Source organism: Taudactylus pleione, unplaced genomic scaffold (assembly GCF_031769625.1).
Source record: "Taudactylus pleione unplaced genomic scaffold, aTauple2 ptg000437l, whole genome shotgun sequence".
NCBI lineage: Eukaryota > Metazoa > Chordata > Amphibia > Anura > Myobatrachidae > Taudactylus > Taudactylus pleione.
In genome coordinates, this window is record NW_028284839.1 from 473102 (window position 1) to 617280 (window position 144179).

Here is a 144179-nt window from a genome sequence, read left to right on the forward strand (position 1 = left end):
ATAATTTATTAATGAATATCATACAGTAATCATAACTAAGTATATATTTATTTTATGCAATTCTGCAACTTCTGTGGGCTTGGAAATAGATTTTCCTCGACATATGAAGCTAAACCTTACTTCAAAAGGAATACAGCTTGTCTTGTCATTTATCTTTAAATAAGTTGCCTCCTTTATAGTAAGCCTGTCTCCCAACATCCCAAAAGTTCCTATTGCCAAAAGTTGCCACTTGTACCTGCCCTTCAATGTGTGCCAACGGTGTTGCAAATTACAGAAGCTGTTGGTGCTTCCATATTACATTATTTAGAGATTGCGGAAGAAACTACATTGAGATGAATTTACGATAATCTTTGCAAAAAATATTTCAAGGAACATTATCTTACATCTGATCAGGAACAATGGGCCTGAATGATGTACGCTAATGGCACATCAGAATACATACGATTTACCATCGCATGGCCGGCGGTTCTAATTCCGACAGCGGCATCCCGGCGGAGGAGGAAATCCTAACCGTCAAAGGTATTTACTAACCTAATTCTACACCCTAACCCTCCCTTAGGGGTGTCTAACCCTAAGCTCCCTCCAAGTGCCTAACCGTAATCCCCCCTCTAAGTGCCTAAACCTAACCCCCCCTTCCCTGCTGCCTAACACTAAGTCCCCCGGGGGGGGTGTCTAACCATAACCTCCCCCTGGGAGTGCCTAACCCTAACTCCCCCTTCCCCTAACCTAAACCTAACCTCCGGGGGGTCCCTAACCCGATGCCTGTCATTTAACCCCTTGCTGGGATTAGAAAGTCGGGAAGCCGACGGTCGGGATTCCGTCCATTGGCTTCCCAACTGCTTCCAGTAACATCAGCTGCAAAACTGAATGAAGCAACTGTACGAAAAGAGGCAAATGCCATAGCAGTCTGAATTTGTATTGAGATACCCATCGTTGGTTGCAGTATCAGTCACAGATCACTCAATAATCTGCCTTCTGAGTAACCCTTTGGCCGTGGGAACTGAGATGCCGGAGCCATGTTTACTGCATATAGATCGCATTGGCAAGCTGAGACCCACCCCCAAAACAGTCGCGACTTTTGGTCTGAGGTTATTTTCATTTTGAAACAAATCCTAGGCTTCCCCGTCCCTACTGATCTAGCATTTTGGCTGCTTATTTATTCAAACACCTCTTTGGGACCCTACAAAAAATCCTTATTACGCCATCTTAGCAGTGTGGCCAGGGCAGTCATCCCATTGCTTTTGAATTCCCGCACCCCTTCCACCTGTAAAGATTGGTTTCAGAGGATCGACTATTATATGTCCATGGAAGACCTCTTAAACTCCTCTACCAATAGGCCCCCTACTTTCACCGGTATTTGGTTACCAAACCTGGAGTAACTGTAAAAGTCACCACGGAATTTAAAAACTATTAGGGGTATTCAATATGGGTGCGATAACATCCTTTTTTGCGTTAATATCGCACTTTTAACGTTTTTGCGTTAATATCACTGGCTTTAGTTTTACACCATATTCAATTTCAAAGACTTATCGCAGTTTTGAAAAGTCTTTGATAAAAAACGGTGATAACTTTTCACCATTGAATAGGTGTTGAAAAAAAGTGCAGAATTGGAGTTTAGGGGTGCAGGCTTTAAAAAAATAGCCTGCACCCCTGAGATTGACATTTAAAAAAGAACTGTGTCAAAAAAAGTAAAAAAAAAAAATAGGGACACCCCAAAAAATGTATTTAAAAATTGAGGTGCAAAAAAAAAAATTGGGAAAAAATTGTTAAACAATAGGCAAATAGGTTCAGGGCTATTCTGCAAGTATGTGGCAGGTGTTTTCTAGAATAGAATTATAGCGGCAGGTGCACAAATGCAGAATTTTTAAAAACTTACTTTAGGGACATCAAAATATGCTAGTACCCATTTTCATGTACCCCAAATTTGATGGGACCACTTAAAAAAATGAAAAAAAATAACCTAAGTGCTCTTCTGCATCACTTCTTCAATGTCGGGAAAAAAACACCTGCTGCGGCTATTTAAAGCCCCGACTTTCAATTAAAGGCTAAAACGGAGGTATCCATAGTGTTCCCCCATGTTTTTACAACTTTAGGGGGGTCTTACAATTATTTTAAGGAAAAATTCGTAACTTTACGCAAATCCAACTTCGGAGTTTCCCGTTTTCGTTAATTTGATATTGAATACGGGGATAAGCGGGAGCGCGCACCATACCTTTACGCAGAAAAAAACTCCGATATGAAATGTTAACTTCGCCAGGGATGTTAACCTTTCATATTGAATACCCCTCTATGTATTCAACCCACGATCCCAGGTAGTGTGACTTGATTTCCTTTTACCCTCCACCGTCAGTTTACCCCATATACGGTGACCTTACCTTCCTCCCCCCTCTGCCCCAAAACCCCCTAGTTCCCTTCTTTTTCTCTGTCCTGTTTTCCTTAGATTTGTCTGTATATATTTAGTGCTTTACTGTATGAATTTTAATGTACTGGATCCCAGTTTGTGCACACTTCGACAATGTCATTTGTTTTGGTACAGATATGTTTCTATTATATTGCTTCTGTATACCTGTTTTTTTCTTGGAACCTTTAATAAAAACAGAATGCACAAAAAGACAAGTGTGTATTTCAGTCACCACCTCCCCTGTTGTTGAGTAACCACCTCCCCTGTTGTTACCCACAATTGGTCCCTGCCTATCAATCACTTTGTGATTAAAACATCAGTAACATCAGTAATGAAACTCAACGCATGCACAGTGTACCCCAAGTGCATGCACAGATTACCGATAATCGCTCAGCTGCATGAAAATCTATATTGCGTCCATCTCTGAATCACGCCCATGTTCATCTATCATGTGGGGTTCAGATGTCTCATAGTCATTTGCAGAAACCCAGTAAAAATACCCCACACCATTAGGCTGCTCCCACAAGCCTGTATTATTGCCAACTGGCAGTGGTGTCACTAGGGGGGTGCAGGTCACACCAGGTGTCACCACCTTGCTGCACACTCATACCCCCCAAGCGCGCCACTGCCACTCTCATGCCCAAACCCTTCCCCCTCCCACCCGCTGCCTCCAATCTGCTTGCTACCTCCCTCTGCGGTGACAAGGGGTGCCGAGAGGGGGGGGATGAGGATGGAATGGCAGCAGCTGTATTTTTGTCTAGTCCGTTTGAAGGTTTAATACATATCTCATTGTGACAGTGAGTAGAGGGAGGTATGCACCAGAGGAAATGCCCCATAAAATTAGGAGTATGAGGTAAGGGGTTGGGTATGGGATGGAGAAGCTCGGGATCCCATCGGTCAGAATCCTGTTGCCAGCTTCCCGACAGGGTTAGGATACCGGCACCTGTTGGTAAGTATCGTAACCCTATCCCTAACCCTCCCTGCACCCTACACCTAACCTCCCCTCCTAATGCCTAACCCTCCCTCCCTTGTGCCTAACCAGCACCATAGTGTCTAACCCTAATTCCTACTCCTGAACCTCCTCCCAACTCCACTACTTACCATTGTAAGTAGGAATCTGAGCGCTGGCATTCTGACAGCCAGGATTTCCACTACCTCCTGATATATGCTAGGAACCACAGACTGAAAGCTAAATAATAGCAAATACCCCAAACAACACATGATGTGAGACTCCGTCCAACTTTTTCTTTGATTTACATATGATGCCCAATTATTTCAATGCAGTAAGATGTACAAAATATATTTATCATTGTTGGCAGTGTGGCACCCAGAAGTATAATTTCTTGTTGCCATTAATCACAGCAATAAGAAGTTAATGTTTGTTTGTATTTCACAAAATAACTTTTGTTGGAACATTGGCTCTAATGCTAGGTACACACTTGTCAATTTTTTATTACTTTGATTGACAAACGATATATCTCGAGTGCATCAGCGGAGATGTATACCCAATATGTCTGTGAATGATGTAAATCACAGACATATCAGGTCAGACCTGCAGCACAGCTAATGCCGATATATCTGAAAGATATATTGTTGCCTCTGGCTGTGTGTGGGTGACCCACCAACTGCCTGGGCAGGCAAATTTAAATGTCAACCCAGTTGTGATGTCAGGCCAGACATATCGAATGGCCGATTGTTAAGTATGTATACTGCAGCTTACAAATCAGCGGAACGGTACTTCTCCAGATGCTCTCCACCTAGTGACAAAATGGCTAAAGCTATCTTCAGTTGGCATAAGCTATCGGGGCCAAGTTTAAAAAAAGTAAGCCTTCTGGGATTTGTTAATTTGGCCAAACCCCAGTACTCATTGTCAATAATGGGCACTACGTTAAACAGTACAGTGTTAGTTTGCACAACATAGACAATTTCTCTTAAACTGCCCTGATACCTAAACCACGTGGAAGTAGAAATGTCCCCGTTTTTCAACTTCATAAAAAGTCCCTTTAATATGAACCAATAACTTTGCAAAAATGATATGATGAGATAAATTTACTTAAAATCGTGTTTGGGCGAGATTGCAATTTCACGCGAGTTTTGCCTGTTTTTCCAGCTCGCAAATTTACTAAGGGTAAACACATGTGAACTTGCAGGAAACAAACTTCAAAACTCGCATGATTTTACAAAACACGACCAAATACACCATCGGACAAACTCGCAGGTACTTTTCATAGGAAACCATACAACTCGCAAATTTACCAAGAATCGAGTTTTAAAAGGAGAAATTACCAAAATCTCAACAAAATGGAATTTTAAAATAGACAACCTCCTGAGGTGAGTGTTTGCGTGAGTTTGGATGTGTTTGCACGTGTTCACAGTAGAGATGTGCGCCGAACCCCGTGTTTTGGTTTTGGTTTTGGATCTGTATCTCCTTGTGTTTTGGATCTGGATTTGGTTTTGCCAAAACCGCCCTTGCGTGTTCTGGTTTTGGTTTTGGATCTATATTTTTTTGGTAAATTTATAAAAACTGCTAAAATCACATAAGTTGTTTTTTTTTTGTTTACAGTATTATTAACCTTTATAACATTCATTTCCACTAGTTTCCAGTCAATTATGATCACCTCAAGAAAACAATATTGTTTTCATCAGGTTTAGGCCCAAAATTTGCACCAAGCTAGCTGGCTGACTAAGCTATGTGGCAGCAGTGGGGGGCACAAACACATGGCAGTTCAACTTCCAACATGGCACATCAGGAAACAAATGTTTTTATTATACAAGAGGCCTGAGGGAGTTGGAGTATGTATGTAGTTGAAGGCAGGAACAGGAAGGGTTGATTGGTAGTAAATTTTATTTAATTTGTTTATTCCGAAGCAAATTTATAAGTGAGGAGGGGAGGGGAAGCATTTGCAAAAAACAATTTATTCATTCACATCAGTCCTTACCTTAGAAGAATCCTTGAGTGCTATTCCTCCTGCTGCTGGTAGTGGACTTTCATCCCAGAAGGGGACCAGGAAGACTACTAGTAGTGCTTTCAAAAATGTTGTGTCTTTCTTCCCAACAGACATGCAAGGAACTGTTGGTAAGCAAATTGTCAGCTCAAGTGGCACATGATGCTTTAGCTTCTCCTTCAGTTTCTCCAGCAAGTGCATCTGCCAAAAAAAAATGAAACTTTCCTCCAAAAAAAAAAACACTGGTGATGGAGGTAAGTCAACACAACCAAGTTTTTTTGTCTTGTGCCTAGGCATGACAATGGGCTTTTACTTATCATGGGTAACAACTGTTTTATCCACTGGTGCCTAAATTACATAAACAACATCCTCATCAACAACATCCTGATCATCAACATCCTCATCATCAACATCCTCATTAACTTCCTCATCAACATCCTCATCAATAACATCCTCATCAACAACATCCTCATTAGCGTCAGCTACACAAATATCCTGCTCATCCTGGTGCACTTCCACAGAAGCATCCTCGATTTCGATGTCATCAAGTTCACTTGTGCGTACATCATCATAAGAGGCAGAACCACCAGTCATAAATAAAGACCAAAGCCTTAGCCTTTCCTTGCCACTTCATGTGGTGAAACTGGCATATTGCATATTTTATGTCTTTCTGCAGCTAACTTTCCCTTTGATGTTTTCTTCTTTACCACTGTAAAATATTGGTTCTTGATTTTAGATGCCCTGACTTAAGCCCTGTATGCCCTTGGGCGTCAGCTTTAGTAGATGATGTAGATGGACTAGTATCATCATGACTGGTGGCACTGGCAGCAGCTCCAGCACTAATATGTGGTTCCTGCTCTCCTCTCAAGTCTCAACTGATTGTTCTTCATATCAACAAACACAAATGAGTTGGGGTACAGCACACACATAAATTTGTGCCAATTTTAAATATTACACTGCTGCATCAATGACCTCCTACAGTGTCACAAGATTTTTTCTGAATAAGACAAGAATAACACACTGCGTTGCCACTTACAGTGTCACAAGATTATTTATAAATAAGAATAACACACTGCGCTAACACTTATTGTCACAAGATTAATTATTTATGCATAAGAATAACACACTGCGCTACCACTTAGTGTCACAAGATGAATTATTTATGAAAAGCCGGAATCGGCGATAAATTATCGCCGATGATGTCATTTTTGCATGTTTCAATTATCCCCATATTCAATTACAAAGACTTTTCGCCAATGCAAAATGTCTTTGTAAAAAAACAAGGATAAGTTTTCACCATGTTTTACATGGCGAAAAAAAATTCAGAATTGGGGTTTAGGGGTGCAAAAAATAGCCTGCACCCCTGGAATGGCCCCTAAAAATGATCTGTGTCAAAAAAAGTAAACATAAAAAATAGGGACACCCCAAATAAATTAGTAAAATTTTGGGGTAAAAAAAAAAATGGGGAACAAAGTTTTAACCTAACAAAATTAATTCAGGGGGGGGGTTCCCAAGTTTGCGGCTGGTGTTTTAAAGAATGCGGGTAGTAGCAGCTGGTGCATGTTTGAAGAATTATAAAAATGCACTTTAGGGACTAAAAAATAAGCTTGCACCCATTTTCATGTACCCCAAATTTGATTAACCTTTTTTTTTGTAAAAACACCTGCTGCGGCTTTTTAAAAACCATACTTACCTTCCGCAGGCCAAAACACGGGTACCCATAATGATCCCCCATGTCAGGACATCATTAGTGGGGTCTCTGGATGATTTTCCAAAAATTTCCAATTTGCCCCCAATACTTACCTTTCCGCCGGGTCCCGTTTTCGCTCCTTTCTAATTGTGCAGGGATAAAGTGGGTGCGCGCTTAATACTTTATCCCTGGAAAACCCCTGATGTGGAGCAAAAAGTCCAGCACAGACTTTTTGCTCCATTATTGAATTCGGACCATAGTGTCACAAAATCAATTATTTATGAATAAGAATAACATACTGTGCTAAAACTTACAGTGTCACAAGATTCATTATTTATGAATAAGAATAACACACTACGCTGACACTTAGGGTCTCATTCAGACCCTCTTGCAAGCGCCTATGCGCTCGCAAGTGGGTCGATGTTGAGGCCCTGTGCACGTGCAGTGGCCGCACTGCACGTGTGCAAGCCCCGGAGCGAGAGAGAAATTCTCTTGCTCTGGGGATCACTACAAAAGGGGCGGCTGTCGATAGTGATCGACAGCTCACACCGTTTTGTAGGCAGGGCGGGGGGGTGGCTGGCCAAATGGAGGCATTCCCAACGGAACGCCTGCCATTTGGGGGCAGCCCCACTGACATCACTCGTGATGTCAGTGGTGAGTTTCCGGCTCTAATAGAGCCGAAAGCTCACTGGGGCTTGCGGTAGACAAGACCCTACCACAAGTGTCTCCTCGCAAACCATCAACCTGGCCGCTCACTAAAGCTGTGGGTGGTCACCTACAGCCTAGTGAGCGGCCAGGAGGCCGGGTCAGAAAATAGATGTGGCCGCCCTCATTCAGAGCAAGCGCTCGCATTTTGCGAGTGCCTCTGAATGAGGTCCTTAGTGTCACAAGATTAATTATTTATGAATAAGAATAACACACTGTGCTACCACTTAGTGTTATAAGATTAATTATTTATGAATAAGAGAAACACACTGGACTACCACTTACAGTGATGTTATTATGTTTTATATATAACACGTTATTTAGCACTCTGTTGTGACCTTGTAGTCTGCATGTAGAGTAATCATTTATTCACAATCGAGGAAAAAAGTGAAAAGTTGAATATTAGACTGCGCTACCACTTACAATGTCAAAAGATTAATTATTTATGTATAATAATAACACATTGTGCTATCACTAATAGTGTCACAAAAAGGTGGACAATAAACTGCGATCTGGCCAGCAGTGTCACCAAACAATATAGCGCAGCTAAGTTGCTAAACGAGGCAGCAGCCCCTTGATGAACAACACAGACAGCACCCCTTTATGGACAACAAAGCACCCCTGCCGAGTGCGAACAGACCACCTGCAGTGCAGAGTCACAAATACGTGGACGATAAACTGTGGTCTGGCTGGCAGTGTCACCAAACAATAATAGCGCAGCTAAGTTGCTAATGCACGAAAAAAAGCACTTTTATTTTTTTTTACACTGGGGGAGAGCACCCCTGATTGACAGAATGCCCCCCCTTGGACAACACAGCACCCCTTTATGGATGGCAGCCCTAGCCCCTTGATGGTCAGGACAACAAGAGCAGCCTTTATGTATAATAACACAGCAGCAGCCCCTTGATTGACAGGACAAGTGAAACAGCAGCTGCAACACCCACTATATTGCAGCCCCAGCTCCTTTATGGACTACAAAGCAGCAGCCTTCAGCCCCAGGCCCCGACAGGACAATTCAGCCACTAATGGATACCTGCATCTGTTTCCCTAGCCTTTAGTCACAGTGGCATGCAGTCAGGGTAGATTTCTTTTTTAGCATTGCGGGCATGCCTAATGTCCTAGGTGATATGGCATTCTTATGGCAGGTCAATCTGCTGGCAGCCTTTCATCCAAACAGCACGTGGTGGGATTTCATGACCTCCTGCACAAGGACCATGTTCTACTCCACAGAAAAATTCACATTGCACCCTCATCTTGGTATTGCCCCTCTATATGGGCGCCTCATCACTGCTGCCTGTACTGATCTATAGGACCTCTTGAGATGCAACCTCCTCCACCTCACTCTCTCCCTGTCTCTCCTCTGCCCTGGACATATTCCTTTCCCCCTTCTTATACAAATGCAAAACACACAGAAAAAAATACAAACTAACATAAACGGATAAATGACAAGACAATAAATAAGCACAAAACAATTTCCACACACCAAGAAGTAATCTATTTCAGTAGCCAAAAACTCTCCTACACCACTAAACACACTCCTCACTGTCCCTCTGCAACCTCCAATCCACAAAACCCTCAAAGGTTGGGCTGTTTTTTATATGCTTGGGCAGTGTGTTCATGATGTGATTGCATCAATCAGAACAAGTTTCTAGGATGATGCATGCATCCTCCGGTGTGTTTTATAAACACAACCATTCTCCTGTGTGTTTTCTAAACACATCCATTCTCACACATGTTTTCTAAACACATCCATTCTCACACGTGTTATATAAACACATCCATTCTCACATGTGTTATATAAACACATCCATTCTCACACATGTTATTTAAACACATCCATTCTCACACGTGTTATATAAACACATCCATTCTCACACACGTTTTATAAACACATCCATTATCACACGTGTTTTATAAACACATCCATTCTCACATGTATTATATAAACACATCCATTATCACACGTGTTTTATAAACACATTCATTCTCACACACGTTTTATAAACACATCCATTATCACACGTGTTTTATAAACACATCCATTCTCACACGTGTTTTATAAACACATCCATTATCACACGTGTTTTATAAACACATCCATTCTCACATGTATTATATAAACACATCCATTATCACACATGTTTTATAAACACATCCATTATCACACGTGTTTTATAAACACATCCATTCTCACATGTATTATATAAACACATCCATTATCACACGTGTTTTATAAACACATTCATTCTCACACATGTTTTATAAACACATCCATTATCACACGTGTTTTATAAACACATCCATTCTCACATGTATTATATAAACACATCCATTATCACACGTGTTTTATAAACACATTCATTCTCACACACGTTTTATAAACACATCCATTATCACACGTGTTTTATAAACACATCCATTATCACACATGTTTTATAAACACATCCATTATCACACGTGTTTTATAAACACATCCATTCTCACATGTATTATATAAACACATCCATTATCACACGTGTTTTATAAACACATTCATTCTCACACACGTTTTATAAACACATCCATTATCACACGTGTTTTATAAACACATCCATTCTCACATGTATTATATAAACACATCCATTATCACACGTGTTTTATAAACACATTCATTCTCACACATGTTTTATAAACACATCCATTATCACACGTGTTTTATAAACACATCCATTATCACACGTGTTTTATAAACACATCCATTATCACACGTGTTTTATAAACACATCCATTCTCACATGTATTATATAAACACATCCATTCTCACACATGTTTTATAAACAAATTCATTCTCACACACGTTTTAGAAACACATCCATTATCACACGTGTTAGGCCGAAAACTCGCATGACAAAACACGTTTGCATTCACCATCAAAAAACACAATTTTGCAAAACTCTCTTCTTGGTAAATTTGCGAGTTTGGTCTGGTAAAACACAAGCGTATTTGTGGGAAACTGTTTGAGTTTAATCTCGCCCAAACACGATTCTTAGTAAATTTACCCCAAAGTGTTAATTTTCCATCACAGTGCTTTCAGAAGTGGATTGATGTTAAACATCATTCCAGATAATGTAACCTTTGTAAAAAAAAAGTAGTATTTATGCTGAACAAATCTTTTAAATCAGTTGTCGGTTCTATTTATAACCACACATTGAAAATCTTTTCAAAACCATTAAATTTAAAGACCTTTACAAAGAAGCTAGGAATGAATGATGACATCAGAGAATCTTTATTACAGAAGGTGTCATCACATTTAGAGAATAATAAATAATATACATTCTAACAGTGAATAGAAATACCAAAGCCAACAGCTGCATATTAACAGCAGAAAACCTGATCAAAAGGAAATCTATAGGAAACAGAAATTATTGTCTGGCACAAAGAATTCACCCACATAATAGAAAACATTTCGAAAGTGTTACTAGTTTGCTATTTAATGTCCACATTCAAGGTTGTTCTAAAAAAACAAATTTTAATGGATATTCAGAGAGGAACGCAATTGTAATATTTTCGCAGAGCGATCCAATGTTTGCTGGTGTGCCAGCATGAACGCCGCACTGCAAATGCACAGCACTGGCTTGGCGATTACTCTTGTGCACAGGTACCACTTGCAAAGTGTGTGACAGGTAGTCAGCTATGGGGGGTGGTTAGAAAAACACTGGCGTGTCTGACCATTTGAACGCCGTTTCATGGGCTTGCGTCTTTGGAGTGTGATTGTTCTTTGCAAGTCAGGACAGCTGCAGTGTTTGTGGCTGGTCAGACATAGCTTACATGCAGCGGGACTGCCCGATGTGCATTGATAGTACCGATGTTTATGCCGTTGCAAGGATGGATATGAGAAGGCAGCAGCGGGCGTCCATATGCTGTACTTTTGGAAGGCTTTAGCATACTTCAGCCACTGCGATCTGTGAGAGTATGCAGTTGCGATTGCATTAGCATAAATCTCTGAATCAGGCCAATAATTCATCTCTTGAAATTTAGTTTTGTCAAGAGTGTTACAAGATGTAACTGGCAAATTTGTGTTCCAATAATTTGAGTTATAGCTCTTTGATTTGCCAAATGTAACTTGTTCTACTATTATTTGACCTGATGGAAATCTAATGTGCAATTCCGTAGCCTTCGTTTATTAAAAGAAGAAGAAGAAGAAGAAGAAGAAGAAGAAGAAGAAGAAGAATAAAAAAAGAGATTGATCCTTTGTTGAAGAACAATTTCAATCTGGATTAGTATATAATGGATAAGGGTAGATTTATTAAACTCAATATAATGGTAATTGTAATTAAGGTGTATAGATTAGCTTGGTGTTTCCATAGAAGTAAAAGAGTTCGGTTGTATGTATGAACTCTTAAACAGAGCTGTGATTGACACTGCAATCTTCTGCATCAGTTTTACTGGAGTCTCAATCACTGCTCGGTTGGAAGTCCATACTCCATCCATTACAGCACTCAGTCTGTGGCTTCCTGGTTAACCTCCATTCTTCTCCTAATTCAGAGGCGGACACTAATGTCACAGCAGTTGCGATTTTTTGAGGAGTTGTAGCGACGGTACTAAGGACCTCATTCAGAGTTGGTCGTTGCGGCCACACGGTTGTACGCCACCGATGTTCACTAAACTGCGAATGCGTAAAGTTCGCAATGCGCGTGCGCAAACTAGCTTTTACGAACAGAAATGTCTCTCTCCTTGAACACAGCCAGGTCGTTAGTTTGAGTGACAGAATGAACCGTTTGTGGGTGGTAACAGGGGAAGGTGCTTGAAAACGGGGGAGTGGAGATCCGAACGCAGGAGTGCCTAATTATGCGAACGGCGTTTAATGGGAGTGCATAATTAACAAAGTTATGTCATGGCACATGTGACATGGGAGGTTTTTACACTGACTTGATCGTAGTGCTTAAGAGAGGGTATGGTCAACCTTAAGCTCTACGACCAGCTCCGATGGTTACCGATGCTCGCGATTAATCCTTTTATCCCAGGAGATGACGTGTGTTGTGATCGAGAAGGGGGCGTTATTTAGTCTTATGGCCGCTTCTTACCCTCGGTCGTTCAACTAATGATCTCATCTTAGGACCACAACTTGTGATCGCTTAATTTGTATATCCGGCCACTTTCCAATACGACCGTGCGGCCGCAACGACCGACTCTGAATGAGGTCCTAAATGTTAGTTTCTGCTGTCCACTTGTTCAAAAGTGTGTGCAATACCGGTGGACAGTGCAAATCTCCCTGTGGTTCCAAACACTCCAGCATTGGAGCACGCTTTTCGAGTGTCTCCTCATCTCTGGCTAAACACGGCATCTGTATCTTCGACTCTGCATTTGTTACAAAATCCTTTAATAGCCTGTGGAATTCACAAAGGACTGTAGGACTTTATCTACTTCCAGGAGTGTTTCTAACGCTCTCTGAGGGCTATTCTGACTTGCACTTCCAGCTGTGTCTTCATACACCTAGGGCTAAATTTACTGAGAATCGCATTTGACTTCTCAACGAATTTGCTGGACATTGTTGGCAGTTTAGAAGGGTCAAAATCACAAATTTACTAAGCCATGTTTTGAGTGTCTATTGTGTTCCGATGGTGATACTCATCGGTTTCTTCTTCGTTCGATTTCAGTCAGATTACCCCATTTATGATAGACTCAATATTCTAATTGAAGTCTGAACCGGCAGACTGTAAGCAGTGGATTCAAAGCACTGCACAGATTTGTATGATCTGTGAAGGCTTTGGTGTGTTAAAGAGTAATAAAAAAAGGTAATTTTTTTTTTCAATTTTGTGTGGTGTCCACCCTAAAAGCATAACCAGCCCCAGACCTCGGAGCCTGGTCTGATGCTGGAAAATCTGGGGAAAACCCAGTGTGGGTTCATCCTGTTTTTCCAGTAACCAGCACCAGGCTGAACCAGCCAGGGGGCTTACACAATTGCAGGGATAAACACATCACGGGGTCCCCCTGCCATCATAAAATCAAGCCCCAAACTGATCATCCCAGGCCTGGAATTACTCAGAAAGTGTCCCCCTCTAAAAGAGTGGTCACACCTCCTGAGAAACCTATAGGCCTGGGCTGAAAGCCCAGATATATTCCCCTCACCTCTGATGTCGGTTGGTGTGGGGTCAACGGTGTAAAATTAGTCTAATACTGTTATCTACAGTGAATCTACAGGTCACAGAAAGTCTGCCCCAACATGCTGGCATTTGAAGAACCAAAAGTGCCAGTATGCCCAGATATTAAAGGCCTGCTGTTGCCTATAGTCCACCTGTAAAGAAATTATTAAAATAATGTACGTTGCATGAAACCAGGTCATCCCTGGTCACAGGCATTAGAATGAATGGAGAAAGCGCTGAATGGCTGAGTGTTGACAGCCCAGTCTCTGGGGGCAGCCCAGCATCTCAAGTAATCGTGATCCCCAGTGAGGCCATGCCCCCTATCTTGGCGCAGCATGCCTCCAGAATGCAAGGATAGTCAGGGTGCCCACCGGGTGTCACCAAACCCGGTGATGCCTCTGTGAATGAGGGCTTTTGCCAGTTACAGACAAAGTTGAGGTGGAGCAGCAAGTGAGGCAGCAGTGGAGGTGGGACAGTGAGAGGAATATAAGTTTGGCAGAGGAGTTGCATATACAAAGAAGAAGGGAGAGGCAGGAGACTGGTAGGCCAGTGAGTAGAAGATTACAGTAATCAATGGGTGTGGATGATGATTTTAGTGGCTTACAAAGTGAGTTATGACCTTATCCTGGAAATATTGTAGAGATGGACTGGATGTAAGAGGAGAAAGAGAGAGCAGTGTCAAGGATGACACCAAGACAATGGATTTGGGGACAAAGGGACATGGAGGAACAGATGTGTCCTCATACGCTATTGCCCCAGTTACATCAAAAAAGCCTTATTTGGTCACCAGGTCCAATGAAACTCGACTTGCACCGAGCATCTCTTTTGCTGAATGTGCATATTAGGCACAAAACAATGCGACAAAAAGTGCTTCATCACGACTGCACAGATTCATTTGATATGCGACACTTGTATACCTGTGTAGACTGAGTCCGAATATATACTATTGTCAACATGAGAAGGTGAGAAGGAAAGTAGATGGAACAGTGGTGGAGGAAAGACCATAACTTCAGTTTCATGAAAGGTTGAGTTTTAGGAAGTTGTGGGACTTCCAAGAGAAGATGGCCAAAAGACAGCAAGTGACTCAGCAGAGGACATTAAGTTATGTACAGCTTATGTTATTATCCTCTTTATATTAAATAGGAATCTTATTTCCTTTAGCAGTAGAATTGGAAATAACAATTAAGTAATGTACTGCAATATTAATGTTTTTAAGCGATATCTGCACGAGAGATACATTATGTAGAAGTGACTGGATAGTTTTCCTGATAGTCATCATTATTATTGCATCTTGCACCCACATTATGTTATTTACTTTTCCCCCCAGACTATTTGGGGTATATTTACTAAAGGTCGATTTTAATCGATTTTTACAAAAATCTATGAAAATTGATCAACATCGATGTTGCGTTTCTGTGTTTAATTACACATTTACTAACAGACAATTTATTTATTTTTGTTTTTTAAGTACTGTATTAGTAAATGTATGATTTAGCCCCAGAAACATAATATCGATGTTGATTCATTTTCATTGATTTTCATTGATTTTAAATATATCAGGATGACTAAAATCAACCTTTTGTAAATATACCACATTGAGGGGATCATTCAGACCCGGTCGTTAGCGCTGATGCGCTCGGACCGGGTCGATGGCCCCCAACAGAGCATGCACACGACGGCGCCGGCACCGTCGTGCGCATGCGTGAGACCCGCTACGACCGACAGCGCCGGTCGTAGCGGGTCTCGATCCAAAGGGGGCGAGCTGTCGATGTTGATTGACAGCTCGCCCCGTTTGGAAGGCGAGCCGGGGGGGTGGCAGCCCAAATGGAGGCGTTCCCATGGGAACGCCTACCGTTTGGGGGAGGCCCCACTGACATCACTAGTGATGTCAGTTGAGAGCTTCCGGCTCTGACAGAGCCAGAAGCTCTCCGGGGCTTACGACAAGTGAGACCCTTCCCTAGGGTCTCGTCGTAAGCCCCGATGGTCGCGATGGTCTCTGACCATCGCGACCATCACCCAAGCGGTCATTAGGCTGTGGGTGTAAACCCACAGCCTAATGACCGCAACAGAGGCGGGCGGTCAGGATGCAAGTGGCCGCCCTGTTTCTGAGCGACCGCTTGCATCCTCCGTCCGTCTCTGAATGAGGTCCTGAGTGTGAATTATGTAAACATACCTTTACTTATGGATTGCATAAATTACATGATCTTAGCTGTTTTTAAAACTTTTTATCCATTGTTTAAAAAAAAATCCAGATCCAAAACCAAAACACTTGAGGGTGGTTTTGCAAAACCAAATCCAGATCCAAAACCTTGTAGGAGATACAGATCCAAAACCAAAACCAAAACACGGGGGTCAGCGCACAACCCTACTCCTGACACTGTGATGAAGCCGGCACTGCCCGCACCTCCTTCACCCCCCCCCCAGTAAAAAGCATGCGACTACAGGGTTCGGGCCATGCCCCCTGTCTGTGAGACCATGCCCCTTTTTGGTGGCCCGAGGTTACAACACAATCACAGCATCCCTCCCTGCACCAGGTGTCACTGTGCAGAGGGATGCTACTGGATATATAAGTACTTATATTTCATGCATATGCACAGTACACAAAAGACTATTTTACGTATTTAAAAATGCAAGAAAAAACAGCCATGTACCCAATTCTACATGAACCCCATAGTGTTAAAAGCTCCAAATATAAATTTATAAGAGGCAAGGGCAAAATCAGGTTAAGCAATCTATGTTCCCAAGTGGGTGATGAGCAACAGCCTAATAAATATTGCACTCCCAGGCAACATAAAGCATATGTTGATAACTGTGCCTAAAGTCAATGCATATAGAATTTATATCTATATTTTGAAGTGTATTTGCTTTATAAATACCTGAGCAACACTTGTTTAACAACTTTTAAGATTTAAAAACAGAATTCTATCACGTCCACAGAGTAAATTGTTCATCGCTTCCAAAAACTGAAAAGTAAACTGTATAAAATATTAAGAGTCTCGCATTTTCCGAGCATTTCATCTACCGAGATTGTAGTTCTGGTGTCTGCCACAAAACAACCAGGGAATCTTCTCAAAGAAGAAAGACACTTAAACTTGTGGAAAGTTTGTCAAACCACTTTTAAATAATGCAAAGCCAGAGTTTAAAAATTGATGTTAAACATATTTATTAAATGTCCTGAGACACTGGATTGACAGCAAATTGGAGGACATTTTCCCTAAGTTTTTTTGTTATATGTACTTGACAAGAGTTGGATGATGCAAACTCTTTTATTCATATTATAAAAGGACAAGCTTGGCTTTCTGAAAATAACACTGAATAGAAATAACTCATTTATAATTACAAAGTGAAAATATCTCATTCCCCACTGCTGGGAATACAGCCGAAAGACATAAAAAGTATAAAATCTAGACAAAATAGACACTAGTATTTGCAAAATAATAATTAAATGCATCCAATGGTTTATAGAAAGTTGGTTCCAGTTATTAACACTAGAGATGTGTGGGTCCGGTTCCCAGAGAACAAACAACAACCGAATTTAGGGGTTCCAAGTAGAATCGAGTCCGAGTTCCAGGGGCGTATCTACCCATTGGCCTGGATGGCACTCGCCAGGGGCGTTGGCCAAAGGGGGGAGCCGTCTGGCAGTGCCACCAGCAGCCAAGGGGTGGACTACCCCAGGGGCCGAACTAGCGGTGGTGCACTGACCGCCAGGGCTGCCATCAGGGGGGGGGGTCTGCCAGGACTAGAGTCTTGGGCACAGACCCTGGCTGAACGGGGGGGCCCGGCCGCTGCTACTGCCCACCACCAGTCACTGCTAGCTACCACCCACTGCTGCTGACCTGGTCCCTATCCCATTAAGTAAATAGAGGAGGAGGAGGCAGCCCGGGCCCGCTCGAGTCGCTCCACCTAAAGGACACTTGCTGGCCCCTGCTATACTTAATAAAGTTTGTTTAGCTTCAGTGTGCATGACGTCAGGCGAAGTCGTAGAAGCTGCGGATTGAGAGGAGCAGCATCTCTGCCAGGGAGGAAGCGGAGAAGAAGCCGAAGCTGGAGCGGGGAACTCGAAGTCTTCTTCAAGGAAACAAGGTAAGTTTGTAAAAGCTGTGCACAGCGGAGAGATGGCAGATGGATTTAATAATAATAAACAGGACGGGGGGAGTGGTTTGAAAAAAAGAGCTGGGCAGGGCACAGACTGGATTTTACAAACAGGGGGAGACTGGACTTAATAAACGGGGGAGGGGGGGAAGGAAGTGGGGAATGAGCTGGGCAGATCATGGCACATATTGGATTTAAGAAACAGGGTGAAGTGGGGAAAAAGCTTAATAATTTTTGCCCAAAACATTTGACAATTTTTTATTTTATTTTTATTGATAAGGTGGGATGGGGGGTGGTACTGACAAAATAGGCAGTCCTGGGCCTCAGAATTTCTGATGGCAGCCCTGCCCACCGCTAGTCCCCCGGGCCCCACAAGTGTAGGGCAGACTGCAGTGAGATCGGTCTGCCCTACACAGTTTACAAACACACAGCTGCCAGCGGCACCCATTATAGATACGTACCTGCTCCAAGGCTTAGTACATTCACTCCTTGGTTCTACTGTTTCTAGAATGCTGTTCTGTTTCATTAGATGTTCTGTAATGTATACCTCAGTGACACTGTCCTTAAACAAAATCCAAGTAACCATTAGTCATAATTTATATTGCTTTAACCTAGTAAGATCCATTGTCCTATTATTAATATACATTTGTGCACAACAAATTCTATTCATACATATTTACCTACATATAGACCCAATGTCCTGTACATAGGACACGTAGGGCCGTATTCAATTAGGCTGCGAAAACCCATTATCTGCGATACTTTATCGCCTATGATGTCATTTTCGCAGGTTTGACTTCCTCGAATTAAATTTTCCCGTCTTTCGCCAGAGCGAAAAGTCTATGCTTTGGGACCTGCGAAAAAGTATCACCATTGAATAGGTGGCGAGAACAAGTGCAGAATTAAGGTTTTGTGGTTTAGACTTCCAAATACCACCCTGCACCCCTTGGACAGTCCCCCAAAGTTATTCTGTGTCAAAAATGTTTAAAAAAGGATCACAGGACACCCCAAATAAGGTACTCTTTTGGGGGCAAAAAAAAAATTGGAGGACAAACTTCAAAACTAGCAGGGGGTCCCCAAGTATGCGGCATGTGTTTTTTTTTATTGCAGGTGGTTGCGGCAGGTGAATTTTTCACGATTTTTAAATCTTCACATTAGGCACTTTAAAATATGTTAGTACCCATTTTCATGTACCCAAAATTTGATGGGACACCTTATTTTTCCCCAAAAAAGTTGCTAAATGCTATTCTTCACCACTTTACCAAAGACGCTATACAGCATCTATTGAGACCGTTTAAAGACCCCACATTCCTTTAGCAGGGCTATTCGGGGGTACCCATAGTGATCCCCCATGTCAGAACATCTTTTGGGGAGGTGTCAGGCTGATTAACCCTAAAATTGCACCTTTCGCCGATCTCCTTTTCGCCGTGTCCCGTTTTTGCCGAAATTAAATTGAATACAGGGATTCGTGAGGAGGAACACGATAAGTTTTCAATTCCAAAACCTCCGATAACGGCAAAAAGTCCGGCAACTGACTTTTCGCCTCAAATTGAATATGGCCCTTAATCATTTTGTAACTGGGGCCTGATTTATAAAAATATTGTCAATTTCATGTTTAGAATATTTGTCTGAGTAAGTTTATCAATATATATTTTGAAAATATAAATTTTTGTATTATGTGCTTTAATAGGTTAACGTGAGCTTATTAAACATATTGCATTATTTGACTTTATATTTATAGTTTGAAATAACATTGCTGTTTTTCTTCTTTCATCTATAATTTATTTCGAGTTTTTTTGCAGAAGCCTTATTAATGCATCCAAATACTTGAATAAGTTTGAGGGTAGATAAGCACCCTGTTTGTTATGTAATTTTGTTAGGTAAGTTAAGGGTTAAATGCTGGAGGGGGGTTGCGGTTAGTTATTGGTCACTTGAGGAGTATAAGCCTATTGTAGGATTTAGGGGAGGGCTTATAGGTCCCATATAAATAGTCTGGTGAGTGGAACCGTCTTCCTCTTTCCAGTTTATTCAACCAGGCTGGCTAAGTGTTACACAGAGCTTACTTTATTCCTCTATCTGCTGTTGTTTTCTAAGGGAGCCCTTAGAGTTCTAGCGCAGTGTCGGCAACTAAGATACCAGATGCAGTGGGAGATATGGTTCACTGCACGAATATGGCTATCCTTAAGGGTTTAAGACCTAAAGTGGATCAGGAGGGGAAAATAAATGGTGGATATGTTTGCAATTTAGGCTGACGCGAATAGGGTTTTGGATCAGGCTAAATCAGCTGGGGTAGTTGCGGAGGAGGCCCGTCATTCGTACCAGAATTAGTCAGCGGGTATGTGCATTGTTGCGGTGTGCTACCTTGAGTCCATGCCTGGGGAGTATATGAATGTGCTATAATATAATACTCGTCAGCTAAAGGTAACGCTTGGCATCAATGCGGCGAGACATTTAGGACACAGCACGAGGGGTAGGCACTGTTTTAATTAGGTTTCAAGGACGTTGAGGTTTGGCTTGCAGTCAATCAACTGACTAGCACGCCTGCAGATTCCTCGGCTGGTCGGAGGTAGCCCTTTCTGACCCACCCTGGGTCTGCGGGCATCAGTTGCGGGTAGTGCTAAGCGTATAGTAGCGTGCAGTGTCATAAGGGGCAGGCTGTGGATGCAGGAATATCTGCATGCTTTGCGGGAGCGGTCACCCAGCCAATGAGTGCGGGCGTGTCTGCGGCGCAGGGTCAGGTCGAGGAGAATAGTGAAACAAGCAGCTCTGATGTGTTCAGTATAGCACCATTGCTGATTAATTTGGGGGTTTTGAGGAGCTGGTTGGGTCGTTATCCAGGGTTTCTTAGAGGAATCTGAAGTTGGCAATTGACCATCCAGAGGTCGTTAGGTGTAAAGTGGAGATGGAAATCAGGTTGGGGCGCTTGTGCGGCCCCTTTTGTTCCCCCCCCCCCTTTTTTTTTGAAGGGTTTCTGTGCTCCGCCTTTAAAGGGGTGATGTGGAAGGAACTGGGTAACTTTGGTTTGTTGCAACATCTGGCTTCCATTCGCCTACAGAATCCTCTTCAAACTCCTCACCTTCACATTCTGTACAAGGCACTCTCTAACTCTACCGCTCTCTACATCTCCAACCTCATCTCCTTATATACTCCCTCCCGCTCACTCCGGTCTGCCAATGACTGTTACCTCTCCTCCACCCTGGTTACTTCATCTCATGCACGTATTGAAGATTTTGCTTCACTGGCATGAGCTCCCTCGCTCGCCCCGACCTTGCAGAGCTTCAAACGTGCACTGAAAACCCACCTGTTCATCAAAGCATACCCTTGCACCACATAACCAACAGCAAGTCTCTGTCCCTCCTTCCTCAGCCATCTCTACCATGCCTAATTCCTGCACTCAGGTCCCCCTCTACACACTCATACCTCATGTCATCTGTTCGTCTCCCCTCTCCCCTAGATTGTAAGCTCCTAGGAGCAGGGTCCTCCACCCCACTGTCTCACAGCCTTCTTCTCTAGCACTTCTATGACAGCCTTCACCTTCCCAGCTGTATTGTTTATGGAGAATTGTGTTGCTAATTGTTACTTGTGCTCTGTTTATAAGTTGGTTACTGCATTGTAATGTAATGTTCTGTGTACCCTTTACTGTATGTACGGCACTGCAGACCTCTTGTGGCGCCCTATAAATAAAATTTATTAATAATAATAATAATAATAATAACATCTCTCTTACCCAGATGGAGGGGTCGGTCAACCACTCAGTAGATCTGTCAGATTGCTTTGTTGTTTACCAATCTTTCACACTCGCCTTGGAAATAGTACAAGGTTTCAGGGGGAAAGCTCTACTAGCTAAGGCGGATATCAAATCCGCTTTCTGGCTGCTGCCCATTTGCCCCAAGTCCTTTAAATATATGGGGTTTGAAGTTGCGGGGCTCAATTACGAAGACAGATGTCTGCCGATGGGCTGTCCCCATTTCGTGTACTCCCACTGCCAAGATGATTTTATGTTAGGGGGCCAGTAGATACGAGGGCTTTGCGATGATTTACCTTTTTCCTTGCAGGCCTTGTTCGTCATTATGGGAGCCCCAGTGGCTCATGGCAAGATGGAGGGTCCAGTTACACGCATTTCTTATTTGGGTATGGAAATCGATACCTTGATAGGGTTATGTCGCTTGTTTATGGAGAAGGCGTGGTGTTTGGGGGAGTTGCTTGAAACAATCGTTTAGGTGGAGAAGGTCCCGCCAATACAGTTACAGCCGTGGTTGGGACTCCCCAGTTGCATTTAGAGTCATATCCTGGGGTCATTTTTTCGGTAGCCAGCTATAGAAAGCCACAGCAGGGGTTAGGTAGCCTCATCACCTCATCTGCATCTCTCCGGAGTGAAGATCTGTGCTTTTGGTTGGTTTTTATGTGCAAATTCAACGGCATACAGATACGGCCCCAGCACACATAGCCAATTCCGAACTCTGACTGTTTACACATGCGTCCGGTTACTTAAATTTTGGTGCATTTTTTGAAGGTGAGTGGTGCATGGAGCCTTAGTAGGATTCGGGTGGGGTGCAAGGCCTAAACAAGAACATCCTTCTTCTTGGGATTTTTACCAATTGTAGTGGTTTTTTGAGCTGTGGGCTAGCATGTTTCACAATAGGCAAATCCTGTTGGTGGTAACTTAGGCGTGGTATGTACCGGCACTAATCAGGGGAGACTTAGATCTGACCTTACGGTTGTTATGGCATTTGACAATGTTATGTGAGTACAGAATAATGAGTTTAGGGCACGGCATGTTTAGGACGTTGCAAATGAGTTAGCAGACGCCTTACCTCGTTTTCAGTGGGACAGGTTTCATCGCTCGCAACTACCGTTAGTTTCCATGGTTTAACATTTCCCTTCCATGCCTGGCAGATCATTGGTTTGGCATCAAGGGCCTCAATCTGAAGTAATTGGCACTTGGTACCTAAAAGACCTAAACAGTGGTTTTGTACAATGGACAGGGTCTAAGCTTCCAAGAGCGGGTGAGTGAGGACGGTTGATGATTGTATAGCAGAGTTTGTCTGTAGTTGCCATGAAGGGGTCATTGCAAGGTGGTTTTCAGCATTATCAGGTATCTCTGATTTTTCCAAGTAGCGTGTTTGGCAGATCTGGCAAAATAATTCATACTAACCTAGGCATTAACAAGTTGGGCAAGGGAACGTCTTCACACAGGCATTATGCGGAGGCCCATCAACCTGGCCCTATTACAGGATTTGATTATGACAATAAAGGGGGTTGCTTTGGGCAAGTACTAAGTGCCCACCTTTTTAGTTTAGCCTTTTCCTTAGCTTGCTTTAGGGCTTATGGAATGGGCGAGCTAGTTGCTGCTAATAAGATTTATGCGCTATCAGGGTTAATGTTGAATAAGGTGGTTATTAAGCCGGTATTGATCTTATGCTAAATACATAGGTTTAAGACAGATTAACTGGCCAGAGAGCGATGGCTTTCTGTTCAAGCGCATGCAGATCCCATGATTTGTCCAGTTGCTCTCGCAGGGTGCTTTAATAATGTTCGCCCTCCAGGTGGCGGGCGGTGGTTTATCCATGCTAATCTAACCCCTTTGTCCAGGTAGCAGTTTACGAGTGTGTTTCACATGTGACTTATTGCTTTAGGTTTACCTACGGAGCTTTGCGGAACTCGTTAATTTAGGATAGGGGTAGCAGCTTGCGCAGCGGTTGCAGGTGTTTCGGTCAAATTGTTGAAAACAGGGCGGTGAAGTTGTATTATTTTAAAGGGGGATCAGTTGCATTATTTATTTTAAAGGGGGATCAGTTGCATTAACTAGCTGCGCTCCTTGCGAGTTTGTTGGGAAACCCAGGGGCCTTATGCCTACTGCCGCTTTGGAGGTTGAAGGGCTTTTCAGTTTTACCCTCAAAGAGGTTTTGTTTTTCATCTTCATCTGGGTCACCCAACTATTGTTTCCCTGCCCTTGGGGCTGGCTTGTTGTTATATAAATGCCAATTTCTGTCTGTATACATGCCTATTTCTGTCTAGGTGAACTTTTGGACAAGGTTGTACGGGGTGCTAACTTTAGGGTGTGGTTTATGGGGCATTCCTATATTTACTAGGCTAGCCAGCACCCCTTGGCGTAACAGGCCCGATTTTTGTGGTGTGCAAGTAATTTACATTGGTTGGGTTTCCGTGAAAATGTGCTAGAAGCGCCTCTGATAGATGCCCTATGGACGGCAGAGGAGTCGTTGGGGCCCCTGGCTGGGTGGTCATTCACTTGAGAGGCAATGATTTGGGCATGTACATGGGTATTGAGCTGATATTGGGCATTGCATGTTTGTCAGTAGTGTTGCCGGACGCATCATACAACACCGAGGTTTTCGTTATGGGGCAGAGAGTTTTTGTAGGCCCAATGGGGTACACCTCATGGGCACAGGGCTAGATCTGTTCATCAGCGATATCTGCAGTATCCTTTATTTTCAAAAGGGTCACAGTTTGGTGGCAGGCCTGGTTCTGCGAACCGGGCTTTGGCGGGAAGCAATGCCCCTGGGCGGCCTATTATTAGCGCAGGAGTGCCTGTGGTAGCATCTTTCCTTTGAGAGCGGCAAGTTGGTCACCGCCTAAAGGGAGGACTGGTTCTCCATTCCAAGGGAGGGGCTTAGGCTGTGCCAATTAAGGGAGGATGGTCCTGCCGCAGGTCAGTCTGCGCTGGGCGGGGATCCACCCCTATTATTTAGTATTGGTATCCATTGGGCTGTGGCCTCGGAGCACTGCTTTCTTCTTGCAATTTGATCAATAAATTCTGGCTGTGATCTCTTTTAATTCCATATACATGTGTCAGTGTGTTTATTTCTAGGTTTAGGATTAAGTTAAGTTAGCAAAAGGAATAGTAAAACAAATGGGTGACTTAATGCATCCGAATACTTGAATAAGTTTGAGGATAGATAATCACCCTGTTTGTTATGTAATTTTGTTAGGTAAGTTAAGGGTTAAATGCTGGAGGGGGGGTGCGGTTACTTATTGGTCACTTGAGGAGTATAAGCCAATTGTAGGATTTAGAGGAGGGCTTATAGGTCCCATATAAATAGCCTGGTGAGTGGAGCCATCTTCCTCTTTCCAGTTTATTCAACCCCACCCAACCACCCGTTTAAGCTAGGTTGTATAATTTTCTGTTGTTGGATTGTGCATTTGTCTGTGGTTTCTCCCAACAGGTAGAAAGTGCAGCCTGGCAGGAAGCAGAGCTCCTGGGCCGCCTATTACTAGCCCAGGAGTGCCTGTGGTAGCATCTTTCCTTCGAGAGCGGCAAGTTGGTCATCGCCTAAAGGGGGACTGGGTATCCATTCCAAGGGAGGGGCTTAGACTGTGCCAATTAAGAGAGGATGGTCCTGCCTCAGGTCAGTCTGCGCTGGGCGGGGATCCGCCCCTATTATTTAGCATTGGTATCCATCGGGCTGTGGCCTCAGAGCACTGCTTTCTTCTTGCCACCTATTCTAATTTCAATTTGATCAATAAATTCTGGCTGTAACCTCTTTTAATTCCATATACATGTGTCATTGTGTTTATTTCTAGGTTTAGGATTAAGTTAAGTTAACAAAAGGAACAGTAAAACAAATGGGTTAATTTTTTTTTTTTGTGTCTCTATTTCACTGGATACCAGAGCAGCATTTATTTACAAATGTTCACTTAGAGTCATTCAGGAGCAGGAAGGGAAACTGTGTCCAAATATTGCAGTTATTATCACATTGTAAAGTGTATCGTGGATCTTGCACATGTTGTTATGCACAAGAATACGAGCAGTAGAATACAGAGCACGTATATATATATTGCCCAGAGTAATGAGCTGACATTGTATTTGGACCAATTATCAATGTGTATGGCCTCGATTTTATTCTCCTTTTATTATAGTCAATAAATGACTATGTCTGCTTATTAACCACTTGAGGTTTAAGAAACGTCCTCAGCATGTTCATAAAAAAAACCTGAGGACTAGTCCCACTAGTGCTTAGCGGTGCAGCACTGTTAGTGATTAATGTAATCGAGGAGTCATATTAGTCAGATTAAAAAATCCAAGGTTGGGGAAGTCTACGCTACAATCCTGGCTTTAATAAACTCAGGGAAACCCTCATTTGAAAATGGTGAGACCCTTCTTGAAATGATTTGGCTGCTTATTGGCACTTGTCTTGACCATCTGTAATCACCAGCAGATAACTCCCTGCACTGCAGAATTTTTTTTTCATAGATAGTGCACTTTAATGCTAGCACCCTATCTCCCTCCATTATGACACCTAGGGATACCTTCATTTGAAATCCCTCTTTCAAAATATAAACTACACTTTACACCCTACAATAAACAAAACATGACAATTTCCAAAGATGTGGGGTACTAATGATCAGATGTATCCTACCTTGGTTCAAATAACCCTTTGATGCAGTACTGTAGGTTTTCTAGTTTTAAAATGGTATGCACAATATTATTCCAATACATAATTCAAGACAATCAAACTTCTAAAAAAGAACCCCAAAATATACACATTTGCCTTTAGTTCACTTGCTTGCAATTTATTTAAAAATAAATACAATTTACCAGTTTGGGTAAGGAGACTAATGTTTTTTTATGAAAAATAGTATTATTTGTGTGGCTACTGCATAAAAAAATAATGAAATTGATGTTAGAATGTGAAAAATTCAAAAGTGCAAAAATAGACTAAGGGACATATTCAATTAACCATGAGCTTTTTAGAGGGAAATAATAAAGAGGCCATTGCATCAATTTTTTTCATTAATGTAGGTACATGTGCTTCCAATTTAAGCACTATCCAACTGGAAATAAATGGATGTAGTAAATATTCTGGCATTAAAAATTGGAAAAAAAATGTGCAAATCAGCCTGTACCCTCCAAAATTAAAAATAATATTGGGTAACAGTATAGATGGTACTTACTTTCCCACAGAAAAAAAACAGCTTTAAAAATGTTTAAAATGGCTGATTTGTGCACTTTCTTAAAAAAAAAAAACTGATAAAAATTTTGTTTTATTAAATACGAATAAAATGAAAAAGTTGAAAAAATAGATGAAAAGGTTGATTTTGGGGTAATTTGAGGCCACTTTGTATGATAAAAAAAGCATTTTTTTTATACTCTAGTTAAATTTGTGGTACATACAAAAAAAATGATTTGGGGGTAATTTTTGTCCACTTTTTACACCCCAAAAATGACATGTAATTATTGAATCAGTTAGGCTAATGCAAATGTCCAGTTGCCTAATTAGTCATTAGTGGGGTGTCCAAGGAGTTCTGAACCCAGTCCCAACGTCTTTACATTGAAATAGGGATTTTCCCAACTTTGCACCCGCTCCCGACATGCGAGAACAAATCTGTGGTCATTTAAATGAGAAATAGAAAAAGGTGAAATTCTTGCCCCCAAATAAATAGCAAAAACCACGTGCCTGCAGGAAAAACCCAGCAGTGCAAGATTTCTTAAAAATTAATTTTCCCAATTAAATATGTCCCTAAGTAGTGAAAAAACAATCAGCAGAGCACTCATGTGCTCCAAAGAGGGGGTTTGTTTACCAAAATGTCAGTTTCTGATTATACTGTACAGTAAATTATTATATTTTCTCAGTCTTTCTTCCCAACAATTATACTAGGTTAGCACATTTACTAAGCTTCAAATGTCTACTTACACTGCTAAACACAACAGCTCTCTGGGTAACTATGCCTGGTCTAGCGTGTCTAAATGGAAAAGTTGACTTGATTCAAATGTACCATTTCTCACAACAAAATGTCACTAAATAAATCTAATTATTAAGCAGCAAAAACTTACAGCATTAATCATACATTCTTACAGCAAGTGTCATGTAAATATTAATTAGACTTTGCATTCATGTGAAAAATCTATTTCACACAAGTCTCACAGTATACAGGGCTGTTTTAGACAAAATTGCATTCTTTTCAGAAGTGAGAGTCCCCTATACAGTTAATGCTGGACCAGCAGCTTAGTGATGTTCATGTCTCATTAATAGCCAATTAACACAAGTGAAGTGCCAGTAACATTGCATATAAAGGGGCTGATTCCATAATTGCTTGCTTTTGCAGTCTCTCCTCTGGGAGAATCCCAGAGGAGAGATGTCGATGACTGGAGATGGGGGCAAGGCTCATCGCTACACATTACTAGCCCCCCATGGGTAATACAGTGAATCGTGGGTTGATCGAGAGGTGGTGGGCCAATATAACTTTATTTTCATAGAAACACATTGTACTGGCCCACCCCCTCTCCATTTACCCATGATTCATGCCAATATCCTTCCCATAGTAACCACTTTGCTAGAAAATGGGCAGAATGTGGGAAGGCCACCTACTATTCCTGGGGGGTCAAAGGGACTGCCCGCAAAGTTGGAAGACTCCCGCAACTTTTGGGAAGAGTAGGCAAATAGGGCTGATTCTGATGCAGACATATCTCTATGCATGGATGCAAATAGCCAGTTTTTGCATACAGCAAATGTACAGAAGTGACTTTACGCATTTTTGTGGATCTCGATTTAATCCTGAGTCTGATGGATTTTCAGTGGATCTAGCCTTTTAGGGCGGAATCTGGGTGGAGACAAACCGAATACATAGTGCCTAACACAGGGGCTTTTCTAGAGAGGAGAGGGCCCATGTGCAGTCTCCGACATGGGCCCTCTCCTCTCTGTCCGGCGGCCGGCAGCGCACTGAGCTGTGCGCGGCCAGCGCCGGAGTTATAGACTCTGGGCACTAGAGTGCGGCCAGAGTCTATAGAGTATGCGCAGGTCACTGGGAAAATGGCCATTTTCCCTGTACTGCGCATGCGCAAATGAGGGGAAAATGGCCGCAGCTGCCATTTTCCAGTCGTTTTTACAGCGTAATACAATGGGTGCTGGCTGTATGGTGCGGGGCCTCCCTGGACCCAGGGGCCCATGTGCCCCACACACCCTGCACCCATTATAGATATGCCCCTGCCCTAACCAGGACCTGATCATCAGGATACTGAGTGCCAGGATCCCAGTCTTGTGGGAGTGTGGTGGCAGTGTCATGGGTGTGCAGCTTGAGTCCCGTGCTATTCTGATTTGTGCATACAGAGAGTGGAGACCTGTTTCAGATGGGACTCTTGCGCCTTGAATGGGGCTGATGCATGTACTGAATCTAAGGATGACTCTTGTGGCTATGGATAGAAAATCAGTGGACGAAGTGGCACCCTGCTTGAAGCAGCACTTATCTCCACATTAGCCCTATAGAAATTTGTATTAGCATAAAGTAAATCTGGTTTCCGCGACATCACACAAACACGGCTACAATGCTTTGTGCCTGATGCAAAATCAGCACCAGAATATCAACAGCAATATTATACAAACCCAAATGCACCAATTGCCTGTTGCGGATAGCCCCCACTATTTTTTATTTTCTTTTAAAGTTTAGATTACTACCCATACCCCCTTTTCCTCTGCACGGTGGTAGACTGCATTTTTCCCCTATAAATAACATGGTATGCTAATTATATGCCATATAATAATTTTATTATATGGAAACTTTTACATATTTTTTTATTGCTTTTAGTTGCTTTTATATAAGACAACCTGTATTTTTATTTGCGTAGTCCATTAAATTGCGGAGCTGTCACAGCTTACAAGCGAAGAATCTATTCTCTCGTACGCTGACAATCTTTTGTCTTTTTCAATGATTTTAAACTCTATTCAAATCAATGTCTGAGAATAAAGCAGGTGCCAAATGTCTTATTTAGTACATTTTTCCAGAAACATCAGCTCATTTTGTAACATGACAAATAGAAAATGAGTTTATCCGCACTTAGTTTTCGGGCTCTTTGAAATATGTGACAGATACAGGAAGCTCACTGGAGAATACCGGTAATTCACAACTACTTTATCAAGTTGCAACAAAATAAGGGGTCTACGGGCCTGATTCAGCAAGGATCACAACCAGGGCCGGATTAAGGCTTGTGGGGGCCCTGGGACATCTAAATTGTGGGGCCCCCTCCTCCTCCACAGGGAGCCTAATCCCTACCCCCAACCCACCCCTCCATTTACTTACCTCCTGGCTCTGTGTTGTGAATGCAGCAGGGCAGTCAGGGCTGCTGCATAGAGCACAGAGCGGCTCCTGAACCCCGACATCAGTGATCAGCGTCACAGACATGATTTGTCACGTGATGCTGATGAGGGGACTTGGGAGCCGCTCGGCTCTGAATGCGGCAGCGCTGACTCTGCTGCTGCATTCAGAACACATAAATGCAGCAGCTCAGCCCCCATCTGGGAACAGGTGCTACTGGACAACTATACATCGGAGCCTTGTGCTGCATCCTTACGGCACCTAGTACACCTTCACCTGCAAGGAGTAAGAACTTTTTATGCAGCTCAAAGGATGAACATAGAGTGACATCAGTCACATTGATTCCAGTCCTGTTAGGACTGCCAAAAAGCTTACTATCAATCTGCAAGCAAAGTCAGGACTCCAACCCAGTGCGTGGCTTTCCTGTCGTGGAGTGAGTAAAACGCCATTTGGCGTATCGCTCTACATACCACGAACATTGTGGCCTCATTGGATTGCATGTTATGTTATATGTTGCATTTATGTCTTATACCGGTATTAGTTTTCCCCATCTATACATGCGCATCGGTACAGTTGTACTGATTTTAAATCATTGTTTTCATCTAACAATTAATTAACAACTATATACTGCTGTGCCTGTATAATGCCCACATGAACCCTCAGGTTTATTTATATATATATATATATATATATATATATATATATATATTAGGGGTGTGCACCGGCCACTTTTCGTGTTTTGTGTTTTGGTTTTGGATCTGGATCTTTCTTCGTGTTTTGGATCTGGATTGGTTTTGCCAAAACCACCCTTCCGTGTTTTGGGTTCTGGGTTTTGTGTTTTGGATCTGTATTTTTTTTAAAAAAAGCATAAAAACAGCTAAAATCACAGAATTTGTTGGTTTCTCTGCTCCTATGCTATTATTAACCTCAATAACCTTAATTTCCACTCATTTCCAGTCTATTCTGAACACCTCACACCTCACAATAGTGTTTTCATGTCCAAAAGGTTGCACCGAGGTAGCTGGATGACTATGCTAAGCGACACGAGTGGGCGGCACAAACACGTGACCCATCTAGGAGTGACACTGCAGTGGCAGACAGGATGGCAGTTAGAAAAACTAGGCCCCAAACTGTACATAATGCAAAGAAAAAAAAGAAGTGCAAGATGGAATTGTCCTTGGGCCCTCCCACCCACCCTTATGTTGTATAAACAGGACATGCACACTTTAACAAATCAATCATTTCAGCGCCAGGGTCTGCCACACAACTGTGGCTGAAATGATTGGTTCGTTTGGGCCCCCACAAAACAAGCTGGCAATTAATGTGTCCCTGCACAAACTGGCTCTACGGAGGCAAGATGTCATCCTCATCCTCCTCATCCACCGATTCCTCACCCTCTTCAGTGTGTACATCCTCATCCTCACAAAGTATTAACTCGTCCCCACTTGAATCCACCACCACAGGTCCCTCTGTACCTTCTGGAGGCTGGTCTCCCTGGAAGAGCTGATAATTCATTTTGATGAACATCATCTTCTCCACATTCTGTGGAAGCAACCTCCTACGCCTTTCGCTGACAAGGTTCCCGGCTGCACTAAACACTCTTTCGGAGTACACACTGGAGGGGGGGCAACTCAGGTAAAATAGAGCCAGCTTGTACAGGGGCCTCCAAATTGCCTCTTTTTCCTGCCAGTACAGGTATGGACTGTCTGACATGCCTACTTGGATGCTGTCACCGATGTAATCCTCCACCATTCTGTCAATGGTGACAGTATCATATGCAGTGACAGTAGACATGTCAGAAATTGTTGCCAGGTCCTTCAGTCCGGACCAGATGTCCAAACTTGGTCCTGCCTGCCCTGCATCACCGCCAGCGGGTTGCTTAGGATACCTAAGTTTTTTCCTGGCAGCCCCAGTTGCGGGAGAAAATGAAGAAGGAGCCGTTGACGTGTCACGTTCCGCTTCAGCTGACAGTGTGTTCACCAGCAGGTCTTTGCACCTCTGCAGGCTTGTGTCGGCCGGAAAGAGAGACACCACATAGGCTTTAAACCTAGGATCAAGCACGGTGGCCAAAATGTAGTGGTCTGATTTCAACAGATTGACCACCCTGGAATCCTGGCAAAGCGAATGAAGGGCTTCATCCACAAGTCCCACATGCCGAGCGGAATCGCTCCGTCTTAGCTCCTCCTTCACTTTCTCCAGCTGCTTCTGCAAAAGCCTGATGAGGGGAATGACCTGACTCAAGCTGGCTGTGTCTGAACTGACTTCACGTGTGGCAAGTTCGAAGGGCTGGAGAACCTTGCACAACACGGAAATCATTCTCCACTGCGCTTGAGTCAGGTGCATACCCCCTCCTTTGCCTATGTCATAGGTGGATGTATAGGCTTGTATGGCCTTTTGCTGCTCCTCCATCCTCTGAAGCATATAGAGGGTTGAGTTCCACCGCGTCACAACCTCTTGCTTCAGGTGATGGCGGGGTAGGTTCAAGAGTGTTTGCTGGCGCTCCAGTCTTCGGCACGCAGTCGCTGAATGGCGAAAGTGGCCAGAAATTTTTCGGGCCACCCAAAGCGTCTCCTGCACGCCCCTGTCGCTTTTCAGAAAATTCTGCACCACCAAGTTTATTGTGTGAGCAAAACATGGGACGTGCTGGAATTTGCCCAGATGTAATGCCCGCACAATATTGGTGGCGTTGTCAGATATCACAAATCCCCAGGAGAGTCTAAGTGGGGTAAGCCACTGGGCGATGATTTCCCTCAGTTTCTCTAAGAGGTTGTCGGCGGTGTGCCTCTTACTGAAACCGGTGATACACAGCGTAGCCTGCCTTGTAACGAGCTGGCGTTTCTGAGATGCTGCTACTGGTGACGCTGCTGCTGTTGCTGCGTAAGGTGATACATCTACCCAGTGGGCTGTCACAGTCATATAGTCCTTAGTCTGCCCTGTTCCACTTGTCCACATGTCCGTGGTTAAGTGGACATTGTGTACAACAGCATTTTTCAGGACACTGAGGACACTTTTTCTGACGTTTCTGTACAGTCTCGGTATCGCCTGCCTAGTGAAGTGGAATCTAGACGGGATTTGGAACCGGGGACACACTACCTCCATCAATTGTCTAAATCCCACTGCACTAATGGCGGATACCGGACGCACGTCTAACACCAACATAGCAGTCAAGGCCTCAGTTATACGTTTTGCTTCAGGATGACTGCTGTCGTACTTCATCCTCCTCGCTAAGGACTGTTGGAGGGTCAATTGTTTAGTAAAAGTAGTGGTGTTCCTACTTCCTCTCTGGGATGATGAACGACTCCCAGCAGCAGCAACAGCAGCAGCGGCAGCAGTAGGCGTAGCAATGCAGGATCCTCCAGAGGAATCCCGGATAGGAGAGTCAGTCATGCCAGTGACATGGCCTGCAGGACTACTTCCGATCCTGACTAAGGAGGAAATTGACGAGGAGGGAGTTGACGGTGTGGTTTGCAGGCGCTTGGATACAACAGGACAACGGGATTTAGGTGTCCCTGGACTGCTTACGGTCTTAGCCAAAGTTTCTGAACTTGACAGTAACTTTTTATGAACGCGCTGCAGGTGCCGTATAAGGGAGGATGTTCCTAGGTGGTTGACGTCCCTACCCCTACTTATTTCACCTTTACATATGGTACATATGGCAAGACAGTTGTTGTCCGGATTTGGATAGAAATATTGCCAGACCAAAGAGGTGGAATGTTTGGTCTTCTGCCCAGGCATGACCGTGATGGGCTTTTTCATCCCACGGACAACAACTGTCTCCCCCGGAGCCTGATTTAAACAAACCACATCACCATCAGAATCCTCCTCGCCAACTTCCTCCTCAGCGCCAGCTACACCAGTATCCTCATCCTGTTGTACTTCAACAGTGACATCTTCAATTTGCATATCAGCAAGTGGACTGTGGGTGCTCCTTTCAGCACTTGCAGGGGGCGTGCAAATGGTGGGAAGAGCCACCTCTTCCCGTCCAGTGCTGGGAAGGTCAGGCATCGCAACCACCACCACACTTGGACTCTCCTTGGGGATTTGTGATATCTTCTTAGAAAGCACAGTTCTTCGCTGTGCTTTTGCCAGCTTAACTCTTTTGATTTTTTTAGTGGGAGGAGGGCTTCCATCGTCATGTGAAGCTGAACCACTAGTCATGAACATACTAGGGATCGACCTTAACCGTTCCTTGCCACTCCGTGTCGTAAATGGCATATTGGCAAGTTTACGTTTCTCTTCAGCTGATTTAAATGTCTTTTTCAAGGTCATTTTCCTGAACTTTGCCATTTGGGATTGTATGTGCCCTCTACTATGACATTGGGCATCGGCCTTGGCAGACGACGTTGATGGCATGTTATCGTCTATGTCATGACTAGTGGCAGCAGCTTCAGCACTAGGAGGAAGTGGTTCTTGATCTTTCTCTATTTTATTTTTATCGGAGAAAGTTTGGTCCTCCATTTATGTTATATCGATTTGATATATACGTGCGGCTAAACACAGAAAATAATTTTTTTTTTGGTTTGGACTGGAGTGTACTTTCAGGGGTTACAGCACCCTTTAACGGTCAAGCCAGCCGGCCCTTTACTTATGACACAGGCGCACGCTTGGCACTACTTTGTTGATGCACGTGCGGCTACTGCGCACACAATTCACAAACACAGAAAATAATTTTTTTTTTGGTTTGGACTGGAGTGTACTTTGGGGGTTACAGCACCCTTTAATGGTCAAGCCAGCCGGCCCTTTACTTTTGACACAGGCGCACTCTTGGCACTACTTTGTTGATGCACGTGCGGCTACTGCGCACACAATTCACAAACACAGAAAATAATTTTTTTTTTGGTTTGGACTGGAGTGTACTTTCGGGGGTTACAGCACCCTTTAACGGTCAAGCCAGCCGGCCCTTTACTTATGACACAGGCGCACGCTTGGCACTACTTTGTTGATGCACGTGCGGCTACTGCGCACACAATTCACAAACACAGAAAATATTTTTTTTTTTGGTTTGGACTGGAGTGTACTTTGGGGGTTACAGCACCCTTTAACGGTCAAGCCAGCCGGCCCTTTACTTATGACACAGGCGCACGCTTGGCACTACTTTGTTGATGCACGTGCGGCTACTGCGCACACAATTCACAAACACAGAAAATAATTTTTTTTTTGGTTTGGACTGGAGTGTACTTTCGGGGGTTACAGCACCCTTAACGGTCAAGCCAGCCGGCCCTTTACTTATGACACAGGCGCACGCTTGGCACTACTTTGTTGATGCACGTGCGGCTACTGCGCACACAATTCACAAACACAGAAAATAATTTTTTTTTTGGTTTGGACTGGAGTGTACTTTCGGGGGTTACAGCACCCTTAACGGTCAAGCCAGCCGGCCCTTTACTTATGACACAGGCGCACGCTTGGCACTACTTTGTTGATGCACGTGCGGCTACTGCGCACACAATTCACAAACACAGAAAATAATTTTTTTTTTGGTTTGGACTGGAGTGTACTTTCGGGGGTTACAGCACCCTTAACGGTCAAGCCAGCCGGCCCTTTACTTATGACACAGGCGCACGCTTGGCACTACTTTGTTGATGCACGTGCGGCTACTGCGCACACAATTCACAAACACAGAAAATAATTTTTTTTTGGTTTGGACTGGAGTGTACTTTCGGGGGTTACAGCACCCTTTAACGGTCAAGCCAGCCGGCCCTTTACTTATGACACAGGCGCACGCTTGGCACTACTTTGTTGATGCACGTGCGGCTACTGCGCACACAATTCACAAACACAGAAAATAATTTTTTTTTTGGTTTGGACTGGAGTGTACTTTGGGGGTTACAGCACCCTTTAACGGTCAAGCCAGCCAGCCCTTTACTTATGACACAGGCGCACGCTTGGCACTACTTTGTTGATGCACGTGCGGCTACTGCGCACACAATTCACAAACACAGAAAATAATTTTTTTTTTGGTTTGGACTGGAGTGTACTTTCGGGGGTTACAGCACCCTTAACGGTCAAGCCGGCCGGCCCTTTACTTATGACACAGGCGCACGCTTGGCACTACTTTGTTGATACACGTGCGGCTACTGCGCACACAATTCACAAACACAGAAAATAATTTTTTTTTTGGTTTGGACTGGAGTGTACTTTCGGGGGTTACAGCACCCTTAACGGTCAAGCCAGCCGGCCCTTTACTTATGACACAGGCGCACGCTTGGCACTACTTTGTTGATGCACGTGCGGCTACTGCGCACACAATTCACAAACACAGAAAATAATTTTTTTTTTGGTTTGGACTGGAGTGTACTTTCGGGGGTTACAGCACCCTTAACGGTCAAGCCAGCCGGCCCTTTACTTATGACACAGGCGCACGCTTGGCACTACTTTGTTGATGCACGTGCGGCTACTGCGCACACAATTCACAAACACAGAAAATAATTTTTTTTTTGGTTTGGACTGGAGTGTACTTTCGGGGGTTACAGCACCCTTAACGGTCAAGCCAGCCGGCCCTTTACTTATGACACAGGCGCACGCTTGGCACTACTTTGTTGATGCACGTGCGGCTACTGCGCACACAATTCACAAACACAGAAAATAATTTTTTTTTTGGTTTGGACTGGAGTGTACTTTCGGGGGTTACAGCACCCTTAACGGTCAAACCAGCCGGCCCTTTACTTATGACACAGGCGCACGCTTGGCACTACTTTGTTGATGCACGTGCGGCTACTGCGCACACAATTCACAAACACAGAAAATAATTTTTTTTTTGGTTTGGACTGGAGTGTACTTTCGGGGGTTACAGCACCCTTAACGGTCAAGCCAGCCGGCCCTTTACTTATGACACAGGCGCACGCTTGGCACTACTTTGTTGATGCACGTGCGGCTACTGCGCACACAATTCACAAACACAGAAAATAATTTTTTTTTTGGTTTGGACTGGAGTGTACTTTCGGGGGTTACAGCACCCTTAACGGTCAAGCCAGCCGGCCCTTTACTTATGACACAGGCGCACGCTTGGCACTACTTTGTTGATGCACGTGCGGCTACTGCGCACACAATTCCCAAACACAGAAAATAATTTTTTTTTTGGTTTGGACTGGAGTGTACTTTCGGGGGTTACAGCACCCTTAACGTTCAAGCCAGCCGGCCCTTTACTTATGACACAGGCGCACGCTTGGCACTACTTTGTTGATGCACGTGCGGCTACTGAGCACACAATTCACAAACACAGAAAATAATTTTTTTTTGGTTTGGACTGGAGTGTACTTTCGGGGGTTACAGCACCCTTTAACGGTCAAGCCAGCCGGCCCTTTACTTATGACACAGGCGCACGCTTGGCACTACTTTGTTGATGCACGTGCGGCTACTGCGCACACAATTCACAAACACAGAAAATATATTATTTTTTTAGCACTTGGGGGGAGCACCCCTGATGGACAGAGCACCCCCTGGACAACACTACAGCACTCCTTTAGGACTGGGACACTGCACAGGACTTTGGAGTGGACACAGCCCCTATGGAGAACTGACTGCACAACACAGTCCAGCCAGCCCCTATGGACTTTGAAGTAGTGGACACAGCCCCTATTAACAACAGCAGCACAGCACAACACAGCCAGCCCCTATGGACTTTGAAGTAGTGGACAACAGCAGCACTACACTACACTACACTACACAGCCCTAACTCCCACCCTCCCTCTTCACTGTCCACAGCCGAGTGAGAAAATGGCGCCGACGCGGGTACCTTATATAGGATCCAAAACCCGCGAGACTCGGAAGGCGGGATGATGACGTTTTGCCTCGATTTCAGATCCGAGTCAGGCGGGAAAAGTCGAGCCTGACTCGGATCAGACTCGGATCGGGGGGGTTCGGGGGGGTTCGGATTTCAGAAATCCGAACCCGCTCACCCCTAATATATATATATATATATACGTCACTGAATGTTACAGATAGTTTTGCAGCCTTGCTAAGTATTAACGGATGTGTGTAAGGTAAGGTGGGCATCCTTATGTTGTGCTGCGATGGCATAGCGATCGCAGAGGATTAGCATATCATTGCAGTGAGACTGCGTGCATAATCACAGCCACAATCTCAGTTGCGAACCACACTGGATCAAACCCTATGTACTAAGCCTTAGGGGTAAATTTACTAAGATGTGAGTTCTATTTAAGAAGTGGTGTTGCCCATAGCAACCAATCAGATTCCAGGTATTATCTTCTAGAAGGTGCTAGATAAATGAGAAGCAGAATCTGATTGGTTGCTATGGGCAACATCACTTCTTAAATAGAACTCCCATCTTAGTAAATTTACCCCTTAGAGAGAGATAAAATGGATGGAGATAAAGTTTCAACCAATCAAGTCTTGTCATTTTTCAAACACAACCTGTAAAGTGACAGTTAGGAGCTGATTGGTTGGTACTTTTGGCCTGATTCAGAGATTGAGGCAATGGCAATTTCTACGCAGGTCAAGCAATTGTTTGCCATTGTGCATGCATATACGCCACACTGCACACGTGCCACCATTGTCTTGCGGTTTCCGAATGCACAGAGAACCCAATTGTAAAATGAGTTACAAAATTTATTATAACAACAAATTACATCTCTTTGTACATAAATATTCTTGAAATATAGAACTATTGTTTTTCACAATGAGTAAATGAAATTTCTCATATATAGATAATCTAAGAAATATTCACTCAAGTAGAAGATATGAGTGACATTCTTGCACTCATTGATTAAAAATTTTTTATGTACATTTCATGTGGATGAACCACACTCTACCTGCTGTTTTGATATCCTATTTTCTTTCTTTTAGATGGCGCTATATTGACCCTATAAACCTCCCGATTACTATCCAATACCATTTGGCAAGACGATAATAGGTGGAGATTTTGGGTCCAGATAGCCAACCATTATCTATATATATGTATTCAATTTCCATGGGATTACTGTACATGGGAAATCTTTCAATTGCTCTCCTCTGTAGATATACATGAGAGGGAGCAGCAGAGCCTATGTTTCAGAATCTTTATACCAGACTTATTTCTTTAGATACCTCTGGTTCCTATATACTATTCTTTTTCCCAGGAACTCACATACCGAACCTATAATCCTCTCATTGGTTATCCAATGCAAATTGTATAATAACCAACAGCAGAGATTGGGTCTGATGCAGTGGTTCACTGTTGACTTTTTTCAAGGGATGCTTGCACTGGTAGATCTCTCATTCTCTCTCCTCTACACTGTATGAGATAAGATAGTAGAGCCCAGTTGCATTCTAGGATACATCCAACTTACCTTCGTTTTCACTTTCTGATTTTAATTATCCCTTCTATTAGAGTAACGGTGGTCTTTATATGTCCCACTAAGAGGACCAATTATTTCACTTTGATGAACCTTGTGTTGTTTACACGATATATACAGATTTATTTTTTATGATGTTATATGTTGTATTATTCAAAGAAATTTGCATATTTCGCCTATTATGCAATAATAACAACTGAAGTGATATTCACTTCAATTTTTCAATTTATATGTGTTTATATATTAATTGTTCTGTGTGTCTGTGAGTCCTTTTATTATGTCATACATGATACCTAATAAAGGTTAAGTTTTATAGAGGTGAGGTATAGCTATTTTGTGTGCTCTCGTTATAGAGTCTATGGACCTCATTCAGAGCCGGTCGCATAGAGCGTGTGGTCGGTCTGAATGAGGGGAGGACGTCTTGAATTTTCAAGACATCCTCCTTTGCGGTGGTAAGGCTGTGGGTTAACACCCACAGCCTTATGACCGCCTAAGGTGATGTTCGCGATGGTCAAGACCATCACAACCATCAGGGTTTACGACGAGACCCTAGGGTAGGGTCTCCCTTGTCGTAAGCCCCGGAGAGCTTTCGGCTCTGTCTGAGCTGACTAGTGATGTCAGTGGGGCCGCCCCCAAATGGTAGGCGTTCCCATGGGAACGCCCCTGTTTGGGCTGCCACCCCCCCAGCCCGCCTTCCAAACGGGGCGAGCTGTCAATCAATATCGACAGCTCGCCCCCTTTGGATCGAGACCCGCTACGACCGGCGCTGTCGGTCGTAGCGGGTCTCACGCATGCGCACGACGGTGCCGGCGCCATCGTGCGCATGCTCTGTGGGGGGCCATCGACCCGGTCGGAGCGCATTGGCGCTAACGACCGGGTCTGAATGACCCCCTATTTGTGGATGGCCAGACCCTCCACAATTTTTCTTTTCATTCTACAAAATTTATTTTATTTTACACAAGATAAAATACAGGTCTGAATACATCGAAGCCAAGAATATTGTGGGAGATCACCTTGTTCTCTATCATGGAACAGAAACTGATGACAGAGAGAAATTGACATTACCAGTTATTGAAGTCATTAAGTAAATGTGCATATTTGAAGGCTCTCAGGACCTGATTCAGAGCCGCTCGTAAGCGGGCGCTCGTTCGCTCTGAGCGATGTTCGCACATCTGCGCATGCGTATGGGTCGCAATGCGCATGCACCAACCAGTCAGTGCGGTAGGAAAACGTGTGTTCGCAAAATTGCGAGTGCCTGCTAATTTGAGTGACAGAATGAGGCGTTTGTGGGTGGTAACAGGGGAAGATCTTATTAGATCTATGAAAACCCAAATGTTCCAGAATGAACTGAACGCCGTCATGTTCTATATGAATATTTACATCTAGTCAGATGAATGGTTATTGTAATACTATTTATCAATCTGAGGTTATCAGTAATCCACATGTATACCGTACAATGGATATGGTAGAGTCAATCCTGGCACAATGCTTAGTGTAGTGCAGGTATTCACCAGGAACCAATGCAAGTAGTTACAGTAGTACCAAGTGTGACTGGCAGGAATGGGTTCACAGTGAAGGGGCACTCTAAATGAAAGACTGAAATGTCTACTGCACAGGTTCTCAAACTCGATCCTCAGGACCCCAAACAGTGCATGTTTTGCAGGTGTCCTCACAGAAACACAAGTTAAATAATTAGCTTCACTTGTAGATCTTTTAAAATGTGTCAGTGAGTAATGACTATACCTGTGCACCTGTTGGGCGACCTGGAAAACGTGACCTGTGTGGGTTCCTGGGGAACGAGTTTGAGAACCACTGGTCTAGTGTGTTCCGACATCATGCGCGATGTATCCCAGAGGGGTGACGGCATCGGAAGAGATATCATCTAGTATGTACCCGGCATTAAAGAGCAGAAAACCATTGCCTGGTCTCATGAATTTTGATTTCTGCTGCAACATTCAGATTGTAGGGTAAGAATTTGACAAAAACAACATGAAGCAATGGGTTTATCCTGCCTTGTATCAATGGATCAGGCTAGTGGTAGAACAGTGTGGGGAATCCCCTTAATACCATTGGATCATCATTTAAATTTCACAGCCTTCTTGAGTACTGTTGCTGACCATGGGAATCTCTTTTTGGTCACAGTCTGACATCTTCTCATGTCTATTACCACAGGATAAAGCACCATGTCACAGAGGACACGTCATCTTAAGCTAGTTGCAAGAAAACAATGAGCATAGTATACACCTATGGCCTCCACAGTAACCAGATATCAATTCCATAGAGAGCCTACACCATGAGATGTTGTGGAACAGGAGATTTGCATCATAATTGATAATGTTTTTAATAAATCATAACGCTAAAAAATGTCTTGAAAAAACTTGTATAATTAGACAAGTATTTGCGGCAAGTGAGGCTAGCACATCAATTTAGAAGATGTTTGTCACCCATCAGCATTAGTGAGTTATACCTCTGGATATATCCCATGGGTCTGTGGTATGACAGTTGACATTCAGAATGTCGATAGTCAGTATGTCAACATCAAAATGTTGACAGTCTGAAAGGTAGAAAACAAAAATGTCTACAAATAATTTTTGCACATTTAAGCCTATCCCTAAACCTCACCCTAACCTTAACCTAACCCCATCCCTAACCTCAACCCTAAAAATAATACTAACAGGCACTGTCAGAATTTTAGTGTTGACATGTTAAATGTCGACATTATGAACATGTCAACATTTTGATGGAGATGTATGCATACCATACCAGATCTGAAGGGACGCAGCTGCTGGTGCTCTCTAATCTGACAGCACCAATGGCTCTTGTCCACCGCCATTATAGTATTTACAGGTACTGTGCGCCATTGGCTGTTGGGAGTGCCAGTCTCCCAGAAAGCCGGTGATGAGCATGATGGTGCTACACCACATGTAATGTCGACATGCATGGCATCCCAGGAGAAGCTGCGGGGGAGAGAGGGTGGAGGAGCTGCAGCAGCAGCCCTCAAACACTGGTGTGCTGCCACCAGAGCTAGTGAGCCTGCCTGCTTGTCTAATGGAATGATTGACTCTGAGCCCTGCTGCTGGAGAGACACAGGGAGAGGTGAGTTGCAGGGGGAGGCAAAATGTTTAAGGGGCATTATTGTGGCATAATGTGTTATAAGGGGCAGTACTGTGGCATAATGTGTTATAAGGGACATTACTGTGTGGTATAATGTGTAAGGGGGGCATTACTGTGGCATAATGTTTTATAAGTGGCATTACTGGTGGCATTTCTGTGTGGCATAATGTGTAAGGGGCATTACTGTGGCATAATGTGTTTAAGGGGCATCACTGTGTGGTATAATGTGTAAAGGGCATTACTGTGGCATAAAGTGTTATAAGTGGCATTACTGGTGGCATTTCTGTGTGGCATAATGTGTAAGGGGCATTACTGTGTCATAATGTTTAAGGGGAATTACTGTGGCATAACGTATTATGAGGGGCATTACTATGTAGCATAATGTGTAAAGGGCATTACTGTGCAGCATAATGTTTGAAGGGACATTACTGTGTGGCATAATGTGTAAGGAACATTAATGTGTGGCATAATATGTATAATAAGGGGCATTACTTAATGTGGCATAATATTTAAGGGACATTACTGTGTCACAAAACCACACATCCTTCTCGGGAGTGCCCCAGTTTTGGATTTCTTTCAAAATTGATTAAAAAAAGCTAAAATCATGTAACTTGGACCTGTTTTTGTTCCTATAGATTTGATAACATCAATAACATTAATTTCCAGTCATTTCCAGTCAATGTTGATCACCTCATAGCACTGAAATCACAAGGGAGGGACTTAAATGCAATCCAAAGCATGCAACAGCCTTTTCTTAAATCCAAGTTCCGAATTGAACGAAAACCCGTCAGAACTCTTTTATAATGGGAAATCCAAAGTGATTCCAAACTGCAACTCAGTTTGACTCGAAACCACTAAGTTCAGATGTGTTTGGTTTTCTCAGAAACTGAACTGCATGTTTCTACACTCTGACCATGTCAACGTTTGTAAATGTAGACATTTTCCATGTTGACCTAACATCTAGGTTGACATTCTGGTTATCAACACACAGAACATGTCTACATTCTGCTGTCAACATTTTGAATGTCGACATTCTCACCGTATAACATCCCAGGATGCAGGCTATCCAGTCGCTAGGGTGTTGCGGGAATTGCAGTCCACAACGGGTGTCACCCTTCAAGGGGGTGACACCAAAAAGAGCAACACACACACCCGTGGGCCGCATCCCATCCACAGACACGTCTGCTGCCCGCACACCCCCTTCCCCGGCACCACCACTGATCCCAATCGGGCTGGCACTGCCCACAGCCACTGGGGGTCAGTTCATTCTCTCACCGCAGCCGGCGTCCAGAGCCACACACAGGCACAGAGCATCTCTCTGTGCCTGTGTGTGGCTCTGGATGGCGGCCACGGTGATGTCATCACGCATGTGGCACGCCAGCTCCGCTTGTGGTTCTGGGAGGGAGAAGAAGAAGGAGGTGTGCGCCCGGACACCCCAAGTGCAAGCCAGCCTGGACATCAAGAAGAGAGGTAAGTAGTACTACACAGGGGAGGGGGCACAGCGTATGGGGCCTTACTGGGGGTGTTCTGGGGCCACTGCATATGGGCACTACTGGGGATACTGTATAGAGGGCACAGTATAAGGGCACTACTGTCTGGGGCACTGCATAAGGGGAACTCCTGGGTGTATTATATAAGGGGCACTACTGGGGGCACTGCATAAGAGCACTACTGGGGGTACTGTATAAGGGCACTACTGGGGGTACTGCATAAGGGGTGCTACTGGGGTACTCTATAAGGGGCACTAATGTGGGCACCGCATATGGGGCGCTACTGCTGGCACTGTATAAGTGGTACTACTAGGGCCACTGCGTAAGGGGCACTACTGGGGGCACAACATAAAGGGCTCTAATACAGGAGGCATTGTATAATGAGCTTTAATACAGGAGGCATTGCATAAAGGGCTATAATACAGGGGGCATTGCATATTGGGCACAACTACAGGAGGCATTGCATAAAGGGGCACTACTAAAGAGGGAACTGCATAATGGGCACAGCTACAGGGGGCACTGTATAAGGGGCACTACTACTGGGGGCATTGCATAAGGGGCACTACTACTGGGGGCATTGAATAAGGAGCACTACTACTGGGGGCATTGAATAAGGGGCACTACTACTGTAGGCATTGCGAAAGGGGCACTACTACTGTGGGCATTGAATAAGGGTCACTAATGTGGACATTGTGTAAAAGGGGCACTACTGTGGGCACTGTGTAAAAAAGGCACTACTGTGTGTCGTAACATAAATAAGGAACATTACTTTATGGTGTAATGTGATTCAGGGGCACTATGTGCGGTGTAATGCGAATAAGATTGTGCTACTGTGTGGCGTAATTTGAAATGGGGATAGTATTGTATAACCATGCCCCTTTCTTTTGTGATCATGCCCCTTTTTTGCACCACGTGCCTTAGGAGCATGCTGTCCTTTTATTGATAAATCGCTGAGGAAGGGGGAAGGGGGGTTGTTCCACCACCTCTCTAGGACCACTTTAAGCACTGCTACCCAGAATACCGGGCGTGTCATCATCACGGCTGCCAGGTGCACCCAGCATTCTGGGAGGAGCACAGTGTGACTGCTGGGCTGGTAAGGGGGAAGTGTTAGCGGCGCTGTGCACCTTGGTCACCCAGTGCATTGCAGCACTGGATGACACCAACCCTAGTGATGCTGTGGCACTCATGCGTAAACATTGGTACCAGGGTTGGACTAGCCCACAGGGGGTACAGGGGAAAATCCCCAGTGGGCCCCAATACCTGAGTTCCCCACCACTTGATCTAATTTCAGGTTTCAGACTGTGCACTTGAATTAAACATTGTTATTCTATTACAGGGTCAGTTACATGGCCTCTAATGTCTGTGCAAGCCTCTGTGGGGGCTGGTCTCATCCTGTATAGGAAATGATGACACCCCAGAGATTGGGCCTCTACCATTGCATTCCCACGGTGGGCCCTTCATGCCCCAGTCCGATGCTGATCTGTAACATCGACGCACATGGAGTACTCATGTAGCATGTATAGCTAGTCTGATCAGCCACAAACACTGCAGCTCTCCTCGCACACAGAGAGCTCTCATGCTGCTAATGCAATCACAATGGCAAATTTATACACGCCATTGAAATGGTGTTTAAACAGTTAGACACAACTGTTTTTACCTAACCACGTCCCCCGTCACTTCCCTCAAATACTGACCAGATGACACTCACTTTGCAAATGGATTCTCTGTGCTTAGGTAATCGCAAAGTAATCGTGACGCATGCAGAGTGTGAATTACATGCATGAACAATGGAAAATAATCGCTTGATCTGCGCAAATATCTGCATTGTGTTCGATGCTGAATCAGGCCCTCTGATCATTGCTATTTCAGAAAGCCATTTTACAGTATTTTGTGATAAAAAAAATAAAAAATAATAAACAGTAGTGATAGAGTACAAACAAATCAAGACACCAAGCATATACTAAGATATACTAAATAATGTTCATATCACGCTTTGGTGGCCAACTGCATTAGGGTTTAGTAACCTTCCTATCCAGTTCCAGACGATAAACTCAAAATCTTCCAACTACTATATAAAGAATGATGCTGTGTAAACTGGGAAGGTAAAAAAAACTGGTGACGCGTTTCGTCTTTATTTAAAAGACTTTATCAAGGCTCAAGTATTAATAATTAAGTATGGCTGTTTTATGAATGAGCAGTGCTCTCGGTGTGCAATATTGGAGAAACACCTGTTGTTATGAAATATTGACTGTAACTAATGCTGGAATTGGCAGTCTCTTCAATACGAGAGATGTCTATGATTACTGATGAGAAAATGGGTCTTTGATGAAAGTTACTTTCAGCATGTTAATATTGGAGAAAATCTAGTTTTACATATAGTAGTATTCATTGGTATTATTGGCTTCAATTTACTGATCAGCTGTAATTGTTAACCTTTTCAATACCTGACAAAATGCAGCCGATTTCCACCGACCCAAAGCCTGAATATCTGACGGTGAAAACACGGACGCCGCAGCATAAGTGGCAGCCCCAATTCGAAATGAATTAGTACCATATTCATGGAGTGGGAGGCCTAAAGATGCAATACAGTACAACGTTTTAAAACCTGACCGAACTGATGCTTAGTGACAGGGGACCCGTCCACATCACAAGCCATGCTTTCCTGTGCGAAGGACGTAACTCCAAATGTGCATGCACTAAAGACACCCGGCAGATCGGGGTGTCCTGGCATTTCTGTAAAGATAACCATTGACCCTGCCCAATCTGATCAGTTCAGGTATGACATATTTTATTTTATATTTTATACAGAGTCAGTATGATTTACCACTGGTCGCATGTCCGGTGGTTGGAATCCCGACACCAGCATCCCGGCAGCAGTGGAAATCCTGATCGTCCTCAGATAAGTATATACTAACCTAATTCTACCCCCTAACCCTCCCTTAGGGGTGCCTAGCCCTAACCTCCCCCCAGTACCTAACCCTTATCCCCCCTCTAAGTGCCTAAACCTAACCCCCCCTTCCCCGCTGCCTAAACCTAAGTCCCCCGGTGGGGTGCCTAACCCTAACATCCCCCCGGGGGTGCCTAACTCTAACCCCCCCTTCCCCTAGCCTAAACCTAACCTCTCGGGGGGGTGCCTACCCCTACGTTCCCCCCGGGAACCCTAAACCTAACCCTCCCCCCCGCAGCTATCCGCGCCCGGCGTCCCTTTGATCGGGATGCCAGGCATCGGGCTCCCAGCGTATGTCTAATGACAGTCATCGGCATATCGACGCCTGTCTTTAGACCCTTGCTGGGATATGACAGTCGGGAAGCCGCCTGTCGGGATTAGGTCCGCCGGCTTCCCAACTGCATACCTTTTGTACAACAGAGCATCACTGTTGTACAATACATCCTGATAAAGATGTCCGCCACTAGTGTAAAGTCCCAGGAGCAACAAATCGCCTTGCTAATTCCTCCAGTCCGGCCTGATGGCCTGCCAGATATAAGTAGGACAATCATCACCGACCAGGGCCGCTTGCGGTGCCAACTCTCTAAATTTGACCCAATTAAACCTAGAAAGGGTATCTGCAATGGTATTTTCGACTCCAGGGACATGCTTAGCCTGAAAGCTGTCATTGCAGACTAAACAGCGCAACAGTAACTTAGCAAGCACCCGTAGAACCGACATGCAGGAAGCACTCTGATGGTTAACACCCTGTCGCACCAAAATAATATGCTAGAGTTAAGTAGATGCTTTCCCCAGAGCTCCAGGGCCACTATGATCGTGAAATGCTCAAGGAGAAGTACATTTCTGGTAAACCCTCCCCGACCCATGCTGATGGCCAAGGAGCAACACACCACAACCCGTCCAAATAAGCCCCGAAACCCGACGACCCAGCTGCGTCTATAAAAAGCTACAATTCATTATTATTGCATGCTGGCTGCAGCCAAATACTAACCCCATTAAACTTGGACAGAAAAACAGACCAAACGCACACAGATCATGTTTGGTTTCTGCGGACAGGCGCAGAAAATTTTGCGATTTACGCAAACCGGACGTGGTCCTTTCAAATTTGCGACAGAAAACTCTACCCATAGGAATTACCCTACAAGTAAAGTTAAAGAGCCACAATAGAGATTGCACTTGATGCAAAGTCACCTTCCCAGCCTGCAGCTCCGATGCCATAGTCAACCTCAACTTATCAACTATTTCCGCTGAAAGCCGACAGCAACCCTTGACGGTGTCTATTTCAATTCCCAAAAGGGAAATCCACGTGACCGGACTCTCAGTTTTGTCATGCAAAATAGGAACACCAACAGGGCATATTTATAAAGTGCAGGGTATGCAGGGCACACGAGCCCCTGGGTCCAGGGGGGGCCCACACCGCACACCCTGTACCTATATTATACTTACGTCTCCAGAGTCCCATGTAGGCGCCGGTGTCTGCTCTTTAAAAAATGGCAGGAAATTGGCCGCTGTGACCATTTTCCCGGTGACCTGTGCTATATACTCTGGGCTCTATAAGTGCAGCTGCCGGCCCCTGGACAGAGACGAAGGGGCCAGTGATGAAGACTGCACACGGGCCCCAGCCTCTCTAGAAAAACCCCTGAACACTGAGATCTGCAGACAACACCTGCAGTGAAAAATGCAACCGCCCACATAGAGTCCGACGGGCCGATACAGAGGAAATAGACCAGGTAGTGAACCAGGCGCACCTCCCCCATACTGATCGAAGCACACCAATGGAGAAATGTGCTGAAAAATGCTAAAAAAAAGAGCAGTGGATGGAACACCCCATAGGAAAACATGTATCAATGAAGTACTCCCCTTGCAACTGAAACCCCATAAAACGGAAAGAATCCAAATGTAGGGGTAAAAGACAGAATGCTGAGTCAACATCAATCTTTGCAAGCAAACTGTGCTACTGAAAGAATGAACTAGGGCCCTAATTCAGCGGTGCACATCAGTGCACTGCTGAACGTAGATTCTCGATGATCGGGAATCTGCGCAGGCACCAGACCTGTTCTGCGCATGTGCCCGCACGAAAACTGGCAGCAAACTGTCAGTGATTGACAGTCTGCTGCTGTTTAGAGGTGAGGAGGGGGGCGGTGATGGCCAACCATTTCCTGAAACGGAAGCATGTCACCGCTGTTGAGGGGGAGGGTAGAGGATCTCCGTCGGCTGAGCTGCGATGGCCGGCTGCGTGACCACATGGGTCACCTTAGCCAGCCAATGGTCCGCAGAGTATCCGATGCTGCATTGGACAGCGCAGCTCAGATACGTAACGCAGCAGGAGGTGTGATGCCTCCTGCTGCATTACCATATCAGCACAGAAGGAATAGCTAAGCTGCTTGCAGGGCCTAGATCCATAGCACTTTCAAAAGACTAATATTTCACACTAGCCAATTCCACCAGAATGGCGTCATTGACAGAGCTGCCGTAAGGGAAAGAAAGATGTTGAATCAGCCTGAATTTACCCTGCACCTTCTATGGAACCACACCAACCGCAGAAAGCACAAGTTCCGCCAAAGGAGGAAAAGTAAATGGGCCGGCCATTCACCCTAACTCAACCTCTTTTTTCTCGAACAACCTGAGGCAACTCAAAAGCAGACTGCAAATTACAGTATGAGGGGTACCAGACAATATCTGACCTCTAATAGGAAGACGAAATCCTTCCAAGAAGCCCATGCACAAAAATTCTGCCTCGCTTCAATCTGGGTACATGGCCCGCCATTTCAACAATGGTGCAATACGTATAGGGGATTTGGATTTACTTTGCGCCACCCCCTCCAGTTGGCCTTCCAGGGTCCTGGCGCAATCTTTTGCTCGATGCTGTCATCTGCAACTAAGGCAAACATGCCAAAAGCGACACTGCGTGCCAAGCTTGCAGGAAAACCCATTGATAGCATAATAGCAACCCTGCCCCGCCGATTGGGAAGTGAGTGATCATTGAAGTCTTACAAGCTGCTGCCAAGGTAGCAGACCCCGATGATGGTGGAGCACCTTCCAGCCAAACCTCGACATACTTACACCCAAAATCTATGATGGCCAATCCTGATTGCTTCTTTCGGAATTCTTCATCATATATATATATCACACGTGGGCCCTTTATTGAGGCAGGACATTCCATGAATCATGTGCAAGTATTTTAGTACATTGGGGTGTTCCACCAGCGGTTTCCAAATAGCAAGCAAAAAACGTATACATACCCGCGAGCAAATTATTATAGGACCTTCCGTTTAGCCGCTGCAAGTTCCTTTTTGGATTTTGACGTAAGCGCCAATATGGCCGCGGTGTCACAATGCACAACACTACCCTTATGCTGAGGTCAGCCTCTGAACTGCTAGTTGAGTCTGACTGGACTTACGTGACCTGCGGGACCTGCACAGGGATTTGCGTCTCGCTCACCTAGCCCATCCAGGTGCAGCATCAGATGAAGAGGATGCATCATCAGAAGACGTGGAGGAGGAAGAACTAACTGCTTTAGCTGGAGCCGCCCCTACTGTCACTTACTTGAAGTCCCAGGTAGATCATCTCCCACTTGAGCCACTGCGCCAGCAACCCAGTCTCCAGATGTCATGCCGACAGCCACACCTGTAGAGGATGTAAGAGAGATAACAGGCACAAAATCCGCCTCTACATTTACAGACGTAGGGGTGGAAGCTATCGGCGTAATAAAGGGACCTGCAAACCTAAAGCGTGCAAAAGCTGTCCTGTCAAAGGGGCTAAAGCCTCCTACAACTGTGCAGAGAACTGCGGAACCAATGAGGGCCCAGGTGCAATAGATGACTGTGCCGTCAATAATGGTATTATTAAAGCACCTGCCAAAATCCATTAATGCATTAGCTGCTGCCAACGGACCCAGGTGTACTCATAAGTTGTGGATCTATTAGCATAGAAAAATGAACACTAGAAATAGAATTAAAGATATGCAGAATAAGGTAGCAAGAGGAGAAAGAAGAGAATGAATCAGAGGCAAAAAGGAGAAACTTGTGAAGTAAGAAAGCACAGAATATACACTGTTGGTATAATCAAAAGCACAGACCATTTCCCTAACTCATAGGGGTATATTTACAAAGAATCGGCATTGTCCCAACTTGCAAAGTGATTCGCCTGAACTCGGGTGATTTAATCTCTTTTTGTCTCTCAAATTTACCAACAGGCGATTTGAGGCTAAACGAGTTTGCTGATGGTGATGTGGTTCGAGAATCTTGGGTGATTTGTAAGCAATCTCGAGTGAGTTATGTCACCCGAGATTACAATGATTTCTCTCTGCACAACTCTCCATAGCAAGCATCCTGAACATATCAGTGAGATATGGGTAAGCTGCTTGTGTTGTACCTGAAAAAAACAGGTTAATGTTTAAAAAAAAAATGATGTGAGGTCCTCCCCCAAAAGACTAACCAGCCCCGGACTTGCCAGCCAGTCCTGGTTCTTAAAATAACAGGGAAAAACTGTGTAGGGTTCCACTGTAATTTAAGAACTAGCACCAGGCAGCAGGGACAGAGCTGGTTTTAAATATAGGGAGAAAAAAATTGGCGTGAGGGTCCCTGTATATTTAAAACCAGCTCTGGACCCTTTCTAGCGGGGGACTGATGCCACAGCCCATGGTGCCCTTTCACCGGGCCCCCAGCCGCAGCATCAGTCCTGACCGCTAGTCAGCCCAGGCCAAGGATCCCTGGGTAGTTGGGGACCCCTCCAATAAAGGGGTCTCCCTCTCCAGGGCACCCCTGGCCTAGGCTGATAGCTCGGGGCTATCCCCGCCACCCCTGGGCGATGGGTGGTGGGTTGATAGTGTATGTAGTATTAAAAATGGAATTATCAACATTGTCTTTATAGTGGAACAACAGGTCCCAGCAAGCCTCCCCAGCATGCTTGTACTTGGAGAACCACAAGTACCAGCATGCAGGACATTAAGGGGCCGCCGGCAGTGGCGTCTCTCCCCGCGGTGACACCCGGTGCGGGGAGAGGCGCTATGCGCGCGGCACCTGACAAAAGGGGGCGTGGCCTTTGGGAGGGGAGTGACAATAGGCGAGGGGCGTGACATCACGGCCCTGGTCTTCAAGGAAGGGGCGTGACACCGAGCGAGGGGCGTGGTCCCGCGGCACGGCCCGTGGCCGTGGTAACCAAAATCTATGAATGGCGTGGTGCCGGAGGGGGATGCAGGAGGCGTGGGCATGTGCGGTGCTGGCTCCCTCACTGACAGGAACCGAGTGCTGCACTTAATACTAAAGTGCAGCACCCGGCTCCTGTCACTGAGGGGGAGCCTGCACCTTGGTGTCACCCCTCGGCGGGTGACACCCGGGTGCGGGCCGCACCCCCCGCACCCCCCCTTGTGACGCCACTGGCTGCCGGTATGTGTAGTTCACCTGTAAAGAAGTGTGTAAAAAAAGACACACACACCGTGGAAATAAAGATTTATTACATACACACACACACACACACACACACACACACATACCTGCTGCCAGATGTTCACGTCCCCTTCTCAACGTAATGTATCCAATGGAAATACCTGTAAAAAAATACCTTTTGTCCCACAATGTTCTCCGCAGTAATCCGAATAGGGCCCCGGACACACTGTATCAACACGCTACTGCATGTTGATACAGTACGCTAATGATAGCTCATTTGTGCTGTCATTAGTCCCACGCCACGAGCCAATCAGCGGTGGCTTAACATTAGAAGTCGCTCCTTTGCTGGGACCCACGTGGATCCAGCCAATGAGCGGCCACTAATGTTAAGCCCACGTGGGTCCCAGCCAAGGAGCGGCCGCTAATGTTAAGCCGCCGCTGATTGGCTCGCGGCCCGATACTAATGACAGCTCATTCCCTGAGCTGTCATTAGCGTACTGTAACAACATGCTGTAGCGTGTTGTTACACTGTGTACGGGGCCCTATTTGGATTACTGTGGAGAACATCGTGGGACAAAAGGTGAGTATTAGATCTTTTTTTACAGGTACTTCCATTGGATACTTTACGTTGAGAAGGGGACGTGAACATCTGGCAGCAGGTGAGTATGTGTGAGTGTGTATGGATGTAATAAATCTTTATTTTCATGGTGTGTGTGTCTTTTTTTACACATTTCTTTACAGGTGAACTACACGTACCAGCGGGCCCTTAATGCCCCGCATGCTGATACTTGTGGTTCTCCAAGTACCATCATGCGGGGGAGGCTTGCTGGGACCTGTAGTTCTACTGTAAAGACAATGTTGATAATTTAACACTACATACACTATCAACCCACCACCCACCTCCCAGGTGTGGCAGGGATAGCCCCGGGCTATCAGCCTAGGCCACGGGTGAACTGGAGAGGGGGACCCCTGTATTGGGGGTTCCCCAACTCCCCAGGGATCCTTGACCTGGCTGACTAGCAGTCAGGACTGATGCTGTGGCTGGGGCGCCCGGTGAAAGAGCAACCCTGGCTGTGGCCTCAGTCCCCCGCTAAAAAGGGTCCGAAGCTGGTTTTAAATATACGAGTAACCTCACACCAATTTTTTTCTCCCTATATTTAAAACAAGGTCTGGCCCTTCTGCCTGGTGCTGGTTCTTAAATTACAGTGGAACCCTACGCATTTTTCCCCAGTAATTTTAAGAACCAGGACTGGCTGGCAAGTCCAGGGCTGGTTAGTATTTTTTGGGGGGGAACCTCTCGTCATTTTATTTAGAAAATTAACCATATTCATCTCGACCTATCTCAAATCTTAGTAAATTTACCCCCTAGACTGGAAATTTACAGAAGCAAAGAGACTGATTCCTTTTGACCAGCCCTAATAGTAGCACAATGACACGCCCCCCAAGAACCCTATAGGCTAACTTTAAGTGCCTGTCACTACCTGCCACAATAATTCTTAAAGGTACCCTGCTACTACAACTCTGGGGTTTATGCTGGCTCAGGCAGATATATAGGGTTCTATTTACTATGCCTTGGATGGAGAAAAAGCCATCGAAGATAAGGTACCAGCAGCACCGTATCTGGACGGCAGTGGGTCCTGTGCAGCACTGCCACCCCTCTCGCTCCCTCTTCACCCCCCTCCTCCCCCTGAGCGCTTACCTTTCCTTCCAGGGGGTGGAGGGCGGGCGGAATTCTGCGCCGCCGTTCTTCGTGTGCCGTGCACCACTGCCGGAGGTCTCTTCCTGCAGACCTCCGGCACCGGGAAGTGTGTGGCCGGTGCCACTGGAGGATTCCACCCTGTGCGGAGGCACCGGCCGCACCACCCTCCCTACGGCCCTGGGTACCAGCCAATCAACTCCTAACTGCCATGTCACAGACTGTGTTTGAAAAATGACAGTTAGTAGCTGATTGTTTGGTACCTTATCTCCGCCAACTTTATCACCATCCAAGGCTTAGTAAATAGACCCCTAACTGCCTTACGATGCCCATCCCATGCTCAAGTTGACCTACATCGTACATGGTACCAGCAGTGTGGCAATATTAATGTGTGTATATATATATATATATATATATATAAAATGTTCTCCACGGCAGATTGGACGATGCAATGATTTATGCCATGCGGTTACATGCAGCATGTAACCATATATTGTGCTATCATACACCGGATTGTGCAGTGTGTACAACTGGCGCAATGTATCGTTACATCGCATCACACTGTCGCTGGGTCACACAATTGTATAGTCTTATAGTTTTTAATAGTAAACAAATTCTTACTGATTAATATAAACTATTTGATAGCATTACAAATTAGATATCCTAGAATAATAAAATGAGTATAACACCCAGCAACAGCAGTTTTAAAATAGTTGTAAAACAATCTTATACAACGTATAAGCAGATAAATAATGACTACAGTAGAAAGGATATTAGTAGGATACTTCCGATTAAGGACACTCTGTACTGCTCATCTTGTCCTGTGTAATTTCCAGTAATAGATAGCAATAGAAAAATGTTTTCAATAATTATATTGTGCGCATTGCAAATGTGGTGAATGGCAAATGTAGTGAAGAACTTTTGTCCTAATAGCCATTTTGGTTTACATGGAAACATTATTCAATAAGCGATTATAGACACAAAAATACAATAATTGTCTATGAAAGCACTGTAGAGAATGAGCTAGTAACACATTTATTTGCTTATATGAGGGTGGTTCAATAAGTAAAGTAACAAGACCTCTCACGTGGGTAATGTTCTCTGTTTCATTCTAATTTCCCACCAGGCCAGAGCAGGTAGCCACTGCTTCCCTTCACGGCCATTAGACTGCGCTTCATATCAGCCATACTGTCCCAGCATCAGATATAAGATGGCGGGGCTGGCGGAAACATGGTCAAACATTGATGTGCATAGTGCAATGAGATTTCTAGGTCTAAAGTGCACATTAGCTGCTGAAATTCATCACCAACTTGTCTAGGTGTACGGTGATAACGTCATGTCACAGAAACAGGTTTGGGTTTGGTGCACTGCCTTTGATAATTGCAGGACAGACGTTCAAGATGAGCAGCGATCCGGCTGGCCGAGCGCATCCACCACAGATGACAATTTGTGTCAAATTGATCATCTGATTTAGGAGGACAGACGCACTGGAGTTAGTGACATTGTTATCAAACTGAACATATCAGTGGGTGCTGTGCACAACATCGTTCATGAGCAACTGGGGTACAGGAAAAAGTGACTACCGAAGAAACACACATAAGTTGACAAAATCAATAGTCTAGGATTGTTTTTTGTGCACTTGACGTGGTACCATGAGGTAGGGAGCGCAGTTCCTGCAGCGTATTCTTACAGGCGATGAAACGTGGGTGCATCATGTGACACCAGAGATGAAGCAAGCATCCATGACATGGAAACATGCATTGCCCCCACCCCAACCTTCACAGAAATTCAAAACAATTCCATCAGCAAAGAAGTTAATGTGTTTCTTTTTGATTTCCTCACCAGTGGCCAGGGCGATTGTCTTCACCATCGTGACTATCGGTGACGAGACCCTTGTGGTAGGGTCTCTTGGCCGCAAGCCCCAGAGAGCTTCTGGCTCTATTAGAGCCAGATGCTCTCCCACTGACATCACTGGTGATGTCAGTGGGACCGCCCACAAACGGCAGGCATTCTCTTGGGAACGCCTCCGTTTGTGAAGCCACCCCCTGCCATGCCTACAAAACGAGGCGAGCTGTCGATCAACATCAACAGCCATTCCTTTTGTAGTGAGCCACGGAGTGAGATAATTTCTCTCTCGCTCCGGGGCTTGCGCATGCGCAGAGCCCACCATCGACCCGCTTGTGAACGCTCAAGCACTTGCGAGCGGATCTGAATCAGGCCCACTGTCCACTATTGTGACACATTGAGGAGGGCAATTTGTGGAGGGCAATTTGTCAAAAGCCACCAAGGATTCATTGTATTGCTGCATGACAACTCCAGGCCACACTCAGCCAACCGCAAGAGTGAGCTGTTACAGTGTTACCATTGGGAGATACTGGACCATCTTCCCTACAGCCCTGACCTGGATTTGAGTGATTTATATCTCTTTGGACCATTGAAGAAACTGAACCACCCTCATATATATATTTACATGCACACATATATACAGTATATATACTTGAATTTATACACATTTTTTTTATAAGAATGCAAAGAACTCAAATTGTTTTACATAAAAACACATTTTATGAAACAAATCAATAACAGTAATAAAACACTTCCATGAGGCGTCACATTGCAATAAAAGATGACACCAGATATCTGCATATTTTTCCGTTCTGCAATATCCTTTTGATACAACATAAAATATAAGAGGAATGTCTAATAATGAAAATGTCACAATATGTTTGTATGGTAAATTTGTTCATAAAATCAAATTATTCTTTGTTTTGCATAAAAGCCATTAGCCGTGTTTATTTGAGTGTACCATGAAAGGGAAAACATATGATGCTAAATGGAAGCATAGAGAGATAATCACTATACATGAAACTATTAGCTAAGAGATGGATGAAGAAACCAGTACTTGCTTGAATGTGTGTGAGACCTATGCAGGGATAGTATTTGGGGAGTGCCGGAAGGGCAATTGCACAGAGATCGGCCCTCTTGGGGCTCCCAGCCCCGATTTATTTTCTTTGAAGTTTATCTTTTATAATGTTTTGTTTTTTAACCCAGCAAAACGGCCCTCAAGGTACAGTAGTTAGCTATGTGGTGTATTCTGATTCTGAGACACCTTCAATGCTTCCCCAAGAAGAAAGATCCAACTTTGTGGTCTATATGTTGTTAGGCAACCTGCTGTTCTATTTGTTATGGAATTAGTATCTCAACAATTCTTGTGCATTCTTGGTTGGCATTATAAGTGATAGCATGTCCTGTTGGCTAGTCAATTTATGTAGGGTAACTGCCACTCTAGTCACTGGGCCATCACACAGTAGAGGCCAACACTCACTAATTGCCCCCTCCTCTGCCGCAAATGTAAACAGTAATTAGCTGTGAAATGGGGGTGAATGCTTGCTCCTTCCTATTTGTCAGAAGAGGGTTCACATTAGAGATGTGTGGTTCAGTTCTGCTGAAAACTGAACACACCCTAAACTATGGGTTTCGAGTAGAATTGGGTCCCAGCTTGGGTCTGCTCTAAGGAGCTGATTCTGAGCCGCTCACTAGCTGTGATCACTCGCACGATGTGTATGAAAATTGCGTAGGCAGTGCAATCGAACAGCAATGCATTAGCACGCCCAGTATTTGTTAGAGAGCGATCACATAGTGTATGCTGACACCCACCAGACCACCATAGTGTCTTAAGACACCTACTTGTGCACGTCATGTCCAGGAAGTGTATGCAACCATAGGTACATCGGGTAACATCGGATGTGATTGCAGCACTTGAGGTTGACCATACCCTGCCGCAATCACTGCGAGCACTTCAATGTAAAAAAACAGCCAGGTGGCATGTACTACGATGCTGTTTTTTTATTATGCACACCTCTAAAACGCCAATGAGATGCTCAGGCACGCCTGCGTTTGCACCTCCACCAGCCCCTGTTACAACCTACACACAGCTTCCCCTGTCACTCACTCTGCTGAGCGGGTCAGAATGAGCTCCTAAATTCAGAACTCGGATTTAATAACTGAATCTCAGTTTTAGATTGCATGTAAACAGGTGTAAATGACATGATGACATGGGGATGTGACATTATAGATCAAGCAGCCGCCCGCGGGCAGCATCCAGTCCTCACAGTGCAGCCTCAGCCAGCCTCTGCATCTCTGAGGTTGTAGTGGTGATCTGGCTGCTGCTACTCACATTTGAGGAAGAGGGAGGGACTGGGAGCTCTCCTCTGCAGTGCTGCCAACAGGTCAAGTAAGTCTTTTTATTTTACTGTGGGGCCCATTGTCGTGTTTTTTTTTGCTGTGGGGGACATTGTATTTTATCTAACTAGTACAGACTGAGAAAACACCTCCCTCCTTTACTTACAGTCCATGGTACAACTAGCAGAAAATGCCACTGGGGATTGTGGTAGATGGTACTGGCTGCGGGTGTAGCAGGTATTATGGCCGGCCGCATGGCCGGCGGTTCAAATCCCAATAGCGGCAGCCCGGCAAGGGTGAAGATCCCGATCATCCCTAAGGTAAGTATCGCTAACCTAATTCTACCCCCTAACCCTCCCTTAGGGGTGCCTAACCCTAACCTCCCCCCAAGTGCCTAACCCTAATCCCCCCTCTAAGTGCCTAAACCTAACCCCCCATTCCCCGCTGCCTAAACCTAAGTCCCCCTGGGGGTGCCTAACACTAACCCCCCCTTCCCCTAGCCTAAACCTAACCCTCCTGGGGAGGGTGCCTAACGTGGCTGTCTGCACCCGGCACCCAGCTTACCTTCGTTCGGTATGCTGGGCATCGGTCTTCTGGTGTATGGTTAATGACAGGCGTCAAGTTGCCAGACTACATCCCCTGGCTGTAGCTCCTAGGAAAAATCTGCCACTGGCCCTGACATTCCTGAATACCACTTGCTAATTCGCAGTCCATTTGTGTACCACACCTGACTCTGTTGACCTGTCCTTTTAATTCAGCCTGGGACCAGTTCATTACACTTGGGGACAGAGAAGATCAAAATTAAAACCTAAACTTCACCATAGAGGCTCCTGGTAAAAACCATTTTCTCGTTAGACTTCTCTTCCTGACGGCGCTAAGCTAGCTTGGCGATAGAGCATCCACTATAATCAACTCATTCATGATAGGACCAAAGCGATACATTGTCAGTTGAGAGAACGGTTATGATAAAGTATACCTTTTAGTGTTCAAAATTTTGATTGGCTAAGCTACAGTTTTCCACTTTTGACTCACCTGAGGGAAGCATTACTTCTCATCTCCAAATTTTTTATTTCAAAACACTCCAAAGTAAATTACATTTTGTGATTACTCCGTAATCGTTATTTATTTACTTATAAGTGTTTTTCATCCGACTACAGGGAATGATTGTGTGTCCTTTGAAATCATATCTGGTTGAATCCCCAATTCTTACTCAGATTAATTTTTAATTATTTAAATTAAATCACTTAAAAAAAAACCTTCCTTATAAGTTTACACTGTATTTTTTATTAGACCAACACACAGCTGTAAGTTTAAGGTTTTCATATTAGAAATTTGAAAATGGGGAAAACATTCAGAGCCAGGGGGGGCAGAAAATGATTATTGGTGAGCCACAAGCGAGAAACACGCCACCTTCTCCACTTCACAATCAGATGTCAGTCACCCTCTTTAGCACTGAATATGACCTTTTCAAAAAGATTGGTCTCAAGAAGAGTGATTGACATTTAACCTAAGAGAGTATACCAGCACTTTAACTATCTTGTTCTTGATTTGAGTGAACAATACAAATACTGTACCATGGACTAAAAATACAGATACAATTATATTTATTATATTTTATTTATGAATGTGGAGTACAATAAAATTAGAGTAAAATATTGTACAATAATAAAAAAGTGTACAAGTAATACAAATATTTGTTTGAAACAAAAACGCTTATATAAAAGATTACTGTATGGTGTTTCCTCTATACAGTATGTTGCTAAATTCTCTTCTAATATAAAAATAGTCTAAAAATATAATTTCTCAATGAGATCTGTTAGTTGGACATTTTTCAAAAAGTCTAATTTCCAAAGCGGTATTTAACCATTTTAAAAATAAATTTTTTTAAACAGAACTTTTTTTAATAGTTATTTTGAGGTTAAGTTGTAAAAAGTTATTTTGAGGCTGTACAATACTCTACAACAGGGGTCTATAACCTTTTACACAGTGTGGGCCACATTAAAAAATTAAACATAGCTCGAGGGCCACTAAGCTATATGCCACACAGTAGCACAATCTTGATTCACCCAATCCACATTACACCACATAGTTGTGTCCCTTATTCATGTATGACAGCAGTGCCCCTTTTAAACAATGCCCACATTTGTGCCCCTTGTACACAATGCCCACAGCAGTAGCGCCCCCTTATACAATGCCCACAGCAGTAGTGCCCCTAATGCATTGTCCACTGTAGTGGTGCCCCTTATGTAATGCCCCCAGTAGTGGTAGTGCCCCTTATGTAGTGCCCCCAGCAGTGGTGCCCCTTATGCCATGCCCTCAGTAGTGGTAGTGCCCAATGTGAAGTGCCCCCAGCAGTGGTAGTGCCCCATATGCCATGCCCCCAGTAGTGGTAGTGCAGTGCTCCTTATCAATAATAATGCATCTTATGTAGTGCCCCCAGTAGTGGTAGTACCCATTATTAACTACTCCCAGTAGTGCTGCCCATTATGCAGTGCCCACAGTGGTAATGCCTCTCATGTAGTGCCACCAGTAGTGGTAGTACCCCTTATTCAGTGCCCTCAGTAGTGCTGCCCCTTATGTAGAGCCCACAGTGGTAATGCCCCTTATGCAGTGCCCCCAGTAGTGGTAGTGCCCCTTATGTAGTGCCTCCAGGAGTGGTACCCCTTATGCAGTGCCCCCTATGCAATGTTCCCATAAGTGGTGCCCCAGTATTAGTGCCCCAGTAGTAATGCCTCCAGTACTAGTGCCCCTATTAGAAATGCCCCCTAGTAGTAATGTCCCTAATAGTAATGCCCCGTAGTAGCAGTGCCCCTAACAGCGAGCTGACACAAACGGGGAGATGTATCAAAGCTTGGCGAGAGGTAAAGTGGAGAGATATAAAGTAACACCAATCAACTCCTGTCATTTTTCAAATACAGCCTGTATACAGTGACAGTTGCTAGTCTGTTAGTACTTTGGGGTCTAGTTACTAAGCAGTGTTAGGAGACAGAGTGAAAAGTGATAAGGTGCCAGCCAATCAGCTCCTAACTGCCATCTCACAGGCTGTGTTTGGAAAATGACAGTTGGGAGCTGATTGTCTGGCACCTTAACACTTTTCACTGTGTCTCCTAATACTGCTTAGTAAATAGACCCCTATATCTCTTTCCATTTTATCTCTCTCCAAGCTTTGATGAATCTGCCCTACAAGCATTAAGGGGTTGGTCTTGTGGAACTACCCATAGCAGCATTGAGTTACATTCGCACGTTAGTACATCAATATATTAATATCACACAAACTTGGCAAGTTTGTGTGATATTAATGTACTAACATGCGAATGTAACTCAATGCTGCTATTCTTTTACAAGTTGGTATATACCTGATTTTATGGGACATGTATTATTGAACAAATAATTTTTTATGATTATACCAGTCATATCATTGCAGAATTATATTTGTATGGTTTCATTTTTATTCATTTAAAAAGGTAGGAAAACTAAGAAATTGACAGGGAAAAAAAACTCAGAAATTCAAGACAAAAGTAGACCTTTTTGAACTCTTTTAAATCATATCCAATATATATTCCATCTACAATTTATATTTGGCCTGACATTAACAGGGCTTGTATGTATCTTTTTCACACTTTTCAAAAACAAATTGTAGCCGCTTTCAGCCAGAATTCTAAAGCATTTTGAATATTTGAAAGATGATTACATTTTAAGTTAGCTAAACAGATTTATGTTAGACTAAGGACACACACTGGATAATGAAATATAGAGTAACAGATGGAAAGTATTTACCTAAGAAATTATTTTTTTAGTTAAGAGGACTGACTGATATAGAAGGATACACTGTAGAGACAAAGCTTAAATAGCTCATCAAGTCAACTACATAGAGATGTTAAAAGTTCTCAGTTTAAGACCAACCAATGTGTTATGACATAATAGAGGTTCATTATTTCTTGTGATATTTATATAGCATGAAATACATTATATCCAGATGGCTTATTATAATATTTCTATCATAAGCACAATTAGGTTCCTTGAGTGGTCGTTTATGCAGCTATGAATTGAAAATCAATTAGAACAATCTGCCCATGCAGCACTGAAACAGTGATGGATAACAGGGGGTACTGTATGTTTGGTAGGTGAGATTGGAAGATGACTACACACATGGGGGGCAAATTGCAGTTACATATCAATGGTTTTAAAAACATGCACAATACTGATTTAATACATTTAAATTGGATCATTTCTGGGCGTCATGTTGCTTTGAGATCACACAAATTACAATATTGAGTTATATTATTGATATCACAAAGTCGACACATGTTTAGCCAAGATACCTGAGACCCCACTTGCATTTTTGCACTTTATAGTCGATCTGTCAAAGGAGGAAGCAGTCTTTTTTAGACTACTGTAAGCTAATATTCATTAGAATGTTATCTACCCATTAACTAAGAGCCACTCCTTGAATGTTAGTCACGTCTTATAAATATTAGTCAGGTCTTATGAATATTAGTCAGGCCTTATAAATATTAGTCAGACCTTCTGAATATTAGTCAGGCCTTCTGAATATGAATCAGGCCTTCTGAATAGTAGTCAGGTCTTATAAATATGAGTCAGGCCTGATAAATATTAGTCAGGCCTTCTGAATACTAGTCAGGCCTTATAAATATTAGTCAGGACTGATAAATATTAGTCAGGTCTTATAAATATTAGTCAGACCTTATGAATACTAGTCAGGCTTTATAAATATTAGTCAGGTCTTATAAATATTAGTCAGGCCTTATGAATACTAGTCAGGCTTTATAAATATTAGTCAGGTCTTATGAATACTAGTCAGGCTTTATAAATATTAGTCAGGCCTTATAAATATTAGTCAGGCCTTCTGAATATTAGACAGGCAGTAACTCAGCATTGTCAACAGTTCTTAGCAAACTGATAAGCTGCAAAGTGATTTAGCCCAGAAATTTAGCTCCCAAAAGTGTATAAGTGACTGGTTATGTACAATAAAACATGTGAATGTAACACATGTGACTGTGGTGGCTCATTTTACACAGTTTAAGCAAAATTCAGGAACTGGGAGGATCACAAGACACAACATTCAAGTTGAAATTTTCAAGGGAGTCACCTTAGTAACACCTTGTTTTGTGTGACTGTTACTAACGATAACATTTTGACCATATCAAGGCTAGCAAGGTTTAATTATCCATTAAATAACTCTCAAGTACCAGTGGAAAAACATTTTGCCTTCTGTATCTATTTTATGTTATGTTTATAGTGATCTTACATGGACCTTTGAAGGTGCCATACTAAGATATGTCACCGGGTGTATACGGGAGTAGTTGAGTTGCCTCCTGTGAACATCTGCTTGCAGGTCCTTTCATTCTTTTTTCATTCTTATTTAATCTCGTAACAGGCATTAGACACTGTATTGTAAAGTTTGCCATGTATTTCCATGTTATTCTTCTGTGTTATGAAAGCGAGGAAAATATAATAAGATAGTTCAAAGGAAAAATAACATGAAAGTATGGTTGTTCAATGGCAACGAATGCAGATCAGAAATTTGTGCTATATAAACACAGCAGCTTATGGAACCCTGAAGTGTATTTTCCTCTACCACGTATACCAATCCCTGCTGTTTCCGATTATTCACAATCTATTGCTCATTACTTCTTTTAAAATAAAACATTTCAACGTACAATGGTATAATAAACGACCACGGTTATGTTTGAGATAGGTTTAAAGAGAAACTTTGAAAGTAATTTCAGATGCAATTGTGCAGCCAATGTTTAGCAAGGATTTCAATGTACTTTATGTACAAAAATAAAATGATTCTCATTGAAATGTGAACACTTCTTCAATGTGTTGCATTAACTACTAGTTACAGTAACTGAAAATACTGTGAATGATTCTAAGAGCCGTATTCAGTTGGAGCTGAGCCGCGTTAAGTTAACGCGGCCCGGACTTAACGCCAACTTCACCTGTTTTGTAGGCGTTAAAGTATCGCGCGCATGCACGCTTTATCCTGTATTCAATTTCAAAGTACGCGTAAACAGCACCCTGTGATACTATAACAAGCGGAAAGTACTGTCAATTTTGGGGAAATCAGCCTGTCACCCCCCAAATGGTGCTATGACATTGGGGGTTCCCTATGGTAAACCCCGATTTGGCTCGCTGAAGGTATTTAGTGTTTTTAAATGGGCTCAATAGCTGCCAAATAGCGTTTTTCTATACCTGATGCAGAATAGTATTTAGAAGTATTTTTTCCAGAAAATAACTTATCCCAGCAAATTTGAGGTACTTGAAAATGGGGGTCAGCATATTCAAAGTTAATTCCCCCAGGGTAAAGTTCGCTAGTTTTTAACTTTGTACCCCAACATTTGTTTTTCACCCCCTTTTTCAAAGTAAATTTTTGGGTGTCCGTAAGGTATTATTTTACATTTTTTGATACAGATTACCTTTTGGGGACTGTCTGAAGGCTGCACAGGGGTTCCCGAAACGTTGCACCCCAAAACCCCAATTCTGCACTTTTTTTCGCCTGCCATTCATAGGCGAAACTTTACCGCCTATTACATTGCATTGACTTTCCGCCTAGGCGGAAAGTCTTTCAAATTGAATACGGGAGAAAACCAAAACAGGCGATAATGACGTCATCGGCGGTAACTTAACGCGGATCCGGACTTGACGCTTCAAACTGAATACGGGCCTAAGTCAGATCGAACTGCTGAGGCTTCTCGCGATCAGCGGCTAAATGCGCCACAAAAGCAATGGAATACTGTTCTTGCGCTGCACCACATTCCTCGATGGTAGATATGAGAGGGTATTTCGCTCCGTGCGTAGGAGGATTTCTCCCTCCATGAAATGGGAAGCTACCTTGTGAATGCATGCATCTGTCTCATGGGAGTGTTGACGCCTGTTAATGACAAATCTTTTGCACCCACAGTTGTGTCCTCGCTCATCTTTGCCAGTGCGGTGACTTCCCGCTGCAGGTATGCCACGAGTCATGCCCTCATCTTGTCCTTAGGATTGCATGCTGCGAAAGCTATAGCGGCCTGGCGAACTGTGGAGTATGCGTGCACGACAACATTGAATGCTTCAATGCGGGCGCACGTTTGCCACATCAACAGTAAAAATGAGCTAGGACACATCTGTAACATGGGTAAGTGCACAGTAAGTGCCAGTTCTAAAGATTATGGATGTGACTGCAGACGGAAGTTTGAATATCTGGTTTACTGATAGATTTTCAACAATCTCTCATTATTACTGTTTTCAGGGGGTCATTCAGACCCGCTCGCGAGCGCCGGACACTCGCAAGCGGGTCGATGTTGCCCCACTGCACATGCGCACGACAGAGGGAGCTCCATCGTGCGCATGCGCGAGACCCGGATAGCGACGGGCTCTCCGTCGCTCCGGGTCTCGCACCAAAGGGGGCGTGCTGTCGATGGTGACTGACAGCACGCCCCCTTTGGTGGGCGTGACGGGGGCATGGCTGCCAGACGGAGGCGTTCCTATGGGAACGCCTACCGTCTGAAGCCGGCCCCACTGACATCACTAGTGATGTCAGTGGGAGTGATTTTGGCTCTGATAGAGCCAAAATCACTCCAGGGCTTGCGGCAGGGAGACCCTACCGCAGGGTCTCCGTCGCAAGCCCGATGGTCGTGATGGTCTTGACCATCGCGACCATCATCATGGACGCTCGCATAAGCTGCGGGTGGTCACCCACAGCTATGCGAGCGTCCAGGAGGACGCTCCATTTTCATGGAGGAGGGCCCTGATTCAGAGCGAGCGCTCTGGTCAGAGTATTCGGCTCTGAATCAGGCCCTCAATCAGTACATTTACATGGATTGTTCGCTTTTGGATAATCCCTTCTCTTTCAATGGTACTCTACTATTAGTCATTTGGCATTATAACTTGTTTGCAACATCACAACTGAAAGGTATGTATCTAAGGTCAGAGCTGTAACAAGATATTGTAGTATCCTGGGCAAGAGAGAACACTGGATAGTAAGCACCCCTAGCTTTGGGCATATGTAGCACCACCTAGTGGTTCGGTAATCTGCTACAACCCATGTTTATTTGCAGCACAAATACAAATACATTTGATACTTGAGCCGTAGGTTCTCAATGGTACCTTCTTGAGCTGTTCTGTTTTAATAGACAGCTGGCCGCAGGTATGTTAACTGACGCTGCTTATGGTATACAGATGTCTGATCATTGAGCCCCATGACAACTAGAGATGTGCACGGACCGCTGTGTTTTGGTTTTGGCAAAACCATCTGTTGTAACAAGGGGGATGCAACTTGTGCTATGACACAGGGCACCACAGGGCACCACAGGGCATGGGGCACCATATATGCCTGTCAATTTTCTGTTTATATTTATTCTCACTTGTAGCTTCCTCTTTTTTTTATTCCTGGCAACTCTTGGACGACCCTATCTTCTCCCTGGACGACTCCCCCTCCATCTGGCCACCTCCACAAGCACCTTCAGTTACATCCTTTTTTATTTACAAACAGATTTCAAAATACTGTCATACACGGAACTCGAACCTATCACCTCTCACACGGCAGTCAGACAACTTACACATGGAGCTACAGTACCTGTCCCACAATTTCTGATGGCATCCCATGATGCCACACTCCTTTTTTGTGTGCGCGTCTTAAGCCCTTATTTGAAAAACTTGGAGGGCGAGGAGGGGGGCAATGCTCTTTCTGTCCCAGGGCACCAAAAAGTCTAGTTACAGCTCTGATCAAATGTTATGGTTTTGGTTCGAATTCGGTTTTGATTTGGATTGCTTTAAGATTGATTAAAGCAGCTAAAATCATGTAGTTTGGACATGTTTGGTGAGCTCAGGAAGGACAGAAACCTCACGTGGAGCAGAAGGGCAAAAGCTTGGCATTCCAAAACCAAGATTGATTTTTAAATTTGAGTTCTGAACTTACATCAGGCACGAGCTGGGACTTGGTCCTACTCTGAACCCCAAATTTTGGGTGTGTTCGTTTTTTAGGAAAACCGAACCGCACATCTCTAATGACAACTCGCTTACCTGTTCACACTTAGCATGTCTGATGCATTTCATTTCATGAAGTAATTTCAATTTTCTGTACATTCATGTGCTGTAAACAATTCGGGGTCAAATTAATTATCTCGCCCTGGGAGTCCGGGCGACTAGGTGCGGCTATATGCCACACTTATAGTAGCTCCTGACATGCTGATTTTTGTTTGCAGCATTATAGGATTGCTTACAAAAATCAGCTAGTCTAGGGCGTGAGTGGGACATGAAGCGGGCGAGTTCAGCTCCAATGCTGGTGGTTATACATCTTGGCAACGAAATCTAACCCCCGTCGTCCTTAATTGATATGGGCCCAAAGTAGGAAGGAGTGTTATCATAGGTTCAATAATCACTTCAACACCAGCAGTTTGCAAGTTTGGCTGCAGCAATACAAAATAGTGGTTGCTCATGATCAACTTAATTGTTTTTCACAGGTGCCTGTAAAGGGAAGGGTTTAACCTGTGCTGGATGGAAATTTTTTTTCTTTTTTTCAAGTTTGGCTGCAGGTAATGCTTTAGTATAAACGTATGATCTTGTTACCATCAGAATATAAAAGAGTATAGAGCAGGAGTGAATATTATAGGCCTCCCTCCACCAACTAGCAATGATAATAATCACTCAACTGAACAATTGTTTTTTTTTTACAAAAATATCCTCCGATATTGTTGATTAAGGCCTTGATCCAGAGATGGATGGAACTGCAGAGCCACACACAAGCGACTGTGTAATTCCGTCCATCTCAAATGCAAATGAAGCAGGAGGCATTTTCCGAGGTCGCAGCCTGAGGTCACCATTGCAACCTTCGTGACCAACTGTGTGAGAGAGACAGGCTGGCAACCCACCTGTTCCTGATTATGTCATACAGTAGTTAATGAGAGGAAAAGCATTTCTTTTTGTTTCAGGTGAAAAATAACGCTGTATAAATAAATATGTTTTTGTGCATGCAATGTGGGCGCAGTGACAGTTAACTTTTGTGCAACGCTGGCCCATTATCTTTAGCGTCACCAATATTGTAATAATATTGAAGAGTTGATTAAACCTAATCAAGTAAAATAAAAAGATCTGTTTGAGAGTTTACAAAATTTATTCTATTTTGCATTCTCTTTAGAGATGAGCAAGTTCGGATCTCATAGATCCGAACCACCTGAATTTTGCAGATCCGAGTCGGATCCAAGCCAGCTCAGGTTTTCCCGCCAGACTCAGATCTCAAAGCGAGGCAAAACGTCATCATCCCGCTGTCGGATTCTCATGGGTTTTGGATTGTATAAAAGGTTCCGCGCTCACCGCCACTTTCATTCAGGCTGTGGACAGTTAAGAGGAAGCAAGGGAGGGGCTGTGCTCTTGTTGTCCATAGCGGCTGTGCTGTGCTGTTGCTGACTTGCTGTACATAGGGGCTGGCTGCTGTTGTCACTTGTCATAGGGGCTGGCTGTTGTCCATAAGGGCTGGCTGTATTCCATAGAGGCTGGCTGGCTGTATTCCATAGGGGCTGGCTGGCTGTTGTCCAGGGCTGTGCTGTTGTCCATAAGGACTGTGTTGTTGTCCATTGTATACTCTACAGTAGCTGTGCTGCAGACAGAAGAGGGGGGCTTCAGTGGCTCCTGTGTCATTGCAGTCCATAAAGGGGTGCCACTGTGTTGTACAGGGGGTGCTCTGTCCATCAGGGGTGCTCTCCCCCCCAGTGTAAAAAAATAATAATATCAAAGCGTTTTTTTTCTCTGTGTGTGTGGGCGCGCGTTAGTCAGTGCCAGTGGCTGGACCAATAATCAAGTGTCAACTATTCTTGCTTCAGCCAGTGGCTGCCCCAACTATGAACTCTCAATTCTTACTTCAGCCAGTGGCTGCACCAATTATCAAGTATCGACTATTCTTATTCAGCCAATGGTTGCACCGACTATCAACTATCAATTCTTACTTCAGCCAGTGGCTGCACCAATTATCAAGTATCAATTCTTACTTCAGCCAATGGCTGCACCAATTATCAAGTGTCAACTTTTCTTACTTCAGCCAGTGGCTGCACCAATTATCAAGTGTCAACTTTTCTTACTTCAGCCAGTGGCTGCATCAATTATCAAGTATCAACTATTCATACTTCAGCCAGTGGCTGCACCAATTATCAAGTGCCAACTCTTCTTACTTCAGCCAGTGGCTGCACCAACTATCAAGTGTCAACTTTTCTTACTTCAGCCAGTGGCTGCACCAATTATCAAGTATCAACTATTCTTATTCAGCCAGTGGCTGCGCCAACTATCAACTATAAATTCTTACTTCAGCTAGTGGCTGCACCAACTATCAACTATCAATTCTTACTTCAGCCATTGGCTGCACCAATTATCAAGTGTCAACTTTTCTTACTTCAGCCAGTGGCTGCACCAATTATCAAGTGTCAACTTTTCTTACTTTAGCCAGTGGCTGCGCCAACTATCAACAGTTATTCAGTCCTCAAGGGTTACCCCAACCATCATCTTTGCACAGTCCTCAACTCTATTTATCACTCAGTTTTGAGCCAGCTAGCTGGATGCAACATTTTGGCCCTTAACTAGATGAAAAAAAATCAATATTGTGAGCTGTGAGGTGGTCAAAATTGACTGGAAATTAGTGGAAATAAATGTTATTGAGGTTAATAGTACTGTAGGAACAAAAACAGGCCCATTTTATGTGATATTTGCTGTTTTTATGATTTTTTTTAGAAAAAATTCAAATCCAAAAACATAAAAACAAAACACGGAAGGGCAGTTTTGGCAAAACCAATCCAGATCCAAAACCAGAGGAGATACAGATCCAAAACCAAAACATGGGGGCCTAACTCTAACCTCCCCCTCCAAAAAAACCCCCTACACTCCTTAAACCTAAGGACGACCCCAGACTTACCTTGTACGGATTGTCATCCTTTGGCGTTCCGGCGTCAGGATTCAGATAGGTGTCGGTATTTTGATGATTATATGAAGGCCTCCGTCGGGATTCTCGTGGCGTGATATAGCCATCCAGCATTTACTCCGCCGGTCTATAAACTGCATCCCTGTCTATTATGCTGTGTCCTTTTCTCTTGTTTAGTTTTGGACTGATATTTGCTTAGCCAAGTCTGCAGGATTTGTAGCAAACAATTTCCAAAGAGTCAAAGCCAAAGCTGATACCACAAATCTTACTTAACTGTTACCTACAAGTCTTATTGCTTCGTATAATGTCAGTGATTTTATTTTCAAGAGATACCAGGTGTCTGAAGAAAAGATCAATGACTGGACTGTAAAAGCAAGTGGCATTTGCAACATGCAGCTTATTGTTTCATTCATTATCGCTTGTTGTGTTTATGACCAAAGATATTTCTGTTGGGACTGTTATATTGAGAAGAGCAGGTCTTAAAACAATTAAAAAAAAATAATCACCTTTAGGGGTATATTTACTAAAGTGTGGTTTTTAGAAGTGGAGATGTTGCCCATAGCAATCAGTCAGGTTCTAACTATTATCTTCTAGAAGGTGGTAGATAATTGTTAAGTAGAATCTGATTGGTTTTCTATGGGCAACATCTCCACTTCTAATAACTCTCACTTTAGTAAATATACCCCTTAAAGTTATATCAGTGGAGTACAATGATTAGATCAGTAGATTTTTGCTATGTTACAGCACCTTGCAAAAATTTCAGGTAAACTATGCATTTTATAATGAGATATTGGTTGTTAGAATATATCACAAAGTACTAATAATAATAGTACTGACCAGGTGAATTCATTGGGGTCTCCAAGCAATCACAGGAGCTGATTCAGACCGCTCGCTAGGATGCGTTCGCTCATAGCTGGCTATTGTCACTTTCTGCTCATGCATACGCATTGCAGTGCGCGTGCGCGAACCAATGCGAGAGAATGGGAAGTAATCGCTCATTGTGCATAGACAGCCCAACAGAGTGAGTGACAGGGGAAGCCGTTTATGGGTGGTAACAGGGGCTGGCCACTAGAAACGGGGGAGTTGACATGCGAGCACAGGTGTGCCTGAGTGTTTCAATGCTGTTTCAGAGGTGTGCATAATTAACAGGCAGCGTCATAGTACACGTCACCTGGTTGAATTTCACACAGTATTCGCAGTGCTTGCGGCAGGGTATAGTCAACCTCAAGCGCTGTGATCGCTTCCGATGGTGCTCGATGTACCAATGTTTTCATGCACTTCCAGGAGATGACGTGCGCAAGTAACGTTTTGTGAATGGCTGGTGGGCAACTGGGATTTGCATACGCTGGGAGCGAGCGGGTCTGAATGAGCGCCACAATTCCCAGTGAGACAAATAAATGGCCCAGGGCAATCAATAAATGGCCACATGCCCAAATCGTAGTGTGCTGTTCAGTGTTCACCAGTAATGTTGCGACGTAGAATGGAAAACATACAAAACATTTCATGTATACGAAGTATGGAATGCCTCTGTGGGGGTCTTCATCCTTGCTTTCTGCAATATCCCCATAGTTTAAGCCTACTGTAGTTTGCAGGGTCAGGCACTGGGTCTGGCTACTTCTCCACATCAGGAATTGGGGTTAGATGCTCCTCCACCACCTCCTCAGGTGCCAGTTCTTCAGCTCCAACTCATAAGCTAGGACTGGTCGTCCGCTCCTCCACCTCCTGCAATGAACTTCAGGCTGGCTCCTTGATGGCACATTCTTATGCATGTTGTGCTGTAAAGAGTAAGGGGTAAATGTACTAAGATGGGAGTTCTATTATTCTCATTTATCTAGCACCTTCTAGAAGATAACACCTGGAATCTGATCAGTTGCTATGGGCAACTTCACTTCATAATAGTACTCCCATCTTAGTAAATTTACCCTTAATAATACAATGTTTAATTTTTTGTGACAAATGTAATGCCGTTCAAAAATTAAATGACCTTCTGTAAGTGGATGAGAAGGCAGAAGCAAACTTTAGGCACTACAGACATACTAATCACTATAAAATGCGGTTATCATGTCAACATGGGTCAACATGTCCACAGGCACCATATCGACATCCTCAGAATGCAAACGTTAGGGTTAGTAGCCGCCGTGAGGGTTAGGCTGTGGTCGGAGCGGAGGTTAGAAATAGTCTACTGGGGTAGAGGTCTGCGCCAGAAGTGATGACCACCAGGTCACATGACCACCAGGACCCAGAAGCCGCGCTCGAGCCATTGCAGCCTATCGGGACCAGGTAAGTGACCGCTGGGCCACCAGGGTCATTAGGTCGGCATTATATCATGACAACATGTCACCGGCATAGAGATGATGAATGTTGGCCTGATGCATGTTGACGTGTTACCTGTCAACCTAACATACCACACCTGTACACTCTGCGATATATTTCAAAAATGTTGCGTTACTTTGGCTCCCATGGAGCAAACTGTGACTGCCAATCTACTGCAATTTACGACAGTGATGCACCTTTCACTACATTTTTTAAATGATGATGAGATTGATTCAATTTTTTTTTTCTCTCTGTAATGATTCTGTCTATTGTGCAATAAAATGAATAAAGCTGTGTAAAATGAAAAAAAAAATTTCAGCAACACAAATTATGTGGCGCAGAATGGGGCATGACTCGTTGCTCTGGTAAGTGCAGAGCTGACCTGAGGTCCTCAGAAATTCCAATAGGCTGCACACACTGTGCCCGTCTGGAGCATCCACTAGACACTCTGCAGGTGCTACCACAGCAATCCTGACTGCAGGGCGCCGTTTAACCTTGCTAGTCAGGAGCAATGGCGGGGGGGCGAAGAGGGACAATGCTGCCAACAGAGACTCTGCGGTTTGTGCAATGGCACTAGTCACCCATAGCTAGTTACGGCCCTGAGGAGAAGTGAAATGTTAAGTCGTGCAATCGTTTCACTTCTTACACATTGCAGGGACGGGCTTCTTTTGGAGCCCCTGTCTCTACTGGTGATTTATAGTAAATCTGGGTGATCTTTTATTTTCTTATTGCTGTAATTAGCGGAGATAAGACATTTTTAAATATTGCTAATTAGCAATAATTTGTAAATACTGTATGCCCCTTAGAAATGTGTGTCAGCACCATAAGGCAGCACTTATGTTTAAGTTATAAATGTGAAAGTTGCATTCTCAACAAAAAAGTATTTAAACCCCAATAACTCCGCACCCATTGCTCACCTTTTAAAAAAATCAGATGGCAACATTCTTACCTATCTATATTAATTCAAATAAAGGGACAAATAAGTAATGCAAATAGAATGCAAATAGAAGGTTGCAACTTTACATAACAGAGCCACATTGCCAAAAATATCCAAAAGCTTCTCAGAAGTGGCTAGCCGGACCTGCTGATGGTCAGCAGTATTATGCCATGTTATTGCAACGGCCCTTTGAGAGGAAAGCTTCTTAAGAGGTCGATCTGGTGGTGCGTCTAGTTGTGTCCACTTACGAGGACATGTCCTTCCTGTATTTCACACCCTTTCCATATTATTTTAGTTAGAGATGTGCGGTCCGGTTCTCCAGAAATCCGAATCCACCCGAATTCCTTGAATCCGGGTAAATCCGCGGTTCTAATCTCCTGAGGAGATCCGGGTAAATCCGGGTCGCGGTTCTGATCTTATTGCGGTTCAGAATTCAGATTTTAAATCCGAATTTCGGGTTTTGGATTGCATAAATTCCATGATTTTAGCTGTTTTTAAAACTTTTTATCTATTTTTTATTTAAAAAATCAAGATCCAAAACCAAAACACTTGAGGGTGGTTTGCAAAACCAAACCCAGATCCAAAACTTTGAAGGATATACAGTACAGCTCCAAAACCAAAACACGGGGGTTGACACACAGTCCTAATTTTAGTATCACCTAAATGTATAAATTGGAGGAGAAATCGCATATTTCTCCTCCAAGCCCATTTCTAAAGTAAGCTTATCGCATTTCCCATACTTGTAATGGGAAATGTGATGTGCTCAAATTTTCAAAAATCTAAACGTGGAAAAAAACAAAACCGGTGGAGCATTGTTATAATAACACCATCTGGCGATAGCGTTATTAGGGCTTTCCCCCGTTTCATCTACTTCAGCTCAGCTGTGACGCCTGTGATATAAATAGATCACAAGCTGATCACTGTAAAAAAAAAAATAGTTACGGTCTGCTGATCGCCGGGCTCCTGCTTTGTGACCCAGGTCATCTGATGTGCGCTGTGAACCGGCATTTCAGTTTACAGCACACATCAGATGACTGGATCACCAAGGAGCTCCCTGGATCACCGATCACCCAGGTAAGTGCAAGTGGGAGGGCATGGGGGGTTGGGTGGGGTAGTGTTAACCAATGGTAGCACATTCACAGTCATACTCACACATTTTGCGAAAAATACCCTAAGTACTGTGGGAAGAAGATTCACAGGGACAGAGCTTTCTCACACGCTCTGTCCCTGCATGTGATATATAATACATTCTTGTGATGTATCCAAATATCGCATCATATATTACATTCCACCCGCATCTGAGATGTGGATTGGGATAAATATGCCCCTAAATGCAGTCCAAAGTGATTTGGGGTCAATTTGTAATACTGTACTGTATATCAATGTATCCACATATGTGGCAAACTCAATAGGACTAGACCAAACAAAGCCAGAGATTGCAGGCACATTTACTGCAAGTGCAAATGATAATATATTTGTCCCTTCAATCTGCACAAACATGTATTGTGTGTTCATTCATTTCTATCACGTTCCTGAGTCAGGAAGGTAATCTGTGTGCCAGGCTGGCAAGCCAGGTTCACAGGTCCCCATAGGCACAAGAGTTACAACTGTTTACGTGTCACTCTTGAAAAGGCAATTAAAGCAAAGCATTTCTCATTATCACAGATTTCTCTTTGCCCTTAGTTTAAACAGAACATTACTTTGTGAGATGGGTAATGACTGATCACAATACACAAAAGGCCAGATTGCTGAACTGAATAAAGAAGAACTCCACCCCAAATATAAGATTTCATTTCAGGTGAAGGTCGCTTCTGTGTATTTCGGTGAAATGCATTTATTACTTTGCAGCATAATGGTGTTCACTGATCCAGGCCATGCCTCTAGCAGTCTGCTACGGGATTGAGTCAAACAGTTGACAATGATCATGTCGACATTCAAAATGTTGACATCACAATGTCAACAGTTATGATGCCTTCATTGTTAAAATGTTGATACTCTCACAATGTCGTCATGTGAAATGTCGACATTGCCAGAATGCCAACATTTTGGACAGGCTTCGAGAGGAGGTTAGGGTTAGTCTGCATCAGGGGGAGTTTAGGCATAGGGATTAGGGTTAGGGATAGGGGAGAAATACTCACCAGAATACAGGTGGATTACAGTTCTGACCTGGCAGTCACAGTCACATAGTCACATGACTGTCGGGACCTGGAGGCCATGTTGGACATACTGAAGCCATATGGAGCAAGTTAGTCACCTCTGGGAAACCAGGAGCTCATAGGAATATCATGGACGTGTAAGGCATCATCCTTGCTCGTGCAGACGGAGATGAGATGACTGTTTCAGATGGATCTTTTTCTCCCAGCATGGGGTGAGTGCAAGCCACCATACTACTGTTGACTACTACAGATGGAAGTACAGTGGATGGGCCATACTTACCTACTTTTTAGCTCTCTCCTCCGGGAAAAGTCCATAGGAGAGATGCCAGCTGACTGGAGGTCCGGCACTACACATCATTAGGCTGCAGCCCCCCCAATGTGAATACCATTATTCGTGGGTCGATCATGAGGAGGCGGGACCAATATGACTTGATTTACATGTTGGCCCAGCCCCCTCCCTGTTTACAGACGATTTGCGGCATTAACCTTCCCATAGTGCCCACTTCATTACTCTTCTGGGGATGCAGGAGAGTGCCCATAAATTGGTGTGTCTACTGCAACTTCTGGGAGAGTAGGCAAGTATGGATAGGGCTAGTATTCTGCATGAAGACAGATGAATAATCGCCATACAGTACAACCATGGCCAAAAGTTTTGAGAATGACACAAGTTTACTGCTTCAGTGCTTTTAGACCATTTTGTCAGATGTTACTATGGTATACTGAAGTAAAAATAAAAGCATTTCTTAAGGGTAAAAGGCTTTTATTGACAATTACATTAACTTTATGCAAAGAGTCAATATTTGCAGTGTTGACCCTTCTTTTTCAAAACCTCTGCAATTTGCGCTGGCATGCTGTCAATCATACTGACTGATGGCCATCCATTCTTGCCTAATCAATGCTTGGAGTTTGTCAGAATTTGTGGGTTTTTGTTTGTCCACCCGCCTCTTGAGGATTGACCACAAGTTATCAATGGGATTAAGGTCTAGGGAGTTTCCTGGCCATGGACCTAAAATGTTGATGTTTTGTTCCCCGAGCCACTTAGTTATCACTTTTGCTTTCTGGCAAGGTGCTCCATCATGCTGGAAAGTGCAATGTTAGTTTTTGGATGGTTGGGAGACGTTGCTTTTAGAGGATGTTTTGGTACCATTCTTTATTCATGCTGTGTTCTTAGGCAATATTTTGAGTGAGCCCACTCCCTTGGCTAAGAAGCAACCCCACACATGAATGGTCTCAGGTGCTTTACTGTTGGCATGACACAGGACTGATGGTAGCACTCACCTTTCATTCTCCGGAGAAGCGTTTTTCCAGATACCCCAAACAATCTGAAAGGGGATTCCTCAGAGAAAATAACTTTACCACAGTCCTCAGCAGTCCAATCCCTGTACCTTTTGCAGAATATCTGTCTGTCCAGATGTTTTTCCTGGAGAGAAGTGGCTTCTTTGCTGCCCTTCTTGACACCAGGCCATCCACCAAAAGTCTTTGCCTTACTATGTGTGCAGATGCACTCACACTTGCCTGCTGCCATTCCTGAGCAAGCTCTATACTGGTGGTGCCCCAATCCCGCTGCTGAATCAACTTTAGGAGATGGCCCTGGTGCTTGCTGGACGTTCTTGGGTGCCCTGGAGCCTTCTTCAAAACTCTTGAACCTCTCTCCTTGAAGTTCCTGATGATCCGATAAATGGTTGATTTAGGTGCACTCTTACTAGCAGCAATATCCTTGCCTGTGAATCCCTTTTTGTGCAAAGCAATGATGACTGCACATGTATCCTTGCAGGTAACCATGGTTAATAGAGGTAGAACAATTATTTCAAGCTCCACCCTCCTTTTAAAGTTTCCAGTCTGTTATTCTAACTCAATCAGCATGACAAAGTGATCTCTAGCCTTGTTATTGTCTACACTCTCACCTGTTTTAACGAGAGATTCACTGACATGATGTCAGCTGGTACTTTTGTGGCAGGGCTGAAATGCAGTGGAAATGTTGTTTTTAGGATTAAGTTCATTGTCATGGCAATGAGGGACTTTGCAATTAATTGCAATTCATCTGATCACTCTTCATGACATTCTGGAGTATATGCAAATTGTCATCATAAAAACTGAAGCAGCAGACTTTGTGAAAACCAATAATTGTGTCTTTCTCAAAACCTTTGGCCATGGCTATACGTGGGTGGATACTTGCATTTAAAGTATTAAGCGACAGTGTCAGACTGGGACATAAAGGGCCCACCGGTGGAAAGCAGTGGTAGGGGCCCATGCTTAAGGGAATGTGGCCAGCTACCACAGACGCTTGGCTCACCAATAGGCAAATCTTGTTGTAGTTCCTATAGAAAAGAACCAAGCACCCATGCTGATCAGTGTTACTACTCCACCATTTAACTGACCATCTAATAGAGTAACCATGAATGATTTGAGATCTGGAAACTGACACTTAGAGGAGGGAGGTGGGCCCTAAGTCAGTGGGGCCCACCAGGTATTTTCCCTGTACCCCTGTGGGCCAGTCCAACCCTTGTAAGCGGGCTGCAGCGGCCATATGGAAACATGGAAGCAGATGCACCCAAATCAGAATCTGCAGTTTTTATAATTATCTCCATTCACAAAACAGAAAATGATCTTTGCATATTTCTAAATGTCTGTATAAGACGTGAAGCAGAAACTTACATTTTCCTGATGTTTAAATATAAGTAGAAATGACGTTTAGCCAGCACTGTCTCGTCCCTGAAAACCTGATTATAGTTTATCGTGGAACAGGAAGCATTGACCGGCTCCCGGAAAATATATTTAAAACAGAGAAACTTGTAAAGAATTGCCAAGCTGCTCATGTGTAGCCTGCAATAAGGCATGCTAAATGATTATTATTATTTTTGTTATGTTTTCTGAATGGATCTCCGAAATGATTAATACACAGAGAAGTTTGGATGGCATAAGTTGCAAGGGCACATTCAGCAGCATCAGATGGTATCTCCCTCAGGCTACATGGCAAAGAGAACGAAAGGACTGAACCAAATCAGTGTCAGCAACAGCTGCTCAAAGACCTTGCAGCAGCAGAGGTGGATTACATTGTTCCTGAAGGGATATTTTAAGAAGTGGCAATCTGCCCATGAGGAAATAGTTTAATATCACCTTGAGGAATTTTCCAACCAAAGAAGTTTGCTTTCTTTTATGCAAGCCAAGTATCCCCAATGTGCTGATTTGGCAGTGTGTGTTCTGAAAGCTTCATGTATTATAGACAAAGAAACACAGAGCACTTTGTAAATGTAACAGGTTACTTACTGTAGCCCTGCAAAGCTCATACTGATGTACAGATAGAATCTGTGCTGCAGGGAAACAATTTCCATGCTTAGTGGCCACAGAGGACAGCTGTGATATTGTCATAATTTGTCTGTGGCGTGTAAGGCACCAGAAGTCTGGAGGGTTTATTTAATAAATTAGTCCTGTAAGCCTAGATATGTCGTAATCCATAGCATGCAACCAAATGCAAGATCATTTTTCAAGTGCAGTCATTGGCCCTCATTCAGACCCACTCGCAAGCGGGCGCACGTACGTTAGGCGTACGTACAAAAATATTTAAATTCAATGGCTCGCTCGTATTTTCGTTCGCATCTAAAATTCCTCCCAAAACTCTGACGACCCCTCCTCTAACTAACGAGCGTACGAAATAGCGAGCGTACATCCCCGAAATGGCTTGAAAGGAACGCACGCACAAGTATAAACAGGAAGTGGCCTTGTCAGATGTCGATTACCTGCTCCTTTATTCTGCCTACCTCCATCAATCGTATCATGCCAATCAATGTATCAATTAGCTTAATTGTTTGTTTTTTTTCAACACAATGAAAGAAACTTTACTCTTGTCTGTGTTTGTGTTTACCCGCAGAATACGTACGGATGAAACATTCGCTTGTATTGTTTAAAAAACATGTGAACCACAATTAAACAATTGTACTATTGCTGTGTATCCCCGCATATTTCCCTGGGTTCATTTCTTTATTTAAATTTGCTTACGCATGTCACTGCATCAAGCCTATCCTAACTCTCCAGAGATTTCTGGCCCTGTCGAACACATGACTCATACACTAACCAATAAAATTGCTCCTGTTAATTTCCAAAATACATTAGCCAATCAGAAAATTTTTACACACTTTATCAAAAATGATTTTTAAGAAAAACACCATTGCCATCATGAGAGCCTCCGCATTCACCAGGCGTGAGCTGCTGGTGCTTACGGAGGTCATGGATCGCCGGATCACCAGCCAGCCAGAACCCATGACCAACCGGCAGAAGCGCTCCGCGTATGCGGAGGTACGGTCCCGCCTGCGGTCCTTTGGATCACGCCGCAACATCGGCCAGCTGGAGCGCAGGTGGTCCGACCTGCAACGGCGAACGCCCCGCTTGCTGGCATGCTTTCGCATGCAGATCCTGGCAAGTAAGTGTTATGTATTGTGGTTTTAATGTTTGTGTTTGTGGGGCAAACTGCGTGTGCATGTTTTCATGTTTGTTCTATTTATTATTTGTACTCATATCTGCGTCTGCATGTTTTCCTGTCTGTTCTATTTATTATTTGTACTCATATCTGCGTCTGCATGTTTTCCCTCTTTTTATGAATTTTTAATTCTACTGGTTTTTTTTTTTTTTTTTTTTTTTTTTTTGTTTGTTTGTTTGGCCGGATTTGTCCATAAACTAAACGCAATTTATTTGACATATTTTAGGGGGACAGCCAAGACTCCGCCGTCAACGTCGGCGTTCCCGCCCACTCTCCCCAACCCCCAGCCAACACTCCACCCCAAATCTTTCCCCTATTCCCCACTCCTCCCCATCCTTCCCAGACCCTCTCCCGGAAATGTCGGGACTCCTTCCCCTCCGTCCCACTTCCCCCTCTCCTCCACCCACCCCTCTTCCAATTACCCCCTCCCCGGAGTCCAGCATAACTCCGCCCCATTCTTTGGGGAATGACGGATCCTCCGAGGAGGATCATGGAGGTTTTGCCGGAGCTCCCGATTTTTTTCCCGGTATGTTTTTTATTATTTTTTTTTAAACCACAAACTGTTTGTATGTAATCATGTGTCGTGCCTTTCTTCGTGTTTTTGTGGCTTGACTTTTGTTGATTGTGAAGGTTTGCCTTTACCTCTTCCTGGTGATTTAAGCATACACATATCATACCTGTGGGAATTTGTACCTAGGCCTTGTATTTTTGCCAGCCCACACTTTTTATTTATGTTTTTGGGTTTAGGAGTGATTTGTTTTTTAATTAATGTTTTTCTGTGGAGTCCCTATTGTTGTATTAACCCACACACTTTTCTCACCCACAGAGGAACAGAGGCGTCGCCAAGAGGTGGCGGATGTTGTGGGGCAGATGCGCCACCATGTAATCGGCCTTCTGGTGGCCCTCGACCGACTGTCTGGCCTCCTTCGGCATTAGATTTTTTTTTTTTGTTGTATTTTCCCAATAAAATTTTAAAGACAAATATACGTTGTGGATCATTTTTAAAAACCTAAACCAAAATAGTTTAGCCTGACATAAGTTCCTGCAAGGATTTCCCTTTTGTAAAAGTTAGATTGTGTTTTGTCTTTGTATGTCAAACAGACACCAGAAACACATAACAGTAACAATGTAATTTCCCTTTTTGGGTGTAGTGTCAATTTCAGATTTCTACATTTTCCAGGTTCCTACTTGGTGCGCAAGCTGCTTAGGCCAATCTTACAAATCCCAAGGTTGGGCCAGGCTTCCTTTTGGTGTGGATTGGAAAGCTGAAAACATATTTCAGTTTTGCTCATCTGGCGTCAGTACTGGTTTACCCCTTAGTCAAATGTAACTTGTGTTAACCTGGTTACACTTGCTGTTAACGTCCCAAAAAAGGAAGACCATTTCACTCTTCAAACATTTATTCACCACATAACAGAGCAAACAAAGTGGTCACTCCCCAAAAAAATACACAGTGATAAATTCAAATACAACACATACCAAGAAAAAAATAAATAAAAACACAAAATCAAGAACTGGTTGACGAAGGACCATGCCAACATGATTCCACAAACATGGCGTTGCGATATGGGTTCCAGAATATATGCCCAAAAGGACCAGATCCAGGTTTGGTAAGGGTAGCAGGAAGTAGTGAGCGTTGGAGTGCCAAAGATTATGTGAACAAACAGAAGATGGTGAGAAAAATAAAAATAAATTAGATGTTTGCCCAAAAAAAAAAACACATTAGGTATAAACACTGGAGTTTTGAACAAACTTACCTAAAAAATCTGGCCACAACATCATCGCGTATGGCCCCCCCACATACTGACCTTCGACCAACCTCGGGGGGGCCATCCTCAGGTAAGGCATCCTCTGGCTGCATTGGGACACCACTCCTTATGGCAATGTTGTGAAATATCCCACACAGGACCACAATTTTAGACACCATATCCGGCACATACATGAGCTCGCCACCAGAGCGGTGGAGGCATCTGAATCGGCCTTTTAAAAGGCCGATACAGCGCTCCACCACTTGCCTGGTGGCTGTAAGTGCGGAATTATACGCACTTTGTGGCCCTGGTGTGGGAGCCAAATAAGGAGTGAGCAGCCAGGACATGCAAGGGTATCCACTGTCTCCTGTGAACAAAAATAGACCACATCAGGAACACTGTGTATCAAGCTTAACATTGTTATGTACTAAAGGTCTCCACTTACCCAGAAGCCACGCATCACCAGCTTGTAGGTTGGTTAATTTCTGCCATATCCCTGATTGCCGGATGACGAAGGAGTCATGAGCACTTCCGGGTAATTTAGCATTCAGGGACAGGATCTGGAGGGAGGCATCACATACCACCATTACATTCAGGGAGTGATAGTGTTTCCTGTTTCTAAATATGGCCTCCAGCCGTGCTGGAGGCTGAAGTGGTATGTGAGTACCATCCACAACCCCTATGATGTGTGGGAAGCCAGCTATTTGGTAAAAATTGGCCTTGGCCACACTAAGGGCACCCATATCCAAAGGCATTTGAATAAAATGATGGAGGTGCTTGAAAAGTGCCTCCATCACTGCCCTCAGGATCCGGGAAAAGGAGGATTGGGAGATGCCCGCCACTATTCCGACCGTTGTTTGAAACGATCCTGAGGCACAGAAATGTAACACCGCCATAAATTGCGTCAGTGGTGGTATTGCTGTTGGACTGTCAATTTGCCGCTCAAGATCACTTTCTATTAATGAGAGAGTGTCTATGATGATTTTGGGAGGTAGACGGTAGCGTCTTAAAACCTCATCATCGGGCATTCCAAAAAGGGTGACACGTGTTCGAAATATCTGGGGCCTTGCATGCCTACGATGCCTACGCCTGGGACGAGTTTGAGGTTGGTCGTCTTCCGGGAGCAGGGCCAGAACAATTCGCCCCAGATCTATCTGAAATTCAAAGTTTACAATGTAAGGCTTTTGACCCACCCCAAAAGTAAGAAAAAAAAACTTAGCTTTCTGATACCATCCATAGCTGCTTACATGCCGGGGTATTGTCATGATATGTTTAAACTGTAAAAAAGGCAACAATGAGACGTCAAAAATGTAAAGGGTTTTTCTTTAGGTAAAAAATTGTTGCAAGCCAACACAGAAAATAACGGAAAAACACATTTGCCCATCGCTGAAAACTACATTGCACACCGTACGTCAAATAGGGTTCAAATGGACCCAAAAAATGGAAAAGGGAAAAGCAAAACTGGATTATATGATGAATAAGCCGTCCAAAATGCGTTAAATTATTCGCAAATGCAAGTCACTACACCAACAGTCCAAAATGCGGTAAATTATTCGCAAATGCAAGTCACTACACCAACAGTCCAAAATGCGGTAATTCATTCGCAAATGCAAGTCACTACACCAACAGTCCAAAATGCGGTAATTCATTCGCAAATGCAAGACAAAAAATGGACTTACCCAACTCGAATATATAAGATGTCCTCAAAAAACTTCTTTGGGTCCGAAAACCAAAAAAAACTAAAAAATATGAAATGAGTGTTAAACAAATTAACTAACCACAAAACAGAAGAATACAACAATTGGCCACAAATTTGAATGCACAAAACTTACCAAATCAGGAAAGGATGTAGAAAAAATAAAAATAATGCGAACGTAAAAACCAAATAAATGTAGCAAAAACAAACAAAAAAACAACTCTCCAAAATCCTCCAAACGCAACCAACCAACCAAATCCAAACCACTTCACCGACAACACTCCAACAACCCCACCTCGAATCCACACACACCAAGCCATAAATAGTGTTTATTTTCCCGCACAAATTAAGGATGAATCATAGGGACGCACAATCAATGATGCGGCCGCAATCTAACGACGCATGTATAAATACGTCACAAAATCACATATAATTTCTGGATGATTTCATGCTGGAAGCAGAGACATGGCTTCAAACCAGGGAAACAATGGTCAAAATTGCGGCGGTAAGGCCTTCATGCATTTTGTGTCAATGAGTATTTTAAAACATAATATTGTGCAAGTTGAGAAGTGGCTAAATCTGCATATTTACCCAAATAGGTGAGGAGGATGACATGGAAGAGACTGCTGGCCCCAGTCAACCCGCCAAAGCTGCCAAAAAAAAAAGGCAGCCACATTTCACAAGCAAGGAGATGGAGGTTTTGATCCAGAAGTGCGTTGACATCCTGCCCCAGGCAGCCAGGAATATGAGCCAAAGCCAGAAGTGGAGAATGTGGGAGGAGGTCGCCGTTGCTGTCAATAGGGTGGGTGATTATGTCCGTCTAGCCCGGGATGTCAAACGGCGGTAAGTAAACACTTTCCCATCCTATAAACAAACCCCATTGTTAAAAAAAGGATAATGGTTCCAAATTCATTCCACAGATGGGCAGACTTCAAATATCGTCTAAAACAAAAACTTGCCGACAGGGCTAGGCATGCAAGGGGGACAGGTGGGGGTCCCACCCCTGTGTCATTGGAGTTGACAGACTTAGAAGAGATGGCACAGGGGTGTGTGCAGGCTGTGGAGGTGTTTGGCGTGTCCAACATGGATACGGACATGCCAGACTTTGCGGCTCCTCATGTTGGCCAAGGTAAGTCTTGTCATGTCACCATCTCAGAAATGCTATTGTGCCAATATGTAGATTCTAATGTGAGTCTTTTCTCCAATTTCCTAACAGAGACAGAGGCGGATGAGTCTGCTCCAGAGGGGAGCCTTGGCCGCAGAATTTCTGCTGACTCTGCAGGGGAGGAACCAGTACATCCGGCTGAGGACCCTGCAGAAGCCAGTCCAGGGCGTGCCCCCTCGCAGGCAGTGGGCCTCCTCACAGAACTCAATTTTAAATCGGATTGCCATACGGAGATTCTGCAGAGGATGGACGCCAGTCTGATACGGGTGGCTGAGGCCCTGGAGCAAAATGCTGCGGCCAACGTGACCATTGCTCAGGCCCTGGCGGAAAATACCAGGGCCAACATCCGCATCGCCGATGCCCTGGAGCAGCTCGTTCGCCAGCACATGGTGGAGCCGACCTCCCTTCCTGCCGGAACATCCAGATCCTCCACCTCTGGCACAACATCAGGCAATCCTCCAAATGTGCCTAGCCCTGTGCCTAGTCCAGAGGCCACAACATCTGCCTCTGGACAGGCCAGCCCGATGGCATCCCGGACCCGGTCTGGCGCCCACCCTCACCCATCCAAACGGCCGAGAAAACGGTGACAGCAATGGCGACTTTTCCCACTTTCCTTCTGTGCTTGGCTCATATTCCTTTCTGGTCAAAACTTCCCTCTCCTTTCTTGTGAAATGTTTTTAAATTTTGTATTTACGATTATGTTAGTAGTTATGTTTTTTTTTTTTTTAGATCAAATATCTTGGCCACAAAAAAAGGCAATACAATATTATGCCAATTTGTTTGTGTGTAAACAATAAATTGTACAAAAAAAACAGACATTGTATTGTGACATTATTGTCCAAATGGGTTACATTTAATCCTGGCCTTAAACGCAAAAACTGACCCTCTTATGTTAAAAAAAAGGCCTCTTTAAGGAACGTTTAAAAAAACACATAGCGATGCAAATTCAACAGTAAACCAAAAAAAAGGGGAGCTAATTAAAAGATGATGACATTATTTTTACAATAGGCCATAACCACCAAATTGTAGCCAAAAAAAAAACCCAAAAATGTACGCTAATTGATTATGTAATCATGACATTAGCAGCTCTGATTTCCACCTGCGTACGCTTTTGTGCTATCCCAATAAACTGCTTTCCAAACACATACCAAGCCGGATTTCAATCCAACACTAATTACTTTACTGACCAGCCACGATTAATCGCAGCACCATCGTGGAGTCCCGGGACGGAGGAGAAGGCCATCGCCAATGTGGTCGAGTAATCCTGACCCTAAGCTGTGCGAGCATTTTGAAGGGAAAGCGGATGTTTCAGTGACGTATGAGACGGTCCGAACACATTTGACGTTCGCATCTGCTAATGTATGTACGCCCCAAAAACGCTTCGCCACGCCTGCGTTTTGTCATCTCCACCCCCGTCAACACCCAAAAACGCCCTGTTCTGTCAATCACATTTGACATGTCACTTCCTGTACGCTATTTTAGGAACGAGAGAAAAAAAGCTCGCAATTTGCCGTACGCGCATGCGCGGTGTAACCCCGACGCATGCGCGGTTAGTCAACATCGGAACGCAACGAGCGTACTGTTGTTAACATGCGGCTCTGAATGAGGGCCTTTGTCCGAATGTTTCTGAATAAAGACTATTATGATTTTTTTGCATGGATTTTATTTTTTTGTATAAGCGCATGCCAAAATGGAACATATACAAGCCGTATAACCTTGCTAGTTTATCGATGGTTGGACACGGGATGACGGCGATTGGGATCCCTGCGGTCAGAATCCTAACGCCGGCATTCCGACAGGGCTAGCTAGGATACCAACACCTGTCGGTAAGTACCCCTACCCCTAAACCTAACCCTCCTTCCCCACACCCTGAACCTAACCACCACCGCTAGCCCCTAGTGCCTAAACTTAACCATTCCCCCCTAGTGCCTAAACCTAACCGTTCCCCCCGAATGCCTAACCTAACCATTCCCCCCGAATGCCTAACCTAACCCTTCCCCCCGAGTGCCTAACCCTAACCCTTCCCCCCGAGTGTCTAAGGTAGCCCTTCCCCCCGAGTGCCTAACCCTAACCTGCCCACTAACCACACTACTTACCGGCTAGATGCCGGCAGTGGCATTTTGAGCGCTGGCATCCCAACAGCTGGGATAATAACTACATCCCTAAACCTCCCAACATTTGAGTTTCATAGGTCGGGTCTCCCAAAAGGGGGTGTGGTCTATCCATAATGGGGCATGGCCTAGCGGCAAGCCCCCGTTTACATCCCTAATGGGCGTGTCCAGCATCTCCGAGATGCCCACAGGCTTCCTCCCCGCACTGTGAATAGAATATTATCACTTTACTTACCTGCTGCTCTTCTATGTACTGCAGTGGTGCATGCTCCCCCCAACTTCCCCTCCACCGCGGGACACTGCGGACCATGGGTGGGACAGCAGGACAGTCCCAAAAAACGGGACTGTCCCGCTGAATGCGGGACAGTTGGGAGGTATGCATCCCGTTTATCGCTGTTGCCATATGACATTCTGTGCTGTGTTATTATTGTGATTATCTTGGTGATGTGCTGCACTATGCCACAATGTTGCAATCTAATGTATACAGTAAGAATACAGTATTACCTGGGTCATAAACCCATCTGCTGAAATTAACCACATATTCATGAGCGGGTGCAGTAGCAGGCTTGCCTACCCTCCCGAAGCTGACATCCCTCCCTACCCCCCCGCAGAGTTAATATCAAAACCCCCGTAGCGGGGGTCCCGGTGAAACGATTCGTGCTGAATCGCGTCATCGTGGCCCCGCCCCCTGCTTCACAATGCTGAAACTAACAGCATTGTGAAGAGGGGGCGGGGCCACGAAGACGCGATCACACGGCTCTGCCCCCAAATGTAATATCATGGTGGGGCACGCCCCCCCCTGTTAGTAGACAATCAATTCCCTCCCGGAAGGCAAGTATGGTGCAGTAGGAGACAAAACCTTATGTCCATCTATTGCGCGAATAGCTGTTATCTGGAAATACAAGTAATGTTATTATAGTAGGAGAGAGGTTGCGTATTGAACAGGACGATAAATGACATAATTCTTAAAATAATATTCTGAAAATATATGGTACAGCATGGTGGCATAGTGGTTAGCATTACTGCCTCAGTCATTACTGTGCAATTGTGGGTGCAATTGTAGTGCTTGTATCCGCTCGCGGAAGCACACCTCGCGCCATGCGGGCACGATTTTCTGTGTAGGAAGTAAAGATGTATCAGGACACATCTGTAATGCACTTGCACATGCACAGTATGGAAGATAGGGGTAAGTTGGCTCATTACCTCTACGTTTACTGTTGTCTTGTTACATTTCAGAAGTAAGACATCCTGGGGTAAATTTACTAAGATGGGAGTTCTATTTAAGAAGTGATGTTGCCAATAGCAACCAATCAGATTCTACTTCTCATTTATCTAGTACCTTCTAGAAGATAATACCTGGAATCTGATTGGTTGCTATGGGCAACATCACTTCTTCATAGAACTCCCATCTTAGTAAATTTACCTCCCTGCATCACTGTTATAGGGATGTAGTTAAAAAACCTACGATTGGGATGCCGGCTGATGAAATCCCAGTGCCGGAATCCAGAACTGCGGACAGAAAACCAGCACCGGAATCCCAACATTAGTGGAGATGCTGACGCCGGTATCTTGATTGCAAGTACATCCGGCACCTTTAGCTGTTAGCCGTGGGGGGGAGAAGGATTAGGTTTAGGTACCCTGGGGGGCTAGGGTTAGGCTGCGAGAGGGGGGAGGTTAGGGTTAGGCTGTAGTAAGGAGCGGTTATGGGTAGGCACCACCGGGGAGGCGGTTAGGGTTAGGCACTAAGGGGGGAGGGTTAGATTTAGGCATTAAGGGGGGAGGGTTAAGGTGCGGGGTAGGGAGGGCTAGGGTAGAGAAAAGGATGGTTAGGGTTAAGGGGGTGAAGGGGGGATGGATAGCATACGTAATTATCCCCTGTTGGGATCAACAGCATTGGGATGCCGCTGTCTGTGTTTTGGCAGCTGGCATCCCGAGTGCCAGGATTCCACACCCAACCTCTGTTATAAGTGATGATGCAGAATGTGTCTTAGTAGAGATAAAAAAACATTTTGATACAGTGCAAGTTACTCAAAGTCTCTAAACATAAATGTTTAAGGCACAGTAACTTACAAGAACTAAGCTCAAGTGGAAGTTAATTGACCACTTGATTATGAAGCATAAGTCTGATTCATTTTCTCTATGTAAATTCTAAAAGCTCTTCAAAAAAATATAAGAAACATTCTTACCTAGCCCCACTGGCATTTATTACAGAGGGGGACGGAGGAGGATGCTGAGCTCTATTGATGCAATAGCTGCTCAGCCACAATGATATCACGGAGGGTGAAAAGTTCTGATGTTGAGGGTTTGGGGTGGGGATCTTAAAGTCTTGCCTACTCTATGCTGGCATCTACAGACCTGGGTATGCACTTACGCATTTGAAAGAGGGAAATCGCCTATTTTGATCTGTGTGCCCCCTTACAAGTTATTGTCTGGTGATCAGTGTTATCACCAGACAACAATCCCTTATACTGATGAAAAATAAAGAATTCAAGGGATGGCGGAAGATTTGCCCCAACCTGGCTGCAATAAACTCAGTGGCGCACTTACTTAAAAGAGGAAAGTACCCTAGTAGCATTAATAGGAATTATGAAAAATTAAGATATAATCAAAAGACATTTACTGTACAACTAGTGATAATGGCAGGTTCCAATCATTGGTCCCTGTGAGAATAATCAGATCTTTCTTTGTATCCTTTGTAATGATGTAGGACATAATAAAATATAGTGTCCTCTACTCGATTAGTTTTGGAACAAAAATATAATTTTGTTACTCAAGTTTCTTGTGTGCAAATATTTTTCTGACTGAGGGGCATATTCATCATACGATAAATGGCCCGGTAACCATGCTGGATTGCTAGTTTCCACATAGTTAGCTTATTGGTCTATTCATCACCAAGGGTCCCTGATATTCAGCAAACGCTTTTGGAGTTTGCTTCCGAGAACAAACACCAACTTCAGACGCCACTTGTTCTCGGATCCTCGCTTCTTCCTGTGGGAGGAGTTCTGGGGATGCAAAGAGGGATCCGAGCGGCTCACTCTTCCACCTCCTCACTACCTCCCCGGTGGATTCGTGTATGCATTACCTGAGGTCATGCAGGCATAGCCGGGATGACGGGGAGCAGGTAAGTAATGCAGCTACAGAAGTAGCTGAGAAACTAACCACGAGGACAACTGCTTTTTGGAACAGTTGTCCCCTTGCCGGAGCAATGATGAATTGCTCCAGTGTCACGTTTCCCCCACTGTGAGTTCAATACTTCATCATCAGAGGCCAACGGCCTTTGATGATGAATGGGCTCCTGAGATTTTAACCCCTGATTAAGCCAATGTGAAGCTAGAGCTTTGTGTTAGAAAATTTTTGGTGCCTTATGAAAAGTGACACAATTTGTTTCACGTGTAATGGTAAAACTTTTTGAAATCACACAACTTTGGTTCATCTGTTAGATGCTATCCTATATCCCAAACAGGTATCTGTCCTGAAATACCAAGCACATTCTTCTAACTCTGATGACATAACTGAAGGCAAGGCCCTGAGTGAGAACTTGGCCAGGGATTCAATTCTAGCAGTGCCCCAATTCTTTCTGAGTTAATCATGCTAGTGTACTCTTAAAGAGCAGAAGAGACACTGGATATATCAACAATGCTATATCCAAACTGGATCTGGGGTGATTTAACTGGTAGAATAAAGTGTCCAAAATTACTCCTTAAAGATCTAGCTGCCTATACTGTACTCATGACTCACACACAGAGGCAGGATGGGGTGGCAATGTTTAGGAAGGAAGGAAAGATTTATCTGGTTCTTGAATAGTTCACTGAAGGTATTTATATTGTAGCACAAAAAATCTACCAAACATGCTATACCCAGGAAAGACAGGAGTCCATCCATTGTCCCATTGATCTGTTAATTATCATCTACATTCAATTAACTTAGGTACGAAATCTAGAATGTATTTTGACATCTGTAGGTTTATTTTCAAGATAAGTATAAAGGGGTTTATGTATCAAGCAGTGAAAAGCATGGAGAAATGGACCAGTGGAGAAGTTGCCCATAGCAACCAATCAGTTCCTACCTATTATTTTAAGAACGGTATTTGATCAATTCTACCTTAAAGCTGATTGGTTGCTATGGGCAACTTTGCCACTGCTCCCCTTCTCCATTCTTTTCACTGCTTGATACATAAACTCCTAAGCGACAAAGTGAAATAATGAAATGGGACAAAAAAATAGTTTTCCCAAAATACAAGTTGAAACAAAGCTACAGTAGATGAATGCAGTTACCATAGCTACAAAGGATTTGTCTCATTATCAAGAGAAGATGACACCTGTTTGTATATGGTACTAATTTGTGGCTACTATGGATACAGTATAATTAGTCAATTACATGTAGTATAAACTTCATCTCCGGCAACAGTCAGGAACACCTGGGCAGCAGCAGAGACACCAATGATGTTTATACGGGGGATTATATATCTTTAAGCAGTGGCCATGATAACCCTGCAGTGTGAACGGCACGCTCCGGGTCACGATGACCTGGAGCGTGCTGCATGCCGGCCGATTGGTCCGACTTCAGTGGCGCTTGGAGATGACGTCATCTCCAAGTGTCCACTTCAACTCCGGAAAACCAGGGTCTAAGCACACCCGACTCCGGTGTGAACGGTGCCTACTTGGGAATGTCCTGGGTCGGCGCTGGCTAAATCCCGGGTCTGATCCGGATTGGAACCCTGTTCCAACTCCGGGTCAGACCCAGAATTTAGGTGTAAAAGTGGTATAAGAGTATACGAGTATAGCACTAATACACTTTTAAAGGGTAATCCCTAAAGGATTCACCTGACACTAGAGCAATATGACTCTAAGTATAAAATATCCAATAAACAGTTTTTCCCACAACATGTGTACACTCTCATTTCAGCACCCTCCTAAGACTGCATTCCCACAGTATACACAAAAGCACATACTGTATTTGTCACATTTACACCACACATCCAATACATCCCAATTCCCTCCAGTACCTCACTGCTGCACTGTATCACTCCACATTTGCAAGTTTTAAGTTATGAATAGTTTTCAAGTGATTTTACTTTACTTTTTACTAGAGATGTGCGTTTCGGCTCTCCAGAAATCCGAATCCACCCGAATTTCGTGAATCCGGATAAATCCGAGTCGCAGTTATGATCTCCTGAGGAGATCCGGGTAAATCCAGGTCGCGGTTATGATCTTTTTGCGGTTTCGGAATTCGGATTTTGAATCTGAATTTCGGGTTTAGGATTGCATAAATTACATGATTTTAGCTGTTTTTAAAACTTTTTATCTATTTTTTTTTAAAAATCCAGATCCAAAACCAAAACTAAAATACTTGAGGGCGGTTTGCAAAACCAAATCCATATCCAAAGGAGATACAGATCCAGAACCAAAACACGGGAGTCGGCACACATCACTACTTTTTACATCGTTCCACTTTATACAGTATAACATGCTCTTAGTGAAAAAAATAAGTACTTAATAAATATTGGAGACATACTGGAGAAGAACATTTATAGCAGGTTATTATATTGACCTTTGTAAAATATCACACCCAAACTTTGCAAACTTACCATATTATATATTTAAATGTCATTTTGTGTCTCCAGCAAGATTGCACAGCTGGAACAGGCAGGGTGGATGCATAAAACACAAAAGCCATTATAGGCCAGAGTGTGTTACTATATTTGTTCCGTAAATACTTTTCACCCTGGAAATTTGTTAATTTGGGTCAGATATAAATCTCCTGTGTTTGATTTTGGATTTGACATTTTGTTTGAGTGCAGTCACAGCATGATGTAGATATATAGCAAGCTCTAGGCTGCCTAATTTCACACAATTTACTATTTGCATGTTGATGAGCTATTTCTGCTATATCTACACTTAAAGTGATTGCTCTACGTGATTGGGACTATATATATATATATATATATATATATATATATATATATATATTTATATATATATATATATTTTTATATATATATATATATATATATATATATATACATATGAACCATTCTGTTGTGCACTTGCTTCTGAACACGAGCACACCCCCACCTTGTAAGAGCAGCTGTAATATTTATCTTGATAAACTCCCTATAAGATAGAGTACCTTCTTCACACAGACCCTGAATACTAAACACCTAGACCCCTTTTAACAATTAAACATCTATTACTCAAACATAAAAAAAAAATAAAGTCACAAACACAGAATTGGCGTTTGCAATTGAGAACAAATTTAGTTGAAAAATTGGATAAATTAAATTTTTTCATTTATTGGGCGAGTTACAGTTAGTATGGTGATTGAACAAGAATGGATGACAAAAAACTTACAAAAGTCACTCATATAATTCACACATTGGTGTCCAACTTTCCAAATCAAATAGCACACTAAGGGGCATATTCAATTGGGGGCGAGATAAGCAAAAATCCCGCACCTGTGAGGTTTTTCCTGCAGGTGCAGGATTTTTGCTATTCAATTAGGTGCAGATTTTTTAATTTTTTGTGCACTTGGAGCTTTTTATGCTCGCACCCCCAGAGCAAGTGTGATTTTTTCTAAAGTTGTTAATTTTAGGAAAAATCAGCAGGACTTGCTCTGGGACCCCGGCGGCACCCCCCCTGAGGACTAATTAAGCAATTACCTTCTGCAGCGCTGTCTTCTGCATCCAGCATCGGCAGCCGGGTGTTCTGCAGCAGGGTGAGTATGTCAGTGTGTGACTTTTTGTTAGTGTATGTAAGTGTGTATGAGTGAGTGTGTGTGTATGAATGAGTGTCTGCGTGTATAAGTGTTGTGTGTGTGTGACCCCCAATGTGTGTGCCCCACCAGTGTCTATCTGCCCCCCATAATGAGTGCTGGGAGAACTACATCTCCCTGCAGCCCTTGCTCCTCCCACCAGCCCCTGGAGCCTCCCAGCAGCTCCGGGAGCCGCAGAGACCACCAGAGACCCCCGCAGACCCCCGGGCAGGCAAGAGTAAAGTTTTTTTCTTTTATTTTCACGTAGCGCAGGGTTTTCAGCTCTGAAAACAGTACAACCACTTTTTAAAAATTGGATACCGCGGGTATCGGGAGCGTGCATAGCCGCTGTAATCCAAAAATGGGCATAAAGTTTTTTCCTTGTTAAACCTCGTGCTCAATTGTATATGCCTCATACCCATGGTTATCCAAAATTGAGCGTGAATTGCGCATATATTGATTTTAGCCATCATAAAAACATAGATGAGCACACCCACTAAGCTAAATAATAATACAAAAAAACATGCAGCTGTTCTACAGCCACAGCAAGGCAACTACCTACTGCAGCACTGCTACCATACACTAACAATTAACTCAACCTAAACCAACTCCAAGTCCTCAACAAACAGAAAAAGTCCTTCACCCGTTAAGTGAACACAATCCAGAGGAAAAAGATGGGCGTCCCTAAACCTAATGAGATAATGCCCAAACAAACAAACAAAACACCACTATGTGAACAGAAAAAACATGGACAACTGCAGAGTTGAACTTCTGCCGAGCCTCATCCATGATCTCACCTGGCTTAAATGCTTGCCTCTTGCAGTGTGGAATGATGGCCAATCACTCAAACGTGCAAAAAGTCCAAGACCTCTGCAATCAAATCATGTATAATGGCCCATCGATGGTCGAATGATGTGCATAAGGCCAAAATCATTTCCACCAAGATGAATAATTAAAATCAATAATTAAAATCAACAAATTCCTCTTCAAACCTCCCCATAATAAGCCACAATAACATAGTCAATGCACGTCATTAGCAAATGGAAATCTGCCCAAATGAGGTTAGTAAGCAAAGCATGGCATCGAAAAAAATTGCACAAAAAGATAGGGCTACCGGGTCGCAGCTCATAGAAACTTAAAAACCTAATGGTCTAAGGGTTGTTCTTGTTTATTATAGGAAGGTTTGTTTTAATCTTTTTGGGACAGTAATTATTTTGTGATGTTCGGTAACATTTTATTTATCGTTTGTTACATCCACAAGTTTAATGTGGAACCTGTGAGGAATGCAAGAAAACCAAAAGCAACAGCATTAAACCTTTGAAGAAAGTCAAGTCTAACTCCCATGGAAAGGCATATTAAATAAGAGAGAAAATTACCTGCCATACCAAAAGGGTAATATATCTGCTACAAAATACCCTCTGTAATATTAGAAATGAATGACAGATTCACAGCAAACCAGTACACTTTAAGGAAGCACACAATAGTAATCCCTTGAGGGCTACAGTTTAAAGGACTAAGAAATATCACCGCACAGTGGAGAGGACTGGAGGCATTTCTGAGAAGAACTTGGCCAAAGAAGAGGCAAAAATTATATTATCTGAGTTTGGGATATTGACACCCCCTTTGGCTGAAAATAGATCTTGAGATAACCCCTTTCCTACCTAAGGTGTAGTCTAAGTATAGTATAAATAAGAGGCTACAGAACATCACAAATGAAGATAGCACCATAACAATTACTATCCCAAAAGGATTAAAACCAACCTCAAATCGGAGGCTATTACGTTCTGCCGACGTGTATTCCAATGTGGATATAACCATAGATCCTAAGTAAAGGAATGATCATGTTGATATTCATTCATTATTCATTAATCATGTTAAATGTAAATAACAGTCACCTAATACATAAGCCTATGTGTAAGTCTCCACAGCTTGGGAAAACTTGAAAAGTTCTACTATGTATTTACAGCTGATTTATTTAACTTTTGTATGCATTGGATAACAGCAAATATATTTTAGATGTGTGACACAGGTACTGGAACCAGTATAATTACATCATAACTAAGGTGAGAAAAATCTTCAGTAAGCCTCAGTTTCCACTAACCTTCCAATTTTGCATCAACTGAACTACAGTACTGTAGTTTGTGTTTGTTGCACTGGGAATACAGTTGAATCTATTCATATACTTACCAGCGAACATTACCCAAAAGTCTCCCCATGTGGAACTCAGATAAAAAATTTTGAAATGTAAGTATTTACTTAGACAAAGGGGCATATTGATCAAAAGATTTTGTGGGGCATTGTCTGTTTTCGGGGCATAACCCCAAAACTTAAGTATCCCTAGAGGTAATAGGGGTAACCACAGCAGGTATTGGAGTTTTGATCTCAAAGAAAGCCCCTTTAGGTCTCAATAGGGGATGCTAAATTGTGAGATTTTCCAAGATCTAGGCCCTGCTAACTAATGCTAGATAGAGATATGGGGAGAAAGTCATGGGGTGCGGAAGAGAGAGAGAAAAAAGGTGGAGAGAGAGAAGGAGAGAGCTAGAAAGAAAGAGAGCAAGAGGAAGGTAGGGAGAAACATAGAGAGGTAGGGAGAAAGTGTCGCAGAGGGAGAAAGTGGGTGGGAGGAGAGAGAAGAAATAAATTAAATCCAGACATCGCTGGTCATTGCAGCAAATACATTATATAAATCCAGAGGATATAAAAAAATATTAGAGTATTCACAGAATTTTATAAGGGAATCTAAAATTAGAGCTTAATTTGTCTCTGCCTAGGAGGCTGACTGGCAATGCACTTGACCTACCTGTCTCACACTCGTTAATCAATGCACTTATGATCCTGCTGTGCTTTTAAGTGTCTCTCATTATAACCAAAATGTGACCCCCTTTGATAAGGATCTCCCCTCTCTCTACAGTTGCTGAAACCTCTCATCAATAGAACTGTTTTTGAGGAAAGGATCAAGTGTATTTTCAAAGTAGCAGAAAGGATTGCATAACAATCATACATACATATAAAGAGTAGTGCCAAGTAGATGTATTGTATCTTCAAGACCAAAGCTTTATTAAAAAGGTACAATGGACACTCTGGCCACACTTGATCCAAGGCTGAAGTATATAATGCAATGAAGCATCATCAATGGTGTGCATAGGGCATTTGAAATGCAAAGATTTTTACACACCAGAAAGAAGTGAGATGCATTTTTTGTTACATCTTTGCATGTCTAATACAGGGTCACATTTAAGGCCTAAGGGGATCCGGTCAAAATCTTGCCAGTTGGGATGCTGACCCTTAGAATGCTGGCGCCAGAATCCCAACAGCTGTCAGAATCCCGGCACCAGCTTTCTGACCGCCAGCAGCCCGACGGTATGTACTGGTGTTAGGGGAGGGTTAGGCTTAGAGGTTAGGGTTAGGCACTAAAAGGAGAGTTAGGGTTAGGCACTGAGGGGGGAGGGTTTGGTTTAGGGTTCTGGGAGTGGGTGGAGGTTTAGGCACCAGGGTTGGAGGGTTAGTGTTATGGGTAGGGAATGGGGGAGGAGGTTAGGGCTAGACTTTAGTGTTAGGCACTAAGGGGAGAGTAAGGGTTAGACACTGAGGGGGGAGGGTTAGGGTAGGACATTAGGGTTAAGCACTAAGGGGAGAATAAGGGTTAGGCACTGAGTGGGAAGGGTTAGGTTTAGTGCTCTGGGAGAGGGGGTAGCTTAGGCACCAAGGAGGGAGGGTAAATGTTAGGGGTAAGGAAAGTGGAGGGTTAGGATACTGACCGACAAGTTTTGGTGTCCTGACCCTCTCGGGATGCCGGCATCGGGATTCTGATCACTAGGATCCCGAGCACTGGCATCCAGCACCCAACCCGGCTTAAGTCCACATTGACATTCATTCATATGTTTTATTTGAAGCACTTTGAAAATATGATGGCACTGATGCAGAGTGAGCATGTGCCTGTTGACGGAGTGTAATCATATCTTTCGGACCATTACCTTTACAAAACCTTTTAAATTAATAGTGTTTCCTTTTTTATAGAACCTTTTTATTGCATCTCAACAAATGAGCCAAAAAAATTACACATGCTCTTTTTTTATTGAGAAAAATGATCCAATATCACATATCTGTGAGTGGCAAAAGTAAGTGAACCTTTAAGCTTAGCACATATTTTGAAGGTGAAATTAGAGTCAGGTATTTTCAATCTATGGGATGATAATCAGGTGTGAGTGGACAACCTGTCTTTTTAAGAGAACAGGGATCTATCAAATTCTGATGTTCACAACACATACAGTCCATATTTTTGGAAGTGTATCATGCCAAGAACAATAGGGATTTCTGAGGACCACAGCAGAAGAGTTATTGATGCTCACCAGCCTGGAAAAGGTTACAAAACCATCTCTAAAGAGTTTGGACCCCACCAATCAACAGTCAGACAAAGATGATGTTTGTCCATGAAAGATGACTTTTTGCCTCTTTCTGAGATTCAATATTTGGTGGGAAAGATCCAAATTTGATCGGAAAATCTAAACCAATCTGAACCCGCATGTTATAAATAACATGTGTTTCAAAATGCTTTTATCAAATCTTAGAACTCTTTGGGCCTAATTCAGACCTGGATGCTATCCCGTCTCAGCCGCAAATGACCAATGTTTTTTTCTTCTGCACATGTGCCACGATGGTGCTGCGGCTCCCGCTGAAGTGTAGTGTTAGCCACAGCCATATTGACAAGCTGCCAGTGTATGAGGGCGGTAATGGGGCATGTTTTTAAGCGCTGTTTTTGGGCGTACCGAAGCCAGCTACTACATCTTCAGATGCAGATTCAGTGGACTCGGTAGCTTAGTTGGAGTGAACATTTTGAGCAACCTCAGAGTTGCTTAGATGTCTGGTTGACCACCAGTTGGTCGCAATGTTTAGCTGATGCTGCATCTTTGATCACAGGAAGTGGATCAGAGAAGCTGGCAGTGGGCGCTTTCTACAAAAGATGGCTCCCGAGGCATTTGCATAAATTCTCTGATCCGCTGTTACAGAAGATGCAGGACCGACCCAGACTGTGTCCACCATTGAATACGGCCCTTTGTCTTGCTGTTTCCTATCTTCAGGTTGCTAAGAAAACCTGGGATCTACAGCCTGTGAATTACAGTATGCATTTATACTCCTGGTTATTTGCAAGCTACAAATACTTTTATGATATATTGGTGCAGTTTGATAACAAATATAAAAAAGGTTATTTGGAAGCAGTGTATCTGATATTTTATATTTGCAAATCATTTATACATAATACAATGCTGGTTAGTAAATACGTGATTTGGTCTCTAATGTATACCTTCACATCTGTGCATTGTAACCGTAAAATATGCCCAAGAAGAGAGAAAGTGTGACTAAGACAAAGTAATTGTTGGGCAGATAAAAGAGGAAAATTACTAAGTAGATCAGTGTCAGGAGATGTTGTTTGAGGACACACATTTATCTGTCCTCCAGATCCTTTCAGAGCTTGGGGAATACAATGTAACTAAACTGCACTCATAATAGATTCATGAATGGTTGCTCTTTGCAAAATTGCTAAACATATAGTACAGCAAAAAAATATAAAATAACAGGTAGTATCAGTAAAAGATGTAGGAGCATAACATAATTATAGCACTGAATAAACATTTAGCAGTCTTCAAGCAGTACTGTGGGGGTCATTCAGACCCGGTCGTTAGCGCCGATACGCTCGGACCAGGTTGATGGCCCCCCACAGAGCATGCGCACGACGGCACCGGCACCGTCGTGCGCATGCGTGAGACCCGCTACGACCGACAGCGCCGGTCGTAGCGGGTCTCGATCCAAAGGGGGCGAGCTGTCGATGTTGATTGACAGCTCGCCCCGTTTGGAAGGCGGGCCGGGGGGGTGGCAGCCCAAACGGGGGCGTTCCCATGGGAACGCCTACCGTTTGGGGGTGGCCCCACTGACATCATTAGTGATGTCAGTGGAGAGCTTCCGGCTCAGACAGAGCCAGAAGCTCTCCGGGGCTTACGACAAGGGAGACCCTACCCTAGGGTCTCGTCGTAAGCCCCGATGGTTGTGATGGTCTTGACCATCGCGACCATCACCTTAGGCGGTCGTAAGGCTGTGGGTGTTAACCCACAGCCTTACCACTGCAAAGGAGGACGTCTTGAAAATTCAAGACGTCCTCCCCTCTTTCAGACCGACCACACGCTCTGTGCGACCGGCTCTGAATGAGGTCCTGTATCTTAGGGGTATATTTACTAAGAATCATGGGCCTGATTCATTACAGATCACTATTGCTAAAGCATATGCAAACGGGCGATTGTTGCGTACTGCACATGTGTATGCATCTCAGTATGCGTGTGCAAATGCACCACTGCGATCGCACTGCAGTCACACAGACCACACAAAGCCATCTCAGAGTGTTTGGCAGGAGGTGAGCGTTTGGGGGTTGGTCATAAGAAACACAGGCGTGCCCGACCACTTGAACAGCGTTGCATGGGCGTGCATAAATTAGCCACTGTGATTGCATAAGCAACTTGAATACTCACCGCGTGCAACGAGGTTAGCAATTTCTAAGTAAAGTCAGGTCTGCTGTAATTCTGCGTGAGGGACCAATGGTACTCGAAGTTACTGATGTTTATGGAGCTTTGCAAGGTTTTACGGATGTGAGATATCGGTAGTGGGAGGCAGTGGGAATCTCTATGCTAGCAATGCGATGGCAATCATTAGCATATTTTTGCAGCAGATCTGCGTGCGATTATGGAGCTGTGATCGCAATAGCAATTCTTAATGAATCAGGCCCCATGTCTGGCTGAGAATGAACACACTGGGCATTGCTGGGACATGTGAGAGTTTTTCTCTGTCAAGCACACAAATTTACTAAGAATCGTGTTTGACTGAATGATGTTTACCGATGGTCTATGGAATCATGTTTGATCATGCGCAAGTTGATTTCATATTGGGTTGAAATGAATAGAAGTGCCTGTGAGCAGCATGTTCTGCAGAAGCACTACATAGATTAATGTGATCTGTGCAGTGCTTCTGTGTGTTTTTGGTGTAATAAAGGGGTAGATTTAAAAAAAAAAAAAAAAAAAAACCAGCACTGGCCTGTGTAATAAAGGGATAAACCTTCAGTGTCCGTATCTCGATTTTTTTCTATATATCTTCTTCACAGTGGGGATACACATGCCAATGGTCTGCTGGCATTTGTGGTTCTACATGTGTGTACAGGGCAGGATTTCCCACTGTGATGAACAATATTTATTTATATTGCACCATTAACCCCATGTACCCACCTCCTCCAGAGGTGCAGGGTAGAGCCCTGGGCTGGTTGTTTCTCGGAAAGGGGGACCCCATTTTTGTGGGGATCCCCACTTACCGAGGATTGCCTTCCCTGGGCTGGTTCAACCCGTGCTGGTTATAAGTTATTAGGGAAAACCCCACTTCAGTTTTTTCCCCAGAATTTCCTGTTTGAGAAAGGTCTCAGAGGTCCAGGGCTGGTTATGCTTTTGGTGGGGGCCCCATGCTGTATTGTTTTTAGAAATGTTTACACTTTATTACACATATAGCACAGAGGCACTGCACAGATCACACTAATCTGTGCAGTGCTTCTGCAGAACAGACTGCTGTGGTGGTGGTCTATTTATTTCTATTTTGGCCTGATCATGTTTTCAATAGAGATGAGCGGGTTTGGATCTAAGAGATCTGAACCCACCCGAATTTGGGGGATCCGTAGCGATCCGAGCGCAGCTCGGATGAGGACACCACTGGCACCCCCCCACTGCCGACACAGCCAGCAAACTTGCACTAAAGACACCACTGGCACCCCCGCACTGCCTACACAGCCAGCAAACCTGCACTAAGACCCCGCTGGCACCCCCGCACTGCCGACACAGCCTGCAAACCTGCACTAAAGACACCTCTGGCACTGCCATCATCACCGGTACCCTTCACTGTGGACACTGCCAGCACCGCAGCACTGCCATTCCATGTACTGAGGACACCATCAGCAACCCCGCTCGCCGACACTGCTGTCACAGTAAGTGCACTATTGGTGTATGCAACCCACACTTTATAACACACTGTATCCATGTTGGAAATTAGAAACTGAACTGCCACATGTTAGTGTCACCCACTGTGTCAATTAGCTTACTCAGCCAGCTAGCTGGATGCAACCTTTTGGCCCTAACTAGATGAAGCAAATAATATTGTGAGGTGGTCAAAATTGATTGGAAATTACTGGAAATAAATGTTATTGAGGTTAATTATACTGTAGTAACAAAAACAGGCCCATTTTATATGATTTTAGCTGGTTTTATGATTTTTAAAGAAAAAATCCAGATCCAAAACCAAAACTAGAAAACAAAACACGGAGGTGAGGTTTTGGCAAAACCAATCCAGATCCAAAACCAGGGTAGATCCAGATCCAAAACCAAAACACGGGGGTCGGCGCACATCTCTGGTTTTCAAACACGATTCATAGTAATTCCCAGTATTTCTGTCATTGGAAAGTACTTGCAAGTTTGTTAGATGATGTATTGACTTCTACTTGTGTGTTTAACCATGTTTTGCAGATAGAATTGTGATTTTACGCCCATTTTCCCCTTTGGTAAATCTCTGTGTTTGAAAATCAGGCTAAACACGTAAAGTTAAATCTCGGCCAGAATTCTTAATAAATTTACCACTTAGACTGTTCTGTGATTCTTGTATGAGAAGGATCTTGATAATTCACGATTAATTTGAAGTTGGGTGTGTTTCATGAATTTTGTAGTCCTGTGTGCAACATTACTTTTTGCCCCTTACCCCTTGTGATTGACTCGGTTAGCCCTGCAGCCTGTTACAGCCTTCACCATAACTGTGGCATTCTAAGCACACCTGTTGCCTTCCTCCTGTACTGCTGAGCACCTCTGGAAGAAATCTTAATCTTATGCCATAAAAGCTGCATTTTTTATCAGGATGTATTTAAATGCTAAAATGTAACACACAATAATTAAAGTGCTACAACTTTATTTTGTACATCACTCAAGTAAATAATATATATTCAAAATCTATTTTTTGTCATAGAGATAGATAAATGAAGGGCTTAATTTTGACATAACATCAGGTCATCTTATACACACACATTCCGCAGCACATATCCTAACCCACTGCTCCATTCCTCACTATTTACCCCATCTGTGTCACCCCTGGTTGTTTGCCCCTCCCCTTTAGAATGTAAGCTCTGACGAGCAGGGCCCTCATCCCTCACGTGCTTCTCCTCCCCCTACTTATAGTATCATTTACTCCTAACTCCCCACACGGCACCTAACACTGTCTGCTGCTTGTGTTATGCAGCTATGTTTATACACCATGTCCTTGTCCTGCATTATTTTGTAATACTATTAACTGTTTTCCTTGTGTGCTCATTTATGTACTGTGTAATGCGCTGCGGAACCTTTAAATATAGGACAATAATAATATGTTGCCACCCCTCCACTTTATTCTTTAATTTTACTGTTCTGTCTTCTGTTTCTTTAAGCAAACCTACAGTATCTTTATTCATCTCTGTCACCTCCTTGCCATCACTCCCCTCTTCTCTCCTCCAACTTATAGCCCTAGACTTTACCATCCATTTCACCTGCAGAATTTACGCCATCTGTCCATAGGAATGGGATTGAAATGCCGACGGCTATTTAGCCGCCGGTTCAACGGCTGCCTGACAGGTTGAAAATCCCAACAGAGGCAGGTAAGTATGCTAGCCTTCCCTGTCCCCCCCTAACACTCCCTTAGTGGTGCCTAACCCTAACATCCCCCCCTAGTGCCTAGCTCTAACCTCCCCCCAGGGGTGTCTAACCCTAACCTCCCCTTACTGCTCCCTAAACCTAACCCTCCCGGGGGGGTGCTGAACCCTAACATCCCCCCCTAGTGCCTAACCCTAACCTCCCCCCAGGGATGTCTAACCCTAAACTCTGCCCAGGGGTGTCTAACCCTAACCTCCCCTTACTACTCCCTAAACCTAACCCTCCCAGGGGGCTGTCTAACCCTAACCTCTCCCTGGGGTACCTAACCCTAATCCTCCCCCCTACGGGTGCCTGACCCTAACCCCCCCAAAAAGTACGCTAACCCTGCTAACTGCACTAAACCTAACCCTCCACCACGGCTAACAGGACGGGAGCCCTGGACTTTCCTAATTCGGGCAAGCGTCGTCCTGGATTCCGGCGTCGGGATTATGATAGGTATTTCGACGTCTATCATAATTCCCTAGCCGGCGTTATGCTGTCGGGATTGTGACACATAACTACATCCCGTACAGATATACTGTATTATATCCACCTGTAAGGTCCCTCCTGCTCTTCCCTCACTTTTCTTCATTAGTCAATCCATTTTTTGTTCTTTCTTTGCCCAGCTCTCGAGATGAGGTCCTTGCTCTTCTACCAGGAAGCAAAATATCCTTCTTCTCTGGCACTACAGGATTCCCTAAGCATTGCAGCTCCCAATCAATAGATTGAAAGGAATATATAGAGATAAGGGTTGCGCAAAAAAAGTAAATCAGTAAATACATTGTCATGTAGAGTGTCTGTGATTCAATGAACTTGCTTAGTGTGTGGGTTTCTCTGACATTTCCTGCATGTGAAGTAGCAGAACATTGCTTAACTTTGCATATATAGGGACTGCATCCTCCTCTGAATCAGGCCCTAATTTAATTCATACAAAGTACTCATTGTTGTAGCTAGAGATGTGCGCTGACTCCCATGTTTTGGTGTTGGATCTGGATTGTTTTAAATTTTAAATTACAAAAAGTTTATAAAAACAGCTAAAATCATGTAATTTTTGCAATCCAAAACCCAAAATTCAGATTTAAAATCAGAAATCCGAAACGCTGAAAGATCAATAACGCAGCTCGGATTTATCCAGATCTCCTCAGGGGATTAGAACCACGATTCAGATCTGTCCGGATTCACAAAATTTGGGTTGATTCGGATTTCTGGGACTCTGAATCGCTCATCTCTAGTTGTTACTGGCAGCTATTCAGAAAGGTGCGAGTATCCGTCCTTTTCAACTATTTGCTTAACTTTTCTTAGTGACTATATGAAATGTATTACAATATTTTCTGCTATTCTACCACTTCCTGGAAACTACTGCGCTAGAAAGGTCAGTGACCCCTCATTTGATACAGCAGGTTGTTTAGTTTTTGCAAGTGGTATGTTTCAGTCTTCCTGTGTTATTCCAGCACATTTTATGCATTTTTTCATCCAAGCCCGTTATTATTTTTAACTTCTGACTTTATCATGAAAACTTGCACGTAGAATCACAATTTTTGATATTTTAGAAAGGTGAATTGATACTAAAGCTAGAACCACAATGTTTGCATTGTAGAATTTAGTACAGTTGCAGTGAACTTCTGTGAAATTTCACTAAAAATAATTAGACTAGACATTTTTATTATTCCAGGACATATAGAGAAAATATAATGCAAGGTCTGATTTGTGTGGGTGCTGCACGAAAAAATTACTCATTGATTATGTTGGAATTTGATCAGTTTATGAATCGTATTTACACTAGGCAAAGTGTGTTTAGGTATGTTCTTCTCTGCCAAAATGTAACAGGAAGGCGCAAAATGTTTTCCATTAATAGGACAGGATGATCCTTGATCTTCACCAACTCGTGGCTGGTACAAAATTAAAGTGTTTTTTGCAAAACGGAAATGAATCTGTTGCTTTGTGAAAAATCATAAAATTGCACCATCTTCATCTACGGTTCTGCTCTCCTGAGAAAATCTGAACAGATCTACTGTAAGTCATGGCTCTGTTCTTCCGTGGTTTGGATTTCGGATTTTAAATCCAAATTTCAAGTTTTGGATTGCAAAAATTATATGATTTAGCATTTTTTTGAAATGTTATAAATTTTTTGAAAAAAGAAAAAAAAACACATTCAAAACAAATACAAAAACACTTTAGAGTGTTTTTTCAAAATCAAACCCATAACACACAGACAAATCCAAATATAAAACCTAAACCAAAACACAGGGGTCAGCGCATATTTCTACAAAATACTATATAGATCCCTGTAGTCTGCTGATATACTGTAGACACAATCGGTATCAGTAGGTTCCAGTGCTGGTTTATACTAGACCCAGTGAATGTATAAAAAAAACAACAACATTAATTCAAATTAAATAAACTCCATCACCTCATATTATGGTACAGTACTGTATTTTTTTTATTTTTATAAATAATTCTATAACTCAAGTGCAAATCAATTACAGAAGTAGCTGCTGCTACGGAAATATTGTGAAGGTGAAATTGAGCATATTATTTTCATGTGCAAGGTTATTACGGCATCAATATTTTATTGAAATATTTTCTCACTGCCCCAGACATCCATGGTTATGACTCAAGAGACTATTGAGCATATTTAGTTCTGTGTTTTTTCCAAACATCACTCAGTGTCCACGTTACTCAGATTATTACTCTGATTGTCTGTTCAGTCCTCATTGTCCCAACAAATTTGTTTAGCAGTATTTTATATGGCAAACTGCAGGCTACGTATTTTTCAATATCTGCTTTGGAACACGTTGACATTTAAAGACATTCATCAAACGTTAATGTTTTACTTTCCATAAAGCAAAGTTCAACAAAGCATTTCAATAAATTGCTGACAAAATACATTAAGTCTCTACCCAGTAGAAATATGGGCTGTTCATTTTTTATTGCAATTCTTTAAAATATAAAAAATAAGATTTATGTATATGTGTGTGTGTATGTATATAATATATATACTGTATGTATATGTATATTATATATATATATATATATATATTTATATACTCTCAAATCCTAATTTTTTATGTTTTGCCCTGAGATTTTGCAGGCAGTACCGAGCGACAGTTCTACCCGTCCGTGCCAAATTTCAGCCCGGTACCTCCAATAGCTCTTGAGGTGTATCCCCTTAAACACCCTGCCGCCCTTCGGAATTCTCTATGGAGATTTCTGTTTTCTTCTATTCAGTCTTAATATAAGGGCACGACCGTGCCCTTATAATATACTGTATACTGTATATGGTATAGAATGTTCTAAAATGAATTGCGTTGTGTTTTAAACATAAAGAAAAAAGGGGACAAAAATACCAAGTTAGTTTTATGGTGATTACTAGTTCTAGCCAGCTTACTGTCACTCTTCAATCATCACCTTTTTGTTTGCCTAACAATGTTTAGACAGCAGAAGGCACACAAATAATTCCCATCCCAAACATAGGGCTTGATTCAATAGAGAACACAATCAGCTTTGCAATTCTGTCCTTGCTAAAATGCAAATGTAGAAGGAGGTGTCTAACACCTTCTGCTGCATCTGTGATCCTAACGCTGCGACCAAGGTCACAGCCTGGGATCATCATTGCGACCATCAGTCTTGATGTTGGACAGCGTCGACCAGCTGAGTAAGCCTAAGCTTATGTAGGCTGGCCAGCATGCGAGGCCAGGAATCTGTGTCCATGTACATAGATCTTGGACTTGACACTTCTGGAAGACGCCCCACCACCCCGTAAACACCTCTGTCTATCCATCATGTAGATGCCTATGGGGGCCTGCGTGTGATTATGCAGGCCCTGTTTTGCACATCCACAGAACAGGTCCTGCGCATGAGCAGATACCTGATAATCTGGAATCTGCTATCAGCAATGCACGCAATCAAGAGAGAGAGAATGTGAAATGATTGACTCTCCTACTCTCAGTAATAGGCACATATATTCAGGGGCAGATTGAGGTGGAAAACCAACCTGAGTAATGTCTGGAAGCAGCCCTGATGGTAGTGAGTCTGTTGAGGGGACAGGGTCTGTGGAGGAGGGCAGGTTACTCCCTCCTCATAGGGCCTGGAGAGGCTGTGGCAAGCCACTGATGGGAGCAGGGCAACATAAATCTTGAGGGATGATACAATCTCTTTTGTGCCTCCCCCCATCCCTCCACACTGGGGTACAAGCCAGTTGGCTCAAAAGTCTTTTCTTACCTATATGGTGGTTTCTCTGCAATGGGGAACTTCTAAAGAATTTGAGCCTCACTGGACAGACAGCATCTTTGGACAGTATTCACTATTCATTTAGGAGATTGCATTTTCTGGAAGATGCCTGTTTACGTACAACTATAACCAATGTCATCATCATATAACTGAGGTTTAACCAGATAATACATAGTAACAGAAGTTTTTCTGCAGGGAAAATCTTTAATTTCCCTGATGAAACAATTTTACATTTTTAAACTATTAGCTAATTTGGTGCCATTTGCATTAGTAATGTGTTTCTTTTTTGTTTTTTATTTTGAATTCGTGTCTTAATGAATATTACTGTCCCCCAGCTTTACCCTTCTTCCTGTGCATCTTGAGCACTATTCACCACTGTGCCTATCCAGCAATATCCCCCCAGTGCCTCTACATCACTATCCCACTCCTTCTGTGCTTCTCCATCCATATGTCCCCTGTGTCTCTCAATCTCTGGCTACAGTCTGCCTGTGTCTCTCCAGCCCCCCTGTGTGTCTCAATGCCCCCTGCATCTCTGATCTGTACTCCTGCATCTTTCCAGGACCCCATGCATCTCTCCATCTCTTCAGACCCCCTTTCATCTCTCCAACTCCAGCCCCCACTGCATCTCTCCAGGCATGCCTGTGTCTCTCCATTTTCAGACCCCCATATGTCACTCCAGGCCCCCCTCTGTCTCTCATCTCTAGCCTCCTCTGTGTCTCTCCTAGCCTCCTGCATCTCTCCAGGGCCATCTGCATCTCTCCATCTCCAGGCCCATTGCATCTCTCCATCCTCAGGCACCTTTGTATCTCTCCGGGACCCCTGTTTGTTTTGTCATCTACAGCCCCCCTGTGTCTCTCCATCCTCCAGGCAACCCTATGTCTCTCTAGGTACCCTGTCTATCTCTCCAGGCCTCCCTGCATCTCTCCAGGCCCCTTGCATCTCTCTATTTCCAGGCCCCCTTGTGACTCTCCACCCCAGGTCTCCTTGCATCTCTCCAAATCCCCTGTGTGTCTTTCCATCTCCATTTCCTGGGGCCCCTGTGTCTTTTAATCTCCAGGCCCCCTTATGTCTCTCCATCTCCAGGACACTCTGTGTCTATCTAGACCCCTATGTGTCTCTCTCCAGGCCCCCCTGTATCTCTCCACCTCCATCTCCAGACCCCCTGTATCTCTCTTGACCCCCTTTGTCTCTTCATCACTAGGCCCCCATGCATCTCCTTATCCCCAGGCCCCCCTGCTTCTCGCCATCTCCAGGTCCCCTGTGTCTCTGTAAGCCCACTGCATGTCTCCAGGCTCCCCTGTGACTCTCCATCTCTAGGCTCCCTTGTGTCTTTGTAGGCCACCTTGTGTCTCTCACCATGCCCCCTGCATCCTTCAGGCATCCGTGTGTTTATTAATTTTCAGGCCATCATTTTAACTCCACCCCTGGATCCATTGTGTCCCTCCAGGCCCCCCTTTGTTTTTCCATCTACAGCCCCCTTGTGTCTCTTAAGTCCCCCCTGTGTCTCTTCATCTCCTGGCTCCCTTTGTGTCTCTCCATCTCCAGACCCCCCTGCATCTTTGTCTTCTGTTCTGGGCTGGCTACTCCTCTTGTTCGCAGCTCCTCTGCTCGGCACATGATCCACCACAAAGGCAAAGAAGCTGCTGTGGTTGGGCATGTGCAGCAACCCTCCTGCCCTCCTAAAATACGGACATGTATGGGCGCCAGCCTATAAAGATGGTAATTGAAACTCAAAACAATCATCAAATATGTATAATGTTCGATATCCAAATTGGCTGACAGCAGCCCTTTTACAGATGGGAAAATTGCTGGATTCCCATAAATCAAAGAACATACAGACAAAGAATATATAGGCACTCGTCAGTATAAAAAAGATTTAATAAATATATATGAAAGAGACAATATAAAGAAAAAATACTCTAAAAATTAAATAAAAAACATATATTATAACAATAACAATTAAAAACATGGATTGAATCTCAAGTAATATACACTATATGTTACACTGATATACACCAATATATATAGTCTATCAGTTGGGACTGTATTATTGACTGGTGCTTGTTTATGAGAAAAAAAGTGTCAAACCTATAAACTGATTTACTATTTGAAAATAACCACCACTGGTCTAGATGATTAGTGTCAAAGATGATATCTGGTTAGTAAATTCAACTATATTGCCCATCTCAAGGGCTATTTATACCAAGATGAAAGAACGAAAAACAAGAAGGTGTCAGAACATTGTATCAAACTAAAGATATTTAAGAAAACCACAAATTGATAATTTGATATTTGATACAGTGTTCAGAAAATTATTACTCCCAATATCACTTCAGCAGTTGGTTAAAACTTCACAGTATCAAGAAAAATTAATAATTAATCAGACACACATCCTGCTAAAAACCAATATAAACCACAGAAAATTATTATTACAATTATGGCATTTTGATTAAATCTTTATAATATAGTCCAGAAAAAATAATAAATGTTGAACAAAAAAAAAAAAGAAGGGGGGGATAAACCACCGAGAATTGATGTCACAATTGTGGTGTTTTGATTTAATTATTGTAACATTGTCCAGAAAAAATAGATAAATAAGGAGCTCACTGGAACCTCATAGGTCTCCCATCCATTCATCAGCCACATTTAGGTATGCTTAGCTATTTTACTCTAAACCTGCCCCTGCATATATGCTACTGCAAGAGGTTTCTTAGATGGTTCTATTTCTCTGCATACAAGGGAAGTACATGTGATCCAATACAGATATTGATGATTCAAGTGTTTAGTTTATGTACATAATTGTTAAAACTCAGTATCACACAAAAAGAGAGTTTTATGCCCCATTATTCTGGGGATATCAGTTGGTGGAGAGTAGTGTTCTCAGGAATAGAACAAAAGGAAAAAGACATGCATGCAAAAAATAGGTTATATAACCTGCATCCTTTTGATTACTTTAAATGAAAAACTTACGTGATCAGGAGAGCGTCCACTCTGTCAGTAGGTACCACTTATACTGACTAGTGGCCCAACTGCTGTCCATATCTAGCAGCTACGGGACCGCAATAAGGAGAGGTTAAAAATGAATAGAAAAAATACCTCCCTCCGCAGACGGTGGATGCTGGCTATATGTCAGCCTCTTCATATGTGTCGCCTCCTGTACCGTAGTATTAGATGTAAATTGTGACCTTTGTTCATTCTTATGCTCCTCTCCACCGCAATAGATATTAGATATTAACGCGTTCCTCCGCCTCTTTCAGTCATTCAGTGGCTTCCTCAGAACAGTATGCAAGGGTCCTCTCCCATCAGCTCTTTATGAGCCCTGCTTTGCTGATTCAGAAAAATAACAGTGCCCTCCTGCAGCCATTTTATTAAACTAAGTACAAAATAGGCTTTTGTATACTTCCTGATCAGAGATAAGCGCCGATCATGGTAGCTGCAGTTCAGTCTGGCAGGCAGTGTGAGTCAGCCTGGCAGAGGGTACCATTCCCAGTGGGAACTTTCCCACTGTCCCTCAGGCCCACTCCACCCCTGCAGATAGGCCAACAGTTGCTCAGTGTGGCAGTAGCGCAGAAGTAAATTGTGATACTAATTGTAAAAGCCAATCAAGATTTATTTCAACATTTTTCCACGCAGCTTACACCAAATAAAGGTTTTCAATACATACAATATGTATCATGGTTGTGAGGTTCTGATTTTGTTGTGGCTCCGGGGTGGTGATAGGAGCAGACACAGAAGCAGACAAATGAAAAAGTGGAGTTTTTAATAAGTGGCTTAGAGGACATATATGGGATGGAGATGAGGAGTCAATAGAACAGTTTGTAACACATCTTAATTCAAATTCTTTTCATCTCACGTTCACTAGTATATACAGCTCACTTTCCATTAATTTTCTGGATATCACCCTCTCTATAGTAAGTGGGAATATCTCCACTTGCACTTTTCAAAAAGAAACTGATTCATATAATTTAATTCCGTTTAATAGCAATCATTATTGTAAATGGCTGCAGAACATACCTGCGGGACAGTTACGCCGCATACACAGAAACTGTTCCAATACAGAAGAATTTAAACAGCATTCCAAGAAACTAATTAATGCATTTAAAGATAAAGGATATCCTGAATCTCTTTTAGAAGATTCATATAAGAAAATCATCAATAATGATAGGAACTCATATTTTAATCTCCAAAAAAATCCAGATATCGATAATAAAGATCAAAATTACAACCATGCCATCAAGTTTATCTTTAGGCATAATTCGGCAGCCAAAAAAATTAAAACCATTATACTTAATAATCAAAAGATTCTTATAAGTGATCCTCTATTAAAATCTGATTTAGAAATGGGCACAAGAGTCATCTTCAAAAAAGCAAAAAATTTGGGAAACCTCTTAGCACCGTCTTTCTTCAAACCCAATCGAGAAAAAATAGGACAACATACGTGGTTAAATACAGAGATCTGGAGCTGCTACAAATACGGCTCCAATAGATGTATCACATGTGACTACATCTCACACAGAACTAAAGAATTCACATCTTCAGTAACTAAAGAAATCTTCCATATCAAGACATTCATAAACTGCAATTCTACAAATGTAGTATATCTTCTTCAATGCGAGTGTGGTGCACAATACATTGGTCGTACCACACGCAAAATGAGAAATAGAGTGTTGGAACACAGAAGGAATGTCATTAACAAAAAAACAGAACATTCTGTTCCAAGGCATTGCATTGAAAAACACCAAGGTGAATTTAAATGTATACAAATTATAGGTATAGAACACATAACAAGTACAGCTAGGGGAGGAGACAGATATTCTCATCTCTGTCTTCGAGAAACATACTGGATCCATAAAATGCGCACTTTATACCCTGAGGGTCTTAACGAGATGGCGGAGGTGGATTTTGATATATAGTCCCAGATTCAACTACAGTTCCCTGTGGGTTTCTGGGACCATTACATGTCCACACCTGATCATCACCATAGGACCAACTACTTCTTTCAATCAGTGACCTTATAAAATAAAATAATTAAATTTTTATGTATAATATTGTTGCTTTACAAAAGTATGAGAGATGATGGACTAAATGTATATATAGAGGTATGGATTACAGAACTGCACACATATACATTCATTTAGGGTTAGGAACAAATCAATTACATATTTAAAACAAAATATACAACCAGTTTTTCATACATACATTTATATTTTTATTTTTTTGCTGTTTTCATTTTTTTATTTTTATTTTATTCCTATATTTACTATATTTTACTTTGACATTCATTAATTGTATTAATATAAGGGCATCTATAATATACAAGAGTTGTGAGATTAATATATAAACTGTTTTTACTTGATACGAACTAGAATATATAATCAGTATAAATAATTTAAGATCTTTTTTATATATATATATAAAATAAAATATTGTCTTACAAGTCCTGATTTTTTTTAAAAAAAACTGCTATGGGTACAAAAGACCGTAATTAACATTTTTAACTGTGCAAGAGACATAAGAGATCAAATTGAATGCACTTGATTGACAATTTTTTGAAAGCCTCAGCTGAAAACGATTCTAATCAAGAGAAATTGGATAAAGGGGTTAAATCTCTTCTTCCCAGCATGCTCCTGACGAAGGTGTGTAGACACACGGAAACGCGTTGAGCTTATACAGCTGAACCTGTGGCATTTGATTTTTTAAGCAACTTAATCTTTTCCTCCAAGTGGACTCATCATCCAAATCACAACACAGCCTATCACCCTCTCCAACAGAGAGATTTCAGTAGCCCATAAAACCTGCACAAAGTCTCCATCGGGAGTCATATCCCTCATTGCGACTGCAAGCACCCGCTCTCATTACCCTTTCCTACAGGGAGATTCCGGTTAACAAACGAATTGGTATAAAGTCTCCATCGGGGGGTCATGTCCTTCCAATGAGACCACAGGTACCCGCTCTCAAGTGACTGTACAGTCAAGCCGGCCGGCGGCTCCATCAGCAGCCATACACTACCTGACACGGAGCGGAGCAACACCACTGAGAGTTCCCGTGATGAAAGGGAGATAGTCCTTTATCCAGTGATGGACACATGAAGGTATATGCTGTAACCATTGGGATACACACAGCACTATATGTGGAACACTGAGATTTTTGATCTGCATATCACAGGCTGTCATATCAACCAGAAAATCGGGTGAGCTCATTCTGTGTTGCATGATATAGCAACATAATATCTAATTGTTGCATTAGCCTCCAAATTACCACAAATAGAGTGTGTCTATATTTAAGAGACACATTTTATATAACTTTCCCTTTTTTTCTTTTATCTGGTAACAATTCAACCAGAAATATTGATTACATATAAAAATATTTTATTTTTTTCTTCTCTTTGATATTAATTATATTTTGTGTATATGTATGTATGTATTTATACAGTAGGAACACATATATGTTCCACTAAGGCTCTGAACATTTTGTATTTATGTATAAGATTGTCTCACTAAATATTTTTATATTTCATACTCAAGTAAGGTTTATAATATATATATCAAGTGTGATTGATTGAGCGCAGCCATATTTTGTTTTTATTAGAGGACATAGGTATGGCAAATGAAAAAGTCCAGGTATAGTACTAAAGTGCACTTGATAACTGTAGTGGGGGTTAATGGGAGAATGTCCAGATAGTGACGGGCAGGAACAGTCCAGTATACAGGTATGGTGAGCTGTAAAAGAATGCAGGTATGGTGAGCTGTAACGGAATGTAGGCAGAGGTAATGAAGTCCAGCTAGGAGTGAATGGAGGCAAGGTGCAGGGAAACAGCAGGTTCAGGTACTCAGGCAGGTGAAAGGGTAGATGGAGGGTGCAGGATAAGTCCAGCAGGTTGAAGCAAGGTTTAGGCTATTAGCGCTTCCAAGGAGGCAGGTAAGGCACAGGTACTCTCTCTCAGCCGCAGCTGAGAAACACGTTGCACTGGCAAAGGAAGGAAGGCTCTGGAGCTTCCTAAAAACTCAGTACCATGCTGTGACTGGCTGGAATGAGCACATGACCTACCAGGATTGGACAGCTGGAATCACATGGCCGCAGGCAAGATGGCGGCACCCATGCCAACGGAACTGAAACACCGCCAGACCTCACCAGGCCTAGTGACAATGTGCCACAGAATCACACGCAGCCAATGCCCCTCAGCAAACACCAGCACCACTACCAGAGACCCCCCACCACAATGACCTCACAGTTAATACCTGGTGACCACCATGCCGAGAAACCCTGGCCGTGACAATGGTGGATATATCTAACTTTCGACTCCAGCATATCAGCCTTTACAGTTAATTTTACAAAATTTCAAAATGTTGGTCAGCAGCACAATTGTTATTTGTAGGTGTCATTGCAACTTTAACTGTTCAAATGCACCTGGCTTACTATGCCAAATTGGCAGAAGATGCAGACATTTCCTGGTCCACCAAGCACCTCCTAATGGTGAACATGGTGAATTAAAGCCATAGTAGGCATAGTTTTGAAGTTACATTTTACTTAAATGCATCAATGAAGTGGCACTTACCAAACCAGGAGATGTCCCAGAGTGTTGGGCACTTCCAAAATCTGAGTATAGGCATGAACCCCTATGTATGTAGGTTTATAAGTGCATTTGCTCATATTGGAATGTGCTACACATCTGCCTTAGTTTTGTAACTGAGCTTTTTATTTGCCATGAAGAAAAGACTAAACTACAATACCTTAAAACAACAACCTTGGCAAGGTCAGACTGTTAATAAAATGAAACAAATACAAAATAATAATAATAATAATAATAATAATAATAATAAAACGTGATAAGTCCCTTCTGTAAATAATATAGATATTAAAAATTATCACTTGTTTTTTGAATATATGAAAGCGCACAAAAGAAAGGAAAGGGTTTGCACCAAATTTTGTTTTGGTGAGAACTCCAAGAGTAATATTCCAAGAAAGAAATTCCAAGAGCAGTATTCCAAAATTAGGGAACTCAAGGATTATCCGTCATTGGTTAAAATTAATTTGAAATCTCTAAATTTTATTATAGATGCATTAAAATTATTATCAGCACTGAAAAAGTTTCCATTGTAATCATGAACAATAGTGGAATTGATTCATACTGTTATTATTACTGATTATATATGATTTGCTAAATTATATTTAACCTATAGATTTTTTGCACAATTTATTAATATTCATTCATTTCATCCATAAGCTATCCACTGTTATTATTACATTTACAGTAAGAGACAGACTGCCACTATTAGGTCATTTGTGCCTTTATTAACAAAAGTAATTTTATTTTCAATATTTTTATAACAATCTTTACACCAGCGCTTTTCTTCTTTTCTTTGTTTGTTTTTAGATATTTTAATGGGTCAATAATATTTAATTATTACAGATAAAACTTTAGAGTGCTGATAATAATTTTAATAGAATGTTGAGATTTTAAATTAATATTAACCAATGACGAATTACTCCTGAGTGTCCTAATTTCAGAAAACTGCTTTTGGAATTATTTTACTATTTTTGTTTTGAGGATTAATAAAAGTGTACGACTGTAGATCAAGTGCTTTTATACAGGTCACAGTAATCTGACATGAGCTGTAAAAACTGTAATTACTGTAGTGTAGGGGGTTCATCACTCCTATTGTATAATGTATATTGATTTAAAGACATCAGAACTCACTCAATATAAGGGATGACATCAGACCTCAAGGTTTTTACATATATTATTTACAGAACTTTAGTTATGAAAAATAACAGTAATAATAACAATAAAAATAAGAAATAATATAACAAAATAGAAAAGAAAATGCACTGAATCATTTTGGGACAGAACATAGAACTAATATTTTGATTTTATCCACTACCTTATTTTGAATATTTTAAACAGGCAACTTGACATTTCTGAATGGCAGAGTATATTACCACACTGATATTGTTGTCTTTTGTTTCATTATTCCAATAAGAAAAAGCTTAGTTTACAGCAATAACTGTATTTTCTCTATCCTCCTGCTGCATCTTGTTCTGACCTATTTATATTTTCTAGGCACAGAAAATAAACTGGTACTATTTATGTGTCTTCTTAATATGACTGGTGTTTTATTATATATCATAAGATCTCACTAGTGCATAATTTATGTTGTATTGTAAAGCAGGCCTGTCAGATACTGTATTTAAGTTTTTTCACCTTGACTCTCCAGTATAGTGTCATTTTTTATGTTTAAAGTCAGCTCACGAATGTATATAACAAACATAAATGAAATCTATCTATCTATCTATCTATCTATCTATCTATCTATCTATCTATCTATCTACAGTATCTATCTGTCCAGGGACAATTTTCTGGAAAAATAGGTACAGGAACTGTGGAGGGAGCTGCTGGGAGTGGAGCTATAATAATACAATTATATATATATTTTGTGGTGAGAGGTGTTGTCTCTGAATTGCTCACATTCTGGTGGGATAAGCTCATACATACGGTTTTCGAGGGAGGCTGCTGATTTTTCGGGAAAACCCCCAGCACCCCCGGAAGGGTAGGTATTTCTCCCACATTCTACCCACGTCCTAGTGAAGTGGGCAGAATGGGGAGAATTTCCGCAGCGATCGTGGGTCCCCCTGTAGGGAGTGGGGCTTAATGACACGTTTCTTCATGAATTGCATCATTTAGCCCCACCCCCTATTTAAATTTAAGCCAATCGCGGCAATTTGCCGTGAATTGGGTGGGGCTTAATGATTTGACCCATCACACCCCGCCCCCTCACAGCCCACCTGCTTGTCCTCCCCAGGCTTCTCCCGGGAAGGATAAGCAAAAGGTAGGCAAGTATGGATAAGCTCCCTCGAAATGAGAGGAGAACAAGACCAGCACATCCTGTAGTTACAATAGAAGTTTGGAATTCTGGGTTTTCTGGGCTGCACAGCTCAACGTAGAGATATGGAACTTCTTGTTTTCCAGGTTGCTCAGAGTCAGCAGGAAGTCAGCAGCACAGGAAGGGTTTAAAACTCTTACACACCTGTTGCTCATGGCTCCTGATGCTGGACAATCTGGCCTGGAGATAGTTTGGGGTTGGCGGTTAGCATTAGGGTGCCAGGACTTGGAGAGTCCACAGACATTAGCACAAGCAGTGCTGAAACATTAACTTTTATGTTGTTTGCTTATTTTCTGTTATGTGTCTATGTGGTTGTCCAGGCCTAAACCTTACGTATGTTAAGGTGCTGTGTCTGATACCATTAAAAAGACACTGCTTTGCCAAGTACCTGCCTGTCTGGAGTCCTCATTTCAAATACCAATGTTACAAAATATATATATATATATGTAAATAGTAAAACTGATATAAAGCCCACAATGTGCTATGTGAGTGCAAATATTGCAAGAATACAAATATATATATATATATATATATATATATATATATAGCCCATAAAAAGGAGCACTCACCAGGCTAATATTTCAACAGGACAAAGGTTTTCTTCCTAAATATTTATTCCATAGTACAGGTCGACGTTTCAGTCCCACAACTGGACCTTTCTCAAGACCACCAGGCTCCAAGAACAGAGAGAACATACACACATATATATGTACAAGTACCAATGTGCAAATGTATAATATAAAGTGTGAACCGTGCATGTGCAACAATGCAAATAAATATTAAATATTATAATCACAATAACTTATTAGATAGTGAATTCATAAAAAATATATAATTTTAATTACAAGAAATGCCTCAAACAAATGGGGCAATCAACATACAATAATAAATATACCACTGACAGATGTTTAAAACAGTTAGCATAAAAACAAAGGTATATATACAAATATAAAATGGAGGGATAAAAACGGGAATGGCTTATCGGAATATGAATATGGAAAGGTAAGTTCATGGAATGTGGAGTCAGGAGTTTATATTATTCAGAGAAGAACGCACTTAAAAGTGACTTTAAAATAAAACTTATCTTATGAAAAATGCATTTTGGTCCAGTTTATTACATCATAGTTAATGAGAGGTTGAGGAACTGCTTGTTCCTGCTTGTTCCTTCTGAAAAATAGCACTCTATCGATCGATCTATCTATCTATCTATCTATCTATCTATCTATCTATCTATCTATCTATCTATCTATCTCATATCTATCTCTCTCTATCTATCAATCTATCTATCTATCTATCTATCTATCTATCTATCTATCTCATATCTCTCTATCTAGCTATCTATCTAGCTATCTATCTCTGTCATATCTATCTATCTATCTCATATCTATCTATCTCATATCTATCTATCTATCTCATATCTATCTATAAATCTATCTATCTATCTAATATCTCTCTCATATCTCTCTATCTATCTATCTATCACGATCAGGGTTTTCCGGCATAGGCGACAATGGGTATTACCTGTGAGTCCGCTGTGGCATGGTCCTTCCGGCGGAGGGGCTGGTGTCTGGTGGCAGGCATTGGCTGTGCGAGGTGTTCTGCAGGCACTGTGTAATTCTGGCTGGGGTAAGCCTGGTGGTGTTTCCATTCCGTTCTGGTATGGGCGCCGCCATCTTGAGTCTGGTCATGTGACTTAGTTGCTCCAATCCTGGCATATCACATGCTCTCTCTGACCATTCATGATCCTGCACTTAAGGGAGTTCAGAGATCTCCATAGTTGCCAGTGCAACGTGTTTCACAGCACATGCTGTGAGAGAGTTCCTGTGCTTCTGAGACCTGTCTGTTCCCGTGCTTGCCTGTGCTCTTGTTGGATCCCAGCTTCCAAGCAGCCTGCATCAGTTTGCCTGCTCCCATTCTCCTGCTGGAACCACCCTGCACCTTCTATTAACCATTTCCCTGCCAAAAGACCTGAGTGTGCAGTTAACCCTGTACCTGCACTGCCTCCATTTACCTGACTCTCTATTGGCTCATATCACAGCTGATCCAGTTTCTACACTGAGCCATTTCAGTACAACTCTCCATTTAACTCATCTGCTACTACTAATAAAATGACTCCATAACCACTCTGGATTTCATCTCACCAGTATCAATCAGTAAACTGTCATCCTGTCTGCAGCCTTGCAGAGACCATTTGGATTACAAAGACTTTTTAGTTCTGCCACTACCTGGACATTACCCATCCATACTTCACTACAGTTCTAGTCATCACTTCCCGCTCTATATTTTGGACTTCATATTATCCGTGTACATGTCTGCAAGTTCACTCATTAAAAAACCCACTTTTCATTTTAAGTCTGTTCAGGTGTCTGCTCCTGTTACCACCCCAGGTCCACAACAAACCCAGATCTTAACACTATCTATCTATCTATCTCATATCTATCTATCTATCTATCTATCTATCTATCTATCTATCTATCTATCTATGTATTCCATATCTATCTATCTATCTATCTAATATTTATCTATCTCATATCTATCTATCTATCTATCTATCTATCTATCTATCTATCTATCTATCTAATATTTATTTATCTCATATCTATCTATCTATCTATCTATCTATCACATATCTATCTATCTCAGATCTATCTACCTATCTATCTAATATTTATCCATCTCATAACTATCTATCTATATATCTATATATTTATCTATCTATCTATCTATCTATCTCATATCTATCTATCTATCTACCTATCTATCTATCTATCTATCTCAGATCTATCTATCTATCTATCTATCTAATATTTATCTATCTCATATCTATCTATCTATCTTTCTCATATCTATCTATCTATCTATCTATCTATCTATCTCATATCTATCTGTCTATCTACCTATCTATCTATCTATCTATCTATCTATCTCATATCTATCTATCATTCCAATCCTATCCACAAAGTGTTGCAGAGAGGAGCAGCAGTCCACACCCGGAATCTGTCAGTTGCATTTTCTCTCCATCTTTCTCCAAGAACCTGTTACTTTATTCCCATTCAGCACTGGTAGTTACCGTAACAGAATATGGAAACTACCATAAATCTTGAATCAACTTAGGACTTTAGAATACCATTACCTTTTTTTCTAAGTAATGGTACCTTTCATCTGAATAAGTAACTGTTGTCATAGATAAAAAGAACTGTATTATTATTATTATTATTATTGTTAATTATGAGTTGGGCACGGGATGCCAGCACTCGGGATACCAGCAGTCAGAATCCCAACGCCAGCATCCCGAAAGAGTTAGAATACTGACATCTGTTGGTAAGTATTCTAAACCTCCCTTAACCCTCCCTATAATCCTCCCCGTACCCTAATCCTTACCTACTTCCTAGTGCCCAGACCTAATCCTCCCCCACAGGGTCTAACCCTCTCCGCTAGTGTGTAACCCTAACCCTCTCCCCCTAGAGCCTAACCCTCCCTGTAGTGTCTAACCCTAACCCCTAGCCGTCCCTCTAACCCCACTACTTACCGTCATGATGCCGGTGTCGGAGTTCTGCTGGGATTGCAACTACCTGCCATTATTTTTTATCATTATTATTATTACTACTACTATTACTATTACTACTACTACTACTACTACTACTACTACTACTACTACTACTAATAATAATAATAATAATAATAATAAATGTAAGAGTGCCATATTGTTCTAGATAATTAAGAAAAAATACTAATGAAGCACTGGACTTCAAAAGAAAGAAACTGCTGTTCAATTAGTAGGAGTGAAATGATGGTATAATCAATTTATTAAAATAATTTGCTCAACAATATTCAGCATAATAATTTGCCTATAGAATTTATCCCAGCAATAAAACATACCATGCAGCTGATAATTATAATTTCATTTAATCCATTGTATTAGTAACAATTTGCATAGTCCATTGTTAATGAGCAAGTTTTGAAGAATGTAAGTAGAGCGAGATAATTCCTTTTAATACTCTCAACAGCTATTATTGAGCAGAGCACCTTGCGGATTGTAGCAAGATAATTAGTGCTCCTTTTTAGGCTTGTTAAAGAGTGTTAGTGCAAGCAATCAAACATACCGGGGCCATAACTACGGTAGTGCGACCAGTACCATGGCACAGGGCACCGCAGGGCAGGGGGCACTGGGCATCTCAGTTTTCCTGTTTATTATCATTCTCACTTGTAGCTTCCTCTTCTTTTATCCCCAGCATCTCCTGGCCTCCCCTATCTCTTCCCTGGCCCTTCTCCATGAGGCCATGGCCCTTTTCGGGTGTGTTTCTTATGTCCCGATTTGAAAAACAATAGGGGAGGGCACCAATGCTCTTCCTGGCACAGGGCCCCACAAAGTCTAGTTGCAGCTCTGAAACATACCATATACTTTAGGTGTTCAAATATTTAGGCCCTTATTCAATTTGAGCCGAGCCGCGATAATTTAACGCGGTCCGGACTTAACGCTGCCTTCGCCTGTTTTGTAGGCGTTAAAGTATCGCGCGCGTGCCCGCTTATCCCCGTATTCAATTTCAAAGTACGCGTAAACAGCACCCGGCGATACTCTAGCTAGCAGAAAGTACTGTCAGTTTTGGGGTAATCAGCCTGTCAACCCCCAAATGATGCTCTGACATGGGGGTTCACTATGGTACCCCCCCGATTTGGCTTGCTGAAGGTATTTGGTGTTTTTAAACGGGCTCAATAGCTGCTAAATAGCGTTTTTCTATACGTGGTGCAGAATAGTATTTAGGAGTTTTTTTCCTGGAAAAAAGTTATCCCAAGAAAATTTGGGGTACTTGAAAATGGGGGTCAGCATATTTTAAAGTTGAAAAAGTGAACTTGAAAAAATCGTAAAAAACCCACCTGCTGCAAACACCTGCAATGAAATAAACACTTGGGGCATACTTGGGGACCCCCCAGAGTCAAGTTCACTAGTTTTTAACTTTGTACCCCAACAATTCTTTTTTTGCCTCTTTTTTCAAAGTAAATTTTTGGGGTGTCCTTAAGTTTTTTAACTAAAAATTTTGACACAGATTACCTTTGGGGGACTGTCTGAAGGCTGCATGGGGATTCCCGAAACGTTGCACCCCAAAACCCCAATTCTTCACTTTTTTCAGCCTGCCATTCATAGGCGATACTTTACCGCCTATTACATTGCATTGACTTTCCGCCTAGGCGGAAAGTCTTTCAAATTGAATACGGTGTAAAACCAAAACAGGCGATAATGACGTCATCGGCAGTAACTTAACGCGGATCCGGACTTAACGCTTCAATTTGAATACGGGCCTTAGACTGCTTTTGTCTGAGCATACACAGTACAGAATCATTTATAGGCACAAAAAGGTTTTTTTCCACCTGCTACTAGATAGAAAGGTGTTCTCAGTGGTTTTAGGCCCGAATTAGGAGCCTCTCCAAATTCATAGGGTTACACTGCTAATGCTATCAGCGGCTTCCTCAGCCTATAGATCTGTAGGTCTGAAGAGCTCAGGTTTTTAAGAATAGGCAAATAAGATATTCAGTTTGGCTTTTATCTTCTGTCAATTTCTGTACTGTGTTTCTACATAGAACTTTTCCGTTACCATTTGGAAATATATTGAATGGCAATTTGGGGAAGATCAATTTGTAAGGGTCAAACAGGTTTTTAAATGCAGTAATGCCACTTTTTCTTCCAAAACTGACACTTTAATCTTCTTTTAAATGATTGGAAATTGCAATCATGTATTGGGTCTCATTTCAAATGTTATATTGAGCCAATCAACTCGACTGCTTATAAATATATTATTGAGCATTAGGAAATGTGTTCATGATTGTGTACAGATCATTTGCGTGACTGTTAAGGTTTATTAAGACTGTTAATTTTACTTAGAAGCCATATGAGTGCAATTAAAATTTGGAAGATTTTTCATGCTAACATGTTTCTAGTCCAAGAAATCAATTGTTTCCCAAAATTGCTTGTTATTCATTGTTTTGTTCAAAAGTAGCAGTTATTGGATTTACACCAAACCATATTCAATCAGTATGAAAGGCCATTTAAGTGAATCTATTCTAGTGAAGAAAGAGTCAGGAAAGCAGTCAATAGCATAACATCATTTAGAAATATCTATCTATCTATCTCATATCTATCTATCTATCTATCTACAGTATATATCTATCTCATATCTATTATGGATTCCTACCTATCAATTCCTACCTACCTATACCTTCTAAAATTGTCGCTATTTAGCGTAATGAGTCGCACAAGAAATAACTGCTTTCAGACTTTGAGTGTGGTTCCAAAGCACAAAAAGTTATTATTCAATATAAAAACAGATGGTTACACGCTGTGATCTAAATACAATTAGCGCAAATAAATCATACAGACCCAAGGTACAGTTGTTACATACGCACGCGCTCTGGACCCAGATTCCGGCAGCAGCAAAGCAGTCAGACTGGCATCCAAGTTTAGAGAGCCCACATATATACTCTTACAGATTTAGGCAATACAATAGAACAGTTTGGCATGATTCCATTTGTTCTTCTTCCTGGTTCTTCTGTTACAGTATAGTTCATAGGTCAATTCGTATGGACACAAACCATCCTCCAACAGCTCTTTGTGTCCTGTTTCCCGCTGCATAATAAATCAGAGCTGGCTACATTACAAAGTACATTTTAATGTTTAACTCTCTATAGTTCATAATTTGCAGACATGTTGCGATCTTCTCACCGATGGTACCAGAAATCTGCAAAGACACAGTGGATCGGTACAACACCAAACATGGTCTGCTTACCATGTACTAAACCTTAGATATCAAATTACATTTATATCACAACATTAATAATACTGAATAAACCTTGAATATTACACTTTAATGTTAGGGAACCTTTTCATGTACAGTAAGTGTGCAGTGTGTAAGTATTGGGGAATTGAGAAAAGACGCTAGTTAGCGTTGTGTGACTACGTGTTTGTGGAGTACACCATGGTATGTGTTTTACAGGGTTAATCATTTTATATGTTTTAGTGACTGTCTGTATTTATATGGTGAGGACTTTTCTTTCTATTGTGTGTGAATCACACGACGCTAAATAATAGCATCGCCGAATGCACTTATAATGGGCGAGATTCACTAAAATGGCACTAGGCAGCCAGTCCTCTCATTGCCATTCGCAAAATGGCGTTGCGCAGATTTAATTATAAACCGATCCTGTCTCAGTCAATTATATACCTTCGATACTATCTATCTATCTATCTATCTATCTATCTATCTATCTATCTATCTATCTATCTCATATCTATCTATCTATCTATCTATCTATCTGTCTATCTATCTCATATCTATCTTTCTATCTATCTATCTATCTATCTATCATCCATCTATCTATCTCATATCTATCTATCTATCTATATATCTATCTATCTCATATCTATCTATCTACCTATCTATCTATCTATCTATCTATCTATCCATGAGCATCTTTCTCTCTCTACCTTTCTATATACATTTAAACACACACACAAAATTATATATATATATATATATATATATATATCCTCCATGCAACGCTCGGCACTTTTTTGCTGAAGCAAAGTATCAAAGTCCTGGGTGCTTACAGTCAGGGTTGCCTGGCAACCTCGATGCCGGCGCCTGTCGTCCGACCAGCCGAGCCACGGCGCGGTATGTGACGTCAGTCAAACAATCCGGACACAAGGAAGCAGGGGAATGACACGGTCGGGGGGTTTAGCACTGATATTTAAGGTAAGATGTATTATTTACATAATTGTCCCTGCTGAAATATTTATAATGAAATTTGAAATGTTGAATGCATACAGAGGAATGGGACCCTCTCTTTTGAAGTTATTATACTGAGAGTGCCACCGGTTTTAAAATTTAAATGCTTTTAAATGCAAGGCAGTTACCAAGCACACCTGTTGCAAAGCACCTAGGAAAACAGCTGACACAAGTTAGATAACTAGTTAAAAGGGGTGCATGAGAAAATGTGATCACAAAAATTATTAATTATAAAAATTAATCATAATAAAGGAAAAGCACTAATCCATGGCACTCACCATTAACCATTCCTAGATTTGGGGTGCAACATGGACATAGCCATCACATTTAAAAGACTTAAAGATTAATGAAAAAAAGACTTCGCTTTAATCTACGTTTTGGGGAACGTATCCCCATCCTCAGGATACACATAAGTGCAAGCAAACAAAGTGACATCTTAAATACACTTACCCTCCTCACTCCATGCTGTCACCATGGCCACCTCCCCCTGAGCTCTGTTTCCTCCACCCCCGGGATCGGACTTTCCCCCACCACCAGGAAGTGATGTCATCGGAAACTAGTTGAGGTAACCATGGGAACGCTGCAAACATAAACAGAGCAGACGATACAAACTGCTCCCTGAATAATATGTCTTAGAGATGTGCGCTCAGCCCTTTGTTTTGGTTTGAAAGAATCACCCTCAGGTTTTTGGGTTTTGGTTTTTGATCTTGAATTATTATTATTTTTTTTAAAGTTGATAAAAACAGCTAAAATCATGTAATTTGGGCCTGTTTTCGTTCCTACAATATTATTTACCTCAATAACATTTATTTCCAGTTATTTCAGCTCAATTTTGACCATCTCACAGTTCACAATATTGTTTCCACCCATATTGGCCAAATGTTGCAGTGGTTAAACTAGTTAAACTAAGCAACAGCAGTGACACAAACACATGGCAGTTTAAAAAAGAATATGGCACATCTATGAAATATAGTGGCACTGATGTGGCAGACAGGATGTCAGTTTAATTATTAACTGTATGTTGCTATAGAATGTTTTCATTACTCAAAAACTAGTTCGGTGGCCTGAGGCCAGCACAGGTAATTGGAGGTGGAGTACTATTTAGTGGAAACCAGGTAGAACATTGATTGATTGATTAATTGATTGATACACTATCTGTGATTGCATTTGAATAATGAAAACTTGGCATATATAGGCATTCTGTTTAATGGGGATTTCTTTTAAGGAAATATTTCAGAAGTAGGATTAAGTAGCAAAATAATCTTTTGATGTCTTGCATCAATATTACTGCTAAATTTTATTCTGAAGGAGAAATGTTTTCAAAATTAAGCTCAATTGGACCACCTTAAATGACTACCTTTATTAGATGTTAAACTACTATAACTGACAACACCCGCAGTACTAGTACTGGGTTGCTGCTTTTGTTTATTTTATCGACTGATTAGTGATTGGTTTTATTTTTGACACCAGGAAAGGAGTAAAGCTACTGTTGCTCAACTTAACTGCCACCACACCAAGTGAATGTACAACATACAATGAGATAAGGAAAGGAGGGACTGTTACCTTTACCATGCAGTTTTATTAAAATAATGGAGATTTTTTTTTTTACACCAACCAAAAAATAATTTTTTTACACTTGAGAATTGTTTTGAGGTGTGGATGATAAAGGGGAGGGGGAGCACCACATGCCGTCGCTTACACTGTAATGAAAAAAGACTGCAATTTTTTTTCAATACTTTCTTTTTTTTTAAATAAACAAATTTTTTTTTCAAGCACTAGGAGGAAATGGTCTCCTTTGTGAGATTTGCTTTGGGGTGCAGATGATGGGGAAACACCACCATGCACACCGTTTTTTACAGTGGAAGGAAAACACACTACATATATATGCAAATTTTTTTGCACTAATGTTTGTTTTTGTACACACAAGCAACACTTTATTAAATAAACATTGGCAATTGTTTTAAAGAACTAGGAGGAAAAGGTCTTCTTTGTGAAAATTGTTTTAGGGTGCAGATGATGTGGGGATACCACTGTACATGGAACTGTAAGATAAACTGCGTCACTCATCTAAACATACATTTCTTGAAAATATAATATTTGCATTTTATTTATTTGCATTTTTTTATATAACTGGTAAAAACTCAAACAGAGAGGTCTTCATGGGGCGCAGCTGTCTAAGGCACAGTAAAGCGATTTTTGGACAGATAAACAATACATATTTATATGAAAATGTTATTACATTGAAATGTTGACTATACACCCTAATGGTGCCCTGATGGTGTGCCAATGGCGTTTTTTCAACACAGTGCTCCAGCCTAGAGTCCCACACACAATCACTGCGTTCTCCTGTGTCAAATGGTTCCTTATTATTAGTGATAGACTTTCATATGCAATCCAAAACATGCAAGATCTGACCCAGGGAAGATAACATTTTGCCCGGTTTCGGGATCCGAACTTGGCTGGAAGACCAGAGACCCGGGACGGAGACTGTGATTTTCCCATTGTCGGATCTCGTGTGCTTATAAAAAAAAACATTTCATGATCAGACACTATTATACACAGGAGAGTGGAAGGAAAGCTGTGGGACTGTGGGCTGTGTACAACAATGCCACTAGGATGCCAATGTCACACAGGAAAGTGGAGGGATAGGGTGTGGGACTGTGTACTAAGTCAAAATACCATTATAGGACATCAGGGCAGAAAGAGCTGTAGTTGTTGGAGTAGGTAGATGCAGTGCAAGCATTATTGTCACACACACTGCACACTTACACACTGCAAAGAAACAGGCTACTATGGGCATGATTCATCAGTCCATGCAAGTGAACTACTGAACGCAGATTCTCATGAACAACACCCATTCTGTGAGTGTGCAAAATTGGTTCTGCTCAATCGCACGCAAGCCCTTAAATGCCTCTGCCTGATCGACAGATAGAGACATTTAAGGGGCGGAGCGGGGCTTGTGAGCCCAGAAGACTGTGTACATCTACGCAGTCTCTTTGCTGGCCACTCCCGAAAAATAGGGTGGACACACCCCCATTTCCGGGAATGCCGCCCACAGTCTTCTGGGCTCACAAGCCGGACAGCCTGAGTAAGTTGAGGCTTACACAGCTGGCACCATCCACCATCGCGACTATCATCCACCGATAGTCGTGATGGTGATCCCAGCCTGCGACCTCTATCATAGTGCTGGGATCGCAAATGCTACATTTGCGTTATTGCAAGGATCGCAATTGCAAAACTGCCTGCGTTATCACATTATCACTCTATTTTCTTTCTGTCTTTTCCCCAGTTCTGTGGATAAAAACAGTCCAATCATTGTGCTGATTGCAAGGATGAGACAATCATGTAAATTAATATGTGTAACTACGGTATCACATTAATCATAATTTTTTATTCCCATCCATTTTCCCTTTTACTTTTTGTGTATAATTATAGCATATTCCACAGTGCTGACTGGCAGCTTAAGTGTTTCTTGACTTACTTTTCATAAATTATTCCAATAAGTGTCTAATAATAACAAAATACTACCAAAATCTGCTCTTTTTAGTTTTGTAAACATCCAGACAGAGCACCTCCTACTTGCTAAGATGGGCAGCAGTGGCAGTTCTAAGGGTGGTCAAGCAGGGCTATCGCCCGGGGTGCTGCGGTCTAAGGGCGTATCCGCAGTCACCCCACCAGTGTCATCTAATCTGATGGCGCACATCCGCTCTTGCCCGGCTCCATATTTACAAACTGCAGCTGCCGCGGTACCATTTGTACACTCCCAATGGGAGTCCTAGGGGTAAATTTATTAAAGAGAGACTTTTTAGAAGTGAGTTTTAAAAGTGATGTTGCCCATAGCAAGTCAGATTCTACTTAAGATTTAAATAGCACCTTCTAGAAGATAATAGCTAGACTCTGGTTGCTATGGGCAACATCACTTTTAAAACTCACTTCTAAAAATTCTCACTTTAGTAAATTTAGCCCCTAGTCTCTCAGAATGCTGGTGCTGAGCTTGACAACGTCGTCATACATGACATTTTGGGAGTGGCCGTTAGAGAGAGAGGATGGATTTGCAGCAGCAGCAAGGGGGAGTCACCCGCCTGCCTTCAAAAAGTAAGAATTAGGCAAACGGCACTCCCCCAGCAAACACTGGAAAATTCTGTCCCCCTTGTACAGAGTAGGCCATGCCCCTAACCAGACCACACCCCCTGAGCTCAGGGAACCAAAGGAAACTTTTGCCCTTAGCTCCGCAAAGGCTAGAACTGGCCCTGGTGGCCAGTGGGGTTGGGAATTCAGCGGAACGGTAGTGGCCATTCCCAGTGGGTGGGGCACTCTATCCCTGCCTACACCATGTCCCAGAATGTTATATATTCATTTAGCAACAAAGTGTTCATTTCTATGAAAATGTGTTTTTAATTACTTATTAATTATAGTTTTAAAAACATACTGTTGGTGGAGACACATTAACAAAAGCAAAAAAAGAAGATAAATAACTTTCAAAGAAAAAAAATCTTGGCAGTAAAAAAAAAAAGCTTTATTGGATTCAGCCTCGCTTTTCCTCAAATAAAAATGTTCTCTCAGTTTAGAGTTGCTGGCAAGAAGTTAGTGAGCTAATTACATAGGAGTTTTTCCATGCTTTAATTTTCTGTGAACATATAAATGTCAGACTCATTTAATGGGCTAGCTTATGCCCAGGCAAAAATGCGGCATGATTTTTAAATTCCTTTTCAGTTACTATGCTAATAATACGCTTCCAGAAATCTGTGAAGAAATGTTGTTTGTTGAAAATGCACTCTTTGGATAGAACTGCTAGCCCGAGTGAATGTGGTAGATAGCAGAGAATAGTCTTTAAATGTATAATTAAAGTGATATTTTATGTAAGTAAGACAAGGGGGAAAGCTTCTAAAAAGGAAATGTAGAGGTTTTACCAATTGCAATCAATCTTATTGTAGTGGCGAAATGTATCAAGCTGCAGTTTTCTGCTAGCTTCAAAACTGCCAGAGATTTGCCCCACATATAATCTGCGATTTGAAACCATCAGATTAATTATATACGGTAATAAGTTTATAAAATAAAAACATCATCGAAGTTCTTCGGTTTAAAAGCCGCCACAAAATCATCAAATCATCAGCAGTTTGAAGAGAAAGCGCCAGATTTTAGATTTATAATGCTTTTGTTTGGTTGTGCAGGTTCGAATATTCGTGCCAAATTCAGATTTTTCCATCCAAAAATTGGGTCTCTGTAAGAGGCAAAACGTCATCTTTCATGAACAAACATCATCTTTCATGGACAAAAGTCCATGAAAGATGATATTTTGCCTTTTTCTGAGACCCGATTTTTGTTGGGAATAATCAAAATTTGGCGGGAAAATCTGAACTAATCTGAGCCTGCACATCTCTAGTTACAAGCTAATAATTCAAAACAAACATACTTTTTACTACATCAACAATATAAAAACATACCTACTTCCTTATATTAGTTGATAGTGGTCAAGTGTATTCTAAAATTGTGTGGTCTGCTTAGCCTGAGCAATTATGTTTTTCTTTCTCCCCCCTTCTACATTCCAAGCCCTGTTACTATATAGACATTGCAGAGGAATGTAGCCCTGCCCAGATGAGAGAGCACACAGAAAAATAGAAATTACACCTGGTCAGTATGTGTGACTATATGTGGAGATCCAGGATCAGAGGCAGTGGCACCATCCTTGTGAATGTTTGACCAGAAATGATGTACATTTTGCCCTCTGGGTTAGGTCACAATATCACCTGTACTTGTCTACGTTCTTCTGCAAAACTTTCATGGTAACAGGGCTTGGTCTGACCCTTGCAACAGACAGAAGAAGTGCACTCTCTTTTCTCACCCAGGACAGTACCTCAGTCATGCTCTCATCTACAATCCAATGCTTGCAAACAGTGAACAGCAGAAGCAATGAGACATGGACATTCCTGGAATCTGCCCTATTTTTTCCTATAATTCTAACATTATTCCAGATGTCTGGTATTTACTATGGTAACTAAACACCATGAATGTATTGATATTGTGAACATCAAATCTTTAACTGTCTATGAAACACACAATATGCTATGAATGTACAGTATAATAGATAATCTCTATATAGACGGATGACACATTTGACCTACAGCCTACAGTATCACAAGTGGAGTAGACCTAACCCTACTCTCTTTAACCATTCACCTATTCAGGAGATATTCATACATGAATTAGCCTGTGAAGATATTTGTGACTATTGATGTGTATTCATCATTATATACTATGTGTTATTATAACTGAACTGTTTATTTCTTTATGAGTTGGACTGCAGTGTTTCCCATACTCTTCAATTATTAATGAGTCATATTGAATTTATATACAGAATTTTTCTGCTGATATTTGTGATTTAACCTTTATTCTTGTATAAATAAACTTATTTGTGTTTATCTTTTGAGGTTTTATTGGGCTATTTGTGGCAAGATTTAATCAAGGATAATTTTTCATCAAGAACTCCCTGGATTATATACCTTATAATAGGCATAGATTAAATAATTGAGTAACAATGATGGTGTAATAGTTAGTATTACTGCCTCACAGAACTGAGGTCTTAAGTTCAATTCCATGGCCTTAACTGTGTGTCATTTGTATATTCTCCCCATGCTTGTGTGGGTTTCCTCTGGGTACTCTGGATTACGCCCACATACAAAAATATACTGGTAGGAGTGAACAAAACAATTTCAATTGATATGATTTTGGCCCTTTTGGGAGTCTCAAGTTGAAACAAAACAACTGAAGGTCTTTGAGATTGTACAGCTAGTTATATAGCAAGAAAGCTAATGTTATAAGCTTTCATCCTATAAGAGGTATTACTCGAAGAACAGAAGGCAGAATATGCCTGGCATAGGTTAAACCACACAGCTAGGGGCTGGATTGTGTGAAGTCACATGTGTTTGTTTAGCCAATTGGTTTCTGTGGGGTGGGGTCAGAGCATAGTGTATTTAAGGTTTGGAATCACATATGTTAAGCCTCTTTGGTAAGAATTTTCTAACCCTCCATTCCTCCCTTTAGTCTAAGTTTTGTTGATTATTGTCTATTTTCTTTTTGCAGCAAAGAACGGCAGATCATCAGCCCGGTTGCACTTATTTGTTGTTTGGGTGCCCTCATTTTGATTGAAGTCTGACCCACCCACCAGGGGCAGCACTACACCTTACCAGGTGATTTGTTATGTTGAAAGGTTCAGTTGGATACCCTTAGTTTTATGTTGTAAGCACCCATAGCATAGAGTCTACCCACAATGCATGTTGTGTGTTTGTGTTAGTGCTACCATACCGATTTGAGCATGTTTATACTTTCAAATAAATAGCTGACCTTTTTTAGTGCCATTTTCTGTCTTTGTGTCTTTATTCTATTGAAGATTAATGTTATCCAGACACAAGACACACTCTAGCTATTACTAGGTTTAAACTATTTCTTATGCCTTTAGTAATCTGTTCAGTTCAGTCTCATTGTGTTTATAGGTTTATATTATTATTAATTTATGTTTAATAATAATAACCAATAATAATAATAATAATAATAAAAATAAATGTTCAAGCTTAAAATGACATACAGACATTCCTCACTTAATGACCGAGTTCCGTTCCTATGACTCAGTTGTTAAACAAATCAGTCGTTAAGCAAGGACATGAAGCAGCAGGACCCAGGCTGAGGGTGCCTCTGTGTGCACCACCTCCCCCGAAAGCAGCCGCATCCCCATTCATCCTTTCCCTCATGGCAGGCAATGTCTCCTGTGTGTCCCGTGCCACAGCCATGGCCTCCTCCCAGACAGAGTTGTCTTTTTTTGTTATCAGTGCAAGCCACAGTTAGCTGGTTGGAGCACCGGTCGTAAATCTGAACGGTCGCTAAACAGATAGGTCGTTAAGTGAGGAATGTTTGTATAGTCTTGAGAACCAAACCTCTTAGCATATTTTTCTTATATCACTGCCCAGTAGTAAGACAAGCATTCCACATGAGGGGCCTATTAATCATTACTTAATTTATCCAAAAACAGGTGAAAATTAACAATTTCACATACTTTTGTATAAATTAAGTGTCAGGGTCATTCATCAAGTTCCAAAAATATTTTTTTTTTCAAAATTTGATGGTGTTACTGTACACCATCCTGAGATGGCATACAGACCTCTAATAATCATCAGAGGCTGCTGTTTACATGGCAGCTTGTGAAGATTTACATGGCAGCCTCTACAGCAAGCAAAGAGATATGTTCAAATCCCTCCCTGCTGTATCTGCTAAGAGCTCTGGCAGCACTGCAGCCCATTGTTCCCCACACTGCCTCTGGCTCACCTCAGTTGCCCCTCCAATGCAGGCTCCATGTCGCTGCTGCAAGGAGACAGGCGAGGGGTAAGACACTGGTGGACAGACATCAAATTGGGGGGAATAAAAACCAGAGGGTTGATGGGGAGGAAGGTGGTCTGTGATTCCAGATAGCTTCAGGGTCAGGTTGGTCAGTGGGAGGGGGGTCGTTCGTCTGTGGTTACAGACAGTGGAAGGGTTCAAGACTCCGGCAGCGTCAATGACGCATGCGCAGTTGGAGGAAGTCCTTATGGACACCTCGGCTACAGGGAAAAGTACCACAATTCTGAAAAGCTGATTCCACAAATAGAGCAGCTTTTCAAAAGTGATACTTTTATGCAATGGGGCATGATGAATGCCTCCAAAAGGTTGTTTAAAATCACAGCAAGTTTAAACCATAACAGTCGCTAGTAATAATTACTCTTTCATTCCACATTCAAAAATTGCAGCCACATTAAGTCAAAAACACAGAAAATAGAATAATATATTTTACAAACCTTTGAGGAAATGAAAATATTTGTTTAGGTAGGGAGTTTTCATACCTGAGAAATATTTGTTTCTGTTGTACTTTTCACCATCAAGTGACTTTAAATAATTAGGTTGCTCATGACCTCCTGCAACTTTAATTATATACCTAAGTTTAGCTCTCTTGTTTACAGTATATTCTAACAAAGACATTTTTTCACTGATGGAATTTTTTTTTTTTTTTGTATCAAACTGTGTATATTTCCGTCCTAGGGCATCTCGCTGCATGTCTGTTTTTGGAATCCTGCTGAAAATTACTATGCCAGAAATTTGGAGCAACTCATGTATGGAGGATACAGCTAGCTGTCTCAAAGCGAAGGAACATCAATCAAGTGAAATCCCTGAGGAGAGAGTAAAACATGCCAAATTTGTATTAATCAGTATAATCAGCAGAAAATGAGCCAAGAGATCAGTGTTTGGTGTTTACCAACTGTCAGTGTATTTGGAAACATAAAACTTTTTTTTTTTTTTTTTTTTACTGATATAAAGAGTGTAGCAGAAGTTATTTGACTTTATAATTATACACAACAAGCAAATAGTACAATTATAACAATTAAAAAAAAAATCTAATTGTTGCAATTACAATATTATACTGTAAAAAACACCTTCGTTCAAAAGTAAAAAAAAAAATATCATACTAATAGAGATAGTTATAGAGATAAGCGGTTCAAATTTGTAGAAATCCAACAGAACCGAACTGAGGCATGCCTCGATTCCTTCCATCAAATTTGGTACTCAAAACGAGGCAAAGCCTCATTTTCCCAGAAATGTCGGATCACATTTCTTTTTTGATTGCTTGCATATAAGTCCCTCCCTGTCATATTCCTTCTACTTACTATTCCTCCCTGAAGCTGCTCAGTTTTTGTGGGCAGGCTAAAAGCACTGCACAGATCAGCTTCATTATGTGTTAAAAATGGAGATGTGCGGTTCGGTTTTGCTAAAAATTGAAAACACACCCGAATGTTGGGGTTCCGAGCCGGATCATTTTTGGGGTCCAGAGTAGAACAGAGTCACGGGTCTGCTGTAAGCTTCAGAACTCACATTTAAAAACTGAATCTTGGGTTTTGGATTGCATGTAACTGGGTCAAATTTACCTAAATTTTGCCTTTTTTTAATCACTTTAAAAGAAATCCGAAACCAAAACGAAAAAAACAAAACAACTGAGGGTGGTTTTGGCAAAACCAAAACTAAAACCATAACATTTGAGGGTGGTTTTGCCAACTAAAACATGGGGGTCCGCGAACATCTCTAGTTAAATATTGAATAAATAGTTAATTAAAAAAAATGAGCGTGGGGTCCCCCCAAATCAATAACTAGCCCTGAACATCTGAGCCTGGTCTGGTATTGGAAAATATGGAGAAAAATTACGAAGGGTTCCCCCTATTTCCTAATAACAAGTACTAGGCTGAACCAGCTGGGAGGGGGTGGGTGAGGGATAATGCTATAGCAGGAAGACACACAGCGATACACCCCTTGAAATAACATTACCCAAACCCAAACTTGTCAGCCGAGTGCTGGAGTACCTCAGAAAGTCAGGACCCCCAGAAAATGTCCTCCCTCCTGAGGGACAACCAGTTGTGAGCTCTTCCCAGCGCACCTTGCGCTTTGTGTGAAAGGATAATAGTGAGAAAATAGTAAATAATATTGTTTTTACAGGTGGACTACAGGTTCACCTGTACTGCACTGCCCTGGCATGTTGACACTTGTAGATCAAATCGACAAGCATGATTCTCTGTGCACAATATGCAGCAGAGTTGTGACAAATGTGACAGGTCCTGACGTTCACTCTATAGAATTGAATGGGGAAGCGCTGAGAGTGCTGCTCCCCTGCTCTTAGCCATCATTGCTTCCCCCTTAATTTGTTTGAGGAGTCCTGACTTTTTGAGGGATTCCAGTTCTGGGCTGACCAGTTTCGGGATGGTAATCATTATGGCAGGGGCACCCCATGCTGTGTATCTCCCTGCTATAGCTTTACCCCTGGCCAGTTCAGCCTGGTGATGGTTATTGTGAAATAGGTGGAACCCCACGCCAATTTTTCTCCCTATTTTTTCAATATTAGACCAGGCTCGGAGATCACTGATTTGAGCGGGAACCCATAATTTTTTTTTTTTTAAATGAACCATTTATATTATTTTTTAGTTATTAATTTATTATCTTTTCTATTATGCTTTTAATTTAGGCTATTAGTTCCTTTTTAATGAAAATATTCTATAGAGCCATATAGTTTATTAAACTGCCATCCTGTCTGCCACTGCTGTGCTGCTATGTTTCATAGATGTGCTATATTCTTTTAAACTGCCATGTGTTTGTGCCGCTGATCTGTCGCTAAGTTTAGCCGGCCAGCTCGCTGCAGCCTTTGGCTAATATTGGTGAAAACAATATTGTGAGCTGCGAGGTGGTCAACATTGTCTGGAAAAGACTGGAAATTAATGTTACTGATGTTAATAATACTGTACAAACAAAAACAGGTCAAATTTACATGATCTTAGCTGTTTTTATTAATTAAAAAAAAAATCAAAATCTAAAACCATATCCAAAACACAATTGTGATTTAGAAGCAAAACCAAAACATGGGGGCCTATGCACATCTCTAGATAAGGGTCTTAAGGTGGGTAAACACTATTATGGGTATTCACATCGTCTAGTGTGTACCCATGATATGCGCATTCCCGTGAGCCATTAGCAACATCTCCCGTCTGCCCTACTGCAGGGCCTTACTGCATCGGCAAGTGTGTATGCACTAGCCGTATGCCGGGTCCCATTGCCAGCAATATCGCGCTGAGTACATATCGGTTAATGTGTGTACCCAGCTTAACTCTGAGTCGGACTCAAGTCAAAAATTAAACGCAGCCTGAGATTATCAGCAAAAGGCTCTGTAGAAAACAGTAGCAGACTGCACAAGTGCCGCACCACACATACACACCTTGACGAAGATTACGAGAGCGGTAACTTCACTCTGTGTCCCCCCAGATCTTTGTGTCCATGAAATGGGAATTTTCTAGGTGGCAACTGGGCGACTATGTTGCAAATGCAAGTAAAAGATATGTGTGTGGTCAGACTTCCTTGCTAGTTTGAGACACGGGATTGGAGGAGGGACACCCGCTTCTGACTGATCTATTGCCCCCAGCATCAGGCTGATGAAAGTGTTGATTCTAATGATGATGGCTGCAGACAGAAATACAGTGGGCTATACGACCACATGCATGGAGCTGTATGGATAAGTGCATTAGTACATGGTAGTAAATTTGGCTGCAGTGGACATCCGCACTTGCTGGGCACTTTATGCCCGATTCAGAATCAAACCCCATAAATGAAAGATTGTGAGCTCACACTCAAGCAAACATATTGGGGCAGGGCAGAGCTAGAAGCAAAATGGGCAGTCATTACTCAAAATAAATATATATTGAAAAATAGCATATTTCTACACATATAAATCTGTATGTGGGATTGGCAGCATACAGTATGTACCTGGCTTACTACCGATCTGCCCAGCTATTTTGTTGCTCATGGTGTGGCGTGAGTTGCGCCATGGACTTGTGGTGTGGTGTGCAGGCCTCTGAGTCGTGCCATGGACTTGTGGAATACCGCGGTATTCTTCAACGAAGGATATGCTACGGCATGTAATACAGTGCTTAACCACTGGGTGGCGAGTGCTCCACTTTTGTAATTGCATGTAATACAGTGCTTAACCGCTGGGTGGCAAGTGCTCCACTGTTGTAATTTGTACTGAATGCCTTGTACTGAATGCCACACTGTTAAACTTACAGTAAATTGGATGGATATCACATTCACATTCACAGCATTTGCATGTTCGCACAACCAATACTGTATTTTTAATGTCACATAATGTACATACAGTACAGTACTGTACCGTACAGTAAGAACTTATTATAGGATGCAAATCACTGCACATACAGTATTGTACATACGGTACGGTGCAGTAACTGAACAGTAGAGAAGTTTCCCGAGTTGTTGTCACGGTATAACCGATACTGTAGATTAATGAGATGCACGCACAGCTTTCACTGAGATGGGATGAATTACAGTATGACAATATTGTTTTTTTTAATTAAAAATAGCAGTGGGAGGAGTGCACAAGGATGAGGCCGCTCTGTGCGGTTCACTGTAGCTGTCGTGTGGGCTAGTGGTTAGGTGATCACTTTGGTAGAATTATGGTCCCGGATTCGATTCCTGGAAAAGAATATACCGTACCGTATATTTTTTTTTATTGTCACTGTCTGCTCTGGACACTATAGTGAAACTACTTTAGTAGTGTTATACTGTAATACTGTAGTGTTGTTGTTTAAAAGTCTGCTTAAAAGTAAGACATTACAAACTGATTGTGCATTTAAATAGTGCAAAACTTTCATCAATGTCTGCGCTGTGGTGGCTGTCTGCTTCGAGGGTTTGCAATGGGATTTCATGCGCATGCCCAGTGGAGGGGTTACAATGGGATCTTTAGCGCCAAGAGAGGGCTCTGTATCACAAACTGTGCGCCCAAAGCGCAAAACACAAACATGCGACAACGTAGATGCGTCTCGGCCTTACACACGATAGCTACGTCTCTTGGACTGTGTCTGAGAGTGGTTTCTGAATGTGAGAGAGCGCTCTGTGTTCAAAGCTGACTGTGCGTTTGAAGCGCAAAATAGCGTTGCATCGCAAACTTATGACAATGGTGATGCTGTTCCAACCTTGCACACTAAGTACGGTAGTAGTGGGATCTGTATGAGAGAGAGCTCTCTGTATTACACGGTTGGCGCTATAGTGGCTGTCAGCCATCTGCGATGGATTAGAAATGGAGGGGGTACAATGGGATCTGTGGCGCCAAGCCATACGCCATGTAGCACTATGCCATCACTGAGCATGCGCAGTTGGCTGTATTACTGCAGTCGGTATGCTGTTGAATTTCCATCTCTGGTGGGCGCATGCCCAGTAGGAGGGTTGCGATGGGATTTCTGGCGCATGCCCAGTGGGTCGAAAGTCATACACAGTGCATCGAGTCCCTTCCCCGAAAGCAAGCAAGAGCCTCTCATTACCATAATAAAGGATGCTTTGTTAATCCATTTACTGTAAGCAGTCAGCTCTGCCCTAGTGTCCTGAAAAATGCTACGAATAGTGACCATTGCCAAGGACACCATCCCCCGACTGCTAGGACAACTAGTGTGCTGCTATGAATGTGCCTGTACTGTATATTAAAAACTGATGGTGCCATTGAATTTAGCACCACAGAATAGTGATTTCATAACTGCAGAAACTGGTAGTGAATGGACTGTATAGAATTAGAGACAGGGCTCTGTATCACAAACTGTGCGCCCAAAGCGCAAAACACAAACATGCGACAATGTAGATGCGTCCCGGCCTTACACACGATAGCTACGTCTCTTGGACTGTGTCTGAGAGTAGTTTCTGTGAGAGAGCGCTCTGTGTTCAAAGCTGACTGTGCGTTTCAAGTGCAAAATAATAAAGGATGCTTTGTTAATCGATTTACTGTAAGCAGTCAGCTCTGCCCTAGTGTCCTGAAAATAACTACGAAAAGTTACCATCCCCCATCTGCTAGGACAACTACTGTAGTGTGCCGCTATGAATGTTACACAATAGTGATTTCATGACTTCAGAAACTTTTCAATCCCGTGATGCCCACAATACTTTGCCACTACAGTTATGACTACATTACAGTGCACCACAGACGCCTGCCATAACGAGTGAATTAGTGTCAACGTGCGTCATGCATCGCGCGTTATGCGCTGTGCGATGTACGACGTGCATCACTGGCTAGTGAAAATGGCTGCTATGAGGGCAAGATGATTCTCGTCCGGCGAGCTCTTTGTCTTGGTGAAGTGGCAGGACCAAGCCTTCACCACAAACCAAGACAAAGAGCTCGCCTACAGAAGTGCAAGCCGTGAAATATATAGGCTATACGGCCTGCGCCGCAACGTACGCTCACTGCAGCGCAGGTGGTCTGACCTGCTGAGGGACAGGCCTCACCTAGAGCACATCCGGATGCGTATAAGTCAAAGTAAGTACAGTATTGCTGTATAATCACATGAATTACAGTATACTGTACAATAACGAATACAGTACAATGCACGACTCTGACATACAGTACTCTACATTACTGTACACTGCACTGCAGGGTGTTGGATACTACAGTATCTGACGATAACTGACAGTTGTTACCACATACTGACATGACTGGCAGACATTTGATTGACAGTCTGATTAAATCTACAGTACTGTACTGTACATGGACTAAAGTGTGACACACTATTGGTCGACATGGCTTGTTTGATTAATAAACCTACAGTAACAAAAGGCAAGTTGATTGATCCACCATTCTAATGCCTGTCGACCAAATCTATGTTAACCTACAGTACTGTACACACTATTTTTCTGTGCTGGGCCTGCCCCCTTTAAGTCTGACATTATTACTGTACGTCACAGACAGATTCAGGGGTCTCCAATCAGCTCCAAACTGTCATCTCACAGGCTGTGTTTGAAAAATGAAATTTGGGAGCTGATTGGCTTGTATCTTATCACTTCTCACTTTGTGCCCCATTTACAAACGAAGGGAAATACCAGCGGGAATTTTCATTTAGTATCACTGTGATACAAACGAAAATTCCACTGGTACTGTATTTATTAATACCGTACTTACCTCTCCGGCGAGGTCCCGCAAAGTCCTCAGCAAGGTCCTCCTCTGGGTTGCTGGCAGCTTAACACTGCCAGCGACGGGCTCCAGTGTCATGCACATGTACATGACAGGGAGACCCGGCAGTGCCTCGAATGCTTAATTGAAGCTGGAAAGGCACTGCCAGGTCTCCATTGCCGGCAATGGGGCCCACATCGCTCTTGCCATCTTTTGTGCCATCTTGTACAGCTCATGGGGTGGCGACAGTGCCACCCACAGAGCCTCTGTGTGACGTTGCACCACTTGGTCATACAGTACAGTAATTTACTGGACTGTATATTTTTTTATATACAGTACAGTACAGTACCATACTGTTTTATGTTGGGCCCAATGCCAGCTTCACAGACTACAGTTGTTTATGTACTACAGTATACTGTATTGGTTTGTATTTTAATCAATAGCTAATTCCCCAAGGCCATCTACAGTACTGTACCTTAATCCCTCTCCAATTTGGAATAGAAGTCTGAACTCTTCTTTTCAAATGCGCCTTAATGACGACATGTATTTTTCCCCACAGGGCAAGCAGCACCCCCTGCCCACTGCGACTTCTAAGTCGCTGTTGTTGCTGCTCATTACCGTGATCTATGGTACCTCTGCAACTCTGCCTGACTTCTGAGTCACCTTTGTTGCTGTACCCTGAGCTTCTACAGCTATTTCCTACAGTATCAACCCGCTGGTACTGTAAGTACGGTAGCTTGCTATGTTATGGTTCATGGTCATTTTGCAGTTTGCTGTGTTAGACGCTGATTTGCGTAGCCAGGTTTTAATGCATAAGATACCGTTTTGTTTTGCTCAGCGGCCATCTTAGTTTTAGTCGCAATATTCCTGTGTTTAACGTCCCGCTGCCTCGCTATGCCCCGTCCTTCACCCATCCCCGTAGACGCTTATTAGTGTATCGAGTAACTATCACACACACCGATCGTTTCCTAGTCTCCCGCTGCCCCTCATAGTCTCCCGTGAATGACCGTCCTGTCCCCGCAGCAATCTTCTTTTGCTCGGCGGCCATTTTAGTTTCAGTCGCAATATTGCTGTGTTTAACGTCCCACTGCCTCAGTATGCTCCGTTCCCATAGTCGCTTATTTGCGTATCGAGCTTCAATTAAAAACACTGTATACCATTGATCGATTCCTAGTCGCTCATTGTCCCATATAGTCTCCCGTGAGTGACCGTTCTGTCCCCGCCGCCATCTTGTTTTGCTCAGCGGCCATCTTAGTTTCAGTCGCAATATTGCTGTGTTTATTGTCCTGTTTGTCTCCTTCATATGGTAGATAAATATTTGCGAATTAAGGGGCATACTGTATGTACTGTATGAAAGCTTGATGAGAGATTAAATTGGGAAATATATATCACTAGTTAGCTCAAAACTATGATTTATTCAACACAGCCTGCAAAATGAAATTTACTAGCTGGTTATACTGTACAGTATATACCGGTGTACACATGTTACGGCTGATGTACAGTAAGAATGTAATACCCCCGTGTTTTTTAAGATACTGAACATTAAATTATGTACTGTATACTGTACTCAGTCTGTATACTCAGCAACAGTACTGTACTGTATTTCTCTTGTTCTCTCCACAGATTTTGTCATCAAACATGGCAAAAATCAGCAAAGTCATCAGCAAGATAATTGCAAGCATGAAAAAATAACACAAAACAACACGACAGATCCATGCCTGGCTGAAAGAGTGTGGTGTTCTTGTTAGTTTACAGACTGTGCGCTATCATGCATTTGAGAGAACGCGGACCAGATATAGATTTCCTTCTAAATGCACATGGTAGGTACTTTACAGCAACCTTTTTTATTATACTGTATGTTGCTAGATTGCTACTGTATTGTGTTCCAATTTCAACACTAACTGTCCAATAATTGCTACAGTATATGCTATGTATGTGTTCTACCGTAGGAGCGTCAAAAAGATTGTGCACAAATTGAATTGTGAGGATGATGAGCGTACAGCTTTACAAATCCAATGTATTCTAAAAGCAGAATGTGACCTGAACATCTCCTGTTCCAGCATCAAATGGATGCGTAAGGAACTGGGATGGACTTTTGGCCCTACAAGGTACTGTACATAAAATATATATATATATATATATATATATATATATATATATTAATAATGCACTGATTTTACATGACCTGTAAACTAAAACTTGTTTTTATTCCACAGGATAAATCCCATGATAAGGGATGTTAATAAAGTAAAGAAAGTTGAACAAGCACGATGGTGGATAGAGAGTGGAGAGAATTTTAATGACATAATTTTCACAGATGAAACTTCAGTTTCTCTCGAGAGGTTCTCAAGACTGTCCTTCTGACACCGTGCACATCTCTCACTTAAACCACGTCCGAAGCATCCGTTAAAGGTCCATGTATGGGGAGTTATATCTCGTTGGGGTGCAGGACCAATCTATATTTTTGAAGGTGCAGTACAGTAATGTTTGTTGTAAAAATTATTTACAGTCCTGTACAGTGTACGCTTGTTACTGACAATAATTTCTCATCTCTTTAGGCATCATGGATAAGACCTTCTTCCAAGAAAAAATAGTAGATTGCTGTATGGTGCCATTTGTGAGAAAATGCTTTCCATCAGGACATTGATTATTCCAGGATAATGATCCAAAACATTCGGCTTCAGCGAAATTCATGGAAGAGAGAGGGATAAATTGGGAACGCACACCACCAGAGTGAGTATTGTCCTATAGTACTGTATTAACTGTTTATTGTACAAAAAAGTATGTAGAGTACCGAGCAGTAATTATTCTAGTACACTTTTTACTAAAGTACAGTACTGTGACTGAATATTCGATTTTTTTTTCTTTCCTGTAGGTCACCGGACATGAATCCCATTGAATTGGTCTGGGCCCAGTTGAAGAGGTTCATCAGGTCTGATGTGAAACCAACAACTAAAAAGGAACTTTTGGATGGGATAATGAAGTTTTGGAGAACAGTATTGACACGTGCCCAGTGTAACAATTATATTGATCATCTCCATAGAGTCTTACCAGTTGTCATCGAAAGAAACGGTCAAGCAACTGCTATGTAGCTTATACTGTACTGTATATAATTAGTAATGTGGAGGAGGGGTTTAACTTCCTCTTTTCAGTTTGTGATCCGGACTGCTAAGTACTGTACACTGTGTCCATACTGTATGTACAGTATTGTGGTTGAGCTTTCTGTCCCTACATTATACAGTATACAGTATTCTCCTAATTTATTTTATAAGCTCTTTATTTACAATACCTTTCCCTTACTGTACCTTATGTACTGTACTTTATACTTTTGCTCTTTTCCTTACACCTACTTTTACTGTACATTGCCCCCTGTTCCAAGGCACACATTGGCATCGTCATAGATTGTGCTGCAGCTGCCAGTTCTGCTACTGCGCTTGATGTTGCCGTTTGTAATGCAGATGTTTCAAGTTTTCAGGTTCCTTTGGTTCATATACAGTACAGTAGTAGTGGCTGCTTCAACATCCACATCCATAGTTGCAGACATACAGTACTGTACAGTAGTGGGTGCACCGTGCATTGAGAGACAGGCTTCTACTGTAAATCTACTGTATGGTTGGAGTGGCGGTCCATTCGACATCAGGATCAAGTGAGAAAAGCAGTTTTGCTAATGTTAGTGCTCTGTTATCGCATTCAGAC